Source organism: Zonotrichia leucophrys, chromosome 1 (assembly GCF_028769735.1).
Source record: "Zonotrichia leucophrys gambelii isolate GWCS_2022_RI chromosome 1, RI_Zleu_2.0, whole genome shotgun sequence".
NCBI lineage: Eukaryota > Metazoa > Chordata > Aves > Passeriformes > Passerellidae > Zonotrichia > Zonotrichia leucophrys.
The window spans coordinates 105,689,002-105,817,779 of NC_088169.1; the positions used below are offsets into that span (position 1 = coordinate 105,689,002).

At 39.4% G+C, this 128,778-nt stretch overlaps 1 protein-coding gene across 2 annotated transcripts; it reads right to left on the bottom strand.

Annotated features, from left to right (window-relative positions):
• Positions 1–21,512: 21,512 nt before the first annotated feature.
• USP25 (ubiquitin specific peptidase 25) lies at positions 21,513–109,252 on the bottom strand. 2 transcript variants are annotated; one of them, XM_064726758.1, is made up of 26 exons: positions 109,070–109,252; positions 87,986–88,063; positions 86,727–86,871; positions 77,694–77,817; positions 71,350–71,512; positions 59,916–60,002; positions 55,249–55,386; positions 54,310–54,386; positions 53,461–53,534; positions 51,852–52,000; positions 49,491–49,618; positions 48,638–48,733; positions 48,186–48,347; positions 45,605–45,813; positions 45,332–45,402; positions 41,710–41,938; positions 40,250–40,447; positions 38,733–38,872; positions 35,916–36,029; positions 34,068–34,163; positions 30,619–30,797; positions 29,786–29,864; positions 27,959–28,038; positions 23,437–23,560; positions 22,554–22,749; positions 21,513–22,109 (listed from the first exon to the last, which is right to left on the bottom strand). In XM_064726758.1, exons 1-26 carry the CDS (start codon positions 109,112–109,114, stop codon positions 21,937–21,939), a joined length of 3,354 nt encoding a protein of 1,117 aa, XP_064582828.1. In that variant the 5' UTR covers positions 109,115–109,252; the 3' UTR covers positions 21,513–21,936. The 2 variants fall into 2 exon arrangements, with proteins under 2 accessions (XP_064582828.1, XP_064582817.1); XM_064726747.1 differs by lacking the exons at positions 34,068–34,163; positions 35,916–36,029 and having other exon boundaries at positions 109,070–109,248.
• Positions 109,253–128,778: the final 19,526 nt, after the last annotated feature.

The window sequence follows — 128,778 nt, forward strand, 5'->3', positions numbered from 1 at the left end:
TGTGTTAAAATGCAATCTGTTATCCTTAAGAAAACAATCATTATCTTCCATCTCTATGAAATATGTGTGCACACTCATACATATGTATGCCGATGCACAAAAACACAGGTTTTTATTTTTTAAATTTAAGTGACAGCATATGAAAACAAACACACTTTGATGTACACACTTATGCTCCAAAATCATTTACCATACTTGAAGGGCCAAAAACCCCAACAACAAGAATAAAATCCCATCCCCAAACTGAAAGTTACCAATATTTCTCTGCATTTCATTTAAAACACTTCATTATCTATTTGCTTTCTGTTATATTCTCAAATATGCTCCATCTGACTTAAAACCTTATAGCAAGGTTACCAGGAGGAACAGAATCAGGTCAGCACATTAAACTAGATTTTTCTTTTACAACAGCTTCCAGGCAAATCTTCAGATTTTCCATGTTATTTACAAGGACATTAGGAAGGTCTTGTGCTTTCTACCTCAGTGATTTATTCTTCCCATATGCAGATGTGGTAATTCTTTAAAAGCTAGTTAATTAAAAGTTCTAGCAATAACAGTAGGATCTTGACAGACTAACTTTGATTTACCAACCTTATAAAAAGTCTGTCCTTACCTTTCAGAATATGACTTTACCAGGGGATGCGCTAAATGAGAATAATAATTCTTAAAATAAATTAGCTAAAAAAGTTAGTGTCTTACACCCCAAGTGGCTGCAAATACAGTAAGTGCTTTCACATAAGGATTTGACAATTTGTTATAAAATATTTATGAAAACTATTTGTAATATCAGGAGAATCAGAAGTTAAGCTATTATTAGAAATGACTTGGTGATAAGACCTGCTCTTAAACAGACACCTACTGCTTTTGTCAAATACAATTTGCATAGCAGTACACTCCCACACAGTTTTGTAAGAGAAAAGGGAAAACAAAATCTTCATTCAGATAAGCTTTGTTTTTTAACTAGTATCTATTTTGTAGACTATGTAGGCTCTCTTCATAACCTTGTTTTGATACACATCACAGAACATCTGGAACCACATGTGTTTTCTTGACTTCCTTCATGCTGGATTTGAATATTTTTATTTTAAATGACACACAGTACATGATATACATATGTAACACAATATTACCACTAGAAAAATTGTCAGAAACTATCTCCTGTGTATCTTGCCTCCCCTTTCCAATCTTCTTCCCCACATCCCCTCTGCTGCAAAAGAATGATTCACCAAGATTATTAAATGTCTATTAGATGTAGTTCTGTAGAGTGAACCACGATGCCCCTCTTGCAGAGTTGTAGGTTGGTTGTAAGAAAGTTTTCAATAATTACTGGAGGATTTGTATCATAACTAAATGATAAATGAATCTGGAGTTATCCATTCTCATTCAGTTTATTGATAGAGGCAATAGTGTTACAGCTTTAGATAGTGAATTCACAGGAGAATTAATTGCTTGCAGAAGATTTTAGACAAGAAGAATTCTCCTAGAAAAATACATCTGGGTAATATCAGATTTCCATGAGAAGAAGAGCAAGTGGCAAATGCACCAATGTGATCTGAAAGATATTTAGGTAGAGGCATCTTCTTCAGGAGGCTATTTCCTGAGAGTGTGATATTTCTGAATTTATATATTCCATCAGGCCCAGCAAAAAATTCAAACCTTATCTACATTGTAACAGCCTTTGCAATCAAGGAGCATGTTCTATAGCAAAGATGCTAATATTTGTTTCCTTAAATGCAAATTGGAAATCTGCAATTTTTCACATCAGATAATGGAACACCACCAGTCATACATACAATCAAATTTTAACTATCAGATTTATCACCAGACTGGCAATAACCAGAATACAAGTACTGGGGTCCTGCAATTAATGATGAGATATAAATCCCACCACTCTTGCTGCTACCTAAACATGCTCAGCAACTTCCATGACTGGATACTAACCACAAAACCAAACTGGGGCAGAGTCTTCCCTAGGCTGCTTTTGTTTAATTTTAGGAAAAATAATATTCTTCAGTTACTTTAAGTTATATAGCTCAACAACAACAAAAAAAAAATTAACATTCTTCCTACAAAACTTAATAGTACATTTATATCAAAGACACCATTAGCTTGTCCAGAAAATCCCTTAGGAAAAGTCTTACCTTACGTGGAAGAGACAAATTAAACCCAAGTTTGCAGTTTGAGACTTCCTTTTTTCTTCTAAAGATGAATTTATCTCTTTTCAGTTCAGTACCTCTGTGCTCTCTTCTGACCCAATTTTGTCTGTGATATATGCCAGAGTTTCAGAGGAGTCACTTGAGCTCCTGTAAGAAAAGAACTGAAGTAAAAAATGAATGCTCTCAACATTCCTGCTCTGACAGATTGCTTGACAGGCCACTAAAAGCCTTGCAAGGCTATAGGTGAGGTAAAGCCTCAGAGCTGCCATTCTCTTAGACAAAACTGCATTTTGGCTTTCTGCTAATTATGCTGTACTAAAATAACAAAGTTAAAGCTCATGCAGATTAAGCAGGTCTACAATTTGTACAGGCCTGATACAGGCTGTTTTATAAGATTCATTCCCAGGGTATTGCATGACCAGGAGACATTAAAATAAAATTTCAGTCTTAGTTTAGACAGGAGAAAGACAAAAAAAAAAAAAAGCTTTCTACTGAGAGGTACCGCAAAGCACAGCTGGCACAGAAGTTTCTCAGTTTCATTACTTTCTGTTCCTGCCCTATCCAAGCACCTTGCTGGGACTGGTTTTTCACTTGTTGATGGAGGGTCAGCAAATTGCATGGAAGACTGAGCACAGGTGCACCTGCTCTTGCAGAAATGGGCAGAGAACAGCCACAGAAGGTGCAGGGAGGTTTCCCATCCCAGCCCTTCTGGGGGGACCCCAAGGTGTGTCAGAGGAGCCACCACAAAAGTCCACATTGCAGGATAAGGCAGGCAACATGGCTCAGACCCTCAGGTAACAACATTTAAAGGGCTCTACTGGCCTGAGTCAAAAGCTCTTCCAGCTCCATATCCTGTCCCAAATGCTGTGCTAGGGGTAATACAGGAAAGCACACCATGATTTTTACTCTACTGTTTGCTCCCAGCTTCCAGCACCCTGCAGCCTTGGGGCTTACAGAGCCAGCAGGCATTTCTTTCCAGGGCTACAGCAGGGCTAAACCCCTCCTGGATTCATAGGACTCATTTATCTCCACCTCAACAAGGAAACACCCTCACAGAGCTATGAGTACAGCTGGAGGGAAAAACTGAAGAAACTAGATCAGATAAGCTCATCACTAACACATTTAGGAAGAGCCTTTTTCTGGAAATTGAACCAAAGCATGTGACACCTTATGAAGTAATTGGTGGGGGGGGCCAACAGTTAAGCAATTGTGGTTATATGTTATACAATCTTAAGCCTTAAGATGATATAATAAAACATTTTTAAATGTTTGCTCATGGCACAAACTTAACCAAGTTGGGCTATTTCAATGCCATGATCAGTTTCACTGATTCACTGTAAATGCTCCAAAGTAGCTTTAATTTCCCAAAAATCATGCAGGTATATTCTGAAGTCTCAATTTGTTGAACAGACAAATGTTTTGTTATGTAGGATCAAGGAATGCCCATTTCCATCTTCTATTAGCAAAAAATTCCACAAGATACTTTACCTGAATCATATGAGAACAAAAACTGGCTGTTTTTGCTGCTAATGAACACTTGCTTCATATCAGATAAGCAAGAAAATATATTTATCAGAAGAGCAAGATTTCCTATATTAAAACTGCTCCATTTTTTCTTAGTGTCTCCTCAGTCCTCTGAGGAAAAAAATCCCAAAACAAAACCAACAACAACAAAAAACAAAAACAAAAAAACCAAACCCACAACCCAAAACCACCACAAATCCTTTTTAAGGAATAAGATTATCAGATCTTTGAACTAGTATTAAAACACAGTATTGTAGACATACTAGGAGTACAGTGTTTCCCAAGCCTGTGTAATAAAATTCATCAATGTCTTTAAACAATTGACTGAGGCTCTGAAAAGCCAATGTTTAAAAGTACTATTCAAGCCTGACTTTCCCAAGTGAACAGTTTTAAAAAAATACCAGTATTTAAAATAGTACAGCCAGACTTCTCTGCACTCCATTATTGTTAGCAGATGAGTACATTCACATGAACACCATAAAATAGCACACCCACACTGTTTAGGTATTATCAAATCTTGCAGATCTACATAAGAGGAACAAATTCATGAAAGCATTTGTAGATTACATTCTAGCTTTTAAAGGAAGACCAGAGAGTTTTCATGCATGCTATCGCTTAAACACTTCAACTCCTAGAAAACATTTGGATTTTTAAAGGTTTAAGGAAATTTAGTGTTATTCCCCAATGTCAATGATGCTAAGGTGTTTACTGAAGTAGTGTCACTTTTGAAAGCTCACTTTAAATTAAAAAGAAAATGTGAAAGGCATAGACATAGATGTAGCAATCATTAGTACTCATTCTTCACCATTCTTCTCCATCTTTTTCACAGTATTTAAATGTCTAGGTGAAACAAAAGGAATTTGATCATGTAAAAATTTACACTTAAGAAACAGACAGCTGTAAAAACCAAAACAAAATAAAACAAACAAACAAACCCCCCAAAAACCCAAACAAAAAAGCCCACCCAAACAAAACAAAAAAAAAGGTGGGGTATGACTAGGCACCAAAATTATTTTGCAGAAATTAGAGTTACAAAGCTCATTGTTTTATTCACTTCTAACAGCAAAGTAATAGCATTTATTTTCTAATGAACTTTTCTTACAGAGAGAAATAGAAAACATAACCTTGTATAAGTAATAAGTAACAGTAATCAGAGTACCAGCTATAGAAAACACAGCAGCAATATATCCATAGTTTCATATTGCTGCTGTTACACATTTTCTCAGTTTTGGCACTCCTTTTATAAACATTTTTTACCCTGTGCTTGAGTTTTTCTGTAATTTCAAACTTTTCTTCAAAGTGCTAAAAGGATTTTAGAAAAAGCATTGGGACTGCACCATAGAAAGGCAAAAAAAGTCATGTTCTACACACGTGTCTAATGTTGCTCTCTGCCTTCCACAATTATAGAAAGGATTCCCAAAACTAGTATTCAAAAACTGCTTGTTTCCTCCACTTCCAAACCAAGCAGAGCACTTAGCTCTGAAGGCTGGAGGAGGGATTTAAAGGAGTACATTCAGCATTGGTTTGGAAAGCAAAATGGTAATAATTTTTGTCAATATCACTACTCTTATTTTAGAAGGAGCACTTGGTGATGCCTCAGGTTTTAGCTTTTATATTTTTCAGATTCTATTCTGCTTTAATGTGTAAGTTTAGGCTTAATATTAGAGCATTGTAAGCTTTCTTCACAGAATATGTAGACAAAACAATCCCTTCTCTAGCTGGAGACCCATGGACAGATCCAGATCTCAGGCCCAAGAGCATAAACAATGGTGGACTGAAGAGAGAAAACAAAAAGGATGGGACTTCATGTGCTAATGCTGTGATTGGACAATTAGCTCCAATATGGTAATGGACCAAAACTTATAAAAGTGAGAGATCCTGTGACCTGTTGTCCATTTTGTGGCCATTTTGGGTTGTGCTGCTCAAGGTGGATCTATTCGAGGCCTCTTAATAAATCCCTACTCTATTCTTTAGCTCTGTCTAGTCTCTGTTCTAGGTCAGCCTTCACAAGGCATCATTGGCACCAAAATCTATCATGGCTAAAGACTGCTAAGGCCCATCCTCCTCACTCATCAGTCCCTGTAGTCCTGGGCAATGGGCCTTACTATTAATTGCAATTACTATTACTATCATTGTATCATTGCTACCAGCAATTGTGCAGCACAGTGCTGAAGACTCTTTGCCAGGAAGTCTTTCACATCCCCTGTGTGGAAGCATCTCCTGTGAGCCTCGCTGGTTTCTGCAGCATCATCAGTACCATGCCAGCAACTCTCCATTGAATTCCTCTCACCTTCCTGAGGATCCTGGGATGGGAGTTGTTTATTGTGGGCCTCTTTATCCCACCTGCTCCCAAGAGGAGCCAGCACAGTGGTTTGATTTAATATGAGAGTCTCAGCTGGGCAGAGCACTGTGTTAGTAACACCAAGGCTGTGGCTTTGATCCTTGCCCAGGCCATGCCCATAAGAGCTGGACTTGCTGATTGATAGTTGTGCGCAAAATTCTGTGCAATCTGAAGCAGGACTGAAAGGACTGGAAAGCAGCTCATTCTGACATGAGTGGTGACAGAAAGCCTCTTCCCCTCTTCTTCCTTCAACTAAATAAGGACTAAAAGCTGGCTCCTAGGATGAGTTGCCACTAAATGGTCATTGGAGCAAGGGTGTTTTGCATTGGTATCCAAGTGGCTGCTGCTGTTTGTGCAAACAGTGATCCATGGTACCATGCAAAAAGCCACACACAAAACACTTCAGACCTCTGGAATCTTGCAGTTTACTTGGAACATCAAGGCTTTAACAAAGAAAAAAAGGTACAAATTAGAAGCTGAAAATGACAGCTTAAGTCCACTTTTATCTTTAGCATTAACCTCCCCAAAAATAGCTTTTTTAAACTTCCATTTAGCACAGAACTGTCTAATAGGTGAACAATTCCCTGTGGTGCACTCGCTCCAATAGTTTTAATATCAGCATAATAAACCTGAATTTTAATTGACTTTGACATTACAGTTACCCTAAAACGAGTCTTATTCTGCTTCCAACTAAATCATAAGTAACATTTGCTTTATAAAGTGATAAAATTATTCAAGACTTGTGATGTGAACATATCAGATACTCATGGTAACTAACATTCTGGAGAGTATTGGCACCACACAGCACTCTAAAATCTGGACACTTGTATTTGACCTATGATCTCTATAGATTTTTTGAGATTTTTTATGCCTTTTATATGGTTCATTACTTTTGAAAGAGATTTTTTTAAAGTACTAACTTTTCAGAAGTCAAAACAAACAAAAAACCTTTAAGGTTATTTTTAGGCTGTGTGCTTGCAGAGTTTTGAGTCACTTTGAACTAAAATATTGATTATCAGCTTTCCAAGTGGAAATACCAAGTCCTTGCAAACAAATCTGCTAGGGTGCCAGCCTACAGCCATCCAGGACTGTTAAAATGCTAGTCTGAAGGGTTTTGCCTTTTTCTGAACACACAGCATATTCCATTTCCTCCTTTGTGGAGGAAGAATCACAATAAGCACACAAACACATGCATGCATCTATGTCTATTCATACACTCATTTGTGCCAATCCCAGATTACAGACAGCAACTGTTCTGTCTGATCTATAGGAGGAGCAGATGAACACTGACTTGATAGCATATATTCAAGACTTTTTGGTTTTAAACATATTTTCAGTTTTCCTGAGTAGGAAAGAAGGACCATTCAACCAGCTTCACTAGAAGTTTGTGGCTCTAGAAGGAAGACAGCACTCAAAGTAGAAATACAGTCCTCAAATACACAGCCCAACCTTACCCTTCTTTTATTTCTGCTCAACTTCCTTTCCCTACACTGGGGAGGACACATCTTTCTCCACTGTGTCTTTTAAAATTTAAAGATTCTCAAGGTCATTATTCACTCTTACCATCACTGGTTTTACTACACTAACAGCAGAAGTTTTCTCTCAGCTGGGGTTTCAAGAACATATTCTAACACAAACCAGAAGGTGATGATGAGACTACACATCCCCAGGTCTTGTGGCCCTCCCTGCCTCAAGTGAGTGTCAGGTCCAATTGCTGCAGGGTTGGGTTTGCCCTGGGGTACCTGCTCATAAACCACAACTTGGCTCTCCAAAATTGAAACCACATTTCCAAGAAGCGTATAATCAATCTTTCAGAGGAGGAATAGGGCAGCAATCTATTTTTCATGCTTTTATAACCCCTCATGACAACATATCACATTAAGATTTTTTCCAAGTGTGCGTCATTTCAGACTGTACAGGTCACAACTACATATTCCCAGTGAACGTTTCCATTACAGCACAAACTCTGCTGAATGAACCACACAGAAGACTTACAAGCCTTGAGAGGTGAGGGGGGAATAGCACTGCACTACGTTAGTTTTAACACACAGGACAACTAATCAGTTCAGAAACCTCCCAGTGTATTCTAGAAAGAGTTTAGCAACTGCAGAAACAAGGACTATAATGGGAAAAAAAAAGCAATTTACTGCATGCTTTGGTTCTGCAGCAAGACACAAATATAGCTGGAAATAATGTAAGGGAAGGCAAAGTACTGGGGGTTTTGAGTTTATATTAAGAAAATTGTCCTTTTTATTTTACTTCTTCCACCAGTGTAGGTGCTCCATCAAGAAAAATTCCATATCTCAGCCTGCAATTCCATAGCTACAGGTTTCTCACTCGGGGTGGAACTCGGCAAATTTGCATAAAAAAGAACAAAGATAAAAGAGCTGAGTGTTATCATGGAGTGCTACTACTGCACACATTAACTCCATCCTTGACTTTTGGCACTCTTCTCTCTGAATATTTCCCAGTGAGTACATACAACGTGCAGCTGAAGAAAGTCCCTGATGCTTCTCAGCAAAGCATTTGGAAGTGAAACCATGGAAAAAGCTCGGCACCAGAAGCATGACATATTTCCTTCTGTTCTGTGCTAGAGAGCAGGCTGGCAGCTGGGCTCTGCTGTCAGCCCTGGAGCTTTGAGCACTGACAGAAGTCCATTGTCACCAGGCTGGCAGCCCTGTGACGTGCATGGTGTGACAGGGCTTGGAAAGTCAGGCTGAGCTCTCTGGAGCAGGTAGAGCATGAGCAGCAGGGAGGGGAGCAGCAAGCATGGAGCAGCTGCTGTTAATTAAATCCATCAAATGGCAGCACTTCAGCATGAACACAAATGGCTCAGTGCTGGCCTCAGGTCTCCAGCTCTTGCAGAGGAACCTATAAGCCATGGAAAAGTAATTATGATGGCAAGAAAGAAAAATGCAATAGGTCTTGGGAGTTGGGGGGGTTAAACTCCTTGTTATATGAAAACTGAATATCAGAGAGACTTTCTTCTGTAAGTTGGCTTCTCTTTCATAGGGCAACTTTGAGTAAACACACATCTGTCTTCTTTCTGGCCCATATGACTTCATACACTGCACATTGGGAAAAAAAGACTTTCACAAGTTCTTAAGCACGCTGGGTAAGGAGAACTGCCTGCAGGAAAGCTCCATGCTACAGCAACACAAATTCATCCATCTCTATAACTTTGACCACAAGTCATGATTATCTAAACATCTCAGGTTATCTCTGACATGTTCATGTAGGACTATTTCGGTCTTGCACATGTGGGACTGAATGGCACAGAATCACAAACACTGAAGGCCTCTTAAATTCATCAAGAATTAAAAAGTTCCTCACAGAGCTGGTCCAAAAATTGTAGAAGATTAACCATACCTTCCAGTATGCCCAGAAAATAATATTATTTTGTTTTGTAGTTTTTCACACACACACACCCCTCCAGTCTGGCCAGCCCTTCTCAGTACTCTGTAATGTGCAATGTCAGAGGAAACCCCTTTACAGTCTGTGGGATGAAGAAATGCAATATATGCCACAAGAGGGGGAAACACAACAGCAAGACAACATCAAAGGAGAAAAAAAAGCGCTTTCTTTGTGAGAAAGATTTTCCTTGTAAAATCTCAGCTGGTTCCATGAGCAGGAAGTGATGGAGAATGTAAGGCAGCAGCTACTTGGGCACACTGAGAACCTGCCCCACCCTCCTCTCCTGTACCCCTGCCACTGCAGAGCAGGGACACAGAGTTTTCCCTGCCCTCCCTTCCCCAAGGAGCAACTCAACCCTGCCTGCCCTTTGCTTGTCAGCCCTGCAAGTGGAACCAATAGCTGGCTGCACATTAGCTCAGAACATGCTGACATGCCACTCTGGAGAGCCTATTTGAAAGGTTAATAACTTTTAAAATCCAATTAGAGGGCCTAATTAGCTAAAGCAATCTTTGGTCTGCCTACTGAATCTCAAACTAGGTGAGCACAATAAAGATTAATCTGTTCTTCGTTCTTTTGCAGGCAGCAAAGAGGATGCTGGAGCTCCTGAATGCCTCAGTTTTCAGGTGGGCACCAGAATGACCTGAGCAAGTTCAGGTCTGAACTTCAGAGCAAGTTCAAACGCAGCAGAACAGCTCAAGCCACAAACTTTCTGTTCCATTGTCATGATATCATGATGCTGATACTTTGATTGTGACAAGCACTGCCACACATGCTATTTTTGCCATTCTTGAGCACATAAGGTGAAAATTATCTGATTTGTTAGGAGGAGTAGCAGGAAAAAAAAATCAGCTATTTTATTTCTCACTCAAGTATCTCTGTGGAACTTTTCCTTTGTAACATCAACTGTGATGGATCATCTTGTATGCAGTGTTGTTTCTGCACATGTACACACTTCCAAATACACAAGAAAACCATCCGTTAGTTATTAACACACTAATTCCTAGTTAGCCTGCTCTAGGCATCCAAATGAAACTTTATTTCATTATTTCACAAGCTATGCTTTCTCTTTCCTGCTAGACATCATTAGCAGACATAAAAAGTGAATATATATAATATATAAAGTGAATATAAAAAGTAAGTACTATTTTCATAGACATTTAAGACATACCAAACCAAAATGACCTTCAACACAAGCTCCTGAAAATTTCCAGTGTATAGCTGTCCCAAACCCCCCATTTATACACAGCCTTAAAGGTAGAAAGGCTAAATTCACAATGTCTTTTTTTTTTAAACATCTGCTAATAAACTATCCTAAATTCTCTTGATCACATGCAAACCTGAGTCTCAGAAAGCTGCACTGATTTTCCTAGGAGTGCTTCCTGGGAGTTGGTACATGCTGCCAGAGACATGGCAGCGGTACCAAAGACAAAGTGAATTTCCGAGGAAAAAGATCAGTTGCTAAGAGCACCACCCCAGCCTGTTTTAAATTCAGAAAGCAGCTTGGTATGAATCTGTCACAGGAACTGCAGCCATTAGAACTAACTACTGAAAAAAGCTGCCTGTACTAAAATAGTTCCTAATCACTTCATGCTTTCCCTGGTAAAATCTACACCTCATTTCCAGCCCAAGAGAAGAAAGGAATCGTTCTGATTCACGCGAAAACTTCACTAAAAGTGAAAAGGTCTGAAGTGCCGAGAGAGCAAAACCAGCTCCCATGGGACCTCTCCGGAGCCCTCGGCCCAGCGGAGCTTTCATCGCGGGAAACACCAAGGGTCCGAGTTTATGTACACAGCCCGCCCGGGTCCCGGCGGGCGCGCAGGGCTCTGGTTCTCCCGCAGGAACCATCCCGGAGCTCCCGGCCGCTCACGGAGCGCGGCATCCCGCCCGCAGTGCCGGCCGAGGCCCGGCAGGGGCCGCTGCGGCCCCGCGGGAGGGCCCGGTGCCCGGGCTGCCAGGAATCGGGAGCGGCCTGGGCTGGAAAGGAGCTGGAACTGCCCCCGGCTCCAACCCCTGCCATGAGAATGGAACTGGAGCAGCCTGGCCTGAAGGGGATCTGGAACTGAGCCCGGTTCTCACCTCTGCCACGGCCAGGGAACCGGAATGGCATGGGCTGGAAGGGACCTAGAACTGAACCCGGTTCCAACCTCTGCCATGGGCATGGAACAGGAATGGCTTGGGCTGGAAGGGACCTGGAACATCCCCCAGTTCCAAACCCTGCCATGGCCAGGGACAGGAAATGGCCTGGGCTGGAAGGGGCCTGGAACTGCACCTGGTTCCAGCCTCTGCCATGACCAGGGAACGGCCTGAAAGGGACCTGGAACTGAGCCCGGTTCTCACGTCTGCCACGGCCAGGGAACCGGAACGGCCTGGGCTGGAAGGGACCTGGAACTGCACTCGGTTCCAAGCCCTGCCACGGGCAAGGAACAGGAACAGACTGGGCTGGAAGGAACCTGGTATTGTACTCAGTTCCAACCTCTCCATGGGCATGGAACAGGAATGGCCTGGGCTGGAAGGGACCTGGGACTGAGCCTGGTTGTCACCTCACAGCCACAGAACCGGAACAGCCTGGGCTGGAAGGGACCAGGAACAGCGAACTGTTCCAACCCCTGCCACAGGCACAGAACAGGAACAGCCTGAATGGGACCTGGAACTACACTCAGCTCCAACCCCTGACACAGCCAGGGAACGGGAATGGCCTGGGCTGGAAGGGCCTGGAACTGCACCTAGCTCCAAACCCTGCCATGGGCATGGAACAGGAATGGCCTGGGCTGGAAAGGACCTGGAACTGAACACTGTTCCAAGCCCTGCCACGGGCACGGAACGTGAATGGTCTGGGCTGGAAGGGACCTGGAATTGCACCTGGTTCCAGCCCCTGCCACAGGCAGGGACCGGGAACAGTCTGAAAGGGACCTGGAACTGCACCCAGCTCCAACCTCTGCCATGGGCAGGGACCAGGAACGGCCTGGGCTAGAAGGGATCTGGAACTGCCCCTGGCTCCAAGCCCTGCCATGGCCAGGGACACCTCCCACCGTACCAGGGTGCCCAGAGCCCTCTCCAGCCTGGCCCTGAGTGCTGCCAGCAATGGGGAGTGCACAAGCTGCCTGGGCCGCCCACAGTTCTCACCACCCAAATCCAGGCTTCGATATTCTCAGTAAATACATACGGACTGAGGAAATTCAGTGTGTTCCAGATTCCTTTCACCCTGGATGTTGCCACAGCCTTCCCAGATGGCAGCTGTGTCCATGGTTGAGGGCAGCATTTATGTTTTTCATGGAGCCCAGCAGAGATACACTTCAGACCTCAGCAGCCCCTACTCCCCAGGACAGTGCAGCATCAGAGGATCTGAAGGGGTCACTGTCAGCATTAGAAAACATAAAAAGGCATACAAGTAAACTAACCCCAACCCAGACAAACCCCCAGGTTCTGAAAAAACTGCAGTATAAAAGCATTGTCAATAGCACACATATTCTATATATTTACAGAAAAAATGCTGTCCAAATTAGTACATTCATTTTAAACTATTTCCTATGCAGGTCAGAGGAAAAGTTCAACATGTTTAAAAAGAAGATCAAAAAGTATGCACATTGCCGCTGAGCACTCCAGTGAAAACTTCCACATTTTTAGTTTAACTAGATAGGACATATAAGAAATAGAAACTTTTAAAATATCAAAATACAAACTGAACTTCAGATCAAAACTGAAGTTCAGGTACTTTAGCTGCATTCCTAATCATTAGGCTGTCACCATGTAATCTTACATGTAATGCATGTAAGAAAATTTTCAACATGTAAGGCAGCAAAGGTTTCAGTTTCATCACATCTGTGTTCATTTGCAGTGTGTTTGATGTCATTTCAACATTTTTATCCTTCTCCAGTGAAGGAGGCCTGAATCAGTAGGACTGATGCTGAAATTTGTAATTCTGAGTCTTAACATGTGAAAGTAAATTCCCACATGCAGTCCTGATAGCAATTGTCAGAACACTTGCTATCACTGCAGATCTGTACACACTGTGCTGATGTCAAAGAAAGCCTAGTGTCATGACCAACTCTACCAGGTGATCCATCATTTCCTTCAGGGAGACCGCTAATCACCAGAGGAGCTTTCCCATTACAATCTCATGGCTTTTAATGCTGTCTGAAATGGGTACAAGACAAAAATTTATGATTTATTGCAGAATCAGACTGGGTAGGGATGGAAGGGACCACAGTGGCTCATCTGGTCCAACCTCCCTGCTCAAGCCAGATCAAACACGATCATAGCACATGACTGCATCCAGATGGTTCTGGAATATCTCCAGTGAGGGACACTCCACACCCTCTCTGGGTGATCTGTTCCAGTGTTTGGTCACTGCACACTGAAGAATTTCTTCCTCATGTTCAAGTGAAACTTCCTGTGCATCAATTCCTGCCCATTGCTGGGCCCCACTGAGCAGAGCCTGGTCCCTGCTCTGACCCCTCCCTGCAGGCACTGACAGACACTGATGAGGTTCCCTCTCAGTCGTCCCTTCTCAAGGCTGAACAGCCCCAGCTCCCTCAGCCTTCCTCATTGGAGAGAAGCTCCATCCCTTCCTCATCTCTGTAACATCTGCTGGAGCTGCTCCAGGAGCTCCCTGTCTCTCTTGTCCTGAGGAGCTCAGAACTGGACACAGCACTCCAGATGTGCCTCACCAGGGCTGAGCAGAGGGGCACGATCACTCCCTGACCCTGGCAATGCTCTTCCTAATGTACCCCAGGATGTCATTTGCCTTCTTGGCCACAGGGCACACAACTTTTTTGTTTATTCCATGGACATTTTTGTGATGTCCTGACAGGAGGGGTTTCTTCTTACTAAGAACTTCTTTCCAGAGGAAGCACTACTAGTGAAGGGAAGGAGTCACATCCTGCAGACCTCTTCATCAGGGAGCTGAAATATCAGCAATGACTACAGAGATCTGAAAAACCTGAAGGGTACATTTTGCCATGAATCAATCAGTCACTATGTAGCTGAGCACTCAGTGAGTACTGATGAGTTGAGTGCAGGTTTAAAACAGGGTATGCCCCTTCACTATTTAGAAAGTAAATTTCCTTATCCAAGAGGGCTTGTACCCTAGAAAGGAGAGAGGGCTCAGAAGGGACTTGAAGTAAAAATGAGCTCACAGGTGTGACACTAAACAGGAGTGTGGCAAAGCTGGCACTCAGCTGAGGAAGCACTCAGCTGAGAGACTCAGCTGGTGACAGGGAGGGGATCAGCCAGTGTGCAGACAGTGACTCTGGTGGAAAAGATGGGATTTTCCCCAACTGTTTTCAGCTGTCCCTATTCCAAAGAAAGGCATGCCTGTCCCCTCAAGGTTACTGTCCAAAATGCACCTGCTTCCCCTCTTCTGCAGCAGGGAGCCCCACTCCATCATTTCTCATTAAGAAATCCAGCTTTGCCTACATTATTGAGAAGCACTGAGTCTCCTTTGGGCAAAGAGCCTGTGGTTAATCAAACACAGACAGAAGGAATGAAGCCACCTGCAGAAATCCTGACAGATATCTCTGTCCACTGACACCTCTGAGTGTCTCTGTAGTTGACACCACCTGTCTTTTCTGAACTCTGCAGGGATCAAACTCCACAATACTCTCCCTCTGGAAAGAGGTGGTGGACTACAGTACTTAGAAGCCCTCAACATTTACTCATCATCCAGCACTTTTCTATAGACATTCTTTGCACAGCACCCTTTTATAGATGGCATGTGAACAGCATTTGCAACCACTTCAAATTATTCAGTCTTAATAGCAGAAATAACTCAAGATAGATAAGTTTAAACCTGGCTGTGTTACCTGGCTGTGTCTCTTCCTCTCTTAGCCAGAGCTTGCCAGGATTTGGTATATATATTAAACCTCTTATAGCTATTTGCCACACAACTGGTCTTTTCCTTGAAAAAAAAAAAGAAAAAAGACCCCTGACAATCAACAAAATTATAGTTTGCCCTGAGCCCACTATTTAGTTTTAGAAGAGGCTTTGTTGAGGATAGTAGGAAGTTAACCAGGTAATAGCATAGACATAAGAGAGAATAATTACTGCACTTTCACAGCTTCACTGAATTGACAGGAAATTCCCATTGGAATGCATCATACTTTCTTGCTTAGCACCAAGAACTGACATTAGGCATTTACAAAACAAGCCTATCCAAAGAAAATATATAAAATTACTACAGACCTAATAAAAATCCACCATAAATACTTTTAAATCAATGTATTTAGAACAAAGACAGGAGGACAAACACACTATCCATGCAAGTGCCCTCCTGAAGGGACTGTGACCAGTTTGAGCACTTACCAGCTCTTACCCAGAAAGTTCTCCTTTTCTTGTGGGATATATGTCAAGGGAGAAATTATTTCATTTTACTTTGTTATTAAATAGAAAACAACATTATGGCTCTTCTGTGTCAACTGCAACTAACAGGTAATTAACTAAATCATCTTCCATTTCAAATAAATTCACAGAGCACAAAGCACCATAAAATCTCTTAAGAAGTCCAAGTAGCACAGAGATATCTCTGCACTATCTCCAGTGGAGTAGAACACTAACAAACAGAATCAGTGCTGTTTCACTTGCTCAATGCAAAGCATTTGAATAACAACCTTAAACTGAAACAAGATAAGAGGGAAGGGGAGTAAATTCCTAAAACACAGCAGTATAAACCTTAGTATGCAAAGAATGTTGTGGATTACATCCCACAGAAGGAAGCTGAAGTAACAAATCGTCTATTCAAAGCTTCTTGCAACAACCACATAATTCAAAATCACCATCAGTTGAGAGTGGAACAAGTGCCAGTAGTGCCAAATACAATGACAGGTCTTAATCTCACATTGAAAAGTATCAGAGATGACAAGTTTTCCTTCAGAAATTCAAAGAGAAATTATATGCATTTGAGAACATAATGTACTTGTTCAAACAGACTGAGCAAGGGAGGGAGGAAATAAGTTTTTAAAATATCCAAACTAAACTTGGACTTCACAGAACAATATTATCTTCCTGGAGGAATGGGGAGGGGGCAGGAATCTGATTTTGTGGAGACAGTTTGGTTTTTGGTTTTTACTTTCCAGACAAAGGAGCTTCATAAGCAGATTACAAGAATGTATTACCTTGAGCTAGTAAAAGTTACAAGTTTTTCAGTTTCACCCATCAAGATTCCTAACAAAAGCCAAACATCTTCCCTAAGAACACAGGAGGTTTTCTTCAAATTGCAGTATGTAACACTGACTTCTTGGCTTAAAACTTAATTCAACTAATGATTTTTTTTTTTCTAATCCACAAAAAAGTTTACTATGTTTACACAGTCATTTCCTCCATCTCATGATCCTGTATTATTGATAATTTATTTTAAAGCAACCCCTCCCCAAACTCCCACAGGTTTCCCAAGCCCTTAGTCCACATTCAACTGAAAGTTCTGCTGTTACAAATTAAAGGTCACAGACAACATGGAAATTTTGTTTTTTAGACAATATCTACAGGAATTAGTGCCCTTCCCCTTTTGTCTGTATACCCACAAAGTACAAATGGGTCCAGGGACCCTCCACACAGATAACAAAGCAGATACAGTTGTGGGCACTGATAGGCAACACCCAGACACAGAACACAGACAGGGGCAAGGACTGCAGAGTTACTGACTGAAATCAGCATAGCAGGAAAAGCCGCTTTTTGCCAGAAGTTGTTTGAAAGCAGTTTTAATAATTCAAGACCAAGTATAAAGATCAGGGTAAACTGAAAACTATTGCACAAGAGGAACAGCCTCTATGACCTTCATAAAAACCAGGATAGTGCTGAGATAAAATGCACAAGACACCCCCCACACTCCTTAAGTGCTCAGTTAGCAAATGAGTTAGGCTCAGTTAGGCTCCAACAAATTATTTCCTTTTTTCTTTTTATTTCTTGATATGTCAAGACATGGTACAGAAAAACTCTGAAGTGTAGTTAGCTTTGGCTAACCATCCGTAACTTTCCTCTTTCAGGCTCTCAAATGCTGAGGTGCCAGACAGTATGCATGTGGATGGTGTTATATGACCTGTACAGGCATTTCCAGGAAAAGAAACTGAAGCCCACACTAATCAGATGGAAGCAGAGGAATCCTGGTTCTGTATCCTGCTGGTGAAGGTACAGTTCAAGGTGATGGTGAATCAAAGACTTGATCAACTACAAAGCCCGAAAAGTGAATATTTACGTGACCTTCACTGGGGAAGAACAGGGGAGGGGGAAATAAAAAGTGAAAGAATGAACCATGGAGCCCAAACTTTATTTAAGAGGTACTTCACTTTAGATATGGAGAGAGCAATGAAGAATGACCATATCCTGACATTCATGATGAATCCATCCTGTGACCATCATCCTGAAAACAAGCCTTTCCCTTACATGTCTGCATTTCCAAGCCTGTGAGAATGGGATTTGGGTTGATCCCAACCACCAGAAAGCAAGCCAAGCTGCTCTTTCAAAGTGCTACCTCAAGAAAAGTTTTTGAGAGGTATGAGTCCTTTCCTGCTATTTACAGAAAAGATGTGAAATTCATAATTGAGAACATTCCATGGCCAAGGCAAAGATTTTAAGGGCATGACAATAAAGCTGGAGCACACGTGTGTACGGCAGCAATAGACATGTCTGCAAAAGTTCAGAGACTTTGCTCTCATATGGATCAGAACAAAACTAGAAATGCTGAACCAAGCAGGAATGTTCTGCTGATTCTTGCCTACAAAGATACTCTTTAGGAGTTAAAAGTGTTTCCAGTTAATAACTTATCCACTAAGACCAGGACCTCAAAAGATTTTCAAGGACACAGTAGATTAAGAAAAACTGGATCCCAAGCACATGAAATATAATTGTTTCACTTGAATCACTCGCCTTTGGAATTCTACCTACTGCATTTTGCTAAAAGACCTCTTTAGATAAGAGCATTTTCATATCCATATTATTGTCCTCTCCAGAAAATAAAAATGGAAAGATGCCACCACTTTCACTGAGAAGACTGTTACTCACTTTTCTTGCACTCTTACAGGCTCACACCTAGAATATATATTTTTTTAAAACCACACATTTATGTTGAAAAATGCTGCACAGATGAGGTGACTCATTGCAGACCTAGAGTGGTGCATTGTTCCATGAAAATTCTTTACCTTGTGCTTATATAAGGCCTCCCACAGACATCTGGAGTCACTGGAGATTGAGAGAAGGAAACGTGACAAAATGAAGAATATGGGCAGCAACCATTGTCTCCCTTTATGAACCTTTACATTTGTTGGACATTATCCAGCTGTCTCCTGTGTGCTACTGGTGGTGTCCAGTTCCTTCTGGAAGCATCAATCTTCACAGGAGTAGCCTAAAAACAACCTGAAAGATACTTAATGCAGATATTATCAAATTGTGGTATGTTAATGCTTGAACACAAAGCATTTTGGGGCTGCTCATACTTCACATTTTCTCAAGCAACCCTGTTCCCTGCAGTAAAGCACAGACTGCCCACGAAGCAACACTGACTCACTGGGGAAGGTCAAGTTCTTCGTGTCTGGTGTGATTCCAAATGTCCCACATCTAAGAAGGACAAACTGACTCCATCCACCCATCCTCTTTCTTTGTTCAGCTCAATTTTCCTGCTGCTCATGGTTTTCAGCTAGGCTGAGACTGACAGGCCTGCTATGGTAGCTTGAACTAGAAACAACAGGATTCTTGATACTACCAAAATATCACTTCAAGTAAAGCAATAGGACTGGGCAGCCAAAATGAAGACACATGTTTGGGAGAGATTAAAAAAAAAGCAATTAACTGAAAAAGAGTAAATTCAGGCTTTTTCTCACTATGAAGCAACATCTGCAAAAATCCCCACATTTTACTTGATGGTACATATGATTTTGTAAATAAATTTTGGTTAAATTTCCTTAATCTTTCTGTGTTCTATTAACTGAGAAAAAACCCTGATAAAACACTTCATAATCCCCTTGCTGAAGAGACCATACCTCACATAATTCAGCCCCAGATTACCAGGTAGCCACATGGTCTGTATGTTTTCCTACCTTACAGTTACTTGTAGAGGTTTTGTGTTGGGCAATGTGAATCCAAGCTATCAACTGCACTGAGAAAAGCAAGGCTTTTAAGACAAAGTTAATGCAACCATTAATGATTTCACATTAACATAATAATTGTTATTTCACATTAATGTAATCATTAATGATTTCATTGAAGGTCTAAACTCAGATATTAAAAATATATTCAAACAGCAGCAAAATACATAATATATTTATTTCTTCTCTTCTACCTTCTCAATTCAACTCAAAAATCTGTCTTTGCAAAGGAATACACATTTATCTTCACTGCTATGAACTTCAGTGGATTATTGTCATACTTTCAGAAACTGAATTAAAAAAAAATCTGAAACGAAAACCAAGTCTCATCCTTCCTGTCTTCCTTTTAATTTAAAAATCTTAGGTATTCTTCCCAGATGAAATAATTTGCTTTTTTACCTTAGAAAGAGTGCCTTTCCCCATGTGTTTCCCCATGTGTTTGTTGTCAGAAATTAAGCAGATGAGGGTTATTGGCTCCTTTGGGGTAAGAGGGGAGCTTTCCTTAAAAGCTTCCACAAACACTCAAACTCAAAACCTGTTAGCCATAATGAAATAAAGCTGCTCTTTCACATCTAATTCTTCTTACTATTATTAAAAAGGTAGGAAGTCTGATCTGTTCAATACCTTGTTTAAAAATACAGTGCTAAGTAGGGACATTCTTGAGTTTCAAATCAAAGTTGAACAGGTGGTGCAAAATGTAAAAGCTTTTAAGATGTTTCATCTCCCACTTTATGGTAAGCATACCTTTTTCTTTAAGAGGGAAATTTCACACATCAACATTCTCAGACCTAAAATAATGTTCCTTTGCAGTATATTTCACTTCTAAAAGGTCAATATTCTTTTGTTAAAAAAGAAATTTGATAAAATAAATGGGTGGTTTAAAAAAGCATGAAGCACTGCAATACTGAAAGTTGAAGTGGAGAACAGCCCTGAACAGATCTGGAATTCAAGGCCACATTCCATTCCCTGTACATTGTGATCCAGTGTTTCTCCAGAGAACAAACTCTCAGACTGATCCGTGCTAAGATTGAACTCTGCTGCCTCTTGCTTATGAGATGCCCACATTTCTGCACTTCTAGGTGGTCTGAACTTCATCACTCCTTGCATTCCCTTCCCTCTGTGGTTTTTATTAGCAGATACTCAACCACCACTTGAAAACCTGTAAGGAAAAGTTGTGTCGCTCCAATAAAAACATACAAATAAATATTCACATATTTTACTGATCTAACACAAAATGTTCTCTAAAAAGAGAAGGAATCAAAATAGTGTCAGGTAACAGGATTACCTAAGGACGCATTAAATCTCTTTTTCCACAAAATAATTAAGTTTCTTCATTAAAACCAGACAGTATTTCAGTTCTACAAAACAAGCCCGATAGATATGTTCTTTTACTTCCAACAGAAATTTAATTAGGACAGAAAAAAGATTTTTGAGATATTTTGTTGCAACAATAGCAACCCATTTCAAGTAAAGAATTAAAATTAGGATTTTCTTTCTGGTCATTTACATGACTGGAAAACCAATTAAAATTGATTAATCCTTAAGCTTCATAAATTCAGTTTTTTAAAATCTTTATTTTCTTCACTTACACCAATTCAAAGAAGCTTTGCTTAGAGGGTGTAATATATTTAGACTGAAAATATTTTAATTTTTTTACTAAAATTTTTTTCTAAGAAGAGAAGCAAGGTGCCATTATTGTTTTGCTTCAGAAGCCAGTCCCTACCATTAGAAAAGACTTGGCATGGCCATTCACACGCACACTAAAGTGCTCAGGTGCAGTATCAAACAGACCAGTGAAGAATATACAAAACACCATTGTGTATAATACTGTGACAGTTTTTCAATATATTCACATACAGTAATCTCTGAGTACCTGAAAGGAAACTGGCCATAAATCCTAAAGAACCTTGTCTATAAAATTGAGTAACCCATCAATATACTGTATCTCTTCTAAAAATACCCGTATTTTACAATAATATACAAGGTATCTGCTTGCAAACACAGAAGTAGCCATAAATAAAACTTTATTCTTTCTTTTCATTTACAAGCTACCAAGTACCATGTATTTACACAGCACTGGACACTTAAAGTAGTTGCAGTCACAAAATGATCCAGACAGCTGTTGATAAAGTAAAGGATCTTAAGATAAAAGCAAAGTAATACTGTAACAGATAAATGGCAAAAAAGCAGTTTTGCCATAATGATCAGACTTGCATGTTGCATCAATTCTGGTTGAAACGACTGAGCGCCATGCGATTCTCAGCTTTAATCGTTTGCAGTCTGGCTAAAGTTTGTACAGTCATTTCTCTTTTGCAGTTATTAAAATAAAAAAGTTAGAAACTATAGCAGCAACAAGCAAACCCTGTGACAGGAAGGCAAGGTTTAAGAACTAAAAAAGTTTATACAATGTGCTTAGGAAGGTCTGCAGAATTTATCTTCCATCGGCTGGAGTTCGACTGAGTGACAACATGATACGGGCATATCTTTCACACAGTTCATGTGTGGAGTAGGAGGGTAACTTTGGCGGGTCATTGAAACCTTTAATCTCTGTAGAACAATCTAGCAGTTTTGGCAGGAAATCTGTCAATTTTTCTTGCAAGTTGGCTGCAAATCAAACAGAAAAACAAACATAAGCATTTATGTCCACATTTAGAATTGTCTCTTTTCTGCCCAATGTTGACTTCTTTTTAATTAGTGGGTAGAAGAGGAGGAGTTTCACTTGGAATAATTCAGATTCTTTAGACCTACCAAGCAATAACTAGGACATACAATTTCTAGTCAGATGTTGATATAAACTCCCCTTTAGATAGTCTAACACCACAAATGTTTTCCTATTCAAAAAGCATGTTTCTTTTACAGCCTGATAGCCTAGTGCAACATACAGAAAAACTCTTTTATTTAAATGTGTATAGAATTAATCAAAAGTCAGCGTAGCTCAAAAAACATTAATGAGGTAAAAAAGATACAGGTTTAATTCCAGATATTGAAAACATCATACTTATAACAAAGGTGCACAAGAGCCTTTTACCTTGATAATAAATTACTTACGTTCCATTTCTTGTCCAAGATAGGAACACCAGCGGTTCCTCATATCTTCCACAGCAACAATATCTTTCTCTTCCATTTCATCCACCAGCAGTAATGGCAAACAGGGGACAATAAGCTCGTTCATTATGATCAGGCCATTATTTACTTCCTGATCATCTCCGGATTCAAACAGTGCTGCAGCATGTTCGTTCAGTTTCTTCAGAAACCACCACAAAAAAGGAAAGCTTTTAAGTACACAGCATTTCACACTCTACCATGCATCATTATCAGTTTGTTTTAAAGCATAGTCTTCCTACAGAATTACCTGGCAGTTGGTATTAACCACAGCCGTATTTTAACATTTACTCCATGATGCATATGCTGTACTAATCCACTTGAACTTGTGCTGCTCCTCAAGCCACTTCATTTCATACCTGCCAACTCCAATTTTGCAGCTGTTTTGTTAAGACTGAGATTCTATCAGCAGCTTTTATTTTTCCACTATTGTTAAAAGTGACATAAACAAGGAAAAAATCCCTTGTTCCAGGCAAGGCATCATTGCTGATGCCTTTACCAATATTTGTCTCCCCATCAAACCATGGCAGCAGGCTGAGTCTGCTCACCAGCACTGTCAACCACTGCTCCCACCCAGCCCAGACATGACTGCAGTGAGCCCACTATAATCATAAAGAAAATTATTTGCTACTCACAAAAAATCAGGGGAATAATGTTTTCTTTTTTACTTGTGTTTTTTTTTTCCTCTTACAGCCTCACTATTAAATTACTAATGCAGGGAAGTTTGAGGTTTGTTGTACATGACGGCAATACTTTACTATTAATTTATTTTATTAGAGCTATGCAGCAAACTCAACATTTTGAGACTTACAGTTCCCCCATCACTTACTAGCAAACACTCTCGTCTGTAGTGAGATATCAGCTCCTCGTCGTGCCCTCTGTAGGGGCCTTTGGACAAGAGTTCTTTGTTGTTCTGGTAAGCATAGATAAGGTAGAGCAAGGCTTCCATGTAACTGAAGTGAAGAAACAAAAGCATTAGGTGCAGCATCCACATACCACCTACCTCAAGGTAACCATTCCAAGGACAGATAACTCCACCTGCTGGATGGCAAGTCCACCCCTTCCCACCAAGCTCTTCATAATTTTTTTTTTAAACCATACAATTTTGTCTTTTACACACACTAGAACAAATTATTTTATTATTAGGTAAGATCATTACAAACGATGTCTGATCCAAAGCTCACTGAAACCAAGAGTTATCATTTCACTCACTTCAAAAGCAACTTTAGATTGGCCTTGAGTATTTATGAAAATTTAGTTTTTCCTGACTACATTTATGTCACATTGGGTTTGAGTTTCCATTGCAATGAATATCTTGACAGCATTCTACACCTCAGCAAATAAGATTTAAAGTCGTTGCCTTATTTCTAAAACAACAACTGTGAATTTTTAAGCACTAATTGAAAGTTCTTCCAAGTTACTTGAAATCTGATGTGATGGTAGAAGCCATCACAGAATTTCAGCAGCAGAAGTGCTGTCAGACTGTTGATATTTCTGTCTTTAATCTGAATGCAGTAGATAAATGCAAGGCTAATTGGTAGAGAAGGAATAAGAGAGCACCCAAGAACCTGTTAGTTGGTAATTGACAGAGATCCCTTCATGCACAGATGAACAATCTCCCCTCATACTGCTGCACATCATCTCCTGCAAACACCTGAAATGGTTAATTCGCTGATTTACAAAGACCCAGTTATGACAGACAAGCACTGAAAGCAATTCTGGTAGCTACCCTAAAAACATAGTTTGATTAGGCAGTTTGATATCTCCTTTTTACTCAAATAATAAAAAATAAAATCTAAGAAGAGAAATTTCCTAAGGCAGTAGTTAAAGGAACATGAAATCATGCACTCCTTCCTGATGAGAGTATGAGCTCATGTGTCAAATTGAAATTACCAAATCCAGCTACCAAGCTACTGAAAAAGGCTAAAAATTATGTGGACACAGAGCATATCTGAATACAAGTCAAGAATTTTCCAAAGTAAATAACTCAGGATGTAAGGTAATACCTCTCAATGAGACAATATAAAAATAAAGGAAAAGGCTACTTCAACTCCATTTTTCCTAGCCATGAAAACTCTTCATACCACTGCTCACCAATAAAACTGACCAGACAGCTGGAAATTTAGTGTAGGAGGAAAAGAGAAGAAAAGATGATTACAAGAACGGAAACTGCTGGTTATAAACCCAGAGGGATTGGATCTTCTCCCATTCTTAGTTCAGTTATTTGTGAAACTGCAGGTTGAAGCTACAGTGTCAATAGCTCTGTTGATGCAAATTAAAACTCACTGGTGGTAGTGGCCTTATTCCCAGTCACCCTCTTCTTGCTCCTTCCCTCACCTATGTGTGACCCTTTCCTGAAACAACTGTGGTGCCATTTAACACCAAGGGTGTTATTTTAGATTATCATGACTGTATATCCAAGGTCAGACTCCTTATATATCTTGGTTCTGAGGAGTGGGACTACAGTAAAATTAGCAAACAGATCCATAGAAGGTGGCCTGGGCTGAAGGCCATGGGCAGGGGGACACCTTCCACTAGACTAGGTTGCACAAATCCCCATCCAACCTGGCCTTGAAGGTTTTCAGGGATGGGGCAGCCACAGCTTCTCCAGGCACTGTTGCAGCACCTCAACACCCTGAGTGTAAGGAATTTCTTCCTGATAACTAATCCAAACTTCCTCTATGTCAGTTCCCCCTTGTCCTGTCACTCCATGCTCTTGTAAAATGTTCTCTTTATCTTTCTTGTAGGCTCCTTTCAGATACTGAAAGGTTGCTTTCAGGTTTCCATGCAACCTTCTCTTCCTTCAGGCTGAACAGCCCCAACTTTCTCATCCTGTCTTGACTGGGCAGCTGCTCCATCTCTCTGATGCCCTTGGTGCCTGCTCTGGGCTGGCTCCAGCAGGTGCCTGTCCTTGCTGTGCTGGGAGCCCAGAGCTAGATGCAGCCCTGCAGGTGGGCTCTCAGCAGAGGGGGCAGAGGGGCAGAATCCCCTCCCTGCCCTGCTGCCCACGGGGCTCTGGCTGAAGTCAGGACATGGTTGGCTTTCTGCCTTCTCACAGCTGAACTGCACATAAGTTCAAGTGTGTGCAGGCTAAACCTAAAATCACTGAAGCTGCTCACAAAATTCTGGAGCTCTCTAGGTTGAGGCATTGGAAAAGACACAGCAAGCACAGAATGGCAAAATTTTAGCACTGCTTTGAAAAAGGCATTTCAGTCAAAACTGAAAAGCTGTACTGGCTTTCCAAGAAACTTAAAAGGCAACTGGTAAAGCATACAGTTTGTTCACTTTTAAGTTGCTGCCACAAGAGTGAGCTGCAGGCAAGGTTCATTAGCTGCTGCCTGGGTTCATCTCAGCCAGAGTAGGTTACTACTCCACACTAAAGTCAGAGGAGATCTGCCTGAAAGACCCCTTAATTCTCCACCTGCAGTGAAAAGTGGGCCTTGTCACTCACCATCAGGGATGACAAGTGACCCCTGAAAGTAGGCATGAAAAAGATATACCAAACTAATGTTGATTTCTGTGTTTGTTCAACACATTACAATTAAAGAAATAAATACTGCTTGAATAAAGGTTGACTTTTGGCTCCATCCATTGAGTGCTGCTAGGTTATTGCTTCGTGTTATTGAAGCTAAGAAAAATTTGTCAACAGAGAGGTGGGTTTGTGGGGGAAAAACAGCCTCAAAACAGTCCTACTAATGAAGATCATATTTCTATTATGAAAGTCCATCCTTTCATGAATATTTTTGAAGTTATGTTTTATGATTTTAGTGTTGAATGAACTGACAGGGATCAGCAGTTTAGTCTTGTTTCCAGCATAAGGATGGTACCATTGCTCTCTCAAGTGTGCAAGATGGGAATCTCTGTAAATCTCTGAAACCTTTGTAAATCTGAAGCTGAAACACAGGTATGTATTTGCACAAGATGCCTTTGGAGCAGGTCACTGGATAGCCAGATCTCACTCATCCACTAACTATATTTCAGTCCTACTATCATTGTATCAGAAACTTCATGAAGCACTTTTGAAATTGTACCTTTTATTTCTGACTCACATTAGAGTGTAAGTATTGTCACATTGGTGGTAATAGGCTTGTTTTTTAAATTATAAAGGTGCTTTCTAACAAACACTTCACCCTAATTCTGTTGTAAATAGTAGAGAATGTAGTTTAGCACACAGCAGAAACCTGTGCTTCCTTCTCTTCTCCATGGCACAACCAGCATATGCTATGGCAAGAAGGAATTTATTGAAAACATTGGTATTTTACAATTGAAAGTGCCACTCTGGAGTCCCAGTGCCAAAGAACTTGAAGATGTTTCACCCCACCTGTAATCTTAGAGAATGCATGAAGGGGTTCCTATAAACCACACCAATGCCTGTAACATTTCTGCCTCTTTGAGGAATGAAGCAACAACAGACTTCAAATAAGCCAGGCAATCGTCTGACTAACCTTTGTCCACAAACTGTTTAAGACCAATAGTGCAGCATATTTCCATTCAGATTATTAGTAAATGTATTGTTTAATACATGGTGGTAACCCAAAGACAACCCAAGACTCTGGGCTCATGGTGTTAGTCAGTATAAAAAGAGGTATCATGTCACAAAGGCAAGGCTGTGTCTTTTGCAATTAATTTTCCTGTATTGTTTGGGGCCTTTCTTTTTTGGGAAAATGTAAGATGAGAAATATGGAGCAATTTACTACTCAACAAAGAGCAAAGAATTAAATTTGACTCCTGCTACAAATTTCCCTACCTATTGTTTTATACATGAAAAATCAGTGATTGACTACATTTATACTGTAATCACCATTCTTGTTGCATGTGTAGATCAGAATAAATATGAGCTGTTCTGAATTACATACATAAATGTCACCCATTTTATATAGCCACAATTTCTGACTTGGTTCAAAAAGAGAAGGGAATGAATCACCACAGAGTTAAGGACAATCAGCTACAACTATGACAGCTATGCATGACAGTTTTTCTCAAATATGTTGTTTTCCTGACCTTTAAAGGCCACCATAGGTGGAGTTTTGGCTCAGACTAATGCAGAAGGTAAAACTGCTTCAGTGGGAAGTCCCAGCCAAAAAGCAGGAAAGACACAGACTTGACTAATTGTGTCTGCTAATGAAAGCAAATATAAGTATGTGCACAGAGTGACACCCAGAGCATTTAAGAATAGAAGAGAAGGAAAAATAGGGGTGCATGTGGAGGGTGCTAAGAAAGAACTCATGGCTTGATAAAAGATTGGAAATGGAAATTAAACACTTCTTAATTTAGAAAACAGCTTTACTTATCAATATTACATTTTGCTTTCACATCATTCCACTACATTTGAGTTCTATACTACCACTTACCTCTTTTTTTGGAAAAACTCCAGTCCTACCATGAGAAACATGGTTGTTTCCCTGAAATGTCTATAGTCTTGATGCCATCTCTGCAGTAAGAATGAGTAAATAGAACTTCGTCAACAAAAAAGAAATTTATTTTTTTTAAACACAAACCTCCCTCCAGTTAAATTCAGTGTCCAGTCACAGTAAGTACTAAGGATGCCAGTAGGCTTGCGTATGAGGGAAGTCCACCACAATCCACCCTCTCTCAATAAAAAGAAAATTCTTAAATGTCTTAAATATTTCTAGATGAGATTATTCTTACAGAACCTATTGCCATTTGAAAGGAAGACAAAGCATCTTTGGAGAACCACAGATAAAATTATACAAGATCTTGTTTTTTCTTCCCTACATTACTCAGGTGTTGTTGGCAAGCTTTTTCATATGCCAGATATTAAGCTTAATTTTCAATACAAGAATGACACAGAAAAAGCTTGAACACTTTACATGGGAAGTGCTAAAAAAACCCAAACACAACTCTGATGAGATGCTGGTGCTGAAGCAGAACATTTATCTTACTGCATCTCCATTTATACCAAGTGACTCCTGGTTCACTTTACACGTAAATGCTCCAGGTGAGAAAGGCACTTTTTCTACAGAGGGTTAAGTGCCAACTTTCAATTTATTAAAATTAAATAGACATAAGACACAGCTACTAGCAGATTCAACAGAAAGAGTTTGAGAAAACATCCATAAAATGCCAGCTCACTACACAGAGCTGACACCATCTATGGTGAATCCCCCAACTACCTATGGCAGGAGCTAAAAAAGGGGCACTTTTCTGCAGAGGAACAGAAGATCTCCCCACTCTTAGAGCCAAATTCAGAATTGTTTATTCTCTGTGCAGCATCATTCAGAGAATGGTAAAACAATGAGCCCTGCACAGCTCAAGAAAATGCAATTAAAATGCCACTCTGAGGGTCCCCCCTCTCAGTGGCTAGGGAGGCACACTGTAATGCAGTAGTATCTACTGTAGATCCTAAACCTGGTAATGAGAAGTGGAAATAAAAATATTTTTCATTGGATTTGTGAGGGGAAGATTACTCCCATTACCCTCCTGATCAAGTTGTTTGGACCTACCAACACAACAAGGAGGTAGAGGTGCTGCACTGGAACCTGCCCAGGACATAAATACCCACTGTTAGGAGGTCTTAATGAACAGTATTACTCAGACTTGAAACTGATGCTGGAAAATCAGCTACAGCTTAGCTTTAAATGTGAGATGAATTATTTTAGCAACTATTAGTCACTATTATAGTCACAAAATATTTAATATCCAATATTCACTCTCACTTTTTCTAAACAACCCAGGAGGAAAAATTAAATGCATAAGCTGGTTATGCATGGTCTCAGCAAAGAAAAGAATCTGCTGCTCATAAGAAAATGGGAATAGCTGCAGGGATAGCTGGAGGAGAAGCACAAATGGGACTGTGCCTGCTATGCAGCTCCCAAGATGAGCAAGGCTGGGCACAGACCACTCTCCTCCTTCCTTGCCAGCTGCCTAGACAAAGCCATGTGGCTCATGTGGTGATAAATTACAAAATATTGTTAGTGACGTCAAGACTGGTTAACAAAGTAAGGACAGATTCCAACCTGACACTTATTAATGGCTCAAACACTGGAATTACAGATGTGGAAAAAACAGCTTTGGCTCAAGAGCAAATAAGGGCTTTGAATAAATAGCCAGTTTTAACTTCTCAGTCTGAGACAAGAAGAAATTTGTAAAAACAAAATTCAGCTTTACTGATAACTATTTCACATTACAACTTCATTTAAAGCATAAGAAATACTGACCTCATATTCCTCCATGTTTACTTCATCTGGCTTTATCATTTCAAGTTTGGCTTGAGCAACCTTCATTATGTTACGGCACCTTACAAAAAGCAAAAAAATAAAATCATTAAATATTACTGGAAATTAACAGAGGGTATTATCCTTACAAAGACAGGAGCCTCAAACAGTATGAGCTACAGCCTTAGGCAAACCAGTATGAAAATGCCTTGGAAAATGTACATTTTATTATGCATGGTATAATCAGCAGGAGAAGGCACACTTTTGAAGTATGTGTGATGGAGGCCTGTGCTATTTAAAGGATTATTTCTTTTATTTCAGTAAATTGCCACATTGCTCAGTCTTTCTTTTAATTTTAAATTTCAGATAATTTGAAACTCCCTGACAATTACTTTGCAAAAGTTTAGAAGACTATTCCCTACACAGAAATCAGACTGTTTTCTGACTTTTAATTTATCTATTTATATAAGTAAGTAGATGAAACTTTGAGTGGAAGAGAGACAGTCTTGCTCTGCAGCCAGTCACTCAGTTGGAAAGGCTTTGCCCTCTCTACTGGCTTTCAGGACAGTGAGAAAACACAATGAAAGAAGGTACAGAAAACTGTGTGCAAAATTATGAACAACACTGATCATTTCTACTTATTTTAGATGAATAGAAACTCAACTTGATTAGTCTTTTAGCAGGGATTTTTATAAAGATGATTTGTTTTACAACGTAAGTGTGCAAGCTATTAACTAGGAGATAAAGCCAAACACACCAGCCAAATATGAAGGGGTGTTTCCACACATCAGAGAACATTCATGAACACAGGAAATGAGATGTGCAGATCTTATTACCTTTCATCAAAGCTGAGATTGTGATCTCCAAACTGCTCCAGTAATGTCCTCTCAATTATCTTCTTTGGTGCCTGGTTTTGGATGAAGTAAACAATGGCATGACGCAAACGATAATCACATTCAGGTGGCGGATCTTCCTGGGCTAATTTTAGCAGACGTGTGTATTCCAACTTAATTGCCTACATAATTTAAAAAAAATAGATATTATTCTTTCTGGCTTTCAACTCGGACATCACAGACACAAGATACTTTATGTGCCACAGCATTTTGCCTATAAAAATTTTTAACAGTTCCACAGACTACCCTTCTAAGAAGTCTAAACTATGTTTTTGAAAAGAAAACAAAAAACCCACAGATAAGTTGTCAAGCTGGTACTTTCTCTCACCAGTTAAGCCTGAAAAAATCCCAATAAACCTTCCCTTCAAAAGTAGTTCCAATCCTGTGCTATATCTCCCTGAGAGGAGATTTATCCAATCCTTAGAAAGGTTTCTTTAAGCCCAAGACAAGTATAAGATTTCAGGCACTTGACCATAAGAAATTTTCTGAAGTCTCATTAGGTAAAAAAGTACCTCAAATACATGGTTAAATGCAAAGACATGAAAAAAAATATCCTACAAGAAGTTTAGTAAACATGTATGATTTGGAAAATACTAAGTGGGAATGGAATATCTCCTTCAATGAAAAATGATTGATAGGATTTCTGAAGAAAATAATAATTCCATATGAACAGTACTGCCTTATGGGGCAGGATGCAGCCCTCCTTGAATATTTTAGAGAAATTTTAGAGGTCATCAGAGTAATTTACTTTTCCAGCTTTGCCAGCACATTAGGTTTTAATGAACATCATTTGATATGTTCATTACGTTTTACTCACTGAAACTATACAGCATGAACAGGAGCAACAAGAACTAGAAAATGGTGACAAATGTTAACACACATTCCATAAATTCCCTCTGAAAACAGGGAGGTTATCAGATGGTTTCCTAACATATTTGCAAAGTTTAAATACAACGTATGCATGAAATAAAGCATCAAAGCAGTCACAAAAAAACCCCAAAAAACCCTGCTCAGTATTTCAAGTGTCTTTATGCTGTAATACCAGAAATTTGGGCTCCCATCCTCTGCTAATAACACATTTTGTTTCAGGACTAAATATGTAGGGTAATAATCATGCAGGTTTAAACACAGAGCATGTGGAGACCTTTAAAACTTAGGAGAATGTTCTGCATCAATATCTTTAAATACTCGTGATTTGCATTACCATTAAAAAGGATGTTTAGGACAACATTATAAATGCCAAAAGCCACAGAGGTTTGATTATCTTACATCAGAAGTTCCACCATTAGAAAGTTAACATGGCTAACAATTAAACCTTGTTTATTGAGGAAGCAAAAATAAACTGCTTTAGACATTTAATTTTTCATATAATTATTTAGAAGTAGGAAAAATGCAACACAAACCCTATATTTTTATAATGATTTCAAAATAATGTGGTATTCTAGATTCAGAAATCCTTAACAAAATGAAAAAAAATACTATTTCTCTACACAAAAAAAGTATTATATGCTTTTATTTTTCTCACTAAGGATAACAAAGATCTTAAAAGGAAACATTCTGCAAGGAGTTGTCTATAAAGGTTAAAGAACAATGATTGGAAGAGATCACTGACCAAGAAATATTGGAATGTTAGTCATGTAAACCTGAGGTCTAGAGGGGGAGTGGAACCTTGGCTGTAACAATGACCCACACCAATAGAGTTTCATCTGAGTAACATTAAAACAAAGATAAAAAACCCAGTTTTTTGGAAACACTAATTTCATCAAAAACAAACGCATAAAGGAACACAGTAACAGTATTAAAAGACATCATAGAAGCTTATAGTAAGTTACAGGAAAAAGTGAGATTTCATCTGATGTGTCCCAAATCAAAAATTTTGCTCCCAGAACAGCCCCACTTCATCTGCATCCATTCATACTAATGTATTCCTTCAAAATGAACCACATTTCACCTCTTCTAAACTACTACAAACCCGATTCAGCAGAAAATGAGTAAGGAAAGCTTTTTACTTTATGTCAAAACATTTTCTCTCTCAAAGACATTCTACCCCCATGAAGCCTAAATGTTTAAGGACTCAAAATGAAAGACTGAAAATCATTTCAACTGAGCATTGTTTTGATAACTCTAAAGCATTAAATAGAATTTTATTTTGAAGTAATTTTGCTGCTTTAGAATTATCAAAACACCCTTCATATTAAAAAATATAATTAGATATAATTGAACTTTCTGGTTCAAATCAAGGAGTGATTTAATCAAATGAGGATTTTTTTTTTCAACTTGAAAAACATTTTACATCTTTTCATTAATACATTTAAAAATAAAAAAAGCAACCAACACTGAATCCCAAGCAAACCCAGTTTCACTGGACAGAGGCTGTGGCAGATGTCTCTCCCTTCCCTGAGATCAGGCACAGTTAACAGAGATAGCCCTGCACACACATTATGGTTATAACCCTTCTCTAAGTGCCCATGTCTAACACCCACACAGACAAACCAAGCAACCAATCCATGAAGTTTCAATTTCTTTACCAAGGGGTTGCAGAGCTTTTTGTTGGTGATGTTAGGGTTTTGTGTTTGTTTGTTGCTTGTTTGGGGGTTTTGTGGCTTTTAGAATTTCTTCCAGTGGAAGTACACCATAACAATTAGGAAGAGAACAGACTGCTACTCAATGACAAGCAACAAACTTCTTTCTCCTCTACAAATCACATTTGAGAGGATTTTACACTTTACATCATGTCAAAGCAACTCCCTTTCTAATATCCTGAAAATTCAAAAGGCCACGAGCTAAAGGTGCTCAGAAGTTTGTGTATTTAAGAAAATGAACACATTTCCAAATCTGGTGTCGCACTGAAGACTAATCACCATAAAAAGCCTAATGTCTAATTCCCAGTAATAAACCACTGCTTAAATAAATAGTATTGACACCCATGCCGTTACACAAAAGCAAGCAATTTAAAATTATTAAAAATCTTCAAGAGTACAAATCAAGAATATCTCTTTGAATAAACAACAAATGACTAAAAGTCCCTGGGTAAAAAAAAAACCAAACAACCTTATCAATTTCATGTCCCACAGTCTACCAAAGGCATGAGTTTTATTACTAAGAGGAGAAAAAACCCATATACTTTTACTGATTACACATCTAGGTTTCATATTACTAATATGTTACTCACTTCTATTACTAAAAAAGCTAAAATGCAGAAAGGTCTATGAGCTGCTGACATCAACAGGGCAAATATCTGTATATTTCAAGGGATAAACTCTAAATTAGGGACTGATATAGACAAGCATGTATAAATGCTGGAAAAGACTATATATACAGAAAGGGGTAGGGGGAGTAGCATATCTAACAGGAAAAGTCAGAGGAGAAAAAGTTGAAAATGTTAGTTGTACCTTAAAGAACCCTGCTTCTGGCCCACACCTGTCATAAACATTCCTGGCTTTACCTATAGCCATGATAATACCTTGCATGTTCGGGGTCAGCATGACCTGCCACAAGGGATTTAAGGTAAAAGTTTTGAATGATTAATATTTTAATGACTAAATTCAATATGCTTTTAGTCTCATGCAAAATGAAAAAGCAACTTAATGCATGCATACATTGATATGGCACACTTCAATATAGATCTGTGAGCATATTCTGCAAATCAAATCATGGCATGTGTATGTATAGTTTTACTGTAACAACATTAAAGGAATCTTACAAAAAAGAAAAAAAAAAAAAAGGAAAAAAATCTGTGTCAAAAAAGTTACATGGACCAAACTTCCCAGGAAAAGAACATGCACAGTTCAGCATTAGTACCAAGCAGAAACTGCACACTAAATGAGTGCTACCCGTGGCCATGAAAGGATTAAAAAAAAAAGTTTCAAGTAGAAAAATCATCCAATCACACTTGAGATATACTGCACTAAAGCCACCTGTGTTTTATGCATATTACAAGGTCAAAAAGAGAGACTCACTGCTGCAAATGCAATCAATTCCTGGAACATCTGCAGACAATCTCTTAAACATCATACCCAAAACAATTAACAAACACCAAGCCAAACACAAGACATCTCTCACTGCTATTCACATCATTTACACACAATTTGATACATCCAAGCTACTCAGAAAAGCCTCTCCCCTTTTTAATCTGTAAGCAAAGGAAAATACTCCCTCCCTGCCCAAGGTATTGCTGGTGCAGCAACAAATGATGAAGGATCTTAAACTCCCTCTGAGTCTCCCACACATGAACACATTCTAAAAAGTGAATACACTCACAAAACCAATAGGGAAATAGGCAAGAAAGTTATCCTCTAGAAAGATAAGGGCATGGGGACAAAAGTAAAAACAAACAAGCAGGTAATTATATGAGGTTAAATCCTCATTTCTTTCAAGGTGGAGACTACACATCTGTGAAGCTAAAGCCACTGTGACGATGTCAATTAAACCATTTTAGTCCCCATCCTCCCAGTTATAACTGATCACATTTCAGGGCAGAATGACCTGAAACATTCATTTGTCCAGGGAAGCTAAAGCTCCCCAAGAACCCATGTTCAGAGCCCTGACAATATGGGCTGCACCAACTCTATTCCCCCCCAAAACAAACATGGAGTACGCAATGACAATGAAGGGGAGTTTGATGACCAGCAGTGCTGCTCTCTACTGCTGAAACTGGACAGCAATAAACAATGTTCCTCAGAAAAACAACAGGCTCCTCAATTATTCCTCAAGTAGTAGCAGGCACATGTACCACCATGAGTCTGAATTATTTTTAAGATTTGCAAGATTCAGTTCTACCAGCCATATCAATTTCAGCTTCTTTCCATGGCTAATTTAATCCCCAAAGCCTGAAAAGCTTAACCTTGGCAAATGAGAGATCAGACTTTACTGGACTGACAAGAAAGCACAAACATTAAGAACATTTCTCAGTGTCCTGTCCCCTTTTAAATAATGCAGCAGTGTGCAGTCTTACCACCAGCATTTTGAAGGCTACCTGGCCTAACACAAACATTCACCCTCCAGAGCTGAAGAGACAGATACACCTCCAGTGTAAAAGGCAGCATGCAAACCGTGCCCAATTAAGAGTTTGTAGTGCTTTCCTTCCGTATTCCACGACAAACTAAGGCGTTGTTAAAGATCACAAATCGCTAAGCATTTAGTTTTGCGGAAATCTGTTAGGTGTCACAGTGTGCAGACATGCCAAAACTCTCATCAGGCAGCACGAGGTAGCCCCGAGGAGGAGCAGTGCACACGAGTACCTCATCGTCATAACCCCCCTCCTCTGACTCAATGACAAACGTCCCCACATCGGGGATCGCCACCTCCACCACTCGCTGGGTGGGAGCTGCTTGAGCTGGGGCATTAGCAGAGCTCTGCAGAAGAAAACCATTATCAGTACAAGCTTGGGGAAAAAAAAAAGAATAACCATAATAAGTATCAGAAAATACAACAAAATTATGGAGAGATGCAAACTGACAGGCTGATCTAGTACAATGATGTCCATTGCTTATATTCTCTAACTACATACAGCTTCTGAATTTTTTCAGAATTTAAGTGATATTTATAATTTTTTAAGCAGTACATTTTAAAACTAAGCCATAATTACTATAGTTATTTCATTTATTCTTTGTTCATTAATCCTATCTTTACAGGTTAGTATAGCAGTATTACAACTCTAATATCCATTACAAATTTAAGTCACTTGGCAAAGGATGTCAGTGAACCACCATTTTTTGTACATTTCACCCCAAAATTACTAAGTATATCATAAAATATCAGAATAGTTTAGGAAGGGACCTCAAAGATCATCAAGTCCTAAAGCTGCCACCCAGTAGATCAGGTTGCTCAGGGACCCATCCAGCCTTGAAGATGGCCAGGTCAGATACTGCACATCTGAAATACCTGATAGAGTCACACTAAAGGATCGAAAAAAACTGAAAGCTAACATTTCCCAATGCTCTGGGAGAGAAAAAAAACACAAAAAAAGCCTTTTAAAGAACATTTAAAGGAGCATAACATTAAACTGGATTATTTTTTACAGGAGTAATTAAACAGAAAAGCAGGAGAAGACTATCTTAGTTACTAAAATTCTTGATATGTTAAACTAAGTTTTAAACAACAACAGAGACAAACATTGGCTCCTATTGTCTATCCTTGAATAATAAGCAGTTTGCAACATTTGCAGAACCTAAAGCTTGACTCTAATCCAAGCAATGGCCAAGTGCTATGCTACTTGCTCTGCAACTGTAACAATACTTCACTTTTTAACAAAGATTCCAAAAACCCAGGATCTATTTACACCCAACACTGTATACATACAAAGGAGGGCTATGCAATCAGAAGGCAGAAAAAATGGACAAAAGGCACAAAATGGATAGAATTAATATGTGGTGAGTAACCTACATGTGCTGATGTTGGCTTTCCTTCTTTTATAAATGGACAAACAAAAAGAAAAGTAATGGGATTTATTCCTGCATGTCTGAATGCACATGGAAGCAGAATAATTAAAAAGCATGCTGATACACTGAGAAGGAAGCACAATTCTGCCTAAGTGAAATGCAGAGATACAGAGAACAGCTTTTAAATATTAAAAGAGTACCTTCAGATTAACTAGAAATTGAACTACATTTATTTCTAAATAATGTTTGCATGGTTTGTTGTTTTCTTTTGTCTCATTAAACAGATCGTGGTGCTCCTCAACCACAATGATGTGAAGTCCTAAGGCTGACCACTGTGCCTAGTGCCATCATCCTGAACTACAACACTTGATGCATTGAAAAAAGTCTAAGATTCTTTCTCATCCCACTGGGATGGTGTCCACAAACCCTGGAAGGAGGACAGCCTTATGAAAGACATTTTATCATGTATTATGGTGTCTTCACAGTCACTTTTCCAGCTGGAGTAACACATATTAAACAGCTTCCCACTAAGCTGTTCTGAGAACTCAAAAAAGGCCAATATGCAGCAGCCTAAGGCTTTGGTGGCAGAGAATCTTCTCATCCAGAGTTAGGTGAGGTTCCCTGTTAGCTTCAATTTCAGTTTAGCAGAGGAAGTGTGCTTCCCTGCCTTCCTGACACCACAGGAGGGGTGGAAAACACAGCAGGTCAACAGGGTGCCAACAAGCTGTCACATAGTTTTCAAAGATTGTAAGGTATCTGGGGCCAGACTGTTTCTGGATTCACATAGGAAGTATTTTGCACAGATCTAAACTGTTCATATCCTTAGTGGTTACTAGGAATACCTAAGGAAGTTATACTCTACATTTACAGATATGGTTCCAAGTTAGATGCATATATTGTTTTAATGACACAAAGGTTTGTGGCAAACACATTTGTCATTTATCTACATACTTAGAGGGAAGGAAAAACCCATTTGCTGAAAGAAGAAAATGTCAAATATTAGTTTCATTAATAACCCATAAAATAGTTAATGCCCCATTCCTCTTTCACTTCATACAAAGTGAAAACAGAAACACCCAACACTGATTGTTATAGAAATTTTAAATTAATATAGGCATCCTATGAATCAAGAAAAAAAAAATATTTCGTCAAGTTGTAAAGCTGCATTAAAACTACAGAATACAATAGTTGAAAAGCTACAGAATACAACAGTTGAAAAACCCCTTATTTTGGAAAGCTACATTAACTTCCACAGGTCTGTCAAAGGAACTCAATTATGTTCTTACATTTCACAGATAAAAACCTGAATGTCTAAAGCAATATTTTTCAAGTCTTTGACATGGACTGTTAATGTTTACTCCTCAAAAATACATGGAATCATCTAACATTTTTAAAAGATGGTGGGCACAAACAGCTGATTCTAATTTGAACAATATGCTGTTCTTCTGAAAAGCACTTTAATCCCATAGAGAACACCTATCTCAGTTTTGGTTTTTTTCACTACAGCCATTACCATTGTACACAGTTTCTGGATGGACTTTAGTGTTGGACAGTCCATGAAGAAAAGGCAATTGTCAGTTCAAATTTTCCAGATCACACCCTTTTATCAGTTTTTATATAATTTTCACTTGCAAAACAAAAGCAAAATAAATATTTCAAGCTTCAAAATGTCCTCACCGTATCCATTATAGCTTCTGGACCTCTGTCTTCTTGTTCAGCTAAAGCTTTATTGATTGCTTGTACAGAATCTTCTTTTAAGTGCTTTGAAATATCAGTTCTTGATGGCTGCTCTAAATACTCTGGTTCTCCAGTTTGAACTTAGTGACAGAAATAAGACAACAATTTTGTGTGTTAACATAAGCATGAATTTTAAATTGATTTAGTTTTATTTAGATCACTGTCTCATAGATAAGACAAGCACACAGAAAATGCAGGGTAGGTCACACATTTCACAAATACAACTTTACACCAGTCTGTGTCTCAGGTAATTTTAAACACTTCCCTACAAATGGATCTCTGATTTTTATTAGGAACTAATATTTTATATTGGGAATATATTATATTAGAAATTTTATATTAGACCTTTCCTGTCTATAGATGCATTGAGGCTCCTGAGTGAGGGGTATTCATCAACCAATCATCAGGGATGAGTGAGAACAAAGGTGAGATTCTAGCTGGACTTTCTGTGGGATACAGACTCAGCATATGGAATGACCTCCAGCCACTTGAGTGCAAGATCTATTTTTGGTTTGTAAAATAATAAACACATTATATTTTTCTTCCTTAAGGGAGATCTCAGTCTCCTACACTTGAGAGCAACAAATTGATTAGTATAGTGTCTTATACTCCTTACATGATGAAACCAAATTTTGGCAGACTAAACATTAATTTTGTACTTTCCATTACTAACAAAAGAAATAGCATAAATCTCAAAGTGTTTGTGAACTCAAAGCATAACAAAAGATGAAGTAGCTCTCCATAGAATATGCAAAACAAACAATCCCATTAAATCACTGCACTTCTTACACTTATTTTGCAGTCACACATAGCTATGAGAAATGTATGCTCAATCTTTAGGACTCAAATACAGCAATAAGAACATCTGGACAGAAAATTCATCATCATTGCCAGTGGTCCTTATTAGCTGGGTTCCAACAAGCACTGGCCTTACAGTTGCTGGTCAGAATCTTTTCCACCCAATTTTAACACCCTAATTGCCACACAGCAATTTCATAAGCAGGCCCTACTCTCATTATCATTAAATCTATCCAATGTACTGCACCAAATACATTATTCTGCTCTTCAGATCTAAATGCTATTCTAATTTAAAATGGGAATGTAGGTCTCACACTAAATCATCCTGAATAGAAGAAATACATCATTTACAGGCTAACAAGTCCTCAAAACAGACTGGTGAGACCTAACTTAAAAAGACTCAGTTTCTATGGGGAAAAAAAAAGAATAAAGAAGTTCAGGACAACTGGGTGGGAAAAGTCAGAAGAATCAATGAATAATTATTTTCTTTAAATAAAAAATGAAATGCAAAAACACACCCCAACAAGCTAAACTTGACCTTGGCCAAGTAAATAGCTCTAATTCAAGATTACACAAATTAACCTTTTCTTCCTTCCTTATGTTCTAAAATATATATACAAACCCCAGTGATTTTTGGTCAACAGGTAGAAGCAGCTAACCTGGAGCAGGTGAGGGTGCTGGTGCCCTGGGTATCTGAGATAACAATTTCTCCTGCTGTGCTTTCTGAGCAAGTTCTGCATCCCACTCTTCAAGTTCTTTTTCAAAACGTTTATTGTCTTCCTTGACATAATCCCTTAGATCAGAAGGCAGCGTGTCCATCCCAACAAGCATCTGCCCTGTTTCTTTGTTGAACTCCTCTGTGGTAACATGAAAGATAATTTTCAGAAAAAGAAACAAAAGGACAAAAGAAAATAAAAAGTATGTTCAACAGATACCTACAAGTAAATTACCAGAAATGTACAGCATAGCACCAAATCCCCAAAACTATAATAGTTTTAACTGGTTTTACAATCTGTTGAGCACTCTATGTGAACATTCAGAGAATACTCACAAAATCCCCACCATTGCTTGATTAATGCCACAGAGAGCTGAACACAACTAAACTACCCAAGAGAAAAGGGGAAGGAGAGTAGGAGAGTGGACCTACAGGAATTCAGAAATCTAGCTGATAAGAATACTAGCTAAATTGAGTAATTTTCCTTCTGCTTTGAGAATGGTCTCTGCAGGGGTATCCCACATCCCAGGGGATCCACCAGCAGTCATTGCCATGCAGTGGGCAAGCCTCAGATTTAATCAGAATGGCACAGGCAGCCTATGGGGCCCAAACACCCTATGGCTGCAAGTGCACCACCAACCTGGCCACCTAGGAATGTCAAGGATAATACTGGTTCTCATTTAAAAACTGATCACATGAGCACTTGAGCCTTCTGCCCTATGAAAAAACAGGAACCTGAATATTTTCCATGACCTTCTACTGAATATCTGGACACTTGCACAGATAGCTCTCTGTCTACCATTATCCAAAACTTTATGTTAAGGGATCGCTCTCCCCTCTTTAATCACTTCCATACAGAGCCTTATAGCAGCATACTCCTATATGACCTGAAAAAAAATTCCCAACCCATATATTACTTAGGTTTGATGTGTGGTTGCTAAGTCTAAGTTATTCACATTTTAATTTACTGCATAAGCTTTCAAGTTTTCATGCTCCAGTAGAGTGAATCAGGGCTCTGAAGCTTATGGGGAAAAAAAGCAGCTACACAAGGATTTTAACGTCAAATGGCTCATTTCTCCATTTCCATACCTCTCTCCTAATCTTGAGATAAACCCTCCAAAATTCTGCAATCCCTTCTCTAAATATTTACAAATTAACAAACAGGTTTTTTTTGGTTTTTTTTTTGAATCTTAATAATGCTGAAACACAGGCATTCTTTTTATTGATCTATAAGCTGAACAGCAATTGCTCCACCCACAAAAACAATCTAACAGTTAGCAGGAATAAAATTTTCAATAACTATTAAAAACATTTCAAAAATCTGGAAATCCATCTGAAAGAAGTTTGTTTAACCAATGTATTCAGCTATTCTATATCATGCAGAATCTGTGTAGATAACATTACCTTGTATCAAGTACTGCTCCTTGTCATTAATGTACATTAAACAATATGCACTGGCATTCCTGTAACCACCAAAAGAGTCCCGTTCCAACTCTTCCCAAGTTGACTTTGTCACAGAAATATCATTATATTTCATCCATCTGTTCTGGTGGTGGTCATAAATATATGCCCAGTAGTGTCCTGCATTTGCTTGACCCTCATGAACTAGGACAGCATGCAACCTATAAGGAACCTTAAAAAAACAAAACAGGAGATAAAACAAATGCCAAACCCTCCCTGACAGCATTTAGTTCCTATTGTATGCCACCAATAATTGCTACATGAAATAAAGGTAACTGAAATAAAGTTAATCAGAATCAAAACAGAACACAGAGGAAAAACAAGTAAAACTGGCAACCCACTAAGCATAAGGACTTGGAACTATGTTACTTACCACTACTAGTTACAGGAGATCTTAAAATATTAGTATATCACATATAGGTCTACTCTGCTGCCTTTACTGTCACTCATCCTCTTTTCTTAATTCCTTAATATTCCTACCTTCATTGTATCTATCAAAAAAACCCTCAAATAACTCAGCCTTGACTGTCTCTGATTTGCTTCAGTTCCAATCTGGCAAACCTGTCAAAAAGTCTGCAACGGCGCATGCAAATTCAAACTCAGTGTTTTTTGTGTGACAGTAAAAGAATTTATTTAAATTAGTATCTGCTTCAGTTACCCAAAAATAGAATTCTCACAGTAGAATAGGAATACAACTGTTTTCCACTGTTTTAACTGTATCAGGAAAAGTTAAATAAAGCACAGAAGACCTGAAAAGGTCCCTTCCTCCTCCTGAGGGAAAGGATGATAGCAGTTTCTAGGATCAGTGGAAAATGAATTCCAGGCTACATCTGTACACCAACAAATAAGAACAATGAGAAACTTTGTTTCTACCTAAGTAATGGCGAGTCTGAAGGAGAAAGAAAAGCAGAATGAATGAGTTCTTTCTTACTTGTAAGTCCTTTGAGAACATCTTAGTGATTGACTCATTTTAACCTGCTGTTGCACATGCAACATAAAAAGGAAAGCTGAGCTTCTCTGCTATGCTCAGCGTGTCTCAATGACAACAGCTCAGCTGGGATGAAAAACCCCAAAACCAACTTGTGCTGGTGTCACAATCTGGACTGAAGATAAACAGTCTTTAACTCAAGGTGTACTGAGTACTTTTTGCAAACATCATTTGAGTACTGCAACAATCACAAACACACACCTATCTGTGACTGGAGAAACTTCTTGAAGTTATTTTTAAGCTGATCATTCTCTTCCAGGCTATATGCAAGGGCTGGAGATATGCAACTCCCCTTGAACTGTAAAGCAGAGTGACTGCACAGCAGCTGGAATCAAACAGCCTGTCTTTCCAGACACCACATCACACTCTAAATCTCCCAAACACAAGAAGAAATCCTGACAAGTCCTTAAATCTGAATGCTCTGGGGTTTTTAACATCTGTTATTAAACCAGTGTGAAAGCCTCCTTAACATGACTGCAAGCCTCTGTATATGCACACAAATGTATGCAGATCCTGATTTAATAAAAAAGGAGTCTCTTTAGACTTTGTCAAAACAAAATTTTCTTACTGTAAAATCAGGAACTAAAAATCCCCGTTGAATTTAAATAGTTTTTAAGTAAAACCATGTGAACTGGGTCAGCTTGAGGGTCCCTACCCTTTCTTCCAAGCCAGGAGAAGCAGCTGTCAGTCACCCACACTGAGCTTTCAGGAAGGTTCCCCACAGAGGTCTGTGACCAGGGGACAGGTGAGTTCAGTGCCAGCAGGCATCTCTTGTGATAAGCCATTATATCAACAGTGATTAACAGCACAAGGCAACACAAACATGGGTGGCATTAAACTTCTCAGTTTACACTTGGTACTTGTAAATCAGGAATGGAGCTTCACCAACCCCATCACATGTAGCTAGAGAACAGATATGTCAAAGCTGCTATATCCAAGATGAACTCCCACAGAAAAAACAACTGTGTCTCTTTCCCAACAGCAAGTTCACAGAAGGAAGGAAATAAATAAGCAGCTGATAAAACATTCATTCAGGAGAATGAAACAATAAAGATTTCAGGAATGCATTTCATATGACAATTTGACAAAGGTTTTATGGACTACTGTATCTGCTCAGAATCCTAAAGGACAAAATGAGAAAACAAAGAGCTTATCAAATAGTTCATAAATATAATATTTGCAGGATGCTTCCTAGTGTATGCTTGTCTTAAAAATGTATCTAGTTTTATGTGCATAGAACTTGACTTCAAGACTGCAATCCTGCAATTGTATTTTGCAGAGGGAAACTGTTCCCAGGGAATGGGGCAATACCCAGCTATCAAATCACCCAGAGACAGAGGAAGCAGGGAAAAGCAGACAGCTCTGTGTACCTGCCTCCTTCCTGTTGTGCCAAAACAGCAACAGGGACAAACCAGGTGAGCTGCAGGAGGGCAGCTTCCCTTCCTGCCTGTGATTTCAGATGGGTTCAGCACCTACTTTGTATTTTACTAAGAAATCTCTTTTTTCTTTTGTAATAAGAGCTGACTAGTATCTTTGCTATCCAGAGGTATTTCTTCCTGCAACACCTAAGCCAACACAGGTAGATTATTCAGATGCAAGTACGCAAGTTACTAAATTAATTAATTTTACAGTTAGATGACATGTAGCTTGTGGCCTTCTTCTTAGAACACAAGTATTAAGGGAAAAAAGTGCCTGCTAGTAGCAAGCTTAAACAAATTCATCTAGGCAAATCTGCCTGAGATCCTTAACATTACAGTTCAGCTGCCAGTAACTATTAGGAGCCATGTACAAAAAGAAAACATACTCAAGAAAAACTGTAAGCTGAACAGATCTTGGAATGCAAATAGTTCTTTTTACTAACAGAAAGTAACAGAGGAAGAAATCCTTAACCTTAAAACCTCTCAAGAGCAAGAGAAGATGAGTATGTGAACATAAGAAACAGCAGAGGAGCCACAACTCCACAGCAAAAGATTTTAAAAAACTGTTCAGATTACACAGAATAAGAATTTGCTAGAAGATAGCTTAGACTAATAATCAAAGTTGTGAGTGATAAAAAATCCAGAAAAAGTAAACAAACAAACAAACAAACAAGCCAATAGCAACAAAACCACTCACTGGAATTAACTACAAATCAAAATCAGGAGCCTTGAATTTCATTGTATTAGCATAGAAGCTGCAATACACAGTGGCACTAAGCAGCAAAGTAAACAGCACTTCCCTGTGTCTAATGCTTCATCACCTTAAACCCATAAGGTTACTGAGTAATAATGGGCAAATCAGGGCAAGAAAATTTTGCTAAGCAAATCTGCATTCAAGTAAAAAATGAGGATCAGAGGTAGAACATACTTGGGCTTTTCATCATAGTTGCCTGAATTTAAGCATGTCACCTCTAAAATACTGTAATGCTGTCTTTCATTTGACTGTGCACAACTAAAGGCTTACAAAGCCCATTATGACTTTGCAATGAAATTTCTCAAAACACTACATAACCGTATACTTGCTCTGTTTTCAAGCATCTAAGAATTTTTAAAAAGTGCAAAAAAAATCTATTTTCAGTTATGCCAAAACTGTACTTGCCTGGACCATTGTTTTGTCAGAGTACATCAACTCAATTGTCCGATGTATTCGGGATATACTTTCTTGTAAATCTGAAAGACAAAGAAGAAAGAACTTTTTTTCCACAAGGCTGTATAACTGCACATGACTACATCTTTATCTCATGAAAAACCAAACGGTGCATTTCACACATGGTACATCTATCTACAAACCAAATGCTAAACCTTCTAGGATGAAAGATTTCCCCCATGTGCACAAATCCTTTCCTACAGCAAATGCCCAGTGTGACATTACCTCTTGTGTCATTCTCTACTTCAGTCCTCCAGCGGTGCAAGCAGCCCTCCAGGACAGACAGCTCCTCCTCTGTGATGTGCCTTGGTGCTGGATGCATGGGCAGGTCAGGGGGAATCCGTGATTGTGTGAATGGTTTATGTATTACTGATCTCTGTACAGGAGATGTGCTTGGGACTTCTGATGATGAAGGCCCCTGCTGCTCTATTGTGCTGCATTCATTCAAAACATGAAATATAAAAATTGAATCATCATGTAGAGAGACTAAAAGTTACACCATAAAAATAAGCTTTTTATCTGAAAACAGGCATTTTAACAGTAATAATTTCCTAAAGAGCAATCCAGAAAAAATAACTACAATAGCAACATGGAATTAGTATTTAAATTCTGAAAGCTTTGTGGTGCATTACATATTAGCACAACAACAAAGTTTGCTTTATTTGAAACACTACTGAACAATTTCAAATCATGTCATACATGTAAATAACTATGGTTTGAAACATTTACAGCCAAATGGCAGAGAGAGAAATCGCAGCAGTTTGTCTTATGGCCAATGACCATAAAATCCAATACGCACAAATGCTCAGTTTAACAACTTCCTTCATGTGTCTTATGCCTAGCAGACTTTTTCTAACATCCTACCTACAACTTATGTTAGCTGAACAGCAATAATGAAGGGACCTCTGATATTTATGCCACACAGGAAATGCACTACCAAGCCATCTAAATTTCTTCCAAACCACTCTAACACAAACTGCAAAGCAGCCACCTTAGGAGAATTCTGCAAGAGCAGCAGGGTAATAAAAATGTTACTTGTTACAGATTTTTCTCTTCCCATCAACAAGATCACTTCTATATAATTACACCGCATAAGAGGAATCTGAAGATCTTTCTTGCATCCCACTGAATTTTTACTTTGTGTATAGCATCATGATACAGCCTGAGGAACTTGGATTTTTCATTAGTTTAGAAAGGTCTGAGAACATTAAGAGCTGAAAATATCACTCCATATAACATGCTGTGGTGTTTCTACAGATGGACAAAAAAGCCACAGTACTTTCATTTCTACAGAACAAACATTTTGTACAGGAGTTTGATCAGTTTATTACTTTTGATATTACATTTCATGGAAGCAATGGTAACTTTTAAAAGTTTGTCTTCTCTTATCAATCACCACAATTTTTGCTGGCATGATACCAGTAAGGCATTGGACATCTTGCTAAAACCTTGTTAGATTAATGTACTTCACTTCCCTGAATGACAAATTTAACAACCTTGACTGACCCAGAAGACAGAACCCTATTGTCCAAATACAATATACAAAGCTATGTTACAAACTGTTAAATGTCCACTTATCCAGCATTGTACTCTATTGCCAAAGAATTATTTAGGTTGGAGAAAACAACTAAGATGATGAAGTCCAACCATTAACCCAGCACTGCCAAGTCCACCACTGAACCATATCCCTCAATGCCACATCTACACATATTTTAAACAGAGGAAGACTCCATCACTGCCCTGGGAAGTCTGTTCCAACATTTGACAAACCCTTCTGTGAACAAATATTTTTTAGTATACAATCTAAACCTCCTCTAGTGCAACTTGAGGCTGTTTCCTTGTGTCCTGTCACTTGTTACCTGGGAGAAGAGGCTGATCCCACCTGGCTAACCCTCCTGTCAGGGAGCTGTAGAGAGTGACAAGCTCTCCCCTGAGCCTCCTTTTCTCCAGGCTGAGTCCCCCCAGCTCCCTCTCATCACACTTGTGTTCCAGACCCTTCCCCAGCTCCATTGCCTTCTCTGGACACACTCCAGCCCCTCAATGTTCTCTTGCAGTGAGGAGCCCAAAACTGAGCACAGGATTGAGGTGTGACCTCAGCAGTGCCCAGCACAGGGCACAGTCACTGCCCTGGTCCTGCAGCCACACTGCTGATCCAGGCCAGGGGCCATTGGCCACATGGGCACTGCTGGCTCGTGTTCAGTCACTGTTGACCAGCACCCCTCCAGTCCTTAACTGCTGGGCATCATCTGCAAACTGACTGAGCATACACTCAACCCCCTACACTGAGTTACTAACTTAAACAGGGAGAAAACCAACATTATTGGACATTGATCTCTCTGGTACTTTAGTTGCTCTGCATTTAAGAAGTCAGATTATTTAGGTTCCTGACAAATTTGGTAAGATATGCAAACTGCGTGGCAGAAAAGGAGCTTGCTCCTAGGCAAAAAGTAACAGATAAATTGCACACCAGAAACCTTGATGCTATGCAGCACATACACACTTGCCTAATTCAGATTCTTAAACAATACACATGGGAATCAGTGACCTCACCAGCATCTTCAGTCTATTTAGAATTGTAGATGAAATAGGGCTGTGCTTGAAAATGGTAATCTCCTTGTGAAGACTTTTTTCTAAGTGCATGAGACAAACCCAGGTCATTAACATTTTTATTTATTTAAACCTGCCGTGCTGAAAGAAAAGAGCAGAAACTTTTTGCTACCCCTTCTAGAGATGCCTGGTTTTACTGGTGTGGTGCACAAAGCAGCTGAACATGCTGGTTAGCTCTGGGAGCAGAGGCAGCCCTTACCTGGGGGGGATCTGTGGTGGCAGAGTGCCACTGGCAGGGGCACTGGCACCCAGGTCATCCACGGGGGACGTGCACACCGGCTTGCTGGAGGCAAACTCCAGGGCATACTGCAGGACATCTACCAAGGGGAATCGTTTAGGACCAGAACCATAGCTTAAATATCTGTTAACCACAAAACGTATTAATGCCATGACTCACAGATACAAAAAAAAAAAATTAAAAAAGAAAAAAAAATTATATTTTTTTTCTGATTGACTGCAATTAATTCAAGCAAATCTTTCCTAGCATGTTTCATGAATCAGAATTACAACACTCATACATAGCTTCCAAAGAAAGGTTAAAAGAAAAGATATAGAAAGGAAATCTCAGGTAATACACAAAGTATACAATTGCAAAGAGTTATTCTACGTAGCCCACAATACTATTTGCATTGACACAGTTATCTATAGTACCGTTCTAATCTCTGTTGTAAAACTGTGAGGTACTCTTTGAGTCTCTTGATTTCATCTCGTTTAATTCTTGTTATTTCTCTGTTTTTGTGCATATACCTGTAAAACAAAATTTAGAAAGGATTGTCAGCCTATAGTATCCCACCAGTGAAACTGAGGTCTGTCTCCATCAGCCATGCAGTTCAATACTAATAAAAACTCACACCCTCTAGAACCTACAACATACTCAGCACTAAAACAGAACTGAGAAGAAAATGAGCCTTCCCTTCCATAACTTTCAGAAGATGCATTTTCCCCAGTGTCAAAAGCACTGTTGATACTGAGGATGACAAAAATGTATTAAAAAGCCACTATTAGAGAGATTCTAAATTAAGTAGTTTAAGTGGCAACCACAGAGCAATACTACTGTTTCATTATTTAGGTTCACAAATAACTTTACTGAAAGCCATCCTGGTATTTTTGCTCTAAAGAGAAACTGCATGCACTCATGCTGAGAACTGACTGCATGTCTGAAGACCATCTGGAACACCACAAAATATCCAACTTGCCACCATGTTTCCCAAAGGGACCCATAAACGGTGGGTCTGATTTTTCAGAGTATTTTGCCTGTGTACACAAGTACCGAGCAATAAATGAAAGTGGAAGCAGGTTTTTGACACAAAGCAGCAGTATGTCTTAAATTGTGATCTATGTGTACTTTCTGAAACAGATGAAACCCATGAATACTCTAAATTGTGTAAATAGAACATAAATTTACTATGATTCAAGTGAGCATAAGACACATCATGAACTTTACAAACTTACAAGATTTACTTTATATCCACACTAGAATTTTGTTGATAATATTATACCATACCTGTCTAGATACAAAATTGGAGGAAATTCTAATTTGTTGTGTATCTTCTCTGGTCTCCCCAAAGCCTGATTAAACTCAAATCTTGACAGCTCAAATGTTAAGACAGGAGGAAGCTCTGTGAACCAGTGCTGGATGAAGAAACAGAAATCCCCAAAATTAATGCCTTCCAATAGCAGAAATTCAGTAATAATGACACAATACCTGCAGACTGACACAACTATGACAGAAACTGGTGTTAGAGTGGGTCAGCATAAGTTTTCCAATGCTACCACCCTCTCCCTTCAATGTAAACACAGACTATTAGTTGCCCATGCCCATAAAAGCTTTGCTATCTGTGTTCCAGCAGAGGAGGCAGAAATACTTATTCCACTCACATTTATTTTGCTCATACAGAAATCAGCTCATGCTTGAGCCTACCTGCCTTGTCAACTCCTCAATGATACTGAAAGGGCTGTTTACACTGTTAGCAAGTGCTCTTCCTGCTATAGTTCTCTCAGACTCAGCTTCCTGATCCTTTCATTCACCTAGCAACATTCAAAGCTTCTAATGATCCCCTCTGAAACAGGATCAGTGAGTGTTTGACATTTCCTGCATACTAACAGCTTAAAGTTTCTACTCATGTCTCTAATCATCTTACAATCTTCTGCTATCATCATCTTACCCCATTTGTCTTTGACTACTCAGCAGAGGTCTATCCCTAGTCCTCATTTCTTTTTTTACATATGTTGTTTCTCAACTACAATACAAATCCAGCTCCAGTTCCAGCACTGAAGATCATTTTTTTCCTGTCCATTCTCACACATAACAACCACAGTCTACCCATTTAAATAAGTTTGGGGTGTCTAACCACCACCTGAAGTTTCTCTGATTGCTGCAGACACCATTGACATATCTGTCATCAGTGCCATAGCCCAGATGTGGCATTTGACTCAGGGCTCACTTCAAGTTCTCCTATCCAGCCAAATGTCTTGAATAGTCTTTTCATATAATAACTGGCAAACAGCCTTTGCTTCCAGTGCTCATGGCTGAAATTCTCTTGAAGAAGGATTTAAGTTCCTCAGGACAGAGAATGTCTCCTTTTTCTGTTCCTACATTAGCTCACTAGCTGACACCCTGCTCTGTAACTGAGGCTTTTAGGTATCATGATAACAATACTAATATTAATACTTATACTAATAGCAGTCAAGCTAAATACCCTATTACAGCCAATGGTAGGAAAAAGGAAAAAGAACCCAGAATGTTACTTTGAGGATCTTTCAACACATTTGAGTACCACATTATTATTCTCTTTAAGCTTTGATATCAATCAACTCAGAAAAAAGTTACTTGAAGTCTTTGTTCAGTTGAGACAGACCATGTTAAAGATACAAGAAATTCAGAGTTATTTAGTACTTCCAAACCTTCCAGTGCACTGTGACATCTTTCAGGCATTTAAACACAGCTACTAAAAGAAGCAATAACACTATAGATTATTTCAGGGGCACATAACCAATTTACTTGGCCCCAGTCATAATAAAGCAATGCTTTTTCTAGAGTAGGACTTGACACATTACTTTTCTTGTTTTCCCACCACTGTAAATCTGTCATGTGTCTATTTCACTTCTATTTCCACATTCTAAGAAGCAAAGCTGACAATTTCACAGAACTCAAAGCTTAACAGTATAGATCTGTAATTCACTATCCTGCTGTTTCCCAATATTACAAGTTAAAAAAGCCTCAAAACCAAAACAAACCCACAACACCCAAGTCTGACATTTCTAGTCAAGCTTTTTTAACAGAACTGGTATTTTATGTGTGAATACACACAGGTTATTACTGCAAGACAACCTTTAGTTCATAAGATGAACAGTTATGCTCCTGTAGTAGATACAAACAAGGCTTCACCTTGCATGGAGAAACTAAATTTGGGATTGCACCAAGAAATTTATGTGATTTTGTTTCCATCAAATTACATTTCAGGAAATATGCTCATCGTAGAAGAGATGCCATAAAACATTTGTTGTAAAACACAAATTGGTACCAGAACTTCAGACTGGAGGATGATTTCAGTGTGTGTCACTAGGCTTCACATTAAAGGAAGCAAAATTGCACTACTGCAGAAGAGTGACATCAAGGAAGAAATTACACCTGAACTTTTTACCTAAGTAGGAAAAAACCTCCAAGATTTCACATTTTTAAAATAACTGTGATGAAACATGAACAACTGCGTAAAGAGAAAGCAGCTGAGCCTTTACAGGCAATGGGGATTCCCATCTATACAGCAGGTGCCATGAACCATAAAAACCAGACATGAAACCCAAAGAAAAATAAAGGGCACTACAATACCATCCCAAGAGAAGTCCACAGGAGCACTTAACTCACCTCCTGACCAGACTTTGCAGAGTTTTCTGAATGGAGAGATTCAATTTCCCCTTCAATCATTGCAGCTTCTAGGCACTCATGCAGATCTTTAAAGCCATTAACCTGTAGTGGATACTGGCCAAACATTTCTGTGTTTTCAAATTTTTTACCTTCACATGAAAAATTAAGCAGTTAATGTTTTAGAACAAAAAACTACCTCAAAAAAACCTCTATCTATCCTAGGTCAATTGATCTCATCTACTAAACAATACCCACATTTTCTTATTGAATTTAATTATAAGCCAAAAGACAATTTATTCAAAAATGCTGCTCAAGCAATATTAAAAATTACTGTATTTTCCTCTTCAGCCCACTTTTATATTTTTTTAGCATCTTTTGGTAATAAGCAAAACTGAAAATTACTTGGCACCACAGACATATGGCAAGTTTTACACATATAAATCAAAGTCCTCCCTGCAAATAGGAGCTTCATAATACAAATGTATATTGTATCAGCAAAGCCAGGGGAATTGCTGGTATGAAAGAGCCCTTTGTACAAGTACACTTTGCAAAAATAAGCTACAAAAGAGAACATTCATTTCTGTCCTGAAAACAAGATTATATTTTGGTAACATTGTATTAAGATGTAAGTGCAAAAATGAGGACAAATATGGGGGACAAGTGATTTCAACCTAGAAATTCAATTTATTTCAACCTAAAGTCAGTAACAAGTCTTGCATCCCCTAGTTTCTTTTCATTTGTTTGACTTTTACATATCTCCTCTGTTAAAATGAGAATGTAAGGAATGAAAGCAGATAAATATAAAGAAGCAAGAATGCTACCAGCAAGAAATCTGCAGAATGGTTTCAAAATCTGACAACTCATTAGAAATACGTTCAAGGTCACAGAATAACCTGGAAGCCACTTAAAAGACTACACCTGCTTAATTCAAATGCAAAAGTCATTCATTTGGATGGGAGGCAGAATCACCAACTTTAAAATTACTCAAAAATACTTCCAGGGCCTTTTGAAAATAGAGAACAGTACAATTCTGCAGATCTACTAATCACATACAAATAAGGTAAAGGGAAGCTTGTTGTACAGTGTCTCCCTCCTTAGCACTCTCACCACACTCCCCTGAGCAGGTTTCCACTGACTTGTTTCCCAACAAACTGTACTTGTAGGAGGGTGAGTTTTCCATATGAGAAATTGTGCATAAGGAAATGCTGTAACTCAAGGTTTAAATTGCATTAAATGAATCAGAGGGAGCATGACAGAACAGCTCAGTGAAATACAGTATCTTGCCTTCTGTTAAGTGGTAACAGTGCCCCAATAATTTTTTCCAAGCATTTTCCCTCAGCATCTCACCCCAAGTTCTGCTGCACTGAGAACTACACTCAGCTCCTGAAGGTTATGAAAACAGTTTTTGTGGATCCCTGCAGCTCACTGCATTTCTCCTCAGTCTCATACCTCACCAACCATTTGTCACAGACAAATTTATATATGTGTGCTCTCCATATCTGCTTCTGCAGAAGCAGCTAAAATCCTAAAAATGCATCAGTCACCCGTGTGCTTGGACAAGCACAGATCAGACATGACCAGAGAAGTGCAAGTAAATTCTGATGCATACCTTCAAGTACACCTACTGCTAGAAATCTTCCATAAAACAACTCCACCATTGGGTTCTTTGGTTTCTCTCCATCCCTGAAAGAACAAGAGCTTTGTTAGTGCAAAAAAAAAACCAAGTCAAAGCTACAACCCTTGATTTATAAAACTGTTAATTCTTCTCAAGTTCAGAGTTCAGAATGAATGAATTCAGAAGTTTAAAAACTTCTGAATTCATTATAGAAATTATGCCTATTTTACTGTTAATTTATTTTTGTACTTCCCTCTAATGACAATAGCAATGATTCAGATATTCGCAGGGAAAAATATATTCTGAAAATTAGTTTTCAGAAGCGTTTCATTTTAAGACAATCTATGCAAACCAGATTAAGTAACAATACAGCTTAAACTGTACAAAACACTTGTAAAAACTGTTTCTTGAAACATTATAGAAAAAATCATGTGTTCAAAAGAGTTTCCAGACGCTCACTAATACAAACAATGTGTATTTTCTTCTAAGACGAGAAAGAGGAGCGAGGTTTTGAAGTACTTTAACTACAGGATCAAAAAGCAAAATGGTATTAAAATAAAAAAAGCCTAATTGACTATCTACAAAACACCTCTCTATTTTACTCTTTATATAGTCTGGACTTCATGGAGCTAGATTTCTAACATGAAATAAGAGGGTGAAAAAAGACAACTTGTGGAAAAAACCCAAAAGTATTGATATGCATGGAAAAAATCACACTTGAACTTTAACAAGCTACTGAGTCAAAATTTTTTCAGCCATACAGAGAATTGCATTTTTGGTGATTTGGTTTGCTTTTCTCTCATCTAAAATGTTCAACATGCAGAGCTAGAAAAAAAATCTTACCTCTCTTCTTCAGCTTTAATTTGGAAGGCATCTTCTAGCCAATCTAGTAATTTGTGTGTAAATTCACTAACATCTTGCTGTTAAAAAACAAAGTGATCAGTACACATTGGCAACAGAACACAACAAAGTGTCACCTTACAAGACCAGTTTAGCAGAATTCCCTTCCCCCTCCACCAGTGTTCCAGAATCACACAATGTCTAAGACTATGCCATGATTGTTTTTTTTATGAGTGGCTCTGGTGTTCCTCAGCAGTGACACTGTCCTGTGATCCTTGTTACTTGGGCTCAGCTTTCACACCACGCTAGTCCAAAGGCATCTCTTGAATCCCATTGTTCAAACCCTTTGGTATCTAGCAAGTGGTGACTAATATTACTTTCATCAAGCAACAAATTCAGTGTGCTATTGTAATTAAACAACTCAGTCACATAACCTCATGTTATGAAACAAAGCATCTCAAGAAATAGAATATTTCTCAAAAAAAAAGCAGAATATGCACTTTAAGATTTTGGTAATAATCCTGAATATTAATATTTAGATCCTCCAAACCAGTATCTAAACAAGCATATAATGGCATTGTACATTAACAGTACAGCCCTGGGTATACTGTTAGATCAGAATAATATTTCTCCTTCGAAAACCCCCAGACTTGGAAGCTAAACCAAATCCTAAAAGCAAGAATGTTGAACTATTAGTCCATTTCTAAAATAATAGGAAGAAAGTGTATTGAATAAAATAGTCCTGTTGTCTGGATTGGTTTTTTTCATCTTTCTAATAAACAGAACCAGAAACCACATAAGTTCAAAGACTGTGATCATTAGAAGTTGCTTTTCTGTGGACATTTTGAAATTCTGTTGCCTATGTTTATGTTAAGTATTTCCTATTACAATATGACTGTGTAAACTCATGCATAAAATTGATTGAAAATACATGAAATTTACCTGTTGGGAATCATTTGACTTAAAAGCATCTTTAAGGATTTCAACTGCTCTTGATGGATCAACATATTTTCTCTTTGAACCAACTAGAAGTGCAAACAGGTACCTCAATTCCCGCATGAAAGGCAGATTCCTATGTTCCTGTATGTGAAGAATAAAAATATTTAACAAAGTGGTAACAGAAAGCTACTGAACAGAAATGTTACCCAATAACCTGAGTCATAATAATATATAAGGTTACTTGTACCAAGGTAATGCTGCATGCCTTTTACTTGTCAATGTTACAAAATAATGCAGTTTTCTGAGAAGCAAATTCCATTTCAAAAACTAAAGGTTCCCTGAAATAATATCTAGATGACACTCTTTGTCTTGAAGAGAGCCTGCATTGACAACTGCACAAGCAGAGCTGCATTTAGGACAGAAACGTTTCTCTCAAGACTTAAAAAGCTTGAAGTAACACCCTGCAACAATAAGCATTATTTTACTGAAATTAGTATTCCTCTGTACGTCTAGAAGAATTTCTTGTGAGCCTACACACTACTCAGCACCTTTAAGCTTATTTTTTCCTGAAGACTAAACCTCTAAGGTCTAAATTAACCTTTATTATATCTCTTGACACAAGTAAAATAGCCTGCTCTCCTTGCTACCCAACTTTGAAGTACAGTTCATGTGACTATGGCATTCTTTTGCTGGTTTTCAGAAGAGAAGAAATACTTTCTGCCTGCATGATGAAAAACAAATAAACTGAAACACAAATACCATAGATCAAATCACAGGTTACCAAAGCTGCAGAGATTGGATATCTGCTCCTGAGTAGATAGCTGGCAAATACTTGTGAAATTAAACCCCATGTAATATCTACTTGTATTTAGAACAAAATATCATTCAAAGGCACCACAGATGTCTGATACTGGTCAGACTGGAATTACTTGATGACAAACTATTTCACATGCTCATCAGACAGCAGACTTGTTTAGTCATTCCTGTGTCAATCCAGGAGGCATAAAGCTTTTTTTATGTAAAATATGGTTTACATCAGATTGCAAAAGTGCACAGTGAATTCCATGTGTTCCACATAACACCTAGGAAATTCTTCCAGCCATGTAAATCTGAATTTAATTTGCTCTTCTAGTCCACCTTGCAAAATACCTGCCAGTTATAAACACTGCTCTAAACACTGCTCACAGAAAAGGTTGCACTTCAAGTGCCACTCTAATTCAGCATCAAATCATCCTAATTTAAGAACAATCTCCCATTTAGATACTTAAAACATAATATAACAACAAAACAAGGAAACAAACTGCAAAAGTTCTATTTTTCTTGCTGTTTTCTGAAAGTGTTCTATTAAAACAAATGGAATTTCAATTTTTAAATACATTTTATAAAGATGATTCAATATCAGTGATAGTTCATATGCATAAAATAAATTATTAACCACAGAATACTATTTTTATTCAATCTGAAGTAGATAGGCATTATTATAAAATACATAGTACATTACTGCATTACCCAAATTTACACTACAACTTTGGCTGAGTTTCAGCCAAAGTTAGCTTGAACAGCTGCCTACCAATGTAAGTAAGATTACTCAGGACAAATATCTACAAAGGCTATTAAAGTTCTCTAAAACTAGGGAAATCCTTGCTGCTTTTGAAAAAGCTCAATTTAATGCAATAGACATGACCCTTGACCAGAACTAACCCTAAGATCTTCAAAATAAGTCAGGCCAATCCCTAAGATAAGGTATTGAGTTCCACAAAAGGACTTGCACATCAAAACAAAGAACTGATAAAGTGAACACAGCACAGCATACAGCTCCCATCTCTAAAGCATCCTGTACATGCACCAACACAAAAAAAAAGATTAAAATAAGTTTTTAACTAAGCACTGCATGAAAATCTCATAATCTAAAACATTCTCGATTTTATCACCTAGAATAACTTATTATTATAAATGCCTTTTAAAGTTGTCTACATATTTAATACAAAGCAAACATCCACTATGGCCAATCAGTTTGCCAGGAGAGTGAGATAAAGATAATAGTAAAATAATATCAGACCAGGTGGAAGGATGTGCTGACCTGGAGTGCAGTAACTCCTTTCCTCTGATAATAAAATGTTTCCTGAAGATATGACTGAGGCCAAATATTTAGCTGGTCTCAGTGTGTACAGGAAAAATATCTGTTCATGTGACAGCAAAAGCCAAGAGAATTGGGACAGCAAAGAAGCTGCAGTAACTACAGAGAACTGCATTTATTCTATAGAAGGAAACCAAGGAAGACAAATGATTTTCAAATTTAAAAGAGCAAGATCAAATTGAAGATTTTAAGTGTATGCCCACATCCAGATAATCAAAGCCCAGTTAGCTGAGACAAACAGGGTGGGGCTGTTGTTTGTTTGGGGGTTTTTTGAAGTAAAAATTTCTACCAATGACTTCTGGATTAAAAAGCTTACATGCCAAATTATTCATAGCATTTGGACTCAATACATTGATGGGAAAAAAATAAACATTCTGCTCTGTAATACTCCCTGAAGTACAACCACATGGTTTAATTCTAAATCAAGAGATTGTCATGACCTCAGCATTAACCTGTAATTCCCACCAACTGGAAGAACAACAGGATGTAAACCCATGTATTCAAAATTTGGGATTATTAAAACATATCCTTTATTAGCAAGGAAATTTGATCCTTGAGAATGTCAGTCACATATGGCAGTTAATACTAAAATAAAAATAAAAACAAAACCAAAACTGAGGCAAAATAGTTTTAAAATAAGTAAGCAGTCGGAAGTAAATTCCAGGGCTTTACTTTTTTTTCTACTGTCAACTGATAACTTCTATTCCAACTCTGAATCAATTTGCCTCTAATTTCCTTCATTTACAAAAAAAGAAAGGCACCATACTTGGGGGCATGCATGCTTATGTTTTCTATCCATCTAAATTCCAACTGGTGCAGTAATCCCTCATCCTAAATTCTCCTCAATCCTTTTTCAGTTGTAGATAAGACAAATGAGTACACTCAGTAATAATGTTACTTCCTTCTGGAATGTAAGTTAACAAAGGAAAGGACACAAACTACTGCCAGAGATTCTTTCTAGCAAGGTTTCTGCCTAAATGCATGCACTCGTCTGGTGTCACACCATTTCTCACCAACTTATTGCCTGTCATGGTCAGAATTTCTAAAATAAAAGCACTTTGGAACAGCTAAAGGCATTTGGCTGCAAGTGTCAATGCTTGGGCAAGATGTTTATGAAGCCAATAGCTTGTTATCAGTTATTTCATACCACTTTGTAGATGCCAATGGCTTTTTCCATGTTGAAAAATCAACTTAGAATTTCTGAGTACTGAAGAATATTACTAAAACAAATTACATGATGAAAAATTAAATACTGAGCAGAAAGTCAATCTAAAAATAAAAATGAAAAAAATTTAGTGGAACTATTTGTAAAGCATGATTTATCTTTCTTATTAAAATACACTGCCCCATCCCTACCTTGTATGTTGGGAACACTACCCATGTTTTCTTTTCACACCATCTCATGACCTAATGTAAACATGCTTTCCAACCAAAAAAGTGACCTCTTGCACTTTGAATGTGGTGAGGAAAGAAGGGGGTAGGGCAGGAGAGAAATTATCCAGGCCTGAATGAACATTCAACTTCCCTTTTATGGAACATACCCAGAGGTTTAGAAAATGGACACTGTCTTCGCTTTGTTTTCTTTTGCTTCTCTAATTACAGCTCTTACTTTTGATAGTGAACATTCCAGAGAATCCTGAAGGGACAAACAACTAAGAACAGGCTGACAACACACTTGCTTCTTTAAATCTGAAGAAAGGGGCAACAGGCAGTACTCTAATTTACTGTGAGGGTGGTGAGGTCCTGGCACAGGTAGTCCAGAAGAGCTGTGGATGCCCCATCCCTGGGAATGTTCAAGGCCAGCTTGGATGGAGTTCTGAGCAACCTAAACTAGTGGAAGGTGCACCTGTCCATGCCACAGGGGCTGGAAGTAGTTAATCCTGAAGGATCTTTCCAACCTAAATCATTCTAATTTCTGGATATGCAAAAATTCATTGCTCTATAAGTCCCTGCTAAAAATCAGGCGAAAAAGCATCTTTATGAAGCCACTTCCTTTTCCATTTCTTCCTTCCCATTTCATAGCATAGAAACCACAGGGCCCCCACTGCATCTGTCCTCAAAGGAGGCCCATGAAGGAAGAAAAACTGATCTGTCTTGTCTCCCATTCCATGACCATTCCCCCTTGCCAGTCTGAAGTCACAAGAAACCTGAGCCAAGACCTTCCCTTCCTCAATCCCATATGAGTACCAGGATAAGCATGAGAAAATTTATACTTCTAATCACCTCCTGAAAAAGCCAGAAGAGACAAGCTAATGAATGAAAGCTCAATGTCAGATCATGAGTGGGGGGGAACCGGAATAAAGTACATTTGCTAAGACAAGCTACACTCACATGAGAAATGCTCTGCACCCTGCCCCATACTGTGCTGCCAGGCTGATGCCATTTATGTAAGAACCACAACAGGAAGCTTAGAGAGCTGTTAACTGGCACCTCTAAAACCCACGCTGATATGAACTAAAGAACAGTGCAAAATTCAAGTACAAGACAGAAATGCCCTCATCAGCCATGAGAGGAAATCAGCTTCTTGTTTTACCTTTTGGTTTCGGGGTAAATCTTGAGCATTTGCAGGAGGATTGAAATTCAAAACTAGTCTTCGAAACTCCAGTAGGTTAAATAATGACTGAAAAGAAAAAAATTAAGAAAATCTTTAAGCACTTCTACAAACAATACAAAGCTCTTCCAAATAAGCCTTAGCAAAATAAATGAAGTGTCAAACATATGCAGTGTTAAGTTTTGTTTCAGAAGGCAGAGTATTGCTAAACATATTTTCACCAGAAGACAATTACTTTAGCCAAGAAAGCAGCGTAATAAAAAAATAACTCTGCACTTAATCACATAAAAGAAACAATAATTTTACATAATAGGCAAATTACATTTTACAACAAGAATTTTATGAATTGTATAACTGTCAGTTTTCAAAATGACAAGAAACACTGTTTAGCCATCTAAAATTTATCTTGTACGTCCTCCATCATCTACTCCTCAGTGCACAGAGACTACATCTCTCCATGTGCAACCCAATTCCACTTGCATTAGCTGAACATTTGGCATTCTGTCCTCTCTTCCCATTCCTACAAGATCTGAAGGATGCACATTAGAGTAAGGAAATGGAGTTATACAGCTTTGCAGGTACGGGACTGAACACATTCCCATTTTATAGATACAAGAATAGACAGGTGTCAGTGTGTCTAGGACATGAAAACAAGTGTCTGCAGGCACATCCACAAAGAACTCAACAGAGCCTGGAGCCAAGAGAGTACAAAAACAAGATGTCTCTGGGCTGCAAACAGTAAAAGTCCAATGCATTGAACTGGAGGCCTCAGAACTTGTGGAACTTCAGCACTGCTTTTCTGTACAGACAAAAAGCATCTTAACTAAAGATCACTACATTACAGAAGAGCATTCTGATGAAGACAGAGCAGGAGGAAAGGTCTGAAGTACCTTAAACATGCTCATCAGAGAAGCACAGGAAAGATCTGCTTTCCTATTTGTATTTTATTTGGTTTACAATCTATAATTAACTCTCCTCCCACTCCATCACATATCTTAGCTATTTGTTTTGGAAAGGCAGAGTTTGCTTACCCCAGCAATAGACTTTGATCCCAGAACTCATCCTACCCATGTAAAGACTTAAGTCACAGATCACATCAGTTTAATAGGTTTTCAACACCACAGTGCCAAATAAGTGAAACACAAATTGTGAAGAGGCTCTGCACTTATTCCAGTAATTTAGAACATATTGGTAGGAAAATAAAAAGGTTGTAAAATACTGCCATGTTCCTGATTCTCCTTGTGAAAGAGCCCATACAGAGTCTAACCTTTTCCCACATCCCAGAATATACAGCATCCCCAACAAAACAAAGAGGCTTCCACTGTCACATTTCTGTTTAGATTTAAAAAGTATCCAAAACATCAGCCAAAAAAAGATCTCTCTGACTTTGCTGAATCAAGGTAGACAACTGAGGCAAACTTTCTTCCTATTTTGCTGTTCAAAATACACATTCCCCTTTTATCCATCCTTGCAGAGAAGGGAGATTAAAACAGAGTCCTTTGTTTACTTACTCAAAGGATAGAAAATGTTAATATTTAATTCAAGTGTCAGTCTAGAAGCTGATACTAATTGAAGTTATGTCTCATGATGTAACAGCATTCCACTGGTGGGCTCTTCGGCAAGCAAAACATAGCAATGTTTTATGTACAAAACAAACCAGCTGCTGAAATATAATGTCCAAAGGCTGAATTCTCTCCATAACTAATCCAAGTGCCATCAAAATGCCAAGCAGCTGAGCAGGCCAATTTCATAATACAAACACACAAATTATGTACAGAAAACTGTACTCAAGTTTAGCATTTTTGCCTGGCATTCAATCCAACAAGTTTTTCACTAAAATTCAGTTTCTTTAATTCAGAAGTCTACTGAACATAATTCCATGCTTTCTGACTGACCTGAACAAACCCATCTGTGAAATCTCCTGAGAGTAATTAGGAGCATTGTCCAATTTGCTCTTTTCTTCTTCCACCTTGTACTATTTAAAATTTCTTATGCAAGATGTTTAGTTGTTAAACTTCTTGCCAGAAAAGCTTACTCTGTGCATGGCTGTTGTGAGATACAGCAGAACCCTCACAGTTTATATGCTGCCAACACCAGTAATGCACACAGGACAGTGTCATGCTGTAGCTCTCCTCCAATGAGCTAAATCAACTTAAGGAAACTTCTACCTTCATTTAAAAAAGATCATTTCCCAGTGTAAGTGCAAACAAGTGCCTGAAACCAACTGTTTTAGCGCCTGATGTTATCTCAGTGAGGAACCTGCAGCTCTTCCTGAGGTAAGGAGATAAAAAGGAGCTCACCCAAGCCCAGCAGAGACCTCCCCAAGGCCAACCACCCCAGAGCCCAAAAAGAGGCAAAGCAAAACACTTTTCAGTTTGCTGCGATAACTTTTTCCAGGCCCCTTGCACCTAGAGTAAGTGGCCCACGAGGCAGCAGCTGCTCTTCTGCAGCCACCAAGAGACAAAGCAGAGACTGTCCCTGGCCCAAGTGCCTCACACTGGCCCTAGCCTAAAGCTCCAAACAGATTTGCTTTCCAAACAAACTGCATGGAGCAGCTCCTCACCTCTTACCCACTTGGCTTCAGCTACACTGAAGGTGTAGGAGTCCCAGGGCAAGAAAACAGGCTGCATCTAAAAGGTGGACACTTCACATCTACTGTCCTTGATCAAATACCTTTACAATTGACTAAAGTATGCAAAACTTATGAATGAAATAAAAACTCTCTACAAGGTGAGTTTGTGGCTTTTTTTCCCCCCAGTGCATTTAAACCATTTAAAAGTGGTCATCTCAAAACTGTCTGAGCCAAGCTAAGTTATAGCAATTCAGATTGCCACAAACATAAACAGATTTTTAGAATACTGCCTTGTATTCTGTCGTAACAGAATACAGAAGACCAGAAATCCAGTCTCAGTTTAAGCATTCACATTAACAATACTGAATAATGAATACAAGACATTGTGGCTTTCCCCTGCTATAGGTGGTTATGAGGTATTTTCAGTCATACCAGAGAGAACTAGGTAGAGCTGTAGCTTCTATACTGTAAGATACTAAAACATTCACTTTTATGAGTAATGTTTGCTTACATTCAGTTCAAACACAATTTCTGAATCTATGTTGCCTGGGTTTCCCTTAAAACACTCTGCTTTATCCCTTTCCCCCCCCTTAAAGTCTAGGATTATCAAACATAAAGACCTTGCCAAAATTTAGGTTGACTGAATAAAGAATTAATTCTGAACATTCAAGAATAGTGATGAAGAATATAAACAGAATTAGTGCTGCAAGAATATAAATTAATCAGTATATTAAATCCATAAATGTCAGGCATGCAACACAGGTCATTAAAAGCCACCAGCAGAGTCCTAAATTAATAAAGTCACTAACTCAAATATCAGAGAGTAGGAAAAGACTGCTTCTGAGTCTAGGTACAAGATGACCCAAGAAGCTGCTGCAGAGAGCTTCAGACAGGCTCTTTGGTGGATTCTTGCAAGTTTGTAAGCATCAGGAACTAAAACCAGCTGTTTCACTAACAGATTAATGAAAACATTTGGTTCTCTTTGACTTCCAATTTGGTATTTGTTTCCAGCACTGAGAACAAAAAAAAACAAGAAAAAGGCAAAAGTCCATAAGAACTGTGCATTTTTAATATGTATCGCCTTTATACAAGTTTGCATAAGACCATGAACAGGCAGACAGCTTCACACTGAATTTGCAAAGGTTAAGCTTGGAAAGACAGAGGGAAGACAAGACAGAGGGAAGAAACTCAAAAACTAAATATATCCTACTAGGAGAGCTTGAAAAGCAACTCTTGGCAAGAGTAAGGAAAAGCATGCATTCCTACAGAGCTCCTAAACAAATTCCTTTAGGTACTGGCATTTAGCTAAAACATGATCTTGTATGAGTTGAAAACTTATGTGTATTAGCACAGCACAATATCCATTTTCCTCATTTAGTCATTTGCAGCCTTTTATGCACTTCAGTTTGACATTTATTTATTTATTTCATTTTTTCTTTAAAGCCACAAAGCCAAGATCATATCTACCTTCATTCTGTGTAACAAGCAGAGAGCAATTTTAAATAGTGAATACACCACTACTGCTCCAATAATAAAAAGCAAAAATATAGCCCTATGTCATAAAGTATATTATTTGGAATAGTTCGCCTCTACCAACATGAAAAATTAGATTTATGTTCTTATTTCACTTTATAAACAATTTTGGTGATTTAAGGTATATAGAGTCAGTTTTAATGGGGTAGACTGATTATAACATTTGATTCATGTTAATAAAACAAAGAAAAACAGAGCTATGGAATGTATGGTCCTGCCTGCATGCATTGCCATGTTTCCTCCAAAAGAATCAAGAATTTGAAATTTACTAGTTATCAATATTTGAAGTGCTAAGGTTCAAAGTAAAAGTACTCCTAAATATGGTACAAATTAGTGATTTAATACTCTCTGATTAAATATTAGCATCCAAAGCTCCATATTGCAAAAATATGAGCAGCTGACAGCTGAGTCCACTTCTCACCAACTGGCAAACATTTTTGGACTCTATATCCCTATATCTTGAGAGAACTGGGATTGTTCACCCTGAAGGAGAGAAGGCTTCAGGGTGACCTAAACTGTGGCTTTCCAATACCTGAAGTGAGCCCACAGGAAAGATGGACAGAGACTATCCTGGAGTGATAGGACAAGAGGGAATGGATTCACACTCACAGAGCAGGTTTAGATCTTTAGGAAGACATTCTTTATGGTGGAGATGATGATGCCCTGGCACAGGTCCCATCCCTGGAAGCTTTCAGGGCCTGGTGTGATGGAGCTCTGAGCAACCTGGTGTAGTGGAAGGTGTCCCTGCCCATGGCAGGGGGTTGGAAACAAATAATAAATAACCTTTAAGATCCCCTCCAACCCAGGCCATTCTTTGATTCTAATTTTGGAGAATCACTTCTCTCTCCTCTTTAAAGCTTTCCAGACTTTTCCTATTTATTGATTATTTTTCCTTTTTTGGTTCATATTCTTCAAAGTACTTTCTCAAACAAAGTCCATAAAGTGGCTGCTTGCTGCTATTGCACCAATTATTCTGCTGTGCACAATGTTCCCTTCTACTCTGCTCCTCCTCCTAACTTACTCTCCCACTCTACCTCTTTGTGCCTTATTCCTGTTAAGTGGTAAATCCCGTTTCCAGAACAGAGACTAATAACAGGCATTAAGAAAATTAGGAAGTCACCCAAAACATACTTTTGTACTTCTTTATATACACTGAGGATTTGGCACAGTCCAAAGCTTCTCTCACAGTCCAAAGCTTCTCATTCTTTAGAAAATTTCATTTAAGGAAGACAGAAGGGAAGTAAGCAAAGCAGCTTCAAAGCTGGGACTTCAGCAGGCTCCTGTTCAAACTTCACTGTGGAAGCATAGGAAGAGGAGTTTTCTTTTGCCCTTCCCCTCTGAAATAAAAACTCTTACAGACAGATATGACACTGCCTGATGGCTGAACATGTAGTGGTAGTGAGAATCACAGACTTGAGAATCACAGATTCAATCCCAAGTCTCAAAAGTTTTGGAAAGTACCTCTAAAAGGACATTTTTACCTCTAAACCAACAACCAATTAGCATTCCAAACTGCTGAAAACCTAGGTACAATTTGCAGTTTTAAGCTATCGTGCCTTACATCTTCAGAATCCTGAGGTACAACAAGGAAGAAGATGAAAAACAGCTTGCATACTGTTAGAGCTAGAAAGTCAAACTAAGACCTCCAGCAGGCTTGGGTTAAGTCAACATTTTAAACAAACAGCTCACCATGGAATTACCAGTCTGCATTTAGAGAACATTTACTTGTTTATAGCAACAAACTCAGAACATTACTACAATTCAGAAGACAGCTAAGTATGATATGTGTCCAGAAGAATTCACTTTATGCTTGTGTCTTGGCACATACTAAGAAATGCCATCCAACCACTCCTCTACTACATGGTCAAAGCAAGGGAAAAAAAAAAAAGTTAGGACAAAAAAAATCACAGCCAACATTTCCCTACATGGTTACAGAAGTTTTCAGCTTCTTGACCAAATTAAGTGATGTGAATTTAAATAACACACCTAAGCAATGCATCCTGTATCCTTTATTTTAATTAAATAAGCAACTATTTATGAGTCGAAATGAAAATCATGATCCATTAAAGCTTTCCATACCTTCGCAACAAATTTTGCAATATTACAAATCACTAAATGTAAGGTAAGAGTTTGAAATGTTATGCAAGCAACCTGAGGAAGACAGGGACTACAGAAGCACAAAAAGCAGGAAAAGGAATACCCTGTCAGCAAAAATCATAGGATGACTGAATTTGGAAGGGACAGGTTCACTTCTCAGAGAAACAGAGGGAGTGACAGAGGAATGGAAAACAAGAAACTGGATTCCCAACATCATTATTGCTCTGCCATGAAACTCTACAGAGCAGTTTCTATCATATCCCCCACCAACCTCTGCCTCAGGCTGTTCCACAGTGAAAACAGTGGCAAGAAAATATTCCATCAATGACCATTTTAAGTCATATGGGGATTAAACCCTGAAAGTTCTACAGCCTACAACCTGGCACTGCATGCCCTGCAAAGCAAGGGACTCATGTGCAATGCATAAATGTGCACATTTAATAATATAATGCTAGGCTTTTTGTATGAATGCACTACCACATCATCCATCACAATCCTTTCCATCCATCATGACAAATAAAAAAATGCAAAAGTTGGATAGTGTGGTAGGCTGCTTTAATGGAGAACAATATTGGTAAGTAGCTGAGCTACCAGCTGGGAAGAAAATACTTGCTTGATTCTCACCCATCAGGTTGGTTCATTTCTTCCCAGAACTAGAAGTCTAGGATCAAAGGAGATCCTAACCCCCAAATACACTGACATCAGGAAAACAAGAAGCCTGCTCTTAAACACAATGCAACAGAGTAAAATGCCAGAAGTGGTGTTAGGGACCCTGAAAAGAAAAGTTAAAGAGCACCCTATGAGATTAATGCTTGCTGACTTTTGGGGGGAAAAAAATCTCATCCAACTCTGACAGACTCACAGGGAAAAGCATGTGGGGATGCCAAGGCCCAGCTGTCCTGTTGGGATCCCTCATTTGGTAAAGGGAGAAGCTGCAACCTGGCCCTCTGGAAGTCATGAGACGGGGAGAGAGTGCACATGGCACATGAGGAATGGCACTGGACAAAGAGGAAACAGCAGCATTCACACCACAGTCTTCACTGATTTCCCCACACACAGAAATCTACCTTGGCACACTGTGACATCCTCTGAACCATCTGGGCATTTCTCATGGCACCTTTTCCACAGGGCAGGTCCTGCCTGGACATTACTGCTTGTACATGACCAGAACCCCACTTGGGACTCCAAAAGACAAAGTTTGTCTGGTGCAGGGTCTTAAAACAAAACATCTGGGGGAGAACTTCCACAGGCAGCAAACCTAAGACATGATTCCAACAACATATCCATGTCCTGTCCTTACTTGCGTTCTACATCGCATGTCCTGAAAACTCTTAACTTGTGCTCAGCATGGGATGAAGGAGCCACACCACAGGCTCCATAAATTTATTATTTCTAAGCCATTTTCAGGCTGTAAAGTCTTACAGCCAAGAAAAACCATGATGTTACCTTTTCACAAAGGGGCCACTAAAATCCACTGCAGAAAAGTAAAAACAGTAGCGTATTTGTGTTTCATTTCTTGAAATAACTTGATGTCTTAAATTTTATTTCAAGAGCATTACAATAATGAGAATTTAAAAAAAATAAATAAATAAAAAACCAACGCACAACCAACACAGAAATATTCTAAAGCCTCAAGATTTATGGGTCCTTTTATAAATGTTCATCTAACTAAACAGTAGTAAAATCATGCATGGGTGGAACTCCTGTCCCAAATGTAGGTTTATTAAAAGTTCAAGAAGAGGTAGAAAAAAGGCTGAGGAACTTGATTCATTTCTTGGCAGGTACCGCGATTTAATACAGTTTTGTTTTGAAGTACTGTCTTGGGGACTCAGTTTTAAATTCATGTTATTATCAAGTCCTCAACAGCAAGCCAGATTTTTAGAAGTTACACTGTGGGAAAAATATTACTTTTAATTCCAGCACTGCTGAATGTACCTGTTGAAAGCAAAACTTTATTTTGGAGCTCTCTAAAGAGAGACTCCCCTCTTCCTCTGCAGAAGAGGATGCCTTCCACATGTGCCTATTTCTCTACAGCAGAAATAAAGACAGGGTAAAGGCAACATTTCAAGTGATGCTTGAATCTTGTTAAACCTTGCTGTCATTCACTACGAATGTCTCTTCAGGAATTTCATACTCTTAATGCAAATACACAAACCATTTATGACTGCATTTCACTAAGTCAGTTAATTGGCGCCTATAAAAACACACCTTGCAAAAGGAAAGCATCAAAATGTCAAAATCTCTTTTTTCCTTAACAAGCACGCCTTAAATAGAAGGATGACTTTTCTTTCTTTGCAATTTAGTTTTAGATTATATTACACAATATATCATTATGACTGACAGTAGTTAACATTTAGATATTGTTGACCTATGTGATGTGTCAGGTTACAAAAGTCTCCCAAAGAAAGCAAAAAAATACTTCCACATAGTCAATGCAACCCAAGTAGTCAATCTGCCCTGTGGATACATAAGTATGTTATTAGCTAATGTTCTAAATTAACATGCATTAAATTTCCTGGGATGGTTGCTGGAAACATAAATCTTCCTGGCTGACAGATAATATTAATACCCTAAATTTTCAACCAACTGAAGTTATAAATCTTTCAATGGTTTGCTTAAATTACATTCCATAGACCTAACTCCAGAAGTTTCACTATCTTTGAGGATCAAGCCATTATAATTCCAGACACCACAGATTTTCACATGGTATGGCTGGTGACCATAAGAACCAGCTAGGTCTCTTTCTAATCTGTTTGCAAGGTATAAAGTTGCACACTGGGTATAAATAACATGAGATCATAGGTCTAGCATAGGTTTTTACATTCTCTGCCCTCTGCTCTTATCTCTGTGATTAACAAATTAAAAATCTAAGTTCCCATAAAAACATTTATTTAAAGATTTTCAATTTCCTATATAAAAAAAATCTTTAACAGAAATGCACATGCACATAAAATCAGTCCTTTAGATTTTGGGCTGCTAGGAATATAAAATCTGATTACACAACAGAGAAGGTAAAACACCAAGTTTTACATTAGCCCCATAAAGATCTTAATGGAAATAAAATGTTTGCTTCTGTTAGGACAATGTTTCTGCTACTGCAAAAAGAGCTATGCATGCAATGGAATAAGGAAAGGAGGAGAAATTAACAAGGGAAACATCAAAAGATCTCCAGGAACACAGAAAATTCAAATACCTGTTAGATTCCTAAATGCTGAAACAAAATATGCCAAAGAACATAAAAACTACAGTGGGAAGTGGGGGGGTCATAAAACAATTAAAGAAATCTTTCAATTTCACGATCTACAGCATTAACCTAAACAGAACCTGCAGGTAAGTAAATCCTTCCCATTATAAAAAAAAAAACCAAAACCAAACCAACACACAAAATGACCCACTTCAAACAAAACCAAAAAACCTCCAAGTCAAGCAGAACATGCATAACAGTAATTCAATTTATGCAGTCTACTGGGATTTCAGGGCAACTTTGGAAGAATTCATTCAAAAAAAGCTTTTAACTAAGCACCAGTGAGGTGAGATGGAAAGTCCAGGTACAAACAAAGAGGCAATCAAAAATTAAGCAAGGAAAGAGAGCCAACCATCTGTTCTAGCCTGAAGGTAGGTTACTGCAAATTCACTAACTCTGCACTGGTAAGTAAAATTCAGAAGTGATTGAAAAAGGACAGCAAGTTTTGACCACGTTTGCTCAGTAAAGAGATCTGCAGTGTAGTAGCAACAAGAGTTGGCAAGCATGAACAGACAGAAACATCATATGAGATTGAGTATCAACGTAAGAAAAAAGCTATTTTCAAAACTGCTGTGTAGTGAGGTACATGGTGGAAAGCAACTCTGGAATTTGTAGATGATGGTCATTAAAGTAACTAGCGTTATTCACATTATTGACCTGTGAGATCAGACCACGCTACTCAGAGCTTTTTTTCAGTCATCTTAAAACTTTCCCAGATTTGACAAACCCTGCACAGCCTCTCTGAGCAACCTCCACTGCCTGCCTGCCCTTATGGGGAAAACGTTGCTTCATATCCAAGCTTAATTTTCCTTATCTCAATGACTCCTATTGCCTCTTATCCTCCCAGTATGCACTGCTCTAAAAAGCCTGGCTCAAGTACATCAGAAAGCTCTGAGGTCTTAGAGATAGATCTCACTGGTAAAGACTGAGGCAAAGCAAAGCACTGAGAACCTCACCTGCTCTATTCAGCCACATTCTCCTCGCTCAGCCCTTTCCACCCAGTATAATATCAAAACCTTTTCTTGTTACCCTAGACAACCTTTTAGGCACCAACTCAGATCAGCTTGCCCTTTACTAATACCATTCCTTCATCTCCAGTCTGGTCAGCAGCCCATCTCTGCTTCCAGACCCTGCACACTGCCTGCTTGGCAGTGAAGCTTGGCCATGAGCTCCCTGAGAGCAGAACAGACTCTTCTGACAATCAGGGAATGCTGTTAACTTTCCTAAGCATCTCTGCACTTCCACCTATGGAACCCCAGACACCAACTTCTAGAAGACAAAGTCTGTGCTCCTCAACTGGGTCTGGGTCCTGTTATTCCTTTCGCACTCCCAGGAGCATCTTGAACTCTATTTCATGGTTGCTGCAGTCAAGAGCACCCACATTACTCGACCTCCAGTTCTTCCATTTTTGGGGAACAGCAGATTCAGCTGTGCATCACCCCTAGTTGGCCCATCAGTGCTCATACCAAGAAGCTGTTCCTCATGCTCTTCAGAAATCTAGTTTGCTTGTGTCCTGCTGTGTTGAACCCAGCAAGGATCAGGATGTTTATTGAAGTTTCCCATGGGAACCACAGACTGCAATCCAGAGATTTCCTTGCCTTTCAGGAAGGCTGTGTGCACATCCTCATCCTGAGGAGGGTAGTCTGTAGCAGACACAACTGTCACTGATGTCAGCATAAGCTGCACACACCCAGGATCTTCAGAGAGTCAACTCCTTGTCTTCAACAACTTCTTAATAAGTAACATTTTGAACCTTCACTTATATATGCTACCAGCACTTTCTACACTTCAATCTTAACTTAGAGATAGACACATTAAGAGATTCAATAAATAAATAATGTACAAACTTATCTCTTGCAGTGGCCCAAACTTCCCAGGAAAAGAGATTTTAAATTATTCACTTTAATTAGCTGACTCACCTCCCAACAGATACAATGAAGAATGCCCACAGCTGATTGAAGAGTGCTTACCTGAATGACAGCACTAAACCAGCACGTGTTGCCAACATTCTTTAATCCTACTGGGCAGTTGTCTTGTCGCTTTCGATCATAAGGGTTTGGAGAGTCACTCCATACCTCTGGATGCGTCCTCTTTAAACTCGCTTTATTTTCTGCAATACTGGCTTCTAGAACTCTTTGAGAACAGAAGGGAGGGAAAAATGTGAGAAAAAAAAGCAAAGACCCCAGAAAAACAAACAAAAAACCCCACCACCCCATCAAGTAGTAAAATATATGCAGGTAGCAATACAGACAACATAATGACATCATTCACTTATTGTTGCTGAGCAATATACGCAAAATTATATATATTATATGCATTATATATTATATTATATGCAATATATATTATATATTATATATTATATATTATATTATATATTATATATTATATATTATATATTATATATTATATATTATATATTATATATTATATATTATATATTATATATTATATTATGTGCAATATATATTATATATTATATTATATTATATGCAATAACATGTCTCCAAAAAAGCTATTTTACTTTTAGCTATGCTGCAGCAATTCCATATTACCTTTTGGAAAATGCTATCAGTGAGTGCATGAATCTCATGTGAGAGCTCTAGATACAAGAGCCATGTCGACAAGTTATCAATTATTTAAGAACCAGATTCAAACAGGATGGACAAATTTTAGGCAGCACTAATAGTGCTTTCATCCTCAAATGCTTTTATTGCTATGTGAAGCACAAAGTCACCAATCTTTTGTTTACTGACAGGAAGCCAAAGCTAGCAAGGCAGCTTTCAAAAACGAAGGCAGTTTTCTTAGTTTTTCCTTTTTGCAGCTTATACAAATGTGTTAATCACTTTACATGGCAAGCAATTACTTTATGAGCCATGGAAAGACATCTCCCTGTAATTTTTCAAATGCCACCCAACATTTTAATTGTATGCTTCAATGACCACTTTCTTTGCTGGAAACTGTTCCTGTGTGATTTATGCTGATTATCCATATTTCACATGACAATAGGATCTGATGGCTGTGAAGATCTCCAACTCAAGCCTCATCTAATACATTATTTCTGTATCAACAGGTGGCTTAGCCTGGTGACAAAATACACCTTAAAAGTAATTTGTGGTAGGTGTATTCTAAATAGAAAGATGGAGATGGATGCACTGAGGTCCTGTAACAGTGGCTCTAGCTCATAAGCCAAGAGTCTGGCTTGGGCACTACTGACACAACAGTCACTGTTTGCAGCCATCCAGTCCAACCCTCAGACAAAAGGCTGAGCTCCTCTCCAACACCAAGCACAGGATTTCACAGGCAGCATCACAAGCATTAAGCAGTCAGAGCAGCATGAAGAGTTGCCCCCTCTCAGTCCTAGAGTCACTAAGCACCAAAAAAAGGCAGATTTAGGTTGGCCTGTAAAGGGAGCTCCTAAAGGATAAAATTTGAACATAGACAAACCACAGAAACAGACAACCCCTCTCCTCATAATCTCTCAATTTCCTACCTACATCTTTATCTCAAGCTATGTTCCTATCAATGAAAGAAAAGCTATCTTATCAAGAACTATGAAATATCATATGAATTTACTGAAGATAACTGTTCTAAGGAACATACTAATTTGTCATTGATACTTATTTCAGAAAAAATACAGTAAAGGAGAGGCATTCTAAATCTGAGAGACCATTTGATACAAATACCACTTTTGTATCTTTCTCAGAAAGAACCTAAATCTGGTAATTTCCTAAGGATTAATCAATTTATTTTTCACAGCACCCTGTAAACAGCATTGAAAGGACAGGCATATAATCCACTAAGAGTTTCTGTTCTGACATCTCTTCAAACACTGCATAGGGATGGAACCTGCCCCTTATTGTTCTAAGTGTCTTTTCTGATAGTTTTTTCTACTAAAAAACCCCAAAAATATAAAGAAACAGTCAATTTCATTTCCCCTTTCACTAATACAGTCCTTCAAAATTATTGGATCACCTACGTATCTCTGGTTTGAGAGCAAAAGTTGGTCAACGGGGACATTAAAAAAAAGTCACACATAGTTCAAATCACTTGTCATGCAAATAGAATTGCTTAAAATCTTGTTTAAACTAAAATGAAGGGACCTTTAAAACTGACAGGAAGATTGACAGACTGGAATAAATTTAAATGATGTTGTAACAGGATTACAATACCTACTTCACACCACTTGTGTTTCAGGTAAAAAAACCAAACTTCTCTTTTTTTGTTCTCCCCAGAAGTTCAAGAATATTTCAAGGTATTTCAAGATTCAAGTTCAGAAAAATAAATACTCTCAAACTGAAAGAGTTCCCTGATCCCGTGAGCATTACCATTCATCAGCTTAATTACCTACTAAAATTTCTTTGTATTGGAATTTGTGTTTCTTTAGCAAGTAAGGGATTTACTCCCCTCTAGCTTGACCTAAAATGTGTTTCTATGTGTTAATAAAGTTTTTGTTTCTGAAGGCATCATGGTATTTTTCTATTATTCTTTAATCTACCTATACCATTATCTTTCCTCAGAGAGCACATGCAATAACTGCACATTTTATCTGCTGAATTAATTTTCCGACATAATGATTGTCATGATTCAGTTAAATCAAAAATGAAAAGTGAAATAAAGTGCAATAAGCACAGCAAGTAGGAAGCTAATGATCAGCTAGAATGCTACATAAATAAATGTATTTACTAGCACAGTGAGGACATCTCATATAAAATACTTACTGTCTTACATTCATAGTGTCACAAATTTGGGACACCACCTAGATCAAGAATCTTACACTGCCTGACAAAACAAGCATCCTTCCAGAGAGTTATTACAAGGATTTAGCAATTTGGGTGACAGAGCTGAAGCCCCACTTGGTGACCCTTTGGGACAACAGCACAGTCTCAGCACACAGCCATCAGCCAGCTGTGTGCAGAGTTTGACAATCCCCCAAACTCACAGGACCTATAGCTTCCACACCTCCAAGGGCTGCAATCCTATTTGGAGGGAAATGCTGTAGCAAGGGTTAATTACTGCCAGGCTTGGCACGACACTTGAAAGAAACGTTTTATTTCTCTCTAACAAGCTGGGCACAGCCAAGCACCTTTGCAGAACTGCAGGGGGTTCACCAGACAAAGCAAAAACCCTGCAGCAAGGCAAGTCCAGGGCACAAAGATTCTGTCAAACCACACTCTAAGCAAGCCCACTCAGCATGCTGCAGAAAATCCCATTCTGTCAGCTTACTCAGCTCAAAGAGCATAGGAAGATATTTGTACTGGGACTGTCTTACAGCTGGACATCCAGGAATATATCCCTGACTCTACAACATTCCACAACCCCACCTTGGATCTACACACACAATGCCTAACCACAGTGCAGAGACCCAAACAGTTTCAATGACCCTATTTTTAAAAAAAATCCAGGGGCTGTGCACATCCTTTATGGACTGACAGCATGGACTCATTTTTATAGGGGCAGTACCACAGGCACAGCTGATTTCTCTTCCAGCAATATCTCACTGGCTTCCCTAGTGAAGCCCTCTTCCACCAGCTTCAGATTTCAATCCACAAAAAGTAATATAAAGAGGAGAAACTTCATCACAACAGGAAATACACTGATCAAGCACATTTCTCTAGGAGATTTAAAGAGGAAACAGGAAAAGACTTGAAACGTGCCATGCACAAGATGTTCAGCTTGGACACTCGGACATTTCAGATGCGCTCTCTCAACACCTACACAGTAATCACATCTGTCCTCACTAGGTTTAAAGCAATTACATTCAGGAAGACAAATTCTACATGCATTACAATATTAATTACACAAGGCAAGAAATTCCATTAATTCTTCCTTGGAAACCCTAACAAAACCTGCACAAATTAGGTTCCAAACCACTACGAATACCTCTGAAAAAAATATCCACCATAGCAAAAACTATTTAAATATGCACATGGCCTACATTTTTTTTAAATGAAACATTTTCACTGTTTAAATTTGCTTATTATTGACCTCCTATTTGATTTTTGCTTCTTGTTTTATCTAGAAAATCAAAAGTAAATGGCTGTAGCTTGACTTGTTTACAACCACAGTGTTCTATTTTTTGTTTTGTGAAGCTCTGCACAGCTCATGCACTTTCTGTTGGAATGCCAACATTCTTCTGTGGGGTGTTAACTACAAAGTGGGGTGGTTTTTTCCTTTTGTCTTTTTGTAATAAAACCAGTCTAAATTCTGTCCTTAAGGAAACTGATTGAACAGTTTGGAATAAGAATTCAAGAACTCTGAATTTCCTATATTTGTTCAACACTGACATAATCTGTCATCAGCTTAGGGTGCTTCTTGCGAAATTACTGAGTTGATCTAATGTCTCAATGCTGCCAAAATCTTCAAGATCCTCATTCTTCTCTGCCTCCATTCACAAGCAAAGTCCCATTCCCTTCCTTGTGTCATGAAATAATACGGATCCTCCAGTGAATATTTTTACACGGCTTTGTGAAATGAATTTGTGCAATAAATGATCCAAAGAACCCTCCAGCAAGCACAGAAAATGTGGTGCAGTGCACCAAGGAGGAAATGACCTGCAACAAGCACTTCATTTGACATTGCACATGTTACTCTGTGCAATTTTGCCATTAGATGCAAGTCTCTATTTCATAGGACCAACATTTTCTCAACAAATAACCAGATTGTCTAGATGCCTTTGTTCATACAGAAAAAGGGCATCCTTTGTTATTTTCTGCAGCCAGAAAGATACACACTGTTACTTAAGTAAAAAGTATTTACAATACTTCAATACTAAGTATTTATAATACTAATAATAGTATGGGCTAAGGTAGGACCAAATGGGGGAGGGGGGGTTAGTTTCAAAAGTAAAAAACAAAGTCTACAGCAAAAATCCTAAATCTTCAAGGCTACAAAGAATTGAGCACAGCAGAAGCAGTCAAGGCTTGGGTAAAGAAAAAGAGGGAGAAAATTTTCCATCTCCAGAAATAGGTCCATCTCTCTGAGTGCCTGCTTAAATCACAACTCTGTAATTACAGCAATTCTGCCCTTCAAAAAGGAACATGCAAGAGCTGACCTTCTGAAAAAAAACTGGACAGAACTTCCATCATCCTCTTGCATACATGCACATACTGAGGTTTTAGAAAAAAACAACCCCTTAAATCCTTCTTCCAGTTGTTAATGAGAATATAAACCCCTTTCATCCCACCCTTCCCTCCTAAAATATGCTATCTTAAATTCATATAACAAGATGACTTTTATCACAAATGGAGAGGCAGAGGAATACATTTATCCTCACAATTAGCATATTTATTTTTCAAAAGGGAAAAGAAAACTACTATTGATAAAGTAATACAAATAAAGCAATAAAATATCCATATTCTCAGAGATGGAATTTTCTAATAAGTCATTTAGCCTGTCAAACACAGTGAACTGAGAAAAAAAATTATCATGGTTAATCTCCCCCATTTAAATTAATTTTTTATAAAATTGGTATTTTACAAGGAGGTAGTACTTTGCCTCCTATCAAGGATCAAATCATTGCCTGTTTCCCTTAGAACAAGGCCAGCCACCAATGAAAAACTCAACATTCCTCCCAAGGCCAGTGACAGAAAAAAAGAAACAAAAACCCTCCCACACAACCCTACACCCAGGCTTAGTTCAAGTCCCAAATATTTCATAATTGTACCAACATTACCAAAAAACATACACTGTACAAAAAGTTATCATAAAATCTGACCAAAAGTTAACTGAAAGACTCTTATCACACCCAAACTGAGAGTTATGTTTATAAAACTTGAAATCCAGAATTTCACTCAAAGCCTATAAATCTTACTTGTTAAATAGGTTAATAACATTCTTCATCTGCTCTTAGTGTCCTCAAGTCACAATATTAATACCCACTCCCTCAATCTCATCCTTAGCAAAGAGGGAAGAAAATGTTATTGTAAAATGAAAATTGCAAAAAACAGGACAAAGTATTTATTAGCTTCTTAATTTATATTTTGGTTTTGTTGCTTTTTACCTGTTACACAAGAGAAACTTCTGGGTTTAGTCCCTATTTAAATATGACCACACATTCTCTATCTCCATCCACTTCCTCCATATTTAAAGAAATACAAAAATATGAAACATATTATTTAATCCTAGTCCACACATAATAGACTATTTTCCAGTTTAGAACATACAATACATTAAAGCAGCATCCTGAAGCCAGGCATATCAGTAGCACAAGTAAAAGTAAACAAGTTATTATTTGTTAAAAGTTTAAAAAAGCAATACAGGCCATCTCCAACTCTTTAATTTAATTTCTGCTTTATATAAGTTGGTTGTTTACCTGCTAATGGCTTGTTCCTCATCTGTTATTCCAGTCTCCCTGAATGCCCTGTTTGATTCCTCCAAACTCAAGGCAATTGCCCTCTGAAGATCATCTTTATCATCTCCAGTGAGATCAATCACATCTGAAAAGCAAAACTATCTTTCTCAAAATTAAAAGTGAAACAGAATGAAAGGTAAGTCTTACTGTAGAGGAGAGAGCCCACATGGATTGCTGAGCACCATTCCAGTCCATCCCTCCTGTGCCCTACACTCTTGCAACCACTAACCCTGCAATAACAACTCCCTTCTGCCTCCAAGACGGATAAAAACCTCAGCAGCTCACTCCTGACATGATGGGCTGTGGTTTCTCCTTGCTCCTAATGTTCTTAACTTTCAAAAAGCTAAGGGACAAATTTAGGAATACATGTTTTCTGAAAGCCCTCTTAAAGCAATACACTTAAATGCATTACTTCAGCTACTGAGATCAGTTGCTTCAGGGAACACGTGATGAAGAGGACCTTACTTTAAAAGGATACCTTAATTGAGCATAGTTGATTTTTCCTCCTCATGAAGGAACATGTAACAGTGTTTTCCCAACACAGCCCCAAATTCTACAAGTATTTTGTATCCTGGTAAGCCAAATACTTTCACACAGTTTCATAACAAGTGGAGCAGTTCCTTACTCAACCTAATTATTTTCTATCCTGTTTGTGCATTCCTTTTCTGAACATATTTAAATTTGATTTCATTTACTGAAAGTATCGCATCTCAGCATGAAAAAAACAAATGCTGGAGAGAAAATTAGCATCCATACTCTGATAAATGGGGAATTCTGGATGGACTACTGACTGAAAACAGCTCTATTTCTGCCTTCTTCACCAGCTCTTATACAAAGGATCAAAGACTGACACCCCCCATAAACCTCCTTACTTCCTGAGGGCAACAACAACACCCCTGCTCCTAATTCAGGTGGGATTCTACTACACACCACAACACAAATCATGTCCCCATCAGGCACAGCCGAGCTTTTAGAGCAGCTAGACCCTACAGGAAGGTCCATCAGCTGCACAAGACCTTCAAAAAAGCCAAGATCACTGGTTATCACCATTTCAAGGGTCAGAAGTCTCATTTTCCAAGACAGAAATAAAGGAATAGTGTAAAAGAGACACTTGTGTGCAATATCAGATTTGCACATGCACATGGAGCACTGGCTGGTTTGAGCCTCCCTCTTCCAAGGCAAACTTTACCCAAAGAGTTATGAAAGGGACCTGTCTCCAGCCTAGGGCTTGGCCATTGGAAGCTGAAAGGCTCAGGGAGAAAGAGATACAGATTTGAAACTGGCAACTGCTCACAAAGAGAGACAAGAGGTTTGTCAGCATTTCTGCTTCCACAGGCAAACCCAATTACTCCAAAGAGCTTGTCTGTCTGCATTCTGACTTTGCTCCTGTATGGGCCAGCCCACTGTAGAGACTGTAGCTTCCCCTATTCCTCTGGGCTTTCTTTTTTGGGATGCTTCTCACTGGATCAGAACAAAACACTAAACTTAGTATACAAAAATCCTTGCCATAGTCACACATAAACAGAAAATGGGATGACCTGTCTGTGCAAAAAAGCTGAAACCAGAAAGATGTTGTAAAGAAACTTTCCTGTTAACACTAGCATCTTCAAAACCTAGTTTTAAACTCAGTTCTGTTTTCTCCAAATAATGGTTGATTTTCTATTTTATTTAGTGGGCCTTTAAAGGGAGCACTCTTACCTGCAGAGTATACTGGGCAATCTGTCCTGACCTAGAAGTATGGAAAACCACTATTGGTATAAAAGCAGCACTTCCTAATTTTATTCTTAGGCTTTCTACAGTCAGGTCAGATCTTCCAGTGTAACAGAAGGGCACTTCAACTCAGATGACTGAAATTCTCCTTCAGAAGTACTAAAGCAATTACAACCACCACCAGCAGAAGTCTCTCCCAGAGAAGTTTTGATAAATATGCTGCCATGCTGAGAATAACATAATTTGGGCAAAAATACCACCTCAGCCTGGGTCACATGCAAACCCAGCTCTGTCCTACAGCCTGACAGCAGGAGGAGACCAGAAAGGTTGACAAATGAGAGGATCCCCTCACCACACACACTGCCTATCATGTTCTAAAATATGGTGCTTGTGTTGTATTTTCTGCACATTTACAAGGAGCCACACACGGCCTCCCTGGAGCCAAGCTGTATTTCTCGAAGTAGGAATAGTGGTCACAACCCAGCAGCCACACATGCAGATGGACAAGGATGGGATTGCACTTCCTTACAGAGAGGAATGTTTCTTGAGCAAGTCTCTAGTCAGGTAAGAGTGAAGACATTTTTACATGACAATAAAGAAAGTTAAATTAAGAAGTCAGTTTCTCTATATGGGGACTATTTTCTAGAAAAGAACTTAATGTAGATGAAAATGAATTATTTAACAAACCCCCCCCCATTCTATTATACAAAAATCTATCTAGATCAACTCTAACTCTCACTTCCATTAAAATATTCAACTTCTTTGCAACTCCTTAGCTCTCTAATTTTTATTAATCCATACCACCACCTTATGTCTTTAGAAGTTTATTACCATTCATATTACCAAAAGTTACATAATTTTAATATTAAAACCCCAGATCTTTTACTTCCATTTGCTTTCCATAAGCAGATGAGCCAAAAGAGTTTGTTTTGGCATGCAAGGGTTTTGGAGCAGACACTATAGGACTCTCTTCAGAAATGTTCTAGCCATACATTGCTCCTGCTCTGCATGAAAAAAAGACAACAGAGTGAAGACTCACTCACAGATATTAACACTACATGTGAGTGGTGCAATCAGTCCAAGTCACAGAGGGCTTATCTAGCATAATTTATGTCCCAAATTACATTTATTAATATCAGCTCATCCATGGTAACCTATTTCATGAAAGCTTTTAGTTCACAGCAAATGTAACAAAAATGGTTTTGACATTTAAGCTAATGTCTTTACAGCTCACACAGTAACTCATTAAGCTGCAACACCTCATATACAACTTGAATCCTAAATCACAAGATATTAAAGAAGACTTCAACAGAAGTCAGAAAAGAAGGCTAAGTCTGAGACTAAACTCCTTGTTCTAAAAACCAAAAAAAAAATTTATATATATTACCTTATCTCCACATTTTGCTTTCCTTGGTAATACACTATACAAATGTAGATATAATACATGAAATTAATATAGTTTTCCTTTTTTCTCATTTTTATTTTAAAACATCTTCATTTTTTATAAATTCTTGCATGGGGATGTTAATGTTGCAGCTATGAGTAGCAGAACTCATTCATGAAACTGAGCTGCTGAAGTTTCCTATCTGACCAAAGATTACTGGCCTAAGTATGAGTTTGAAGAAAAACAAAAGATATGACTGTTACTCAAAGATTTTATCAGACACACAAGTTTTTTTTCTGTGATAGGCTGAAGGATGCATTTCATAAAGGTGTGGGACTAATGCCTCCTGTCCAGATTTAGTGACTTTAACTTACATATGCCAGCTTTGTAATACTCCTCTCATTTAGCCCACAGAACACTTCAGTTCTCACTGGCTCATCCTTGTAAAGGTACTTATTAATTTAATGTCAAATAGCCTTAGAAAATGCAAACATTCTTAACCAGGCCATGACTAGGCAATAAAGTTTGCTTATGAAAAAATTCTCCATAAGTGAAGAAACTTCTCATCAACACAGTCTGGTTTAGTGCATGTGTGTTTATTCAATGAAAACTAACATCCATAATTAATCATCTGTTTTACTAAGAAATGTATTCTTGGCTTACAATATTATTATTATATAATAATGTGTCCTTCTGATAAATAAAATTCAGAGAGTTTGACATTGTAATTCTACAAAACAATTTTAAGTTGTATATTGAAATTTGGGTCAAATACTACTGCATGTATAGTAAATGCACACAACATATCTATTCCCATAGATCTTCCTTTAAAAAAAATTATCTGTTTACTTAGGAAATTTAATCATCATTTAAATAAATGGTTCTTACTTGTTTATGGCCTAGGTCATTAAAATAATTACTGTGTTGTTGACTTGGTACTTATATGAGGAGGAGGCAGAGAGTAGGAACTTCAAACTTAAGTAGGCTGGGAAACTCAGCATGAGAAACAGATCAGAAGTAGCAACTGAACTCAGGGATAAGCAATAAACATCCACAGTGATGCAACAACTGGAATAGGGAGAACAAAAATGAAGGGGCAGCCTTGATGGGCTCAACAGAGTAGTGCCAAGTATGAAAATTCAGCAGCAACTTTCCAATTTCAACACATAAACAATATAAAACTTTTTTAAAGGGAGTTGAGACTACATCTGGTTTATTTATTACAAGCAGAGCTAAGCAAGATCTCACATACTGCTACCTATTCTGTGAAGTTAAATTCACAGTGGTCTCAGGCTCCTAAGGTGAAGATTTAAAGGAATTTATGTGGCTGAATATGCCAATTTTGGTTAAAACTGGATGTGGGGAGAGCACCCAGCACCCCAGCAGCAATTCAGCCAACTCCAGCTGCTGTACTGGTGCAAGAGCTTGCCAATATTGGCCACCACTATCCCACAGCTTCCTCATCTCAGCTGTGTTTACAACACCCTGCAATTATAACACCTTAAACTGAAGGCTCCGGCACTGATGGGGAAGGAGAGAGGCAATCATGACACAAAGCAACAAGTCAATCTGTAGGATGAAAAGAGGACCTCAAGGTACAAGACTCCTGACATTCGAAGCGGGGACCTTGACATACCAAGCTGGCAAAACTCCCAAGAACCTGGATGGAGATGACACAAATAATCCTTGAAGTAGAAGGAAATGTCATGAAGACACATAGAGATGGCTGAATTAGGCCAGGTGACGGAAGAAGCCACTGTCAAATTCTACTGACAGAAACAATAAATGAGCAGCTAGAGAATGAGGACTGACTAGGACTTGTGCCAAGAAGGATCCAGGAGCTACAGCCGACTCATGTTCAATCTGCAATTCACATCATCACAGCACTGAAGAAAATAGGAAGTGTTACACTTCTGTCAGAGTACTACATGGATATTTATAGAGATTCACCTATTTTTCTGAAGAACTAAGCTGATGTCTTCATTATAGTTTTGAGTGCCACAGCTCAGAAAAAAAAGCATACTTAAGAAGGCCCAGATGAGAAGAAAAGAAATTACAATAGGTATAGGAAATGCATCCAACTTCTTGAAAGGAATTTAGGCTGTTTCATTTAGATCTGAGAGAAGCCTTTTGATACATTGTCTTCACATGCAACCTGTCATCTGAGACAAAAGGAATGAAGTGTGCTATAATTTCCACAGGGGCACACTGGAGTAAAGGACTTAACCTGAAGCAAAAGGGACTTAGGCGAGACACTAGGAGTCTAAAAGTAGGGGCAGTGAAGCTCCAAAAGAAATTACCCTATAAACTTTTCAGAGTCTCTAGAATGGAACAGTAAGAAATGTTTTATAAACACCACTTCAGAAGGATGTAGGTACCATTGAGCCTAAACTCTACCTGGCTGGAAAGGGCTGAGTGACTTTTGAGATGCATGCAAAGGCTCAAAGTACAAACAGGAAGATATAAAAAGCCAGAAGGCATGAAGTCTACAATCCTCAAATTGCTGTGTGTGGCATTTTGATAGTTACACTGTAATATGCTCTTATAAAAGGGCTTGAAATCTTTTGTTTTGGCTGTGGAATGTGCAATTGCAAAGACTAATAACTCAGTTTTAATGAAAAATAACTGTGTTTTCAAAAGAAGGGAAGAAGAGAATTTGTCTTGACAGCTGTTTCATTGGAACACAACACAACTTCCAAAATACATCTTTTCACTCTGTTCCTTCCTTTAATCCTGGGTTCTTCAAGTTCCTTCAATAATAAGAAGAAAATGGATACATTCTTAGCAATCCAACAGTTCTGTTGTGCAGCCACAGATGAAAATACACAAAATCACTTCAAATGGGAATAAAAAGGTTTCTAGAGAAATCAAGTGAAAATATTTGGAAGTACTACTAAACTTCTTTTGTTTTTCTTTAAGAACAATGCCTAGGATTTCCTCTACCAAGAGAAACATTGAAATTACCTTGGACTAAAAAGTGTGCATCCATACATTGAAAACCTAATGCTTGAGCACTTTCTCTTCACAGAGTGCAAGAAGGGACAGAAAGTCAAAATGTTAAAACAGCCTTTGCAAAAGGATCAGATTAAGTTTGCATCACTGTTGATGTGAAAATACCACATTTGCAGGTGCTTGCACATGCCATTTTGAACAGACGAAAAGGCAAGCACCATGAGTAACACTGGTTGTGCAAGTCCGTCTTTGTTTAACAGATGGAGCAGGTTTAATGAAAACCTATTATTTTTTTGCAGCTGCTGAAATGTTGCATTTGGTAATAAGACAAACCAGGTCTCCTTACCCCTCCTACCATCCTGGCTGCAACTCTCAAACCATTACGACCACTGTCATTTTTGGAAGAGCCACGGCACAATTCTGGCTGTTATGGTACACGGTAACATTTCCATTTTACCCCTTTAATTAAGTAACCACATCAAAGAAACGCAGTCAGTCAAGCTCACATCTGATACATCTTTATGCAAGGAATACATTCAACAGCCTTTGTAAATGGCTGGAGGTTTTCTGTGGCACAAAAAACACCTCTAGTATTTATCTGTGACTCTCTCCTTCCCAGTTTGGATGCTTGAACTTGGCAGGACCACAAAGCTCGGTGACTCTTAACATCCTCAGTTCCAAACACACAGAGGTAGTTAAGCAGTAAGGAACAGTAAGGGCGAGTTTTAATTAATTAATGTAATTATACCTATGTGGGATAATAAAGGGAGTCAAATTTGAGAGACAAGATCCTGTCATTAACTCAGCATAGCCACTGAGAACTGCTAATATGTGTTCTTTTGCAGAAAGGAGCAGTGATGGTCAAAGCCATCTGCTGAGGATTTCCCATCCTGTATCCTTTCACACCCCCTTACAAGACAGTGTTTACTAACACAGGGCCCTGAGGCTTGGCCTTCTTGGTGAACTGCATTTTTTAAATCTAGAATCCAAACAATTACAGGCAAGCACTTAACAAGGAAATGTTTCTTCCAGAAACATTCACTACAGATCACTACAGGAGCTTGGAGGGCACTCCATGGCCACACTGGTTTTGACTTTTGTTCTGCTGTAGTGTTCAGTTCTTGCCTTCTAAGTCCTCCAACATGATAAAAAGTTCACCAAGATGCCTTTATCTCAAAGTGTTTTCAGTCTAACTAAAACAGCAAAGACTGGCTAAGGGCTCTCATCTTTGTTGCCAGTGAGGACCCGACCAGACATTAAAGATGTTAAAAAAAATTTCAAAACCTACTTTTCCCACAGCAGTTGGTGTTTCTTGATCACTGACTTGCTGTGCTGTATAACTGTAAGGAACCTGCCTTCAGCCCTCCAGAGAAGAGAAGAGAATCCTGAAACTCACCTCGGAATGTACAACTCATGACCTACCATTCTCAATTTGACCATCTGCCATGTGTAATGTGGGCTCTTGCAAATTTAATTCATATCCTTTGTCACCTCATTTCTTCAGTAAGGTTGTACAGCACACTAAGTGACAGCAAAACTAAATACTTCTATTAATGGGATTGCTATTAAATCTAATTAAACACAGACTTCAAGAGAATCCAGCTTACTATTCCCACTGCCATAGTAGGTTGTCAGTACTAGAAACTATGACACAGTGCTGAGTTTGTTCTTAATAGCCTTCATTCCCTTAATGGCAATTTTCTGACATTGAAAATTAAACACATGGGGAAGGTTGTGTGTGTTTTCTTTCCAAAGGAGTGAAAAGAAAAAATACACAAAAAACCCCGAGCCACTCACTACAACTTACTGCATGGATAACACAACTACCTATGAGGCACTCAGGACATTTTATACAGGGTTGCTAATAATATCAAGGATTTAAATGCAGTTTACACACTATACATGCTGAGAATAAATTCACCTCTAATTAAAAAAAAATATTTTAAAAGTTCATGTCAAGGTTCTACAGACAAAAGATAATTATACAATTGATAAGGAAATCTAACTAAACTTCTTTACATTGAAGCCACCATGAGCAAAACAAAGGAGGAAAAAATTCTACTGCAGGAGGCACTATATAATCCTACTTGTTTAATAAAATCTACATAGATGTACTAGATATATGACCAAAGAACTGCTATATAATTAAAATATTCTCCATCTGCATTGGAAGTAGTGTAAAGTAACTATAGTATCAAGAAACAGATTTTACAGATATCAATCCCACTACAAAACTTACTTTGACTTTTACTTCTATGTTATTTCCTATATTTATTTCCAGAATAATTTCTTTTTTTCTCCCCATAAAAATTACTATACGCTAAAGCAGAGGATTAGAACCTGCAAGATTCTAATCTTTCAGGTTGTGGGACCTCCTGTATCAGCTAAATGAAATTGTTTAAAATTGGGTATATTTAATGCTAATTTAATATATGAAACATCTACTCTTTTAGTACAAAATTCACACTTAATCTCCAACATCTCCCTTTGGGAAAGTCACTCCTGTCAGGGAGGAGCTTCTCTTAACAATATTAAGCTTTAACATATCAAGACAAATAATGACAGACTCTTCTCCAATTTTGTTTTGACAGAGGAGTACCCAGCTTTTGCCTTAAATTATTTACTGCATGACCCCAAAACAAAACTTATAATACGGGGGAGGAAACAAAAGGTAAAAAAAAAAAGAAAGCCCAGTTACTCACCCTTTGATCAGTATCATACATATATGTAAAGGTAAAGGTAATGTCTAAAGGTAGTTCAAACAAAAAAAAAAAAAAAGAAAAAAAACAAAAACAAACCCCACTGAAATAAGGAGAGAGAGAGAATACATAATAATCTAAATATTGATAGGTAAGAATTATCTGCAGATTAATAGTTATGTCACAGGCAAGGTTTTATTTCCCATGCCTTTAAACTGAACTTATGAAAAGAAAAGAAAAGATACCTACTGGTGTCTGCCTGGCTGCCCACGCTGATGTATCTGTCATTGCCAGGAAGGGCTGTTTGGTAGTAAGTGGCCTCCTCTAGCTGGGGAACCTTGGCATTCTTCGCAGTGAGAAAAGCCACAGCCAACTCCAGATTACCATTGCTGTCCTGTAAGCATAAAAAAACCAAAAACAAGTAAGAGTCCTCTCACCTCTTCTTTAATTTTTCCTAAAAGGAAAGGACATGATTAGCAACTTCAAATCAATAGCCATTGTACTGTCAGGTAAAATAATGACTCAAAACCAAAGTCTGCAAACTTGAAATATTCTGCATATTTTGCTATTTTTTAACCAAAAAAAAAAAAAAAAGATAAAACATCTTATAAAGAAATTGTTTTAGTGGCCTTTCACTTCTTTCAGGAAAGAAAAAAAATACTGTCTTGTAGTGCAGGTCAACCTCTCAACAAACCAGCACATTCACTGGAGTCATATGAATTCTTCTGAAAATATACAGTTTCATTTTTTAAAGCCAGAGATCCCAACTACTGAAAAGCAGTTGTGCACAAGACTTAGGCTAACAACATCTACCTGGTTTTGTGTAGATATATATTTTTAATTTAAATGACTAAATCCTCATATACCATTTATTAACAGCTACAAAGTTCTGCTTGAGGGAGAGAAAACATTTTTAAATGCTTATATATTTATATTTATATTAATAAAATATGTATATATTTACAGACACAGAATACAGAGAGACCTGCCACTTTTTACTTGCCTCAAAGAACTCTTCGGTGCTGTGAAAAAAATTACAATGGTTGAAAAAACATTGAAACAATACCAAATTAGTAAAGGTTGGCAAGTTCAAGCAGTTCTTCGTTCTACACAGTGAGCAAGGCCTGTGCATGGTAGAAAACAGCCACACCTTGACAAGAAAACACCACCTGGTTCCCCAGGAGCTGATCATCTGTAGTAGCACCAATGTATCCCAAAACAATCCACACAAGGTTAAAGGCAAGTCATAACAGTCCTGTCCTTTCATTTTTGAACACTTAATTTTCAGGTCAGTACCAAAAGAGAACAAGATTTCATGCAAAGTGAACAAGCAATCACTATCAGCTTTCTTTTCCCCCCCTGAAATAAATTCAAGGTGGGAAGGGAAAAGGAAGGAAGTGAAAGAAAGGAAGGAAGGGAGGGACAGAGTAAGAAAGGGTTGGATTTGTGGCTTTCACAGGCAGTTAAGATGCATTCAGGTTCATTCAGCTACAAGTCAGGTATCTTACCTTCAGTGCCTGCTGTAGTACCTGGATGTCATTGATACCAGTGATCTCCCTCAGCTGATTTAAAAATGTTTGCTGGTGCTGAAAAGAAAATAGATCATCGAAATAAGATTGGAGCCAAAAAACAGCAAAACAAATGTCTTAACAGAGTACACTCCTCCACAAACATTAAAGGCATCTCCATATGAGGTTTATGCATCACAAAGGGGTAGAACCAACGTTACTCAAGTTTGTCTTTGTCTCTGGAATTTGGGCACTTTTTTGGGAATCCTTAATTCCCAAATGGAATGATTTTGCATTTTGGTGTGTTTGTTGGTAAGCTTATGCAATGTGGGTTTAAGAAGCTCATATAAAGCCACAGTTGGCCCATCTAAACAAATAAAACTCCACAGCTTTGGTTTCCAGTGGAAATAGCTGACTGAACACCCACCAAAACCAACTTCTTTAATTCCCAGCTATTTTCAACCCCATTATTTCCTTAACATAAACAATTCCTAATCATTCTAAACACAAACCCTGGAAATGCAACATTGCTGACCACTGAGGTGTTTTAAGAGAAATTCTATAAAATCTCCAAACAAAACAAGTTTCTTGATACTGAAACAGAACTTAAGGAATCTGTCCAAAGTGCCTTCCTAGACCAGTTGAATCCAACTCTCCCAAATCACACAAGTCAGCACCCATGACTGAGTTTAAAGCAACACTTGGAATTAGAAAAAGAACAAGAGGTTCTGGGTCTTTTAAATATTCACTCCATAAGAATTCTGAGGCTTGGTTTTGTTTTACTTAAATAAAAATCTGGTCCCACCCCAGTTTGGAGCCAACAGATGATTCACTCTGGTCATGCTCAGCTATCCCATCACAGAAGCAAAAAGCAAGCACTAAGCTGGAACAATCTTTGAACTCCTATAAACCATTAAAAGCATCTCAACCATTAAAACCATGAAAAAACAGAGCATTGACCATTGCTCCATACCAACAAATTCAATTGCCCCTTTGGCAGATGGGAAATGGAGAAAAAATATTTGCAAATGGTTTTTCTTTTTTATTCTTTGCCCACAACATCCTGAACTCAAAACAGTAATTTCGTCTATGAAAGAGAAAATTTTTGTAAAGTACAGGGTTTTGTTCGCATGACAAAAAGCATATTTCCTATCAGGAACAAATAAACATTCTCCTGCTACTCTCCAAATTCATTTTAAAATAGCAACTATAATTGTCTTGCAGCTTCTTCTAAAAGATTTATTTTTGAGCTGAATTATCTGGAATCAAATATTCAAATACCCTTATTCTTCCTTTATCACTGCTTTGTATAGAAGAGGAAATTAAGATCTGCATGAATGCTGAATTCCCCAGTGAGAAATTAACCTGGCAGGCACTACTTCATGCCCTAATAAGTTGAAATAGAAGGCGTATAGTTCAGGATGTTTATGAATTACATACACAATCTTCCCTTCATTTATGATCCTAAGAGACACTGCTAACAATCCAATTTGCCTCTTTCTTTTTTCTTTTCCTTTTAAAAACCCTTCTGTTGGCACAAGAAAAGTGAAGTGATGCAGGAAAACAAACTCCCACTCTATCCCCATCCCTCACCCCCTCGTTTGTTTGCTCTGTGCATTTCATAGCACTGTACAAAGCCATGACTTGTTTCCCCTATAAAGTTGCTTTCCTGCCCCTAAGCCTGGCAAGAATCAAAGAAATTAAATAGAGTATTTGGGAAAAATAATTACAACAGCATTAAAATTGGCAGCATCAATTCAAGGGCACGACAGTAAAGTGGATTTCTTTTTCTATTTGCCCCCAACACAATGGTGAACAGAAGAGAAAATAGTTTCACTGTAAATTATTACAACAACAAGTTATAAGAGATTTCTGTATCTTCCATAATATATACAACACTTGGAAAGGCTGATTGGAGGATATTCATCGTTCACAGAGACTGGGAAAAGACAGAAGAGACAGTTTACCAACAAACAATCTCTTAGCAGTTCAAAATATTGGCTGTTAATTTATGAGCACAGCTGTGACTTATAAACTTAGACATCTGTAGTTTCCATCCACATTTCAGCATTCCAGCATAAAAGCTGTGTTTCAAGGCCCCCTTCCCATGGGCGTCCACATTTAACAGATCAGAACTGCACCCAGAGATGCTCCTTTCTCATGAAGAAATTATATAAGTCTCTTCTAATACATATATCTAAATGTATAAGTATATAAGCATATCTAAGTATACTTTTATGTAAGCATATATAAGTATACTTTTTTTAAGGCCAAGAGTTTAAGGTACTCAGCTCCAGAATTTCTTACTGATAATTAAAAGAACAACACTGAGAATCCATAAGCACCATTGTTTGAAGTGACAGGAATTAAGAGAAAAATTAACAGTTCTCCTGAACACCTTAAATGGAGCTTTGAGGCATTTGTCTAGTTTAGACATTACTGTTTCTTCAGCTGAACGTGGAAAAGTTGCCACTAATTTCTAATTGACTTACTTCTAACTATGCAGAAGTTAAATAATGGACACATTACCTTTCTAGGAGTATTGTAATTGACATTATTTCCACCTGATCAACACGTTCTTTTAATACTTGCTAATAGACTAACAGATCTTCAGAAACAATTGTGAAACTGCATAAGGTAGCTAAAATCTCCAACTGGTGGCCTTCTCTTCCACAAATTCACCATCTGCCCTCATCCTCACAGATCTGATGTAAATGCAGCCATCATCTTTACTATATGCACTGACCTTTTTTGCAACTGAATCTTTAACTTGTCATTAGTCTCCTTCACTGTTATAATGACAGTATGTTATTACCCATGAAACTGTATTAACACAAGTAATTCTATTTCTTTTATTACAAGTGGCAGAGCAGGCAACTGTCAAACATTCTCCTCATTCACTATCAGAGGATGAGATTCAATTTTCTTTTTGCTTTTCTTTTCACTTAAGACACTTATGAGACAACTGCAACAACATTCAGAGAGCTTGTAATACTGAATTCCTGATATGACTTTATTTAGTGCATCTGTACTACTTTGCAAAGTCAAATGGCTAAATTTCATTTGTTTTGAATAATTATTCCTTTAGCTCTGGTTACTGTGTCATACAGAAAACTTATGCTACTAAACTTATGCTACTATTTCCCATGACTGAAGCTTGGAGATCAGTTTCTAGTGCTAAGCAATTAAGTCTCTTCTGTATGGTAAGAAACATTTAATACTTCAAACAGACTTGTATATATGAAGCAAGCCACCCTCCTTACACCCATTAATGCTCATTTTGATTACATTTACCCTAAAAGCTCAAGAAGCTTGGGCTAACTTGAGTTGAAGTGACTGTAGCATATAGACCCTCAAATGTCTAAAACTACACAGATATATAAAACAATTATAATAATTCACTCACAGGCTATAACCAAAAATACCCAAAAGAGCTCATCCTATGCTAAAACAAAGATAAGAAATGAAGAAGGCAGCAGACAAGTATTTACAAGTGTCTGAAGTACCTACACCAATGTATGCTCATGAAATCAGGCCAGTGAGGAAAGTTTCAGATCACAACTACCCATTCTAGCATAAAAAAAACTGTTGTATCTTTTCAATGCAGCTCTTTCCTGATTCCCTATTTTTTTCCAGCCTTGCTGGAAAAATTCTGAATTATAACTCATTGTACTTTAATTCAGTTTAATAAGCAGCCTCTCTTTTCAAATGGACATACAAACCAGGTCCATTCTTTCCACCTCGGTTCTTTCAGGTTTGCCCATACCCACTTCTGTGTGCTACCCTACCCTCAAATTTACATGACTGATTGCAGATCTTGTCTCTAGCAGAGATCCTCCAGTTTAGTGAGTCAAGACTCCAGTAATATCTGCAGTGTTAGGAAGTATGTGAACACATGTCACACACACACACACCTTCTCCATGAAGCCTGAACAGCATTTGTCTCAACCCTAAAAAGCCCCCAGGACCTGATCTGGGACACCAGCCTGTGCTGGTACAGCTGCTGCAGGGTGCCCCAAATCCTTGGGCACACAAAGGAGATGTCCTGTCCAGATGGCTGCCCTGGATCCAGCTGTTCACACCCCCCAGTCCCACCACATCCAGCAGCAGTCTGCTCCCTGGGGCTTTTGTGCACAAGCTATTCCCAGCCTTTCCCTTTCCTCTGGCTCCCTGAGGTATGTAGGCACTGTATCTTCAGGCTTTTAGCTCTTGGAAGATTTTAACTAACAGGAAATTCTCCCATTTTCCTGGATGGAAGCCAAATTTGTGTATTAGGAATGCATGCCCTTATTTCCAAGTCTCTCCTTTTTCAGCCATCTCTGCCTTGCTCTCAGGAAATGCCCAATTAAGATTATCTGGTTTATAACCTCACACAATAGCATATTCAGTAGCTGTGCCAGCACCAGTGAAGCAGAAAAGGATCTGCACTGCTATCAGCTTAGGGAGATACTGTACCCAAATTAGTTCCACGACAGTACTGTAAACTCTGATAACTTCCTACAACCAAAGCAAAAAGCTAAATTACATATTTATTTTTTTTTAACAAGGCAAATCTCATAAACTGACTAATACTGAATTACAGTGAAGATAAATTTGGGGGGGAAATTAGGCACCTTTTGATCTGTTTATTTTCTCCTCTCTGCAGCTGAAGAGGCACATGTAAACTTCAGCTTTATTCATGGCAACATCCAAATATTTGCATTTGCAGCACAACCACTTAAAAACTCAGAAGATAAAACAACCCTTTTCCACTTCCAAGTACAGATTAAGTTGTATGTTCAGGAATGAATGAGATGATCCAACCATTAGGAGGAGAAAACAGGATCTGTGGCCTCACTACACAGTTCACATTTCAATTATGTACTACATAATGAAAATGCACTAGGGGCACCAAGCTGATTAGAAGCATGGAACACTTCTCCTGTGGGGAAAGGCTTAGAGAATTGGGATTGTTCAGCCTCAGACAGAGATGGCTTAGGGGTAACTTGCAGCCTTTCACCACATGACAGGAGCCTACAAGAAAAATGGAGATTATTTACAAGAGCCTGGAGTGACAGGACAAGGGGAAATGGCCTCAAACTGACACAGAGTACATTTAGATTCTATCATCAGGAAAAACAACTTTACTGTGAGGATACTGAGGCACTGGAATAGGTTTTCCTGGGAGGTTGTGGGTGCTCCATCCCCAGAAGTGTTCAAGGCCAGGCTGCTGGATGGGGCTCTGCACACCCTGCTCTAGTGCAAGGTGCTGCAGCTCATGGCAGGGAGCTTGGAACCAGATGATCTTTAAGGTGCCTTCCAGCCCAAGCCATGATTCTGATTCCTGAGGGATGAATACTTTTATTAGAGACAAAAAGAAAGAAAGAAGAAAGTGCAGATGCTGAGAATGGCATTTTGATTTAGGCCCTCCACACACATCCCACTTTCTTTACTTTCTAGTGCAACACTGATTTATAAGACCTATTTATTGGAGGAAAACTCAAATGACACTGCACAAATATTTTATATTAAATACAATTCTAATGAAGCCTGAGCTGCAGAGAACCTGCTAATGGCATTGTTTGCAGACAAGTAGCTAATAAGCTGGTTTCCTCATATGATGCTGCTGTAATGAGAAGAACACTGAGAGCTTAGAGGAATGTAATCCTCCATAAAGAGGCTTTAAGTTTCTGCTACAAACAAACAAACAAACAGAAATAGTTTACCATACAAAGGACAAGCATGCTAAAGACCCTCAATTACTATTGTGAATATAATTTTCTGCCACATTAATAATTTCTCCCAGGAATAGTTAAAAGGCCCACAGACACTGCTGTACACTACAGCTTCCAGCACCACAGATACATTAACCATTTCCTATGTATGCTGTTGGTCAAGTTCCAAATAGGCAAATACAAACTAACTCCTTCCATGAAACTATTGAGCTGAAACACAGGAAAAAACATGCTGTCAGCTCCAGAAGGCTTTGCTTTTCCCAGCTCTCTCAAGATTTTTCTCCACGTATGTGCAGAATAAATGTATTTATAAAAATACACAAATTAGAAAGCGGTTAAATGTATACTTTTTATTTTAAGCACTATTCTGCTAATGCAAAGACCAGGTTAAATCTCTGCACCAGCTCTAAGGTGCTCCTTAAAGTACAACAGAATGAGGTCCCCTTGCCCAGCATCTGCTATCTGGGCTTCCTTTTGTTAAGATATGAAAAGAGAAACCTCTTACATGACATTGTATCCTCTAAGAAAGTAGGTAAAGATATATTTTTACACACACTGTAATGCCAAATGCACCTCAGCTTTGGTTCAGACAAAAATCACCTGTGGAGAGCAAAGGACATGCATAAAGACAGCAGATTTTCAGTCTGGGACTGCTCTGCACAGGCTGCCAAATCAGGCTATTACAGCAGCAGCTTGTTCAAAGTGCAACTGGACTGAGAGCAAAACTTACTTCAAGGAGCAAAAGGACACAGTGTATGGCAGGAACTTTCAGCCAACCACAGCCTAGCCCAAATAAAACTTGCAGGAGGAAAAGGCTTGAGTGCACTACTTAGGTGTGTACACTCTTCTCACAAAAATTTAATTAAGGACTCTACTTAATCACAGCTTTATGTAACATATATTGATCCTAGACAACACACAGAAAATCCTCACCAAATTTCCACTCTTTTCATGCTTAATTAGTAACTTTTCAATGAATTTCAAAGTCTGATATTAAGGTTTCTACTCAACATGAGATCGTGCATTCATATAAACACTCACAATTCTAAGCCTCATATGTGGCCAAAAAGAAAAATCTTTTTCACTCTCAGCATGTACATTTGTCCTTATTCAAGTTGATAGTTAAAGATTTTGAGATCATATTTTAAGGAGAGGCTTGAGGAATTTGGTTTGTACTCTCTGACACTAAATATAAGGGCAAACTCACCTCTGACAGTTACTTACATAAAACCACCCAGAAGTTATGAGCCAAATAAACACCTGCATGGGGAATACTCTCACAATGAGCAGGAAAACCACCTACTCAGTTCACAGCAGAAAATTTTAAAATTAGTCTATGAACTGATTTATGATCAATGTTGCTTGATCATAAATGTTTTGAGTTATTACTGACAGCTAGCCCTAAATGAATCTCAGTGAGAGGATGCTAATCAAGAAAGGATAGCAACCTTAGTACTTACTGAAAACAAAAAGGTGTCAGAAATGGAAAATTACCAAGATTTTTGAGGTCTTTGTGTTTTAAACCATCATGATTTCTCCATTCCCTGCTCAGCATAACAGGGAGCTTCCCAAGAGTAATGACAGCAGCTCTGAAATTAATTAACTACACTAAAACCAATGAGATCTTCAGTTTCACTTAACTAGACACAAGCTAAACTTCAGGTTGTATTCACTGGAACCACTGCGGGAAAATCTGCTTCACAAAAATTGCTTTGATTCTTACACACTCCACTAACTGTGACAGTAATTAGCAAAAATCTCTGCTCCAGTTCAATTTTGTGGAGTAATTAGTTACTGGTAGCAGTGGGAGGAGTCTTTTAAAACACCAACACATATTAGCTGTAAACCACACATAAATTCAGGAGGATTCCTCCAAGAGCCCCCCATGGACAACAGTGACACAGTACCAGTGGTTCACAGCCCATCCCACCTCAGCACCAAGTGACCTGCCAAAAACATGCACAAGCCATGGCAAACTGAATCCACTGGGGTCAGTCAGAGGCAACATTATACAGATAGAAAGGATGGGAAGGCTGGAGGATGGCAGATACACAGCAAACTGTGTGTCCATAAATACACAAACACAGAACCACATGGGCAGCAGCTGGAAGGGGCTTGTGGGGATCATCAGCACTCTGCTGAAGCAGGATACACATAAACATATATGAGGAAAGGCTGAGAAAACAGGGCTATTCAGGCTGAAAAAGGGAAGACTTCAAGATGATCCAATTGTAGCTGAAGGGAGCCCACAGGAAAGATGAGAGAGACTATTTACAAGGGTCTGGAATGACAGGACAAGAGGGAATGGCATCAAACTGAGAGTAGGTTTAGATTAATACTAGGAAGAAATTCTTTACTGTCAGGGCAGTGAGACCCTGGCACAGGTTGCCCAGAGAAGCTGTGGATGCCCTCCCACCCCTGGGACTGTTCCAGGCCAGGCTGGATGGAGCTCTGGAAAACCTGGTGTCCCTGCCCATGGCAGGGGGTTGGAACAAAATGAGGTTTAAGGCCCCTTCCAACTTAGATCATTCTATGATATTTTTCCAATCCCTCCTGGCTACTTTCTGTTCTAAAAGTTGATTTCCTAATTTTTCTCTTCAGTTCCCAGATATTTACCATCATGCATAAACATCCCACTTTACAGTGTCTGACCAGGCAGCACCACCAAGACTTAAGCTTTCTCCTCACAGGAAAGATTATTGCCTAGGGTATACTTGTACTGTAGCCACTATTAAAAATGTTCAGCCTTGTCTTTCTGGTCTAAAACAACACTGCCACGAGATCCACATTTTTACACTTAGAGATATTTTCCTTTGCATCCCAATCACATTTTAACCCATCATACCACAGACAAGCTCTTCTGGCTAATGTTTGATGCTCCTCACAGTCCTTTCACAAGGACTGTCCTGTCCTAACTCTCAAGTGGAAAAGGCAGTCCCACTAGCCCCTTCAAACACTCAGCATATTCATTTTTCTCCAAACAGACATCATGATAGCCTCACCCTGCTCTGCACGACACCAAAAAGCTCCCAAGGAAACACCAAGCCAGCCCCTCACTGTCACTCTGCTGTTATGATAACAAGGGCTACTATTCTAGGAACAAACAAACCAATTCTGGAAATTCCAAGTATCCTCAGATCAGTGGGATCCCAGGCCCTGCAATACTTAAAAACAAAAACACTCACAAGGACTGTCAGACCACAAGCTGCTTCCCAGGAGTCAGCTGTTCTTCCCAGGCTGTAGCTCCCTCAGTGCTGGCCAGCCCAGGCTGGTGTTGCCAGATGTCACTCGTCCCTAGGAGCCAGCACCACCAGATGCCACTCATCCCTAGGAGCCAGCACCACCACTCATCCAAACCTCTGGCAAGCCAGGCCAGGCTCCCAATAACCCATCAGAGCGTCACTCTCTGCATACACTGATTTCCTGCCATCTTAGTGAGAGCCAGGGCTCCAATTTCCACCCAGTTCAAGTGTTGTGGAGCCTTAAAAGAATGAGTTGTTTCTCTGCCATTATTTTAATCCTGTTTTTATCCAGTGAGAGAAACTGATGGGGGAAAAAGCCTCCTGCAGCCCCCATCCTACTTAGGCACATAGCAGAAAACTTACACCAATGGGAGATGAATTAAAAATCTCACAGTGACAGAGATGTGGTGCTCCTGGTGTACACTTATCACAAATGAATATGCACAATCAGACCTGCCCCTGCATGGGCTGAAATGCCATCCACTGCTCTCCATTCCCTGCTTTAGGTGTGCACATCCAGAAGGATTTCATTTACTGCAGCTGTTAATGGCACAAAGATCAAAGCTTCCACTTCACCTCAAACAACTCTGCTACATGCCCTAGGTAAGTGATACCAGGAAGATTTCACAATTTTTCCACACAAAATTCAGCATAGTACAGCAGAGAAATCGTAAATAAAATTTAAATTGCACTTTTTCACAGACAGGTCTGTATTACAAAGAGTCCACTGTATTCAGCAGAAGAGACACATTTGGGGAAAGAGTTCAGCTGTCTGTTTTGAATAGGAGGGGAAAAAAAATCAACAATCAAACTTAACAGAAAGCCTTTCAATAAAGGTCTTCCATTGAGTCCAATTAAAAAAAATAGTAACATGATTTCCTACAGAAACAAGCCTTGTAATCACAGAGTGGGCATGTACCCAGGCACGTCTACCCTCCTACCTCTCCAGCTCAAGGTCACCTCCAGCAGCTTGGCCTGGCCTCAGGGATCCCCAAAAGCCTCAGCAGCACCCCCAGGCTTCCCAGCACCTTGGCCAGCCAGTGTAGCTCTGATCACACTGCCTGCTCTTGCCCACATCCTGGGCCACAAGAAGTTAGAGGAGACAACACAGAGGGCTTGGGAAGAAGAACAGAGGGGAAGCACCTCCACCCCATTGCAGTGAGGTCTGCCAGAGGTGAACTCATCCCATAGCCTCAGCTGGTCACACCTCCCAACTGTTGTGCATTATAAGACAAAATTATGTCAGGAAATTCACACAGACCTATTTGCAGCATTAAATTATTTGATGGTTTATCCTGCTAACCACCTACAAAGAAATCATGTGCAGAGACATGTTTTCAGCCTGGGGAGGGGCACGTGGGCACGGACAGACCCAAGGCACAACTCTGCACAAGAATGAGCCTACAGATAACATTAGGCCACGTAAAATCTGGGGCAGGGTTAAACAGGTTGCCTGGAAGGTGACAGGCTTCTGACAGCAGTTCCAGCTTCTGGGGAGAGACAAGACAGCCTTTCCTGGTGGGTCGAGCACCAGGCAGGCACTGGCACTGCTGTGTCCCTGTCACTGAAAGGCCACTGCCACACCACAGCCTGTGAAGGGCAGCCAGCAGCCTTCACTTGCATTGGATAATAACCTCCATGGATGCAGGGGATGTTAGAATTGAAATGAACCTCAAACACAACAGAGACACTACAGCATTCAAAGATGTGCTGAGATCTATACCAGGGATCAGTGTGCAATTTTACTACCTCACAATTAAAGAAATAGTAAATTCAGCATTGAATAAATAAGAAAAAATAAATTCTTTATTACTAAAGAAATAGTAAATTCAGCATTGCACTACACAGAGGGCAAATGAAATTTTCTAGGCCATTTTCTTTCAGGGAGAAAGAAAGACATGGCTTAAAGTTTGGGGGACACTTTTTAATGGACCTTATATTGAAGCACACATTTGCCTCACCTCCTACAGAAGCTGAAGGTGCTGCATTCTAATACATTTGGACACGGTCTCAAGAAATCTACAACCACCTTGGTTTGTAAGCAGTGTTTGCTGTAATTTAGCGCTCCCAGTGTCATGGCATCATACCAAAACTTACTTTCTGCCATCATCACACACCTACCTGAAGCTTCAGAAGCTGACTTGAATAAAAGGGGTGCAAAATATTCCCATAAAGAGTTCACATTTTTGGAAAATTACTTGAAACAAAAATTTCAATTCTGTGCTGACTTTTCAGCAGCAGCATTATGCCAATCCATTCTCCATCAAATGACAGAGATGATTAACTGTGATAGTAAAATCTTCAATCCTTTTCTATTCAGTTAGGTCACAAAGCACTCAGTACCTTCTTCCCTGGCCTCCAACAACTCAGCAGAGCCTGTGCACTGCACACACCCTCCACTCAGCACCAGCAGGGTGGCACATTTACCTCTCACCTTAAAATCAGCCCCAGGAAAAGCTTCAAGGCAACACAGCAACTTATCAAGAGCTGGAACTGGACAATGAGGAAATCTGTCTGTCTTCACCATCAATAGGGCTTACCCTGTAGACCTGCAGGCTGTCCCAGGCAGCTTCAGGTGAGGGGACAACTGTGGTCCAGAGAGGGCAGTCACAAAAGACATTCTATGGCTTTCAGCACTAAGTCCCATAAAACACATGCAAGACCAGAGAGAACTTTTAGAAGTTGCCAGTAAGTTGTAACTTTTAGAAGTTGTCAGTTATTTTTTAATTTCCAAACCAGTAATGGGATACAGACAGAGAAGATTTAATTCTTGCTTCCCATTAAAAAAATGTTATAAGCTTGGATGTCAGAATTAAATAAAACTTGCGAATTACTACCATCAAATCATTAAAAGATTCTAAAGTAACAAAACCACACAGTAGTGGGAAAGTCTCTAAATGAAAACAAATAAATACTCAGATGGGAAATTATATAAGAGATACAAGCAGAAATTGAATAAAAGTACCTGACAGACAGGAAAATAGGTAATAGCAAGAAGGGAAATCCCTGTGCAAGCCATCTCTAAAGCTATCTATCTTAAAAAAAAAAAAATCATATTTACAAGTTTAAAAATGTTCTGATAGATTTTCCCACAGTTCTATATCAAAACAAAGCAAAAGTTAAAACCTGCAAAGTATAAGAACCTGCAAAGTTTCTCAGTCATAGCCTAAGATTTCTGGGATATAATATAGTATTCAGTCCTCTAACCAGGCCATTCATAACTATACAGTGTAAAGTTTTAGGGGGAAAAAAGAGAAGTACTTTTGCTGTGGTCCCAGGAGAAATTTCTGTTTCAAAGTAACTAACTTTCAGAAGAATAAAACAAAACCAAAACCAAAAGGGAAGTGGAGTAGGAGTCTGTTCCTGCCACCTCCTCTTCTGAAGAGGACGAAGAACACCATGTGCCAATGCACACCCAGTCTTTTCCAGATGCTTACTTTAAAGCACTCTCACAGCACACATCTGAATGCAAATTAATATTATTTTCAACCTCCATGTGACACTCTTCTTTTTTTTCCAGCTTAAACCCAGTAGAAACACAGCTAAATTCAACTTTTCAAAGTGGCTTTATGTTTTAATGGAAATTTGAAAATCAGAAAGTGCAATTTTTGGTTTGCAAATAGGATAGAAATTTCAAGCACAGGTATCTGACTTTCCTTGGAGTCACACAGTTATCACATAAACCATGTGTGACCTCAAGCCTACCATTTACTATTCAACAAAAGTAAAAACTGGCAGGAAATACAGCTGGATAAATCACAATCCAAAAGTTTTACACTTCAGACTCAGACCCTAATTTTAAGTGAACATCCTCTTCTAAAGGGAGCCCTCTGGATTTTGGGGTACAACACCAGAGAAATGATGACAATTGGCAGGATGAAGCCACAGGGGCATAGAATGCCATCATATCATGTGCTTTTATTTCCACAAATTCTATGTACGGTAATATACAAGGGTCAATTAGATTTAAATAGCTCCAGACCATGCCTTGCAAACACTAATGCCTCTCTGACAAGCTTTTATTAAATATATTGTTCTGTCTACCTCTGTTTACTGTAAAGCTGAAAATACGCTTTCACCTGATGGCTAAAAAAGCTGTAGTCAAGGATATTTTAAACAAAATCTCCATTTTCTTGGCATCTAAACTTTGATAAGCTTGACTGTTGCCAATTAGTTGATAACAGAAACATTTTAAAATAAATACTGTGCAGAGTGTAATTTTTTTCAGCAAGAATCCACCAGGTGTAAAATAATTCAGAAACCAGCTACAAACAAAAGCATCAAGTCAAAGCTGGGCACCTCAGAATAAAACTTGCTCAAATTTGCATACCAATATTTCTTTAAATGCCCTTAAAAAAATTAGTGGTTTACATACACACATCTGTGTCAGGTAATGTTTTCAAAGTTAACCTAGTTGCATTCCAGCCTTTAAGCTGTTCCACATCACATGTCCTTTGGATTCCACCTCTCTAACAGCCTTAGAAGGAGAGATACTTTTAAACTGTGGATACTCAGTGCTGCTACTGCTCACAACAATGCTGCCCCTGTTGAAGTCCCATCATCAGGTAACACCAGATTTCAGGGAAACTCTCATGCTGATGCCTTTCAACATGCTCCTGAATTTCATCCTTTACGGCAAAGAAAAGCTAATGACATTTCCAAAACAATGAAAACCACAAAACCCAGCTGAAAAAAAAAATAAATCAGTGCCTTCTTAAATTGCAAAGTCTAGTCTGAATAGATTATTTTCATTGTGATTTTCAAATGCTTGGAATGAATGGTGCCACTAAATACATGGGAAAGCCACCCCATAATTAAACAAAGGGGAACTCAGAAAGCCTGTCACCAACAACTGAAGTCATCAAAGTGTCCAGCTCATGATATTTTGTGTCAATCTGCCCTTTACACCATCTTGAAACACAGTTCTTCCTTTACAGCATTTCACAGCAACCTCAACATTTTGAGTCAATGTTGCTTAACATTTCACTCAGATTAAAGCCCAAACCCTCAGATTCTGCACAACACCCCCAGGAAAACTCCTGTGCAGCTCAGTATGCTAAAACCACTCCTCTACCAGAAGCTAGAGCCCTGTGAGTGTCAGCAGGAGTCAGCACACCCCCAGAGCCACTCCAGAACACAGACTGGGGTACCAGCCTCCAATACTGAGGCAGGGAGGTGTAACCCTCTGCAGCCAAGAGGTGCTTGATCCACTTCTGAAAAATGGGGTTAAACAGAGCACAAAGGTGCTATGGACAGGATCATTCACAAAGAAGTTTCATGAAAATTTCCCACTAGTGGTCTGTGGAGCTCTTAGTCAATTGCAAGTTTTGAACTCCTACAGAATTTTAGCAATGAAAAACTGCAAACCCTGCAATACAATGAGAGAGAGCAAACTGCAATGCTGGGAAAAAAGCAACATTTTAGATTCAGAACACTACAGCTGCTCCCAATTTTACCTGCAAGCTTGGCTGAGGTGTGCAGGCACAATACAGCTTTTGATAACATCTATATTCAGCACAGTATTAACGTAAAGTAACATGGAAAAATCCGACACATGCTGTACAGAACACACTGTGTTGCCAAGGTAAGAGTTACAAGTGCTCACAAAAAACAGCAAGAGATGGCATTCCTCAGCCTGAGGAAACAGGAAAAAGTATTTCCTTTAGCTTGGCACAAAGCCTGAGTTTGTACCTTCACTTGGCACAAAGCCTGAGTTTGTACTATCATGCAAGGTAAGCTCTGCAGGAAGGCATCTCACCTCCTCATCTTTCCTTCAGCTCCACAGCTTTAGCATTCTCTCCCTTTTTAAATAATAAAAGGAATGAGCTTATAGAAAGCTTTTAACTTGCATGGTTTTGCAAGCAACTAACTCCTGTGATTCACAGTATCAGCTTTTCCCTGTTAATTATGCTTGACCAGCCATTAACCAGAACACTGAACATATCACAGTCCCAAAGGGAACGGAGGGAGCTTTTATCCCATGTAGCTCACACTCAGCTCCCTGGCAGAAATCACACCTGAGTGACATTAGAGTCACTTGACTACTGAAATTGAATTTTCACTCCAGTCAAATATTTTCCACTTGTGGTATATGTTGACTTCTTTAACAGCACCCCAACTGATAAAGTGTAGCCATCAGCTAAGAAAAGTCAACTTTATTTCATTATGTGAAAAGAAGACTGAACCCTGAATTCACAAAATCCTTTTGAAATACATTGTCACAACAGCCTCTCCTACCTTACTGACCTAATACTCTTAATTTGTGATTTGAACAGTGATGTTACACTGCTACCCCAGGCACAAGTCAACAGGCCCCTGCTGAGAATGAGAACCTGAATTCTTTCATTTAAAGGTATCCATTTGCTGACTGAAGACCATCACATTGGTAACTTAGTCACTAGGGCCTGATGGGCAAGTGTAGTAACAGAGCCAGCTAAAAAAACCCAAGCAAACAAATGAAAAAAAACAAAACAAAACAATCCAAAAACAAACAAACAACTCCCAAACACCTATACACACACAACCCTTCACTGTGACTGAAGGCAATCTCCACCCACTTTTAAATAATCACAGTGACTCTCACAGGAGAACTAGAAAGTGAAAGCCATCAGGATACTTTCATTTCCCAGAAAATCTGCTCCCACACCTCTGGCTTTTCCACTCAGAGAAAGTAAAAAGACTTTTCTCTTTCAGTCAGGCCCCAGCAACTCACACACACACATCCCCCTCAGCTTTTTAAGAGTGCTGTTCCCTAACAAGAACAGAAAATCCAAAAAAACACCAAAAACACAACCAACTAAATAAAACTGAAAATTCAGGCCTTTAAAGGAATTTATTCCTACATGAATACATGTGACTGAAGACACAGCTCTTAAGCTTTTTGTTTACTTTTTATGCTGTGGAATACCAGGAATGTCACATTTGACTCTTGACCAGCTGGGAATTGAAAATCAGTACCTCCACTGGAGAAAGTGAAGAACAATACTATTTTAATACATCTTTAGGCACCTCTGGACACCTCAATAATCCCCCTGTCACTGGCACTGCCAGCAATGGCTGTAAGGGGATGACTGATGCAGCTCCTCAGACAGCTCCTGGCACAGGTGAGTGTCAGAGACCTCTCTGGTGGTCCTGCAAAGATCAGGGCCCAGCCTGAAAAGGGATTCTCCAAGTCCTCTGGGGCCTAAGGTTGATTTACCAACCTGGCCACTCGGTCCCCAGCACGTGTGACATCCCTCAACTTCACCATTCACATCACTGGAGCTACAGAGCCAGCCTCTCAGGGACTGAAAAAATGGGCTGTCAACTCCTGGATGGGTCCTTCAGCAGGGAAGTAGAGAAGATTTAGCCAGAAGCAGAAAAGAAATTCCATCTTTTGTTCTACCTTTTATTCCCCTTCAGTTACTCAAGTCCACGGACACCAGCTATACTCACAGAATTAAGGAGATGCCAGCCACAAATATCTTCTTAGGCACAAGAGTGTAAGAAAGACAACTGTTCAATTACCCTTCCACTTATCTTTATGAAGCACTTTTTAAAGTGTTAAATACTTTTCTATTTTAAGACATGGGTAATTTGGCTTTTTTGACCTTTTCATAGAAGCTGATGGGTTTTACTACCTTTTGTAGCTGCTGCTCATAGTAGCTGTGAATACAGTTATCCTAAAAATATTGAGGGGAGGGGGGAATGTGTGTTAAGGATTTATTACAGATATTTTAAAATAATACTACCAAAGCTTACCAGGAAAATCTATAAACTTTCATATTCTGAAGCAGTATTTTCCTTTCAAGGTGTGGACCAAAAATATTTAAAGACATTATTTCAGACACATTCTAATGCTAGCACTATACTTGTAAACACCTGCAAACACAGCCAAAATCATTACTGAATTTCTGTGAAAGGTTTTCTGAAAGCAAGAAGTTTTAACCTGATGTTAAAGGTTTCATGAAGGTGCTGATTCATAGCATATATCAATAAAGACAAGATTCAGCAAGCTTGCATAGATACTAAACAAAAAAAAAGACCAAAAAAACCTCAAAACTAACCACACACACACCTCCACCCATTCCCAACAAAATCCATCAAAACAGTCACAAAACCAGAAGGCATTCAGCAGACCAGTTTGACAAGGGCTTTCAAAATTACTTTGAATCACTGGCCTTTGCACCTTGCTCTAGCTTTCAGAAATACCAACAGGAATCTGTGTCAAAGGTGTAACTACAAGTATTACAAAGTTTTTTGATATGAGCTTCTTAAATACAGAACAAGATGCATATATTTAACAGCATAACTCCACAGTCCTTCAAGTAATGTTTGCAAATTACTCAGTAGTTGGTGCAAACACTTTCAGTAAACCAGCGTTGTTATTCTGCTCATTCTGGACAAAGAGGTACTAAAGCTCTGGGTACCAGCACTGGCAGCTGTAACACCCCACACCCCACATTGAAGCCCTCCAAGCTCGGCTGTCACACAGTCCAAACCCAGACAGCTCCCCATTCATGGGGAGATGCAGAAACCATCCTCACTCCATGACCCAGGGGCCATTTCTCAGCTGCAGAGGGACACCTGCACATTGGTCACAGGTAAGGGTGGCTCAGGGCTGGTGATGAGAGAGGGAGCCTGCAGCCTCTTGGATCCACCAGGCAACTCTGAACTCAACTCTCAAGATCCAGAGGTTTTAAAGATTTGAATTTTAAACCTTGGAAGGTTGCCACCCACCAAGATGCAAAAAAAAAAAAAAAAAAAGAAAAAAGAGAGTACAGAGCTCCCAAGATATCTTCCTTGTGTACCAGGTGCTCAGTAGATACTTTGCAATCACTTCCTGCCATTTAGGACTGCATCATGTCAATTGGCGGAGACAGATAACTCTATCATCATCTGCATATAGCAGCTATTGCTATTGCTCTTAGGAAAAAAAAAAACAACTCAGTGCCATATTATTAGCTAAATCTTTAAATAATAAGTACATCAAAAGCATGGGACAAGCACAACAGAAGCACACAGAAGCTAGCACAATTTTCACCTTTTTACCCCAAGAATTTAGTATCAGACCTTGCTTTAAGGCAGGCATTATTTCAAGGGTAAATATCCTTAAAAGTTTGTGCTTCTTTTAGAAAAAGAAAAATGAGCTGAGCTGACATAGCTCTATTCTACTATTATTCTACTATTCCTGAGACTACACTGCCAATGCACTGCTGAATCACAGGTCTGAAATAACAGTGGGTGTGGGAAACCAAAGGACAGATAAAACAGCCTTTAAATCCATGTATCAACCAAATGTCAGGCTCTCTCCAGAAGCAGCAGAACTTGATAACACACATTGCTGAGAGGCCAGCTAAGTGCCACCAATTAAAAGTCAGCTTCTTCAATCTGCCATTCTGAGATGACCATCACAGTAATTATCAGAGCTGAGACAATGCTGAAACATGTTTAACCTCCCCACATCACAACTTCCAGTTAGCAGGAAAATCACCATCCCCCCAGCCTGTGCAGGGGACACTGGCCAAGGGAAGGGTCAGCACAGCACAAGGGGCAGCTTGGGAAGATCCTTCTCCAGGAGGAAAATTAAGGTACACAGGCATCAGCCATGTAGGGCTGCCTGGAGTACGGGAAATCCTGCAACACTCGTGCCTTATTTCCTCAGCAGCAAAATGCCTGACCCAAAAAAAAAAGAGGATTGGACAGGACAGAAATACAGACTGGACAAAACAAGAAGCTACTTTTCTTTTAAATTCTCTCATTGTTTACCTTTATTCACATGCTTTAGTCTTACTGTAAACAGTACCTATAACCTTCAGACACCGAGCAATGTCAGAGAAGCACACAAGGGCCATGAGCTACAAGAACAATTTGATTAATTATCTGCTTCAGGACATAATTTACAAGTTTTAACTAAGGGTCAAGATGACCAGTAGAGATGAAAGAAAAAACTTCTTTTGACCTGACGCAGCTGCTTTAACTACACAATAAACTAAAGATAGCTTCAGTGGGAAGCAGCCTGTTTGTAGTTAGAGCATTTATTAATACAAAGCTACATCTCCAAGTGCTGCTGAAGTTTGACACACACTTCCTGTATGACAGTAAGAAAACATCTGATGAACAATGTTGGGAACCACGGCTCCGAATAAGGTATGCTGATGACTCAGGCATCTCTTGCAAACCCAATGTATTTCTGCTTGTATGTGGTTTCTTCACGCTAACAGAAAACAACTGCAACAAACTTTGAGGTCTCCAGAACAAACTCCCTTATTGGTGGACATTGGGTTTTTCCTCTTTTGAGGGAAAATAGTAAGTTATTGCTGTGGTAGCCTCTCGACCTTTCATCCATCCACCAGCCCACTGCACCTTCACCATTTGCCTTCTTACATGCAAATAATCAATGTAAAAGTTTATAATCCAATTAGATAGCCAGTCTCACTAACAATGAGATACTCACTTTGGAGTCATATAAAGCTTTTTTACAAAGTACTTTTAAGATTTGCCTTTCCCTCATTCTCTAAATGCATGCAGTTAGAGATAAAACAGGTTAAAAACAATTGCAGATAATAAAATATTCTGATGATTCAACCAAAATAATAATAAAACGTTGATATTTTATTCAGTTTCTCTAGACACTTAAAAAAGTGACCAGCGCCCACAGATGCTGATTACAACTTCAGAATTATTACTAGCTGTATTTTTTATTGCAGCATGGATTACCTGGCATATACCACAATCAATCCTCAACCTCCTTTTGGATTTGAGGCTCAAGTGAAACTGAACTACTGACCCACAAGCAGTAGTTTAGCTGAAAACTAAGGATCCTTCTAGCTCAGCTGAAAACCAACATTACTCCTTCAGGATTATTGTCAGAAAGCACAAATAGGCAGCACTGCTCTGGGTCCAGAAGGCACTATGTAACTGACGTGAGAATTACGATATATTAACTAAACCACTGACAAGAGGTTTTGTAAAAGATAAACTTGCTCACAGAAGTTGTCAGATGCACAGCAGCAACATCAGTTTTCAAACACAGCAGGCACATGTAGCACCAAATCTGCTACATTAACCTGTGAGCACGCCCCAGCTGAAAACACTGAGAGAGGAACAAAATCAGAGCGCTCAGCCCTTGCCTTCCTGCTGAAGCCGCCAAAATCACTGCTAACTACTTCCAACTATGAGAGCAGCCCTCGGCCAGACACGCCCTCCCTCCAAAAAGGCTTCTTAAATGCGAGCTGTACCACTTTAACCAATTATACCCTAATCAGCACATTCCCACTGTCCACTCTTAGGGCTGCAGCCATTTAACTTCCACCCCGATTATACCAAAGCACATCCACCTTATCCTCCTGTGAAGGCAGTACATGCCATTATAAAACACTAATAAAAATCAGGGAAAAGGCAACAGTCATACCACTAACCACAAGAGTTATGTTAACCTACAAATTACCTTTAAAACATGTTACTTTAAAAGTGTTGCAATTTAATTTTAGACATTTCTCTTAACAGTTCAGTTCAAGCGAAGGAAAGCTTTAGAAGGTATCTTTTTTTTTTTTTTTTTCTTCTTTTGACAGAGAAACATTCTCCGCCGAGTCCTGGCGCGCAGCAAAAGGCTGGGAAGCGCCGTCATTCCCCTAACCCCGTTCCATGATGCACGTTACCACGAGTCCCCAAACCCGGCACTTTTTCACTCCAGCAGGAGCGCGTCACTCGCTGGAAATAGCGTTCACCTTTGGCAGGCGCGGATGCCGGCGCTGCAGGGTCACGCCGGGCATGTGCAGCATCTCCCCCAGGCCCGCGGGGGGCTCGGCCGGCACCCCGCGCTCTCGCTGCCCAGCCCCGCTCCCGCCGCGCTGCCCGGCAGCCTGCGAGCGCAACAGGCCCGCCCGGGGCCGCGGGCAGCGCGCCGGGGCTCCCCCGAGGGCAGCGCGGACACCAGGGCCGGCATGACCCGGGGCCGGGCCGGCAGCGGCCCCCGCTGCGGCTCCGCGGCCGCCGGAGCGGCGGGGCCCAGGCGAGGCCGCGGCACGGGGAAGGCCCGGCAGAAGCTCGGCACGGGCAGGAACGGCGGGAGCCGGAGCGGGCGCGGCCAGGCCCGGGCGCGGCGGGGACGCGGAGCCGCTCCAGGCCGGGCCCCGCCGGAGACTCACCTTGGCGGCGCCGCCGGGCTGCAGCACGTTCTGCTCCACCGTCATGGCCCCCGCGCGGCTCCCGGCGGCGCCCCGGGCTCGGCGGGTGGCGGCGGCGCCGTGCGGCGGCAGCTGGGCCGGGCCCGGGCTGGGCGAGCGGGGCGGGAGGCGGGGCGGGAGGGGGAGCCCGAGTCACCGCCCGGCGGGGGGGGCAGCGCAGCCCCGTTCCGGCCCCGCCGCCACTCCCGGAGCGCCGAGCGCCGCCCTCGGCCCGGCTGCGGCTCCCGGCGGCGCCGCCCCGCGCACCTGCCCCGGGCGCAGCCCCAGCCCGGCCCCTTCCCCGCCCTGTCACACCGCCCGCCTCCATCTTGGGAGCGCCCGGCGGCCGCGGGGCTCGGCGGGGCCGCCCCGCTCCTCCCTCGGGAAGGGCTCCGCGTCCTTTGCCCGCCGCAGGGGCGGCCCCGCCGCGTCCTTGCCCGGGAAGGCAAAGTTTGCCCCGCTGCGGGGGAAGCGAGAGCAGCTCGGACCGGTGCCGCTTTCCAGGGGATCGCCAGGGAATTTCTGAGCCAGCGCTGTCGCTGTTCGTAGCGACAACAAACCGTATCGCCTAATGAATCACAGAATCACAGCATGGTTCGGGTTGGAAAGGGACCTCTAGAGATCACCCGCCCCAACCCCCTGCCAAGGCAGGGTCACCCAGAGCACAGGAACGTGTCCAAGTGGGTTTGGAATGTCTCCAGAGAAGGACACTCCACACCTTCCCTGGGCAGCTGCTCCAGTGCTCTGCCATCCTCAACAGAAAAAAAAAAGTTCTTCCTCGTGTTGATGTGGCACTTCTTGTGTTTTAGTTTATGGCCATTGCTCCTTGTCCTGCTGCTGGGGCTCACTGTTGCCCCACCATTCTCTTGGCACCCACTTTGGAGATCTTTGTACGCATTCATGAGGTCCCCTCTCAGTGTTCTTCGCACTGACCAGGCCCAGCTCTCCTCATAGAGATGCTCCAGACCCTGATCACCTTTGTAGACTTTGCTGGACCCTCTCCAGGAGCTCCTTGAGGACCCCAGAACCAGACACAGTAATGGTGCATCCTAAAGTTGCAGGTCATCCCTTTCCCTGAGGTTTGACTGGGTGAGCCATGGGGTGATGGTGTTCAGCATTCAAATTGTACAGGAATATCATTAATGTGTGGGGGGATGCAGCTGGTCTTGGCAGCCCACAGTGAATTTTGGCACCACAGATAAACAGTATTAGGGAAGAGATTGTCCCTCTGCCACCCCGGGTGTCAAGGAAAGGGCAAGAAAGGGCTCTGCTTTGGGCAAAGTGACTTGGGTGGCCAAAACATGTTTGCCCAGAAGCAGATGAAGGGCAGCAGAGAAGCCCACCCCACATTTGGAATGCCAGTGCATGGTATCCATGTCCCAGCTCCATTTCCAAGGCCAGCAAAGCTTAGTCTGTAGCAAAAGCTGCAGAGAGCAGCACGGTTCTGAGAGCCCCAAGTACCTAAAAAACATGAGCTGGGAGCCTAATGCAACAAAATGAATTGCAGCTACTGCTTGTCTGTCACACACAGTCTTTATGAGACTGTAATTCAAGGCCTTCCTCTCCCCACAGTGGAGTATGGATCTTTTTAAAACTGAGGTTATCAGGTAATAAAGATCACTGGAAGATCCTGGACTCTAAGTAAAACACAAGCACAACTCATGACAACCTGCAACCACTGCTTTATTTCACCGTAGATCCTCTGCAGGAGATGTTGCAATGTAATCAATATTTGCACTTCTCAGGTTTGTTGCCCACAGATTGTATCAGTTTTAATGTTTTTTTCCTTTTATGCTGCAATATGCAAGGCAATTTTTAAAATTAATGTTCCCAAAGAAATTATTGTGCAAAAGACAAGAAAGTATGCAGATAATGTAACGGGATCAGAAATGGCTTGCAAATTACTTCACTGGAGATAGGAGTGGAAATTTTCTCTGCTCAGACTGATGGCTATGTGTAAGAAAGGCAACAGTAGCAGCTTGAGCCCTTCTTAAAAACCTTTTCTGCAGCAGCTGTGTGGGAGTGCCAGTCCAATTCCTCTGTCCTCTTCCAATCATGCTTTTTCTTATACATTTTTACAGCTTCTTCATCGTATTTTTGACATGTGCTATGTTCAGATAACTCTCATCAAAACTATTAATTATTTACATTATTTGGAAATATTATAAACAAATTAGCATTTAAATGAAATACATTTGTCTTGCAATATTTTTTCAAGTGTTTTCACTGTTTCATTTAATAGCTTTCCTGTGTCCAAAATAAAATGTATCCAAAAAGGAAGAAGAAATCATACATTTTGTTCAATTCTCTTTAAATCAGGATAGCATGACAAAATCACCTTCCATTAAATTCCCTTCCCCAATAAAATTATCACTTTTAAGGGCTCCAGCTTCCTAACTTTCTTTAATATAAAAAAAGGGTGAGCAAACCAATCCCAAGACAGGGATTTACCATTGAAATACATCATCTGAACCACAACCACACAAATGATTCTGTCATACTTACAGTGTTGCTGGGAACCAGAGAGAGCAGAGTTCCCTGTTCTGTTTGCAGCTCAAGCTCTCTATGAAGTACATTGAGCACAAGGCTGGAATTTGTACCTCATCAGAAAACACTAATGATTTTTCAGGGCCACAGTTTAGGAAGAATATATGTATATATATATATTATATATATGTGTGTATATTTTCACAGAAGTTTGTCAGGTTTCCCCTTAGTTGCTCCTCACCTTTTAACAATATTACAGGGTTTGGCTGTTACCAAACATGGTTTGGTTGTTAAACAATTGGTGACACATGGCAGGACCTCTGCCTCCAGCTGCTCGGTCCCCTGAGCAAGGTTCCCCCGTCTGCACCTCCTGCTCACCAGCAGGGCTGGAGAAGTGATTCACCTGAAACACAAGCACAGACTCCCCTCCCCCCTAAACTGGTTGTTTTCTTCTGCTAGATCAGTTCCCCAAAATGGTTCACTGACTGGCTGCAGGAACAGCTGTGCTGGCCCAGAAGAGACGGTGACCCAGGCTCGGTGATGGTACCCATCAAGTTTCATTTCACTCATTTCTCAAATCAGTAAGTGATCGTGCCTTCCTGATCTGCACACTGCCAGTTGGAAGGAAAGCCTCTGCCTGCTCACAGGAATCCTTGTTTTCCCATTTTTGCAAAGAGCAGCCAAACATCAGCCAACCACAAAACACTTTAGCACATGTTTTATTGTATACAAAGATCATGTACAACAAGAAATAGCTCATTATTTCCCTCCATTTTCAATAGACTTGGGTTTGTCCTTAATTAAGTGCAACATTTATTTAGGGCTTTAATTAGACTGTGGCTGTATAAGTTACAGCTGGGGAAGTACAAGTCAGGACTTCTTGGTTTTCCTTTCCCAAATGTGTAACCTGCTGTATTGGGGATGATAAAGCACTGCTTTAAAAAGCGCAGTGAACGCTGCAAACACAGGCTCTGTAGTTAACCCTGGATTCACATTTCCAAACCCCACCTCAGAGCACTTTCACTTAGGCCTTTTGGCTCTGCAGTAAATAGTTCAGCCAACTGACAAAACCAGGGCCATTCAAGCAGCTTTTATAGCGTGACACTTTTGAAATCATTTGGCAATCACTCTCTGTGTCACTGGTAACCATTCAAGCATTGCTTTGGCACCTGCAAAATCTCCTGGTGGTTATCAACCAAGGCAACCAAAATAAAAACTAACCAAAGTTGTAACTCAGGAAAGAGAGCAATCATTTTCTGAAAACCTTTTGAAAACCTAAAAGTAAAATTAAAATGAGGTGAACGTAGGTTTTGTTGCTATGCAAAACACAACTTCATATTCCATTGTTTATTGACCTTAAACTGAAGGTTCCTTACCTTCTAACTGCTTCCTGACAGCAGATGTCTGTCCACGTGCCTTCTTAAAGTGGGGTGCTACATTCAAAACAAAAATTCTCAGATTTACACTCCTGAGTTCATGTAATTGCAGCTGAATTCCACAAAAATTATGAATTTTACAAGAACCTGGTTAAAGTGCCCTTTTTACCTTAGCTATCTTCACATTTTATTTACTTTCTTGACCACCCTTGCACATTGATCATATTATTTCATACAGCTTTCCTGAGAGGCCATATCATTTTTTTTGTATGTGGCTGAAAATAATTTAGAGCTCAGCAATGACTGCTTGTCCTTCCAAAAGGCATTACCCAGTGTTTTTCAAGGAGTAGGAACTTACAGAACTGTTCCCAAGATACTTCTTTCTGTCATTGAAAAGGTAACTAATTTAAACTGGCATGTTCCACAACAAATCACTATTTCCACTGAAAGAATTTTAAGCAATATAATAATTAATATTCCCCCTGATTTAGACTTTACCTAATGATTATTTATAATGTTTATTTTTAAACTATTTCAGCTCAGATATTTCTTACTTTTAGCACCATAAGTGCGTAACACTCACATTCAAGGTCTAAACAATTTCTTTTGTATTACAAAGTAATAAAGCCAGTACTATATATTTTTTCCCACATTTACTTTGCATGTATATTTTCAAGTGGCAAACTCCCTGTTCTTCTCCTCTACTCAGTCATTTCTTGCTTTTTGTTGAAGCAAAAGCTCATTGACCATGATGACAGCCTTTCACAACTCCTGGATAAGATTCCCATACACGCAGTCATGTAAATGCATGCTGCACTCTTCCTTAAATAAATAATGACAGACAATTGTTTTCTTAGACAATAACCTTAAATTTGATGGTCTATGCAGACAAGCAGGGTTGTTCTCCATCAGGATCACGTAATCCACACATAAAACTAGGAGTCAAAGCTGGCAGGGCAAGCACAAAATTGCTGTCTTATATAGCGAGAGTTCTATCATCATTATAGTGCAAGGATTCCATATTGCCAGAGTTTCATGCCTCCTCAATGTTTCTCACAGGCCACTCCACTAGGCACTGACTGTTCCTGGCCCCTGCAGTAATCATCTGACTCCTGATCCCACCAATCCACTCTTTTATACCACTTGTTCTTATTGGCTACAGGTGTGGCCTGTTAACATCAGGCCTGCTCCTAATCTTTAGTAATTGGTCCAGCTGCAACTCGTTGGGGGATAAGATTACATTCTATACCACCTTCATTTACCCATAGTATATATCACCTACACAAAATTCCCATGTTTTGCTTCTGTCATTTTGCATGCCCTTCTTTCTAGCCACCCACAATCAAAGATAGTAATAAAAGGCCCCAAACTGTAGTGCATAATTTCACAAAGGTTTCAGGTATTGAGTTCTTAGGGTGATATTAAAATACCTCAGCTAGTTACCCAAGTTCCTTGTCCTAGGTATGGAATGGCCTTGGATGCTTCAAGCTGGGATGTACAACATCCAGCAACCTGCAACCTTCTAAATTGCTGAGGGAGGCACGTGCCTAATATCCTACCCCAGATACTTTGAATGGGTGGGAAGATGCTTTACATAAGGATTCATGTTTCACAACTAAAGCCTAATGATCCTTGCTCAGGTCCAACCAGCCCATGTCCTTATCACAGCCTGGTCTGCAGCCTCCCTGCCTGGCCACTCCTCTGGAATGAGGGGAATGTGGACACCAAACCCCTGACAGTGTAGGAGGGAGCAGCACTCAAATCCTCCATCTACTGGGACAGTACTCTAAATACGAGGGTCTTAAATAAGGAACAAACTTCATTACTGCCTCCCTCAGTGGCTGTATTTTTAAATGAAGAACCCAAGGCTCTGCATGCCATGTTGATTCACCCTGTCAGCATGCTCAGAGCTCAGCTGTCAAGTGCTCTCTGGGAAGATGAACTGGGGAATACCCACTGCTTCCCATTTAGGGAATATTCCTAGGTATTCAGCCCTGGCAGGGCAGAAGCACACACACAGAAAGGGCTTCCTCAGCACATAGGAAACTTTTCTGAAAACTATTTGTTTGTATAAAAATTTACATGGCAATTTGCCTTTTTTTGTGTGTTTGGTTTTTGGGTGGTTTTTGTTGTTGTTGTTTTGGTTTGGTTTTCCTTCATTAATCTTCATTTTCAGCCTACTCAGCCTCAGATGGGCAGGTTTCTATAGACCATGGTGGGCATTAGCACAAGTTTCATTGTATTCATCCTGTAAAAAGTTAAGGAAATATCAGGCAGTCCATCACAAATGACTATGACTTCCATAGTAGGATTTAATTACAGCTTCTGGGCTTTTTTCCCCAAGAAAGGATTTTAGTAGGATCTTGTAGGATTTTTACAGCCTAAAATTTTCATGCCCTCAGACTATTTAAAGATTTTTTTTAACTTAATAGCTCTTATTCTGTATCACACAAAACTACTGAGTAAAAGGTGTAGAAATTTCCTCAAAAGGAACTGCATGTTTACATTTTTACATTCTCTGAGCAGTTTCCTCTCTTTTACATCCAGATAACATGTCCTTAATTTTCTTAAATAGCTGTTAGTTTGGTTTGTATCTTCCTACTGATTGTAAGATATATGTAAAAAAAATGAGTAGATACAAAATATTACTGATGTGTGCATGGTCAGGCTCACACCATCTTGTATTTTTACCTGCATATAGAAACTAAATGCTTTTAAAATATATTTTTTGGGCAGAAAATAACGTATTCCTTGGTGTCTGACCACATTTACTGACTGTAAAAATAGCAATTTTGTAAGTCAGAAGGAATAAGAGAAAACAAAAAACTGTTTTGTTTTCTTGTCATGGTTTTAACCAGCAAGCCTGCTTTTCCTAAATGGTACAGAAGAATGCTGACAGTTGCAGACCATTTCACCTGACATATCTGTCTTATTTTACCTGAACATAGTGTTCATTTGGGTGATTAAAAAGTTTTTGTTTTAATAATTAATTCTGGGGAGGTTACCTACTAGAAAGAAAGAAAAAGGAAGTTTTAAATCAATATATATAATGTATTGATTAAATAATTATATATATTTTATATATATATATAAAATAGCCCTTTAAGATTCCTTTATTGCCATTAATTCTTCTTAGAGATGCATTGAGGGTGGTTGTGTCTGTTATCAGTGGCTTCTCTAGACACAGCTGTAGGCCAACCTCCAAATAAATATGCAACTTTACTCTTTGTATATTCACATGAGGGACAATATTGGGCTCCAAGAGTACACTTGATACCACAAAATCTGTCACTTTATATATTCTAATGAGATTTCCATTCCCCCTTGTCCTGAGAAGACCAACTGAAAGCAAAGTCATTTAATATGTTCAACATTTAAAGCTGCTCTTGTCAACAGATTTGACTGTGACTCTTCCTCATCACGTTTGGTATATAAAAATGAAACCCACCTAATAGTAAAGTCAGCCTAGTGACCTTTACTACTACAGTATCAGGCACAGCTCATGCAAAGCCTTTAAATGTAAAAACATGGACAGCTGGGGTGAAACATAAGATTGAAAGGATGACACATTAGCTAAACAGGAGCCTGAGGAGATGAGACGGGGTCATAAATTGCATTAGTCAGACTGTTTGAGAAATGATCTCCAGTGGCATTTGCTTCTCATTGGGGACTTCCATTGAAGATCTTTAGTATGCACTGGTAAAACTCTATTCAGCTTCTTACATATTTGGTAAATGTTCCCAAAGAAAGCCATGCTCAGGGTCAGCTTTCCTGCCACAGAACTGAACATGCAGAAGGGGCAGAGTGCTACACTAGCTAGGACTCCATGCTGAACAGCTACAGCAAGGGTTAATTTTGGAGAGGGAGAATCTAAAATGGAGACAGGAACTGAAGCGGTGATATTGGGCAGTGCTTTTGGGGAACTTGGGAGCAGCGGCCTCCTCAGACACACTGTGCACGGACTGACAGCAGGAGCTGCTCAGAACAGCACTTCATGCATGTTTCATTGAGGCACACTGCACTTGGGCACACTTTGCAATTTAAAACAAGCTCAATACAGTATTCCAGAGAGTCAATGAAACAAGAACATCTCCAAAGTGTTCTTTATAAAAACGGACAAAATTGAGACAATAAAATAGCTCATCACATGAAAAAGATGGAGACTGATTAGCTAAGTGTGAAGGCAGAGACAGAGGTTCATCATCAGTAGCTGGTCAGCATTACAGGGAGGTGACATCATACACTTAATTTAGTTCTCCATGTAGAAATGTAGGCAAAGCTACTCATTCTGAGGGCTCCTTTTACTTTTGTTAACCAAGGCTGGGAGGTGGAATGGCTAAACAGAGCTCAGGGATGGCAAAGCAATAACTGTAGAAGGACACAATCACAAGGAGGGACTGTGGGAAAACCCCACACTATGAGGGCAAGCAGCTCTCTGCACCAGGTTAGGCAGGTGACTGGTGTGGAAGTTGTGCAGAATTTAGTGTTCCTCCACTCTGGGAGCCTTTGCAAACACAACTTCATGGCCTGTCAAAACATTAGTATGATGCACTGGAAATACGAGTTACACACACATGTGACAGAGCAAGAGAAACAGGACAAAAGATTTGGGAGTACCCATCCCACCTGTGTATCTACAATAAGGTGAAAAGTTCAGGTAAACACATCTGTATGATATGGGAGTTTCGTTGTTGCTGTTGTTGGTTTTCTTTCAGCTATATGACAAAAAATAATTAAAAATGTTCTTTAGTGAACTCTGGTCACCACAGAGGAGACATGTGGATCAATGTAATAGACAAATTCAACATCTTTGTGTAAGGTTCAAAAGGTGTATTGACTAATTCACACAATGACATGAGTTTGGATCTTCACTAGGTGAATTCAGTGGAAGGAAAACTTCAGCTCTGGGATCTTTATTTTAAGACCAGGTTTTATGGATTGTAGAGTCAGTTTGACTCAAGTGGTCATGGATTTGAGGACTCATCTAGAAAGACCCTAGATGAAGGCATCTATTTCCTCAGAGTCAGTATTGATTCCTAGATGAAGGAATCTATTTTCTCAGAATCAATGTTGCTTCTTCTGATACATTCAATTTTGGTCCATTCTTCACACCTGCAATATTTTTAAAGTGATCTAAACTCAGGTTCATTAATGCTCTGTCTTTACTGACAGTCACATCCCTAAGACTGCCACAGATCACCAGGAGAACTTATAAAGGCCAACTGAGACTCTTAACTTTCAAAACCACTACTCTGCCTTCTTTGTAGTGGAGCTTGGACCCCAGCTTGTCACTCAGACTGCAGGGAAGCACTCTGCCACTGTCAAGGCTCTCATTTCCTTCTTGCCTGCTTACAATTGCAAATATTTCAAAACTGAAGTCTTCCGCTTTCTAGCCCTTCCAGACTGACACCCTCATGACAAAGCAGGAAAAGACAAACTAGGGAAGTGGATGGCATCAACCCTTCTATTATTACTACTGAGGAAGTTGCAACATCTTCTGGTTCTGACACAGCTATCATTGCACCTGCACCAACACATCTAAAAGCCTTCCATGGACTTTTCTGGAACCTTTCAAAACACAACACAAAGACAGGTACTTGCACCAACTAGATAATGGACATCTGGGTTTGCAACCTATATAAAACTTCTATCCTTTTTTAAGGCAGTTTCACTCTGAAGCACCGTGCTGTAACTTCAGCCCAGCTCTCTGGGGAGGTTGTGTGAAGAAAATGCATCATGGTACAAGAGCAGGCAGCACATATAAACTGCCATGCCTGCTTTCTCTGGCTATGCAGCAAAGCACTGCAGCCCAATGCCATGAGACCAGTCCTACTTGCCAGGAAACACAGAAAAGAGTAATTTGGAGAAAAACATAACTATCAGGGGTGCTCCTGCTTGTAACTGCAAAAGTTCCTGTTTGTGTCTAAGTTTAAGGTGAGAAATTAACAGACTTTAGCTATAGGCCTGCTTTGGTAACATCTGAGCCCTCTAAAACGGGATTTCTTACCTTGCCAAGTGGAAAGCTGCAGCAAAACTACTGTCATGTTGTCACACATGCAGGCACCTCTGCCTTCTCCTGTAATGTCTCTTTACTGTTTCAACTTGGAAGAGTAGAATCTTGGAAGAGTAGTAGTGAAAAACATAAAAACCCCAATCCCCACATTAAAGAATTCATTTTACTAGGATAGATTAACTTGTAATTAAAGACTCAAGCTATTGCACGACTGTGGCAATAGTTTGAAAAGACTGCCTTTCTTGAATGTGTGCATATGTTATGCTGCCATTTAGGTGGCGCCGCTTTTTGCATAAAATTTACTTTGCATAATGACAGGCAGTTTTGCAAAATATATATTTGTAATCTTTGGTACTTGCTTGCCACATATTTTTTTCATTTGGTTCAGAATGTTTGTAATAGATGTCTGTTATATGGGGCTAAGAACTGACTTCTGAAATACAGAAGAAAGTCCAGAAGTCTTTGAAAATTCATTATTTATTTCCTCCTTCTGTTTCTAGGCCCTTCACAATTTGCTATCACATGTTTGCCAGGGAAAACCATCCCCGCAGAAAAGCAGCTGCTGGGGCTGTGTGTACATGACTGAGATGCAAAGTCCAGCAATTTTCTTTAAAGTGCTGACAAAAGCTGGCTTGGGCCAAGAAAAAAGACACTGTGCTGAGGCACGTGCAGGTGCTCCACCCCTGCAGGCCAGCTGTGGAAGGGACAGGACAGACAAAACAGCTGAAGAGGTTCTGCCTCTTAACAACCTCAGCACAATTTGCAGGACTGTCCCCCTCCTTGTCCCTGGGCTGCAAGAGTGGCTAAACTGCTTTGTTCAAGGAATAAACACAAGTTATGAATAACAGGGTACTGTGGGACAGGTGAAGTAAACTGGGGACTTCTCCCATTTGTAAGTAGAGTAATTCAGTGGGAAAATTCTAGTTCATTGAGTTCACATCATCCAGTTCACAATACCTCCAGATTTGGATTCTGCTGAATCCGAGGTAGAAGTGAAACCTTTCCATGGTTTCTGTGGACAGCTGAGAGCAAAATCCAGCCCTTGTGTTCAGCATTTCTGAATCAGAGCCACCAGCTGTATCCTGGATGATGGAAACCCTGTGCAAACGGCTTGTGGCACAAAATGTGGGATATGCCAGCTTTGTGGGCTGGGTAAGTTTGCTGGCTCATATGGAGCACAAGGGAGGGAGGTAAGCACAAAGGCCATCAAATGTGGGAGATGTGGGGCATTAACAGAGGCAAGAAACATAACAGAGAAAAAAAATTATGACCTAACATACTGCAAGTCATTCTTAGAATTCAGCAACTTTCATGTTCAAATTCATATTTCACAGGCATTTCTCTTCCTCCCATTTCTTTAGGTGCCAAAAATGTCTACCATTTCCTCCATGTTTTGTTCCCTATTTCTCCTTTCCCTGTGCATTGTTTCTTCCTGTTTTCTGAGTATTTGCTAAACTCAGTTTCAAAAACAGTCTTTTTTCCTAAGTACCAGGTTGTAAAATACAGGAGCCAATTTCTGCTCACGCTCACTGATGTAAAGATAGATCTAAAATTGAACTAAAAATGTTGAATTAGCTGAGCTTTTTTCATGTTCAGACAAATCTCATTATAAAACTATAAAGAAGAATTATCCTGCTGTCCTTCCGAGATGCATAGTTTAATTAATACTGGATATATTTAGTTTGCAGAGTGCCTCTCCCACACACAAAAGCCAAGGTAAAACAGGAATATTCAGTTGCTGCATAATGGGAGGATATTTATAAAAACAAAGCTGCATTAAGCAAAGCATTGTTCATTCAGATGCATGAGTTGAAAGATGTAATTAATTCTAACTTTAATGTGAACTTGTACACATTACATGTATGATTAAGAACCCATACAAATAGCTAAATTAGATTTTTAACTTGACTATGCAGAGTTTGCAACCTGATTGTTTTGGTAGACATCCCAGGCCTGGTTTTACTAGTCTGTTACCTATACAACTCCTTGGCTTACAACAGCTCTGCATGGTGTACAAGGGAGGTGTTATCTGCATTCCTTCATGTGACTAAGTTACTCTGCCATGAATCTGCTGTATACAAATTAAGATGAAGGACAAGATTCTTGAGTCCACCCACAAGAAGGAGTAACTCATTTGAACAGACAAATAATTCAGACATAGCTTGAAGGGCATTTTGAACTAGCACAGACATGTTCATTTGGTGACAAATACTCCTCTAAGGTCTACACACTCCTACGTGATCTCCTACATAGGAGAACTCTAGCTAATTAATTTGTCAGACTATATTTCTTCTTCAGCTTACAGAGTGATGGGAAATGCATGGATGTGACACAAGAAAAATCTGTTTCAACAGGAAATAGTTCAAACTCCCCAGAGGAAAAAGATAATCTGGCCAATAGATGATTATTACATTTGGTGGGTGTTATAGTCAAAGCATGGTGTTATAGTCAAAGCTCATCGCACAGAGATGAGTTGCACAGTACAACTAGTCCTTTTTATTTCATGTCTGAATTTCTACATAGCAAGAAGAGCTAATGAATGGGCTCTGCTTCCTTTATACTAAAAGCTGCTGCCTCCACCAACACTTCTTCCAGCTATGAAGTTGGTCTTTATAATAACAGTTTCCCAGCTTTCCGCTGCCAACGCTGGCCAGCTCCCAGAGAGACCTGGCTTGCAGCACTCCATGGTGACATGTGAGATGTGGTAACAGCTTATCTGACATGTTCTTTAGGCTTCAAAGGTAATAACCAATTGAAAATATACAGAAATTTAACCCCAGCCAGCACCTAAGCACTGCACAGCCACACGCTCACTCCCCCTCAGTGGGATGGGGGAGAGAATCAGAAGGGTAAAAGTGAGAAAACTTGTAGGTTGAGATAAAAGTTTAATGGGGAAAGCAAAAGCCATATGAACAAGCAAAGCAAAACAAGGAATTCATTCCCCACTACCCATGGGCAGGTGTCCAGCCATCTCCAGGAATGCCAGGCTCCATCACACATAATTTGGGAAGAGAAACCCCATCAGTCCTAACATTCCCCCTTCCCCCTGCACAACAGCAGCCTACACTTCGGCTAATTGAGAGCCTTATGCCTTACTGCAAAAGCATAATTAGTCTGAGGCTATTGATATTTACAGCTTGGGAAAATCTCTTCACCCAGTGTTCAGGGAGGAGCACAACTAAGCTTGAGTGCTGAGGCACCATTCCCAGAAACATGTGGAACAGGGCTTCCACACTATGATCAAGCTGTCCCCACTGAAACAAGCAGGTGGCCCAGGAGATCTTAATCCACTTGCATTTGTGAGTTGACATTTAAGAATCTTCTCTCGCTTTAAAACTATCAATCAAAAGTATTTACAGAATCATGACTCATGATTCTATGAATCAAAAGTATTTGCAGATTTAGGAAATTGTCTCTAAACAGACCTGGCCAGGAACTGGATTTTCTGTTTCACAGAATTCTTTTTCCCCAATTTCATTTTTTTCCCATTTAAACCAAATATATTTGGTTGTTCTGTTGCTGCAAAACATTTCCTAGAATTTAGATTTCTTTTATTGTTTTAAATAACACATTTCACATTTAAAAAATTTTTTTAAATAGTCAAAATATTCTTTGCTGGACTTTTTAATGCTTTATCAGTTCTCCTTTGAACAGACTTAAATCAACTCATCAACTTAGCATATTTTTCAAAGCACTTCAAATTTGATAGAAATAATGCTGCATTAAGAAAAAGAATCTCTAAAAAGATACATGAATCCCATCTGCTGTACTCATCATACACCTTTCTAGTTCTTTCCCTAAATTTACAGTTCCTAGACAGACTCATGAGCACTCAGAAAAGAGGCATGAAAATTATAGCAGTCATTCTGGAAAGCTTTCGTTCAGGATTTTTTTTTTATGGCTTCATCAGTTATTTCTTTAAAGATATTCTTGGTAATATTGCTCTAGTAACTATTTATATCAGAATGAAAAATGCCAGGGAAAAAAGAAAACCCAGCTGTGCTCAAGAAAATGTTAAAATCCATAGCAGCTTAGAGAGCCACTGCAGAGCAGTGACCCTCTGAAATGAATCACTAAGAAGCTTCTTCACCTCCCTTCAAGTGTTTTCTTTATGAGAGGAGGTTTTTAAAGCTCTCATTACAAGACAGAAATATTGGAGGTCTTTTGCATGTGCTAAGCCAAATGTACCATAAGAGCTACTCTTGGATAGACACATCTCTGCTTAGCTCTGTAGACTCAAACCCTTTTCATGTCTGCCTGTACTTTAGCACATTAGATTCAGTCTCGGTGGGGAAGGTGGCAGTGAAGCTCCTGACACAGCATTACTTAATCAATAAACTAAATTCATGAGATTACTTGAATCAAGGAACTCTAAAACCATCACCAATTTACACATATTCACTATTCTTTTAAAGGACTAATTGTTTGACTCCTGACTTGTATTTTAGCTTGAGGAGTGGCAAGATCATTTTTTGACTTGGTCCAGGGATTAGACATTCAGAATGCACTGGAAATCTCTCAACTTACCCAACTCAATTAAAAAATATGCATGTGCAGCAGTTATGTAGTGTTTTGACAGACTTTATTTTCTGCTTAAGTGATTCAGTTTCCCCTGGATACATATGGCCCTCTCTTTGTTATGCAGAACTGGAATTGCACAGAAAGAAGATGAGGTTATTGGTTATTGGCTAAGTTGCAATACATTAATTAAACCAATAATTTCAAATAGCCTTCAATAAATGGAATGTTCTATAGGTAAAATCTGAATCTTGTCTACTTTAAACTTTAGTCTACCAGGCCAAATTAGAACAAAACAAAGTAATATCTGTTAATAAAAATAAACACTGACAGCAAAAGCAACAGCACAGCCATTACAGTCAGAAAAGACAGTATCCTCCTGACTTCTGAACCACCAAAATGTCAGAATCAAGGAAGTTTTATTTGTCTCAATTGCTGTGGAAGAGGTGAGCAATTTTATCGGATGAGAATGATGACTACTAAAGAATCAGGCAATGAATTTCAAGATCCAGATACTTAAAGCATCCTGTTTGGATAAAAGTTTAATAAAAACTAAGAAGATGGAGCAGCGCGGTACAAAAGAACACCAAATTGCAGGACTTCCATCAGAGATGCAGGAGGTCAGTGCCCACCTAGAGAACTGTCTAAATCAGTCAGTGCATCTCCAAGTCTCTTGGTGACTCCCCTGAAGTCCAGTTTTGGGTAGATGCAAAACTGTGATGTTTTGAATATCTGAATCCTGGATATGGGTGAATATTCACCCACAAATTCAAACAGCTGAGCAGCTCCATTCCCAAAGATCCAAGTGGCCAGGCTCCACATGGGCAGCCTGAGACAGCTGTGGGGACAGCATGTGGCAGGGCAGAGGGGCTGCAGTGCTGGAGCAGGTTCCTGAGACCACTCTTCATGTGCACAGGCAGAGTCAGTGCTTTCTGAATGCAGACCTTATCACACACAGCTGACAAACACAATTGGAACAAAGCATTAGTCAGAACTTCATGTCATGGAATTTGCTGGCTGTAAGCATGAGCAAGAAGATCTCATCCCAAAATGGCAGATACCTCATGTACAATATTTTTGAAAAACAAAAGACAGGTGTTAACAGAGAAGCTGTAAAAGAAGAGAAAGGATGGACTGATACCCCAAAGAAAAGGTGGCTGTGAACTGGTGGCCCCCAGTTCAGGCATTGGGCTCACAAGATGTTCCAACTTACCATGCTTTGTGCAGCAGCTCTGGAACAGACAGGACACAACAGCAGGTGGAACCTGGCACCTCCCTGTCCATCTGTGCATGGCAGTCTGTCAGGAGAGCCCCCAGCACTGAAAAACTGGGATCACCAAGGCAGATCCACCCCTTGCATACTGCAAAGGGTGTCTGAGAAAATCCTCCCTCTCCTCCCCTGAAGGGTGGCACAAAATACCTGAAACAGCCTTCTGACTGAGAATTCCTGTGAGATCCACTTCCTCTTTGTGGACTACTAAGGGGATCCCTGGAAATTAAAATCTTAATTTTGTTGACCAAAATTAGTGACCTACAGCTAGGGAAAGTGAAGTAAGTCCTTATCCTTTCCTCAAAGCATTTCCCATGGACAAAGTAGAAAATTTCCCAAGGTTTTTTATAAAAAGTTTTATAATAAATCAGTATTTGATATTCAGCCAAATACATTTACATAATTTCCAAAAACATTGAGAAACAATATCTTCCATTAATAGGAATGAAAGGCAGAAGCTAGGCCAAGTGAAACTACAAATCCCCAAGTTAAACTACAACTTCATGTCACTTCTGGAGCTTTGTGGTGACACTGTATCTCTTCAGTGAACAATTATCTCTGCTGATGTTAATAAAACAGTTTAAAAAATTATTTCAGTTATTCTTTAATAGTTGGGTTGCAGATGCTCCATTGTACATAGATGCAAAAAAAGGCTATAATCTCTGTTTAGGAGAGGTTATAAGTCAAATGAAGTTTCCTAAAAAGAAACAAAATTATAATGGTAAGGCAGTTTTAAATACTGTCATGGCTCTGGTGTATTATCCCCTCCACAGAGGACAGAGGCAGCTGTTAAAAGCACCTTTGTTTATTGTTAACCAGGAAACTAAGCAGGAGGAGGGATTCCTGTCACAAGGCAGGATATAAGGAAGGCAAAAATAACAGTGCATTTCTGTTGTTGTCTTTATTCTGTAATATTTTGTATAATCCAAGTAGCTGATGATGCTATTTTCTTGGCAGCAGAACAAGGAGCTGCTGTAATTAGGAGAGGCCAGGCCATTTTCACATGAAGCAGCTTTCTGAAACACTCCAGCAACATTCAAGGTTGGGAGAGAAGACTTTGGAGAAAGCCCAAACAAGGAGGAACAGAACTGGACACACTGATATTCCCAGGCTTCTCACAGGCCAAGCCAGGCAATGACACTCACTGGTCCCACACATTGTGTGCTCTGAAGTTGTGCTGATGTTACAACTCAGAGCAGGACACGATGTGAGATCAGCTTCTGCATAAACTCTGTGAGACAAGGGCAACAGCAAGGCTGGGCCTTCACCTTGCTGAAATATGGCATATGGAGAAATCAATGGGATATATTTATTTCCCAGCAGACAGACACTGCAGATACATCTCTCTTTTCTCATTACTGCTTCTGTCCCATCCCCCTTCCAAAATGAAGGCATTTGAAAAATTAACAAAGGGGAGGGCAGAGAAAATCAGTTGGTAGGTTTCTCTGAAACTATGATGTTAAAATTGAGACATTGTTTACCTTTGTAACCTTTTTGTTTAAAGATACAGCTTAGCATAGAATAAAATATATCAAATGCAGTACTTTTAGGTTTTTTTATAAATGCATTCTCCTTGGGTTTATTTTTTTTTTTATCATGGAGTTATTTCAAGGTTTTTAAGATGGTTGCACCTTGCTCGTGATCAAGAAATGGTATCTAGTCAGTTATATCCTGCTACAGAGTGACAAGAGAGGGACTCCTGCAGGAACTCCAATATTTTTAGTCCAGAACACCGAGCTCTTTATTAGCAAATGTGTGAAATTTGCAGTGTAGTTTGTAGCACTGAAACCAGGTGTCTAGAACTGTCTGAACTAAGTACCTGACTTCAGGATAAAAACTGGTATTACAGATTCTAGCTTGACTTCCACCTGGTCAATTCTTCCACAGATCTACCACAATCATGGTATTGTTAAGGTTGGAAAAGACCTTTAAGATTTTTAAGCCCAACCATTAATCCAGCATTGCCAAGGCCACCACTAAGCCATGTCCCTCAGTGCCACATCTTCACATCTTTTAAATACCTCCAGGGATGGTGATTCCAGCACTTCCCTGGGCAGCCTATTCCAATGCTTAACAACCCTTTGTGTGAAGAAATGTTTCCTCACGCTTGATCTAAACCTTCCCTCCAAGAAGGACCTATATACAACATTCCAATGTCCTTGTAGTGAGGAGCCCAAAACTGAATGAACACAGGATTTGAAGTGTGGCTTTAGCAGTGCCAGTAGAGAGGAACAGTCACAGCCCTGGTCCTGCTGCCACACCAGTGCTGACCCAGGCCAGGTGCCATTGTCCCTCTTGGCCACCTGGGCACTGCTGGCTCATGTTCAGTCACTGATCAGCACCCCCAGGTCCTTTTCTGCCAGGCAGCTTTCCAGCCATTCTTCTCCCAACCTGTACACTCATTAACACAGTGTACAGACAATAATTTATGGCCCAAATACTCTGAGCTTTTTCAGCAACATAACACCACAGAATTTATGCAAAAAGTAATACCAAAACCCCTTGAAACTTATGAGCCTACCTGTTACATACCCTCTTTGTGTAATTAGCATTATCATTAACAACCTAGAAATCCAAATTCCAAACTCTGAGTGCAAAAGACCCACAAACAAGCAAGATTCTTTCCAGGTTGTTAAACAACATCAGGCAGTTCCTGTGGGAGAATCTTCTCTCCCAGCACTGGGCTCTGTCCCACCCTTGGTTCCAATGCACTGATCTTTCTAAGCATTCTTTTTTAAAAAAGTAATTTCTCCCCTCCTCTATCTATAGAAAAAACATTGCAGAGACTACAGAAAACATTTCAAACTTTCACAGGAATTTCTAAAACTGTACTTAAGTTTTGTTTCTTATTTAAGTACAAACAAAAGAGAAATGAAATTATTACTTATAATTAAGGCTTACACAACCCCTTCTTACCACTTGGCTGAAACTAAAATAAATGATGATGCTATCAAAACTCTGAGATCTGGCCATCCCTTCCCAAATTCATGCAACAATATTTTGGATCTTTATAAATAACTGCAATTTTGTATATGTAAACTTCTTTCTTGAATTCAAAGAAAGCTACAAATACATAATGACATTTTTCCAACAGAAATTATCATGGCAAGGAAAATAACTTTTCCAAGAAGTGGATTTGTACTTTAGAAGCCTTTTCTGCAAAAGTGAATGACTAAATCTCATCTCATATCAACAAAATTTCTCACTAAAATCCCATTCCTTGAACTAAAGTTTCCACTAAGCTGTTCCAGACACACACACTATATACAAACATAGAGCTTTTTCCTCACTCTCACACAGAAGGAAAGGAAAATGATGTTTGAAGAATTTAAAATCAGCAGGCTCTGAGAGGACATGATAGGTACCATACTACCTGAACAGTACAGCTCAGACTGGTCCATTCACTTCTCAGCCACATTTGTGGCCTGCCCTTCCAGTCAAACCACTGCTCAAAAATGTTAACTTTCCTTGAGACAAATGTTTAAACACATATAATCTGACAAATTTACAGATTTCAGCTATTGCAGAAATAATTTTGAATCACCTGTGATTATTTCCCTCCTCTTTGTCATAAGTTTTCATGATGCCATGAATGCAAACCAGAAACTAGAGAACTATTCAGCACAGATGGCACAGCAATAAAAATCTGGACATTTTTCACGTGAATTTCTATCTTTGGATCTATTTTCTAAGCATATGGAGAAGAAACCACTACACACTGCAATATGGTAAACACTCTTGATAGCAGTAACTGACCATTACTTTAGCACAATGTTAGGGATTATTTGACAAAAAATACATCTCTTAAAACAGGTTATTTACCTTGGCACCATACTTAACTCACTCTGCTTCAGCTGCTACAGTAAGGAATTCATCTCCTGTTTTTAGATATCTTCATTGTTGAGGTTTGAGGTGGTAATCTCAAGGAAGAGACATCAGAATCTCCCAAAAAAGGCAGGGTTTTAATCTATGGGAATTGAACTTTTATACAAGACAGGCTTGGACTAAAGAAATTAAATGCCATGCT

Excerpts from the sequence above, each read along its gene's own strand:
- USP25 (XM_064726758.1), bottom strand. The coding sequence starts at position 109,114 with ATGACGGTGGAGCAGAACGTGCTGCAGCCCGGCGGCGCCGCCAAG. Across the intron at positions 71,513-77,693 it reads GAGGAACAAGCCATTAGCAG|AGTTCTAGAAGCCAGTATTG; the intron begins GTAAACAACCAA and ends CTGTTCTCAAAG. Across the intron at positions 38,873-40,249 it reads AGCACCCTCACCTGCTCCAG|TTCAAACTGGAGAACCAGAG; the intron begins GTTAGCTGCTTC and ends TCTGTCACTAAG.